Source organism: Lygodium microphyllum, chromosome 7 (assembly GCF_053477565.2).
Source record: "Lygodium microphyllum isolate KBCC chromosome 7, Lygodium_microphyllum_v1.1.10, whole genome shotgun sequence".
Lineage (NCBI taxonomy): Eukaryota > Viridiplantae > Streptophyta > Polypodiopsida > Schizaeales > Lygodiaceae > Lygodium > Lygodium microphyllum.
This window is the reverse complement of record NC_141141.1, coordinates 1,575,607-1,719,785: the sequence shown is the minus strand read 5'-3', so window position 1 is coordinate 1,719,785 and position 144,179 is coordinate 1,575,607. Positions and strand designations below refer to the sequence as shown.

Below are 144,179 nucleotides of genomic sequence, written 5' to 3'. Positions count from 1 at the left end.
TTTGCCAGTCACTTTTCTTTATTTTTCTTTTTATAAAATCTCCAAAACTAACTAAAACATCACTTGACTTTTCTTTTAAATGACTTTTAGTTCTATCTTTTTAGGATAATATCTAAAATATAATAGTTTCTTTTCCTCCCAAGAATCTAATATTTTTAAACCATTCAAACTATACACATTAATACTAGTGATTAATATAGCTCATAAGTCCCGTTCACATTGTACTTTTCGTGAAGGGTGGCTACGGTCCTTATCAATCTGAGAAAAATGTCAAATTTATGACTCTTGATTTTTTTTAATATGTTTTTAATTTAATGAAAATTATTAGCTATTAATGCTAGTCAGTTTTTACCTTTTAGTTAGTAATCTTAGTAACTTATTAATTGACTAACTAACCTTCGAACTAACCAACTAACTTTTATTGCGTGGAAATATTACAACTTTGATAATTCAATAGGAGTTTGCCGGTATATCTCTTTGCTCAACTCTTGAGCACCATTAGCCACTTGTACCTTAAGTGGGGTTTCTATTTCTTGAGGTGGTAACTTTAGCTCATATAGTGATTTAGCATTGACAAAACTATGTATACTACCCGTATCAATGAGAATATGGACACCCTTTGAATTTATAGTACCCTTGAGCTGAAGTGTACTTTCACCTTTACAACTCATCCATGTATCCTGAGATATGGAACATAACATGGGCTGTCAAGAAACCATAGAAGGATCTTCAATCTCGGATCCACCAGGATGAAATGGACCACCTAGATTATAAGGAAAATTACTAACCGGCTCTAATTCCTCCTATGTATCTTGGTCATCATGGTCATGCATCTTGTCACAAGTAGGAACTACCTCTACTTGCAAAAGATGACCTTCTTGTGTCTCCTCTTCATCAGAGTCTTCAATATTTAGCATATTAGACTTTGTCATATATCCATTGCACTTCTGCTTGTGCTCAGGAGACCATTTCTCCCCACATTTATAAATATAGACCCTTGGATTTGTCATTAGAAAGTGACTTGTTACTGTTGTTATTGGGATATTGTCTAATTGCATCTTCAACCCCTTTTAATTCTCCTTTTGGATCAGCATTATATCTGAAATTATTGCCCTGTTTTGAAGCATATGCTATAGGATAGGTTTGAACCTTGCTAAAATTATACTGAAACATGTTTTCAGCTCTAAATCCCTCTCTTTGTTGGCTAAACTATTGTCCAAATCTCATAGACTAATTTGATTGATAATTCATTCCTGTTTTGGGCTGAAATGAAGTCAAATCTCTCCTATATTTTTGGTTGTACCTATCAGCATACTGAATGGTTACATGAACAACTTCAGTTGAAAGGTTTGGATCAAGACCAAAAATATATTTATTCAATTTGGCTGAATCAGAAATGCCTTCCGCATACATGGAAAGGTTTAGAAATTGGATGGAATATTCCCTTGCAGTAGAACCCCTTTGCCTAAGATCATGCCATCCTTTCAAGCCTTTCCTTCTCCATTGGTGGCACAAACACTTGAGTCATGGCTTATTTGAAATCCTCCCAAGATTGAAAATTCTCTCCGATCTTGCTCATGTATCTCCACCATGTATGCACATATCCCTCTAAATGTAGGGATGCATAACAAATCTTTGCTTGATCATTGCATGGGTAGAGAGTGAAATACATTTCCAATTTGTTGATCCATTCTTCAAGTTCGGTCGGTGAAGGGTTATCTCCTTTGAAATTGGATATATTAATCTTGTCCTTGTATTCCTTGTCATAATGATAGTGCTTCCCATTATGGTTGGTATATCCACAAGATTGTTGTCTATTAAAATGATCACTTATTGCTTGATGTCCATGATTAGGGGTAGATGAATGATGTCCATTTCCATTATTTCCAAAAGATTGATGTCCAAACAAGAAGTTCCCATGTGATTGTTGGTTATGAGTGGCTATCCCCGGCTTCCCGACGAGCACCTTCCCGGCATTGTTAGGCACCTTCAGGGCATTACATCAGAGGTATTTGATCATTTTCTTCAAGGTTTACTTCAGTTCTCAGGTCTCACAGGCTGTAAACAAGTTGTGGGCAGCCATAACTCACACCTGTTGGAGCTTCCTTCACCTGGATCTTGCTTCCAGCCTATCAAGGCTTGTTGATGCTTGGTGTAGGCCTTCTTTGGCCCTCATTTGTGCCCCCTTTGGGCCCCATTGTTGACATATGGGATAGCAGACCCCCCAGCCAGCTCAAGTTTTTTTTGTGCCTGTTTCAAAATCTGGCCCAAAAATCACTGTTTTTGTCATATCTCAGGCATTCGGAATCCAATTTAGGCAAGGTAAGAGTCTAAGTTGGGGTTTTGGCATGCTCTGGACGTGATGGTGATATCGGATTTGCCAAATTCTAATGAAAAAATATTCTGCAATAGATTTCAGGTCTGAGATAGCATGTATTTGTTTGGGCATGACTACATAATCAGTTTGATGCCTATTGCATGCCTATGCTTGTTTGGGCATGACTACATAATCGGTTTGATGCCTATTGCATCCCGATTGATTGGGGAATTGAAGCTACATGTAATGCTATGATTTTGGCCTGATTTTGGGGCTGGAAATACACAGCTTATAACACTAAATGCATACTGAATACTCTTGGGCTGAAGCTATCTTTCATGCTTTGACATATGCCTATTGGTTCCAGATGTATGTCTTGGGTTATGATATGATGTATTGATCATCAAGAAATGACTTCGAGCTTGTCATTGAATCCTGATGCTTTTGGAAGCTTGAGCTTATTTCACCCCGCACTTAGTGACATTGGAATATGCTTTGACAGTGATGCTTCTTGGGTTTATGCATACACGTTGCCTATGGCTTGATGCTCATGTCATGATTGATTACCCTATGCATACATTGAGCTGGAGTGCTCATTGAAGCTTCACCTTGGATGCATTTTGGATTATCTAGAGTAGTCTTGGATGTTACTTGGCTTGTTAGAGTTTAGATTGGGATGTACTTGATATCTTACATGCTTATGGATGCTACATACGGATGCTCTATCGCCTACATGTTCGGGATGTACTATTGATGTATTGTCTTAGACTTATGTCATTGGCACTGTGTCTTGGCTTGAGCTCTTGAGCTCGTACATACGGCTTTTGTGCCAGTGGGAGCATTCTTGAATGCTTATCAGACATTGAGCAGGTGGTACTCTTATGCATTGAGCCGTTACATGCCATTGAGCAGTTACAGACACTTGAGACTTTGGGACTTCTTACCTTTTGGGATGATACATCATATGTCTTAGTTCACTGTATGCTTATGAGCTAAGTCTCAGTTTTGGATCCGTATCTTTGTGAACTGACACCTACTTGTGTCAAGTTTTGGTAGTGGCATGAACACTTTGCCCCGTTGCCTAGGGGGTGTGCCTACTCACTAGTAGCAGATGTTTGTTTGACATACTTGGGTGTTGGATTCATGCTTATCAACCGTCATATGCTTATGCTATGCCCACATGATGCCATCTTTGGTCTTGGCAATATCTGATTGCCTTGAGATCCGATTTTGGCAATGGTAGCTCTCTTTTACTAAAATCTGAAATTTATTACATCAAGCATATATGTATGGACTCACATGGATTTTTCATGCTGAATGATTTTTTGATCATTTTCTGCAGTAAATAGCAAGCAGTTTTGAACTGTCTACAGTCTTCCAACCTACATTATGGCGAGTTCATCCACTGATCATGCTATTTTCAACATCACTAAGCTTGATGGTATGAATTACTCTTATTGGAAGAGCCAAATTTGGCAAGTGTTGGTGCAGAAATCGCAGATCAAACCTTTGAGGTTAAGTGGGCATCCGCCTTCAACTATGCCAAATAAGGAATGGCTTGAGCTTGATGAGTTATGCAAGTCCACTATTGTATTGTCTCTCATAGAACAGGTTCACTATAATGTCTTTGAGGAAGAACAGAGTGCATGGTAGTTGTGGGATAAAATCAAGAATCTCTATGACAAGAAAAGTCCAGCGAGTCAAATGTATTGGTTGAACCATCTTATGGATTTGCGCATGAAGGAGAATGTGACTATGTCTGCTCACTTGAGCCCATTCCATGCTGTACTCAAGAACTTGACTTCGTAGGACATCACTTTTGCAGAGGATGTCACTCCTCTTTTCTTTCTTGGTACTCTTAATGAGTCATGGGATGTACTCTGCACTACATTATGTGCCTCTACTACTACCTTGAAATTATCTGATGTTGAGAGTGCTCTTTTGCAGGAAGAGGTTAACCGTAAGAATTTGGATGCCTCTCTATGTCTCATGCTATGATAGTTAGAGGCAGGAATGATGGATATGGAAAGCATGTCACTGGTAGTGGCCGTGGATGGGATTCTCAGAAATCTTGGTCCAAGTCTCGTGGGAAGTCACGTAGCAAATCCCGTGGCAGGAATGCAGATGTTACTTGTCACCATTGTGAGAAAAAGGGCCATATTAGGCCATAATGCCATGAATTGCGCAAAGATAAGGGGAAAGACAAAGTGCAGGATAAGTCTTCTGATCGCAACATAGTACCTGCAAAGTCCAGTGGTAAAATTGAAGAGATCAATGTTATGCAGCCTGAGAATGCTAATGATGATGATTATATCCTAGCAGCTTCTTCTAGTGCTTTGCAGATGATAGAGATACACTCTATGTATGCATAGTATTAGCTCTTGGACTCAGGTGCATCCTTTCATGTGACACCTTGTCGAGAGTGGTTTCATTCATACCATACTGTTCTAGGTACTATGCGCTTGGGTGATGTCAGCTCTCTTGATATTGTGGGCATTGGTGATGTTAGGCTGCAGTTTCCTTCTGGCAGCAGTTTTTTTATGTAGGATGTACGTCATGTACCTGCTTTAACACGCAGTCTCATGTCAGCTGGACAGCTTGATGATGCAGCTTATCATGTATCTTTTGGAGACTCTGCATGGAAGATCACTCATGGCAGACTTGTGATTGTGAGAGGTGCCAAGGCTGGCAATCTCTACCCCTTGATTGTATCAGCTTCTTCCCTTGATCATGTTTTGTCTGTGGGTTCTATCCCACATGTATCTCTTTGGCATGCCTGTGTGGGCTATATGTCTTTGAAGGGAATGAAAATGCTTTCTGGTTTGCAGTACTTACCACCCCTTGATTATGCATGTTTTGATTCATGTGAGCATTGTCTTTATGGCAGGCAGACTAAGTCTACGCATAAGAAGTCTAGTAGGCTACGCATGAGTGAGCCCTTGGCATTGGTACATTCTGATGTCTGTGGGCCCATGCCTTGTTAGTATATGGGTGGTGCAAAGTATTATGTTATGTTCATAGATTATTTTTCACGATAAGTTTGGGCTTATCCCATTAAGCTGAAATCCGATGTCTTGGCTGTGTTTCAGAGATGGCTTGCATTGGTTGAGAACCAGTCTCGGTATAGGCTAAAATGCCTAAGGACAGATAATGGGGGTGAGTATGTATCACATGATTTTGAACAATCATGTGATGAGAGGGGTAGTAAGCGTCAGTTAATCGCCCCCTACACCCCCCCAGAATGGTTTGGTTGAGCGGATGAATAGAACCATCTAGGAGCGTGTATGTAGTATGCTTAGCCATGTAGGCCTACCACAGAGCTTTTGGGTTGAGGCAGTTAGTATAGTTGTGCATGTCATAAAAAGGTCACCTTCTAGTGGTTTGGATTTCCAAGTTGCAGAGGAGGTAGGGACTAGAAAACCCCCTCTTATGCGCATCTCCGTGTCTTAGGATGTGAGGCATTTTGTCATGTGCCCAGGGACAAGAGAAGTAAGTTGGATCCCAAGAGTGTCAAATGCATTTTGCTTGGTTATGGGGATGCAAGCGAGATGGGTTACCATCTCTGGGATCCGCAGGCGCGGAAAGTCATCTGCAATCCTGATGTAGTCTTCCATGAAGACAAGATGCATAGGCAGCCTAAGAGAGTTATTGAGATCCGCAGGGTCATATTTCAAGAGGAGCTGAGAACTCCCGCACAGCCAGTTGGATAGCCTACAGCTGCAGTAGATGCTCATGGTCAGGGTGTTGGACAAGTAGCTGGGCAGGCAGCAGAGCCTGCCGTGAGACGGTCTACTAGAGACACATGTCCACCTGATAGATTTGAGCCCTCAATGCATTATGTCTTGGTTATAGATGCAAGAGAGCCTTTCACTTATGATGAGGCTATGCGCAGCTGTGACAATCACTCCTAGGAGAGGGCTATGCAGTCTGAGATAGACTCCCTGCATAACAATGACACTTGGGATTTGGTTTCCTTGCCTACGAGTAAGAAGGCTTTGCCATGCAAGTGGGTGTACAAGCTAAAAAGTACCATTGGACACCCCTATTGAGTGTGGGAATGATTGGTTTTTGGGCTGATTTTTTGTTGTTTTTGATTGTTGAATGGTTATTTTTTGTGGTTGATTGTTTGATTTTGAAGATGTTTTGAAGCGTTTGGAGTGATTTAAGTATGTTTGAAAGGATTTATGTTGATTTTTTATGAAATATGTTGTTCTGAAGAGTTTTGTAATTCTCTCTGTATGGTTCTGTAAGGCCTGATTTTCTTCTATTTTGTTCTGTTTTGGTAGTAGAGATAGTTGAATGAATGTTTTGAGAGATGATTGAAATGTGTGAAAAGGTTTATGAAATATTGAATTGGTTTTGTTTTGGTTTTTATGGGTTTTGTTGATCTTCTGTAAAGTTATGTAGCTTATGTGCTTCTGTAGCTCTGTAGTCCTGTTGCTCTGTTGTTCTGTGGCCTGTTCTATTTGTTTCTGTTGAGTGTTATGATGGATGTATGGATGTTTTGGGAAGTGTTTTTGTCTTAGGAAAAGGATTAATGGAAGCTCTATTCAAGTCAAAATAAGTGAAGAAGTAACTGATGAAGATTTACAGAAGGTTACAGAAGACAGTGACAGAAGACAGATCTCACAGGACACTTTGAAGTCTCTGGTGACCTTTCATATCTGACATACCTTTTGGGAGGTGTATCCACGACCTAATGAGGGTTATTGTGAGTAATTATTGAGTGATTGTAGTGAGAATATGATGTAGTATTGAGAGCATACTATTGTGACAGAGATCATATGCAAGAGATAGTTGATTCTATGTGAAACATTGTATCTTTCTATGAGGGAGAAGACTATGAAGACAATGAAGATGAAAACTATGTGATTTCTTTCCATCAAAAGTTGTGTTCTCTTTGTCTATTAATGAAGAATATGAAGAATATGAAGAACATGCTCAAGTTTGTTAAAGATAAATCCGTGGGAGATATCTCCTATGATGCTGCGTGAAGAATTGTTGTTTTCTTTGTTTTGATTATCAAAAGAATGAAATAAAAGCTTGTTGATGTTACAAGATAGATTTTCTTGCAAGAGAATTCCCTTTTCCTTGGTGTTCCTCTTGGGGCTCCATGTTTTTGGTGCGCAGCCAGGGAATCTTGCCATCAACAAGCACCAGAAGAGGCTGAAATGAAGGAAATGGCATTGCCAAGACGAGAAGAATTCAATGGAGGTTTGTAAAGTTCCTTCTTCCACTGAAGAGTTGGAATTTCTCATTCTCAAGGTCACTTTCCACAAGAAGTTCATCCCACAATGGCGGAAACATATCACCATCATGATGCATGCTCTATGTGGTGGGCTATTTCCTCTTCATGTTGACGCAGCAGAAACTTGCATCTTGGTGGCAAACTGTTTGGGAACAAACTGAAGAGCAGAAATAGAGAGAATGACCATCCATGGAAGATTTGGCATTCATTGAGAAGTTTCCATACATCATCAAGTGGGAGATTGTGAAGAAGCTTTAGGATTCTTGGTCTATAAGGTTCACGAAGACAAGGAAAAAAGTTGGAATTTGTTCGTGGATGCTCAACAGCAAGATACATGGGATTCTTGGTGCACTGATAATCTTCTGTTTGTCCAATTGGCAATCCACTGGAAGTTGGTAGATAGAGTGTTTTTCACAACATACACTGTTGAAACCATCAGAAGATGGCATTACTATGATGATGGCACCACTACAATGCTTAGACGTATGCATTTTGACACCTTCAAAACCGAATACCTTCCTCTGTGCAGTGGCATGAAAGCAGAATTCAGAGACGTTGAAAAGGAAGAAGTAGAAGAAATGTTGGCAAGAGAGTCCTCCAGAGAATGAAGCCTTCTGTTATCCCTCTGTGGAGCACTAACAACATAATGGAGCCAACCCCCTGATGAATGACGCAATAAAGAGGCAAGCGTTAGAACGAGTCTAGAGGTACGTGAGAAGAGAGAAAGCAAAAATCAAAGCTGAGAACGAGCTCGCAACAGAAGCCGCCTTTGATGCCCTTGCGAAACTCTTTACAGAAGTCCCAATGGCACATCAAGCCCTTCCTCCTCCTGCTGGAGGTCCACTTCCAAGCCAGATCCGTCTTGGAAATATTGATGATAGGCCAGTGAATGTAGTCCCATTGCCAATTTTTAAGGGAGAGTACAATGAAGACCCCGATCTTCATGTAGCAGAGTTTATGGTAGCATGTGTGGCTAACAATGCCAGAACCCTTGAGCATTGGTTAGCAATATTCCCCGCCACTTTCAAGGGCGCAGCGTTTCAGTGGTATGAAAGACAAGCAGCAAGCACATTTGGCACATGGGACGACCTGAAGTTGGCCTTCCTCACTAAATTCAGGCGTGAAGGTTTTGAAGAGCGAATGAGAGAGGAGTTCATGAACCTAAGTCAGTCCTGTAGAGAAAGAGTAGAAGCTTATGTCTCACGAATGGAATCCATCCTGAAGAGATGGACTAACCATAATCTAGATGATGGCATTCAAAAGGGAGTGTTTCTCAGAGGATTACAACCAGAAGTCCGTAAGTTTGTGGAGCTACAAAGACCAATCACACTGCAAGCTGCAACAAAAGGTGCAAGACTGTACGATGAAGTGGAAGCTAGATTGGCGATGAATCCAAGAAGAGGAGTCCTACCTCCTCTGATGTTAGGAATGATGTACCCACCAAATGCAATCCCAGGGACTGTCCCCTACCCCTACCAACAGATGCCCCCAGTATCACAGTACAGTGCACCAAATCCATAGTGGCCACAATCAATGCCTCAAATGATGGTTCAACCACAACAACAATGGTCCCAAACAATTCCCCCAATGCCAAATCAGCAGCAGCAACAGTGGAACCCTACCAACTGGAGGCAACAGCCAACAGTTCAAACATGAGCTCTGAATCAGAATCAGAACAGAGACCCCTCTGTACCAGCCCAACCTATTTATGCAGTGATTACATAGACTCCTCAAAACCCTACTTCCAGTGCCTCAGGAGGGAAAGCTTGAAGGATTATTTATCCAACTCAGTTGCAAATATCAAAAAGGAGTTGATGGATGTGATTACAGAGCAGCTACAGACGCTGAAAGTGAATACCTCTAGCATATCCAACGTTGCAGGAGCAGGAAGAGATGTGATGCGGTCAAATACTTGGTGTGGTAAGTGTCATCAAGCAGGCCATTTAGCCACTGAATGTACATGAAAGCCAACAGTCCCTGGAGCTTTCTGCTCCTACTATCTTAGGAAGAACCATACAGAGGATATTTGCTCTCTAAAGGAGATGCATGATAGGAGAAGGAAGGAAGAAGATGCAAGATTCAACTTGCTAGAATCCAAAATGACAACATAGGATATTGGACCAACGCCTAGGGAGTTTGCTCCTAATTTCGGACGCAAAAGATTTCCATCCCAAAGTTACAGAGGAAGACAGTCTGGCGGTGGTCAGAGATCAAAAGTGGAGTGTTACAGATGCGGACAAAAGTGACACATTTCAAAAAATTGTCCAAATCCTAGAAGGTCAGTGGATTATAAGCCCTTATGTAGTCGATGCAAAGGAGAAGGCCACACTGCAAAAGACTGTCCAAGTCCAGTCCTAGTCAAAAACAGTGCTACTGATAATCCGTCCAAGGCCCAAGAGCCTACCTCCAATTTAGTGGAATTGGAAGTTGCTGCCATCACGCTGCAAAGAAGAAGGAACCACCTGTCCAGAAAAAAAATAATCCTCCTGCTAGAACTGTGAAGTTCAATCTTCCAACAGAAGAACAGAACAGAACAGAGCCTGACAGTACCGTACAGAGCACTACAATGCCACAGAGAGTCACAGAGACAGTTCCAGAGACATGACTGTTGAGATATCGAGCTCCACTCGTGATATGCCAGGGTGACCGTTGTGCATTTATGTCACCGACTTGTCAGTTGCAGATGTGGTTGGTACACCGCCCATGAATAATAGCTACATGATAGCTATTCTTATCTACTCTAGTTCGTGGCTCAGTTAGTATGCCACCTTAGTTAGTTGAGTTTGGTTTGAGACCCATATATAGGGTTCTTCTATTTCTTTGTAAGAGAGTTCTTTTGGCTTATACAACTAAGAAGAGAAAAACTATTTTCAGCCTCCACCTCTGTGTGTATTCCCCCATTGTGCAAGCAAGAAAGCTACAAGTGAGACTCCTTCCTTCTCTCCCACAATCTTGACATGGTATCAGAGCCTTGTTCGTGGTAAGGAGCTCAACAAAGCAAGCTCTAGGTGTTCTGGTAAGAGGAGCAGTGTTGCTTTCATTTTCTGTTTTGGGAGCAGATCTCTGCAGGTAGCACAGCCGGAAAGTGCAGGAGTGCATTGTCTCAGGTTGAGACACCCTTCGCTGGGAAGCAAGAGGGCAGTATATGCTGTGGGAAGGGGCTTTAGCCTTCGGCGACCTTGTTTTTTTTATTTGAGGCCATTTCGGGGTCTGTTTTGGAGGCGGAAGTTTTCTGCACGCACTCAGGAAAAGGCCCAATTTTATGCTGTGCAGCCACTGTTCTACAGGTCGGTGAAAAGTTACTGTAGAAATTGCATCGTATGCTTGTGCGCAGAGACATTGGGAGTTACAGAATCATCCCTGTTGCCTGTTGATGCAAAATCGTCACTAGGAAGTGACTGTGTGGTCAAATACCACTTTCGTCAGTTTTGTAGATTTGCCTTTGTGAGGCTGAAGTTGTGTTCTTTGCAGTGACAGAATTTTTTGCAGTGTTCTGTAATGGCGTCTGATTCTCTTTCACAGATTGTCACTGAAAAGCTTGAAAGAACAACTTCCAAGCATGGAAGTTTAGAATGACGAATTTCCTTATGGGAAAAGGATATTGGGAATTTGTTGCAGGAAATGAAGAAGAACCAGTTCTTCCTGATGTTCCCAATCAACAGCAAATGCAGGCATTCAGAGCATGGCATGAGAGAGCCAGGAAAGTTATGTACTGGCTGTCTATCAACATTTCAGACTCTATGATTGTACATATTCAGGATGCAAGTACACCAAAGGAGGCATGGGATACTTTGTCAAAAATGTATAGCACAAATACCCAAGCCAGGAAAATGCAGCTCAAGCAAGAGTTGCATAATGTGCAAAGAGAAAATATGAGCATCAATGACTACCACATGAAGGTGAAGAAGATTGCAGATGCACTTGCTTCCATCGGGTCGCCAGTGGAAGATGATGATTTAGTTTCTGTGACCTTGAATGGTCTAGGAAAGGATTATGCACAGTTTCGGACATCCATTTCAGTTCGTGAAAGATTTCCTGATTTTGAGGAGCTGATTACTCTTCTAATTTCTGAGGAGCAAAGAAATGGTGGTGCATCTTCTTCAGGAGGAACTTCAAAAGAAGCTGTCTTCTACTCAAATGGTGGAAGAGGCAGAGGTAGAGGTAGAGGAGGCCGATTTGGAGGCCGTGGTAAGAATATGCAGCAAACTCAAGAAAACCAGTCCTATGGAGGAGGACATGGTAACTCTAGAGGCAGGGGGAGCCAAAGAGGTCGTGGTGGATGGCAAAGAGGCCAAAATGCAAACAGCAATGTTGAATGCTACTACTGTGGTAAAATGGGTCATATGGCTAAAGACTGCTATAAAAAGCAGAATGACATCATGAATGGAAAATTGCAACAAGGGAATTATGCATCTTCTAGTAGACAGGGTGATGACAGAAATGAGCACTTGTTTATGGTGCAGCATATGAACAATTCTGTGACAAGTGCAAAAGAAAGCAATGATGTATGGTATGTTGACTCAGGTGCATCAAACCACATGACAGGTCATGCAGAATGGATGGATGATGCAAGAAAAATGGAAAAACCAAAATTTGTGGAGACTGGTGATGATACTGCACATCCTATTGTGCAGATTGGAAAAATTCCTTTGTCTATGCAGGATGGGAAAATGAAATACCTGTCCGATGTATTTCATGTCCCGAATATCACCAAGAATCTGGTTTCTGTTAGTCAAATGGTTGAGCAGGGCTTGCAGGTCAGATTTAATCCTCATGGATGCTTTGTTGAGGATATGAAAAATAAAGGTCGCTTGATAGCAAAAGGAAAGAAGAAGGGCAGAATGTTTACATTGGATGCAGACATGCCTGAATTGAGTGCAGCAATGTTTGCACATGGGACCGGTGTAGTTGCAGATATTGATATCTGGCATAAACGCATTGGTCATGTTAATGTACAGCGACTTAAATCAATGCAGGCCCAAAATATTGTTGCAGGATTGCCTAAATTCAAGGTTGCAGAAATGCATAAGGTATGTGAAGCCTATCAATTTGGAAAACAGGCAAGGAAACCATTTCCTAGACATGTTCAAGAGAGTAAGAAGCCATTGGAATTAATCCACTCTGATGTGTGGACTACTAAAGCTGCATCTCTTGGAGGCTGTTATTATTTTGTCACTTTTATTGATGACTATAGCAGAAAAGTTTGGGTATATTTTATGAAAAAGAAAAGTGAAGTTTTTGGGCATTTCAAAACTCTTAAAGCTATGGTTGAAAAAGAAACAGGTCTGCAAATAAAATGCCTAAGGTCAGATGGAGAGGAGAGTACCTCTCAAATGAGTTTGCAAGGTTCCTACAGGAGCATGGCATAAATCAGCAATATTCATGCAGTCATACCCCACAACAAAATGGAATTGCAGAAAGGAAAAATAGGCATATTGGAGAGGTATCTCGTGCCATGCTCAATGAAAAAGACGTGCCAGATTTTTATTGGGCTGAAGCAGTTGCTACAGCAGTCTACATAATGAACAGGACTCCCACTACAGCAATACATGGGATGATTCCAGAGGAGAGGTATACTGGTAGGAAACCAGATATTTCTCATTTGAAAATTTTTGGTTGCATTGCCTATGTACATGTGCCAGATGAGTTGAGATCCAAGTTGGATCCAAAAGCTGAGAAGTGCATCTTTATTGGTTACTCTCTGCAGCAAAAAGGGTATAGATGCTATAACCCTTCTACTCGTAAGTTTACAGTGAGGAGAGATGTTGTTTTTGATGAGATGAGTAGTTGATATAAACCACTAAATGTGATTGATGATGTAGATGCACAAAATGGTAATGCTGCACAGAATTCACAGCAGCAGTCACAAAATATTAGTGAACCTGGAGCGTCCTCTAACAGTGGTTCACATTCTTCGCCATGGACAGGCAGATTGAGATCAGGAGAATCTTCTCAAAGTAATGCACATAGTGGTATGCAAGTATCACGAAAAGGAAAAGAGAAGGTTGATCAGCCCATGTTTGATGTGAATGTAGGTCACTCTTATGTGGATGGTGAATCCAGTGGCTCAGAACAGAGCATTGATGATAAGCTGGGTATTCCTTCTATTGTTACACCTGGAGTAAGGAAGACCATGGATGTTTTGAGAGCACCTGGGAGTGAACCTACTTTGCGCAGGTCTAAGAGAGCTAGGTATCCTGTGGATAGGCTGAAATATGATGGATTTACAACCATTCACTATGCATATATGGTCAAAGTGATACAGGAACCAGAACCCACTTCCTTTGAGCAAGCCATGGGAAAAGAAAAATGAGAGAAAGCCATGGATGAAGAAATGGATGCCTTGGAAGCAAATGCTACATGGAAATTGGTACCTTTGCCTAAAGGTAAAAATGTAATTGGTTGTAAGTGGGTTTATAAGGTAAAGCACAATGCAGATGATTCTGTGAACAGATACAACGTAAGATTAGTAGTCAAGGGGTATGCACAAACATATGGCATTGACTATGAAGAAACATTCAGTCCGGTTGTAAGGATGGCAACCGTAAGAGCAGTCATTGCTATGGCTGCATCAAAGGGATGGTCTTTACATCAGATGAATGTAAAGAATGCCTTCTTGCATGGTGATTTGCAAGAAGAGGTCTATATGGAGCAGCCACCAGGTTATGTGCATGCTCTTCATCCTGAGTTTGTTTGCAGGTTGAAGAAAGCCTTGTATGGCTTGAAGCAAGCACCTAGAGCATGGTCTGACAAGATAGGACAATATCTTGTCACTATTGGCTTTCAGATTTCCAAGGCAGATTTCTCACTTTATGTGAGAAAAACAGAGAAATATATTATGCTACTTGTCATTTATGTTGATGATTTGATTATGACAGGTGACAATGATGAAGATATTCTTCATGTGAAAATGCTATTGAAGCAAAAGTTTAAGATGAATTATTTGGGAGAGCTGCGTTATTTCTTGGGCATTGAGGTGATCAGATCACCAAGTGGGATACAGCTCTTGCAGAGGCAGTATGGATTGGACATGCTGTCCAAATATGGGATGACAGGCTATAAGCCTATTTCAATTCCTTTGGAGCAAAATGTGAAGCTGGGCACAGATGCAGGTGAGCTTCTAGAAGACCCTACTATGTACAGACGCATAATAGGAAGCCTGATTTATATGACTATTACCAGGCCAGATTTGAGTTATGCTGTTGGATTAGTAAGTCAGTTTATGCAGGCTCCAAGGAAACCACATTTGGATGCGGCTAAACGCATACTGAGGTATGTGAAGTCCACATTGCAGTATGGACTATTTTATGAGACTAGGGTTCAGATACAGTTGCATGGATACACTAATGCTGATTGGGCTGGTAGTATTTTTGATAGACGATCTACCAGTGGATATGTGTTCTCTTTTGGAAGTGTTGCAGTCACTTGGAGCAGCAAGAAATAGCCTACAGTTGCCTTGTCTAGCACAGAGGCTGAGTACAGGGGTGCAGCAATGGCTGCATGTGAGGTAGCTTGGTTGCATAAGCTACTTTATGATATGCATCAGTCTACAGATGGGCCAGTTGTCATTTATTGTGACAACATGAGTAGTATACACTTGGCAAATAACCCTATCTATCATGCTAGAACAAAGCACATTGAGGTGCATTATCACTATGTGCGAGAGAGGGTTTTACTAGGTCTTATTGATCTAGTTTATGTCAGCACAGAGGATCAGGTAGCTGACATATTCACGAAGGCATTGGGCGTAGAGAAGCTGCGCAAGTTTAGAGACCTGCTTGGTATGCAGGAATTGGGATTGAGCTCGAGGGGGAGTGTTGAGATATCGAGCTCCACTCGTGATATGCCAGGGTGACCGTTGTGCATTTATGTCACCGACTTGTCAGTTGCAGATGCGGTTGGTACACCGCCCATGAATAATAGCTACATGATAGCTATCCTTATCTAATCTAGTTCGTGGCTCAATTAGTATGCCACCTTAGTTAGTTGAGTTTGGTTTGAGACCCATATATAGGGTTCTTCTATTTCTTTGTAAGAGAGTTCTTTTGGCTTATACAACTAAGAAGAGAAAAACTATTTTCAGCCTCCACCTCTGTGTGTATTCCCCCATTGTGCAAGCAAGAAAGCTACAAGTGAGACTCCTTCCTTCTCTCCCACAATCTTGACAAGGACCAGAGGTTCAGGAGATAGAAGAGGAGGAAGTGCCACAAGTGGCAGAAGAAGGCCCCATGATGCCCCTGTTGGAAGGAAAAGGGAAAATGAGAATGGGTGTTGCCCCATTCCCTAACTCGTTAGAGAAGCCAGTGGATCCTATTAAGAAATACGATCTGGTCAAAGATCTAGATACCTTTAAACCAAACCTCACATTCCGACAATTGTTGATGTTGTCTCCCAATTGCCGAAAAAGGTTCAAAAGTATACTGATAAGAAGACATGGATTAAGGATTGCTCCCTCAACAGTAACAAAGTCCAACAAAACTCCAAAGCCTGTAAAAGAAGTGGATGTGGCTAACGCCTTCCTAGATCCGGGTACCCTAGAGACTAATGTGTGGATAGAAGGCTGCTTTATTGCAAATGCACTAATTGATTGTGGTTCATCAGTCAACATTATGACGGATGTGACAATGAAGGATCTAGGCCTACAAGGTGTGCAACCAACCCAATGGCTCATCAAACTAGCGGATCAAAGTAAAATCAAGCCTTTGGGCATTCTCCCATATGTGAAGACTACAGTGGCTAGAAAAGATTATTGGCTAACCTATCTAGTGGTGAAGCCAAACTCTTATGGTACATCCTACCCCCTGTTACTGGGCAGACCATGGATTTTTTAAGCCAGAGCAAGGACGGATTGGTTCAAAGGAACCTTGACCTTGGGTAGAGGACCTAATAAAGTGGTGCTGAAGCTATATGGTGCTCACAAAGGACATGGATCCACCTCCTTGGAATTATCTTCTGACTCCCCCAATGAGGCTACAGATGAAACATCAGTAGAAGAAGATGCTGTCAAACAAATCCTTCCCAAGAAAACAGTGGCACAGTCCCTGACAGTGGGTACTATAAGCCAACTCCCAAAAGATGCAAAGTCCTTATCAATGGGTGAATACTTCCTGCCTGAACCAGGAATGATTTCCGAAATCACTTCTGACAGTGAGATAGAAGCATGGATGTACTGCTCTCCCTGTTACATGGCCATAGCAGAGCCAGTGACAGAGGCAGAAGCAAACCAGAGGACCTGTTCTTCTCTTACAGAGTGGCTACAGAGGCAGAACTGGAGTCTGAAGAGGATGATGATGAATCTAAAGAAGGAGACTTTGAAAGGAGACAGAAGAAATCACTCCACCCATAGAAGGCATAGATGAGGAGGGAGTTCCAGAAGCTTCAGAAGCAGAAGACTCCATGCTGTGGAACAGAATAGCAATGGTACCCTTTGGATTAATAAATGTATATTTCCATAGGTAGAGCCTATATAAGAAGTGGATCAAGCAAAATAAGCCATCTTTTATCAGTGGTTCTTGCCGCACCCATCCACACTTGTCAAGAAAGGATGATGATGATGCTCCTTGTCAACAAGTACTAGCCCTAAGGCCACAACAGAATTTTGAGAGCCCCTGTTTTGTAACATTCCTGGATGCAACCTCTGAAGAGGAGTCCTCAAGCTCTAAGGTAATTAACATTCAAACCAAAACCAAGACAGCATCGATCCCATTTCGCCATTTCAAGGGGCAACCTAAGTCCTTACTACAAGAAGACGTTGGGTCTAGTGGGACATCAGAAGAGGACACCACCCCCTTGAAGGAGTCGGATCTGTACCTAGAAGCAGTCCGTGGGACCTTCATCCGTGAAGTAGAAGGTGAAAGGCAGTTAACCTTTGTGGATGCAGATGGCACTGAACGCCATTTGAAGGTGGGTAGCAGCCTACCAGAAGAGGAGTTGTCAACCTTGTACAACTTGTTGAAAGAGAATTTGGACGTGTTTGCATGGTCCTACAAAGACCTAAAGGGGATTGATCCCACAATATGTCAACATCATATTGACTTGGAGCCTGATGCCAAGCCAGTATGACAACGACAGAGGCGAATGAACCCGAATTATTCCACATTGGTGAAAGCAGAGCTGCTGAAGCTTCTGGAAGCCGAATTCATCTATCCAATGGCAAATAGTGAATGGGTCTCAAGAAGAATGGCAAGCTTCATATATGTGTGGATTTTCGCAAGTTGAATTCCAAGACCAAGAAGGATCACTTTCCTATCCCTTTCACAGACCAATTGTTGGACACAGTGGCAGGACATGAGCTTTATTCCCTTCTGGATGGATTCAGTGTATACAACCAACTGCAGATAGCAGAAGAAGATCAGTCCAAAACAACCTTCACCACTGAATGGGGGACCTACGGTTACCGAGTGATGCCATTTGGACTCTACAATGCCCCTGTTACTTTCTAGCGAGTCATGATGGCCGCATTCCAAAATCATCTGCACGACTTTATTGAGGTATATTTGGATGACTTCTGTGTCTATAGTTTGATCCGTGAACACTGGAGACATTTGGAACAATGCTTTGACCGATGCCGTGAGTATGGGATCTCCCTCAACCCCGACAAATGCATCTTTAGAGTCTCCTCGGGCATTCTGTTGGGCCACATTGTCTCTGCACAAGGGATATCAACAGACCCTGCAAAGATCGAGAAGATCGCAGCTCTAACAGCACCCACCAACCTCAAACAATTGAGGGGATTCCTAGGCCATGTGGGTTACTATAAAAGGTTCATAGCCCATTTTGCAACAAAGGCAACCTCCTTGCACAAGCTTCTGAGGAAATATGCAGAGTTTACTTGGACAGAAGATTGTGACAAGGCCTTCAACACTCTGAAGCAATGTCTGATTGAGGCACCCATTCTGCAACCTCCTGATTGGATGAAGGAGTTTCATGTACACACTGATGCATTAGTTGAAGGGCTAGGTGCTGTCCTATGTCAAAAGGGCCCCTCCAAATTAGATCAACCGAAATATTATTCAAGCCGAAAAGTCATTGATAAGAAATGGAACTACAGAGTGACAGAGTTGGAGTACTTGGCAATGGTGTTTGCACTGGAGAAGTTTCGACACTACCTATTGTCCACACATTTCAAGTTCTTTGTGGATCACGAGGCCCTATCCTTCCTAATGAACAAAGCAGACGTTAAAGGACGAATGATGAGATAGCTCCTTCTATTCCAAGAGTTCAACTTTGAGGTAATTACCAAACCTGGTCATTCCCATGTTCTGGCTGATCATCTGCCGTGTATCCCACAGACTGCAGACGAGGAGCAGGATGATCCAGACCTCCCTGATGCTTCCCTATTTCTAGTAGAAACTATAACCCCCTGGTATGCAAACATTGCCAATCTGCTGGCAACCCAACGGTACCCTCCTGGCATTTCTAGTCGGGAAAGGAAGAAGCTTATGTTAGATCAGCCCCCTACACCCTGTTAGGCGGTGCACTATATAAGAAAGGCAAAGATGAAGTGCTCAGAAGATGTGTTGCAGAAGATGAGATTGGGATTGTTTTGAAGGCTTGCCATGACGAGCCATGTGGAGGCCACTTTGCAGGAGAAGCTATAGCCAAGAAGGCTCTACTAACAGGATACTGGTGGCCGACCCTCCACAAGGATGCATATGATTACTGTAAGCGATGTGATGCCTGTCAAAGAATGGGAAAACCCACCAAAACAAGTGCCATGCCACTGCAACCTATCCTTCCTTTGAAGCTGTTCGAGAAGTGGGGCATCGACTTTGTCGGCCCAATCGATCCTCCCACCAGAAGGAAACAGAAAAAATACATCTTGGTATGTACGAATTATGTCACAAAGTGGTGTGAAGCTAAAGCCCTAAAGCGAGACGATGGTAACAGCGTGGCCCTGTTCATGTAGGAGAATATCATCACCCGTTTTGGCAGTCCCCTAGAGCTGGTAAGTGACAGAGGCACTCATTTCATTAATAAAGTCATGGAAGAGTTGATAGAACTGTATAAGATCCGCCATCGCAAGTCCACTCCTTATTACCCCAGAGCCAACGGCCAAGTTGAAGTCACCAATCGCATCCTCTGCTCGATTCTGACAAGAACAATTGCCACACATTGTCGTGATTGGGATGATCAACTTACAGAGGCCCTCTGGGAGTACAGAACCTCCCATAAAGCAGCAACAGGACAGACACCCTTACAGCTGGTGTATGGTACAGAAGCTGTTTTCCCTATTGAACTGGAATTGCCCTCTTTGCGAGTGGCTATTAAAGAGCATTTGGGGGACGATGATTCACTGCAACGCCGTCTCCTGCACTTGGAATGTTTGGACGAAACTCGCAGGATGGCTCTACAGTGCATGGAAGCCACACAAGCTCAACGTAAGCCTTACCATGACAGCTTCATCAAGCACAAGGAGTTTAGAGAAGGTGATTTGGTCCTAGCCTATGATTCACGATTTGGCAAGCTTCAACAGCGGTGGATGGGCCCATATAAGGTACTTTTGATGTCAATCCTAATGGCTCTATCCAAGTGCACACCGTTGATGCCTCTAATGATCCCTTCCTGATCAATGGATATCGCCTAAAGAAGTACTTCCCTCCCTGGGGATCTTGACAATCACGGTCACCTGATCCTTTCCCCCCGTTGGCGTGGAACTGTAATTCTTATGATGCTACTTCTGATAGCCCTTCTTCAGCCACTCCTGATGAGGTGGATGCAACCCTCTGTCCCCTCAGCCCCACCTTCTAGCCCTGATCTCTTATCCTCTATTTTTCACCAATGACAGTGGTGAGGTTGGTTGTGACAAATGGTATTTCTACCATTCCCATGTGGAACGCCTTCAGCAGAGGATAAACTGTGTGCATGAAGGTTTTACCCGCTATACTGAATTGGTGTCACCTCCTCCATCCTTTTGGATCAAATATAATCAGCAGAGGTTTGCCCTGTACATCTCCTTAAGCAATGTGGATTTGGAACGTCCATAGGATGGGTGGTCAAATCTTTGGTCTACGGATCTCTTGAGAGCAGATTTTGATAGATTTGTGGATGAGTTGGTTTCCCATGAGGTTCAGTTATTATCTTTCATGTATCTTGTCAGACATCTGCAAATTCCTGATGAAGAGGACTTGAATGTTTATGTGGGGAATGTCATCTTATAGGCAGTCATGTATGTGCACTCAATTGAGCTCCTGCTAGCAGATAGTTTGAAGTATTATCATGAGCAGACATCTTGGTGTAAGGGACATGCTTGGCATCCACCTTTGGAGGCTGATGCTTTGGAACCTCGTCGTCTTCGGAGTGTTTTCCATAAATCTGATATCCAGCCATTACAATCTCAATTGTTGAGCTTTATTGTTGATCATCCGTTATTTACTAATTCCTTTTTCCAGGACGTTAATTTCTGTTGTTCTATCTATCCTTTGGATCTTGATGATCTCCTTTCTTATTCTCTTATGGCGTATCGTTTCCCTTTTTATATTTCTCTTCTTTCCTCAAGTCCTGATACCATTCCGCTTTTATCTTTTACCCCTTCTGGATTTCCTCATATCCCTGTTTTTACTACATGTCCTTTTATTCCTAATCCTACATCATCACCTACCCCTTCTGAACCTCCACCTTCTATTCCTCCTATTCCTTCTGTTTTCTCAGTGGATTCCCTTCGTACCTTTTTGTTGAATTCTCCATCTTTGCCATCTTCCTTATCCCTTCATTTGCCTTCCTTTTATGATTTATCTTATCCTCCTTTACAATGTTCTCCTCTCATTCCATTGCCCCCTTCATCTGATTATATCAATCTTCCTCCCCAGTCAGTGCTGGATACTCCAGGATATGACAGTGACATAATCCGTCGAAGACCATGGACGCTACATGATTGTGTGACAAGACTGGTATTTAACTGGCCTTTCATTCCAGGGTCTTGGGATACATCTACAGCATGTTCGAACTCTTACCTTCATTTTTCCAAAGTGCATGCTACTTCTGAGGATACCACTGTTCGCCTTGCAACTCATTTTTGTTGGTATCTTGCTTTCATGCATCAACAGTCAAAGCTGAATACTCGAAAGAGTAACCCTTAGTTGCTCATCAATCCAAATGTAGACGTGACTGTTGCTCAAATGGATGTTCTGTACTACTTTGCACAGGCCTTCCCTACCAGGTTCCTCATCTTACTGAAAAGGATATGTTGCTTACAGTTCCTCCAGAATGTGCCTCAGCATTTTGTTGATGAGAGTAAAGCTTTGGAGCATTTAAAGCTTAGTATGCAGTTTAAGAAGAAATACCTTCATCCTACTTAACAATGGAGCTTTTTCCTCATTGTATCATTCCTCCTTTATTAATGAAAATTTTCTTTTTGCTCACCAATTTTTGGGGATCCATGCCATTCAGACTATATTTGTATATGGGTATTTTTTGTATTGGGTGATGTTTTTTCTCAATTTTGTGGAGCTGATGAAGATGAAGCTATGAAGATTGATGTAGTTGGTTATCCCATGGTTGCAGTTGCAGATTTGGATGCAGAACTCTTATATCCTTTAATAGTTTGAGTTATTTTGAGTTTATAATATTGGAATGGTTTTTTTTTTGTGTTATTGGTTTTCCTTTCATACGTGTTTCAGATCCAGGTTATGAAGCTGATATGTTGGGGTTGTGATCAAAGTGGGTGATTTATACTGAATTGAAGATTCTTTTTAGTAGATCATAGAGCTTTTATTCTTCCATTTTCTTAGGTCGCGAGGACGCTTCCTTATTAAGTATGGGGATATGTTAAGTGTGGAAATGATTGGTTTTTGGGCTGATTTTTTGTTGTTTTTGATTGTTGAATGGTTGTTTTTGTTGGTTGATTGTTTGAATTTGAAGATGTTTTGAAGTGTTTGGAGTGGTTTGAGTATGTTTGAAAGGGTTTATGTTGGTTTTTGATGAAATATGTTGTTCTGAAGAGTTCTGTAATTCTCTCTGTATGGTTCTGTAAGGCTTGATTTTCTTTTGTTTTGTTCAGTTTTGGTAGTAGAGATGGTTGAATGAATGTTTTGAGAGATGATTGAAATGTGTGAAAAGGTTTATGAAATATTGAATTGGTTTTGTTTTGGTTTTTATGGGTTTTGTTGATCTTCTGTAAAGTTCTGTAGCTTTTGTGCTTCTGTAGCTCTGTAGTCTTGTTGCTCTGTTGTTCTGTGGTCTGTTCTGTTTGTTTTTGTTGAGTGTTATGATGGATGTATGGATGTTTTGGGAAGTGTTTTTGTCTTAGGAAAAGGATGAATGGAAGCTCTATTCAAGTCAAAATAAGTGAAGAAGTAACTGATGAAGATTTATAGAAGGTTACAGAAGACAGTGACAGAAGACAGATCTCATAGGACACTTTGAAGTCTCTGGTGACCTTTCATATCTGACAACCCTTTGGGAGGTGTATCCACGACCTAATGAGGGTTATTGTGAGTAATTATTGAGTGATTGTAGTGAGGATATGATGTAGTATTGAGAGCATACTATTGAGAGAGAGATCATATGCAAGAGATAGTTGATTCTATGTGAAACATTGTATCTTTCTATGAGGGAGAAGACTATGAAGACAATGAAGATGAATACTATGTGATTTCTTTCCATCAAAAGTTGTGTTCTCTTTGTCTATTAATGAAGAATATGAAGAATATGAAGAACATGCTCAAGTTTGTTAAAGATAAATCCGTGGGAGATATCTCCTATGATGCTGCGTGAAGAATTGTTGTTTTCTTTGTTTTGATGATCAAAAGAATGAAATAAAAGCTTGTTGATGTTACAAGATAGATTTTCTTGCAAGAGAATTCCCTTTTCCTTGGTGTTCCTCTTGGGGCTCCAACCCCAAGCCGGCATACAATGCTAGATTGGTAGCAAAGGGTTTTAAGCAGGAGCATGGTGTGGACTTTGACAAGGTCTTTTCTCCTGCGGTTAAGGTGACCACCCTGCGCTTAGTCTTGGCTTTGGTTGCTCAGCTTGACTTGGATTTATACCATATGGATGTCAAGACGACTTTCTTACATGGGGACTTGCATGATGAGATTTATATGGAGCAGCCTAAGGGCTTTGCAGAACATGGCAGGCACCACCTAGTGTGCAAATTGAAGAAAAGTCTTTATTGCTTGAAACATGCACCTAGGGAGTGGTATCATAAATTTGATGCCTTTATGCAGTCACAGGGCTACAGCCAAAGTGCTATGGATCCGTGTCTTTACACGAAGAAAGCTTGTGATGGTTCTTTATTGATTTTGGTACTCTATGTGGATGATATGTTGATAGCAGGGAAAGCTCATGATGAGCTAGATGCTCTTAAGGCTCAGCTCAAGAAGAGCTTTGAGATGAAAGATTTGGGACAGGCCACTCACATACTTGGTATGTGCATTACACACGACAGGCATCATGGACTCCTTTACTTGTCACAGAGGGAGTACATTCATAAAGTCCTTGAGCGCTTCCGCATGCAGGACGTAAAGCCTATTGGTTGTCCATTGCATTCTTATGTGAAGGTATCATACATTGATTGTCCGTAGATAGAAGAGTAGAAGGCCGAGATGGCCAAGATTCCCTATGCATTCGCAGTGGGCAGTCTTATATATGCCATGATAGCCACTCGTCCAGATATTGCCTTTGCAGTTGGTGTTGTGGCCCACTATATGGCTACACCTGGAAAGAAGCATTGGGATGCCGTGAAGGGTATCATGAGGTACCTGAAGGGCACTGCAGATATGTGTATATGCTATGGCAGCCAGGATACAAGATTCATGGGATACACTGACTTTGATTATGCAAGGCATGTAGATAGTAGGAAGTCCACTTCCGGCTATGTATTCACCTATGTTGGAGGTGCTGTTTCTTAGATGTCCAGGGTGCAGAAATGCACGGCCCTTTCTACTACAGAGGCCGAGTATGTTGTAGTCACTGAGGCTTGCAAGGAGGCCATTTGGTTGGGTTATTTAGTTGCTGACCTTGGTATTGATGCTATCCCTACACTGCATTCGGATTCTATGAGTGCTATTCAGTTAGCCAAGAATCCAGTCTTCCATGCAAAGACGAAACACATTGAGGTGAGGTATCACTTCATACGTGGGGTCATTGAGGACAAGTCTGTTGATCTTGTCAAGATCTCGACTAACCAGAATCCTGTAGATCTGCTCACGAAAAGCCTCTCTACAAAGTGCTTTGCCTTCCTTAGGAGGTTGATGGGCGTGGGATGAGGTGACGTCTTTCCTCATCTTGTTGTACATGTGTACATGTCGTACTGTCTTTTTTCTTTTTCTTTTCACTCCTCACTGGGGCAGATTCGCCTTTAAGTGGGAGGTTGTTGGGGGTAAAGGCGCCTCTGCCTAGCCGCCCGTATATTACTACACTGACAGTCACCGCCACTGCACACTACAGGTGGCGGGCGCTCGTCACCAACACTTTATTCTTTATTCTTTTAGTGACAATTTGAATAAAGGAAGGCTCGATCACACATTGTGACTGTTGGAGTTCCCATTTCTAGTCTCTCCCTTTCTTGCTCTTGCTCTCCTACCATAGCTCTCAAGTCCAACCTTCAATCCACCGCTCCCTTTCAATCGGAAATCATTGGAATCACGGGTAACATTTACTTTAGTTCTAGGCTCATTATCATGGGTAACATTTACTTTAGTTCTAGGCTCATTATCATTTACTTTAGTTCTAGGCTCATTATCATAAGGAACCCTTGGCCAATGGGCCTTTTCATTAGTTGTACTATTGCCCATAAATTCTTGTCCTTGATTTGTGGCCCCAATTGTAGGATGAGCTTCAGCATGGTAATCTTCTAAGCCTTCATTAATGTACTCCAATACCTACTCCTTCTTCTTGTTCCTTGCCATCATGGAAACTGTAGTAATTCAGGATTGCCTAACAAAGAATGGTCAATAACCAAAGCTATACTTCTCCAATCTAAGTGCTTGATAGCTCCAAGTGAAGCTAATAACACATAGATATACAAATTTACTGAAGTTATAAGTTTGGAAGAGGTATATGGTTGCTTCAGATTAAAACAGTGTACCCTATCAATCAGTGTCTACAGTGACCACCTATCATTAAAATAGCCAAAACTTTTGAACCGTTGGTCCAAATGAGGTGCTCTATAGCTACGGTCAAAGCTAACTTTGTCCTCTATGCATTGAGTATAAGACACCAAATTTTCAAAGTATAATATCCCATTTCTATAATTGATTCTTTATGGCTATCCAGGATGAAACAACAACATGTAATAACCTGTAAATTCACTATTTGGACCCTGTTTCAATCCCTTTGGTCATAGATCATCAAGAAACACCTGTGGACACTGAAGTATAACCTGGAGGATCAATCATCCACCTAGAATCAACTTCAAAGTACCTACAGACCTGTATATCTGTTCAAAAATGTCACCAACTGCCCTGTTTGGTACCATAAGTCTTCATCCACTCTTTCCCAAGTGGTCTTCCATGGTCCAACATCTATGGTGAGGGATAAAATGGTGGGATAGGCACCTAAATGGGCTCTGAAACTGCAGAAGATATGCAAAGTTCCTTTTGGGCTAGATTGTGCACCCCTACGAAGTCATAAATAGCAAGGGAGGGTCACCTCACTATTGTCTTGATATCTCATCCAGCTTTGATCTTTTTCCTCGGTCAGAATATACATGGCAAAGCTAGTGTTCTAAAAATTGAGGCATGATATTCATGGCTGAATCAAGATTTTGATATTTCCATGATATGCAAGAATTGGAAGGTAAAATATATGTAAATGAGGATAAGAAAGGTTTACCTATGTAATCAGTGACTCACTGATTTACTATACTCACCTTTTACAAATTTCTTGGGTATTCTCAATAGATTGAATCAACAAAAGACCCTAAAGTTAGAGGTTAAGCAATTCTTTAGCATCATTGAAAGGAAATTGCATGGGTTTATGCTATGGGTTGATCAATCAATAATGCAAGGAGCAATGATTCCATCAATTTTAATGGGCTGATTTATCAATCAATTCATGCTTGGTATTCATGATTCATTGCCTCAATACTTGAACATTATGGTTCAATCAATTCAATGTTGAAATTGAAGCTCAATGCAAAATTTCTCTACTTAATCTCTCCTTCAGCAAGAGGAAATGCAACAACAATTGAATGAGAAGTTGGAGAGATTAAAGAAGAGTAGTAGAAATACCTCTTTCAATGATTGAAGAAGAAGACATTGTTTGAGTCAAACCTCAGTCACAAAGATTGATAGACTTTCTTCTTGAATCCAACAACTGATCAAGAGAAGAATAGAGTCCATAATCCCACACATTAGCTCCAAATATGATCCAAGAATAAAGTCTAGATCAAGTCTTTAGCTCCAATGAATAGTATAGATGATAATCCCTAAAATTAGAAGCCTATTTGATGAAGATTTCAATGAAATTCTTCAATCCTTGTCATACTTGTAGTTCAAGAGAATATTGGGCTTCAATCTTGAATACATTGCTTCGATTCTTCAAAATCTTGAATGCTTGAAATAGAAGAGAGATCCCTTGAGTAATTTAGAGCAAAATCCCCATGAAATGGAAGAGAATAATCCAAGAATTGGATTCTTAAAGCTTGCTACCTTGTTTTGACTCCATAGACAACTATTCTTGAAGCTTCAAGTCCAAGAATGGTTCAATGTTGGCCCCTTCAGTGTTGAGGAAGCTCCAGGATGCTTGATAGAGTTAAAGCCCTTTGATCTCTTCAAGAAATTTCAAGAGATTTCGTTGCTATCATAAAATCTGCCATAGCCAGGGTTTGAAGGAAGGTTCCAAGCTGAAGGAAGGTAAAATATCAAGTAAGAGATGCCTAATACTTTAGGTTAGGGCTACATTTGATCATAAAAGAGACGGTATAGCTTCAAGATGAGGGAGTGAGCTGATCAAGAAGATCAAGACTGGCGCAAACTGTCCAGGAGCTTCTCCTACATCACGTGATGATCACCTTAATGAAGATCCATTAAATAGGTAGTCCATATGTTGCCCAAGGTATCACGAATCATCTCCAGTAGGTGGCTTGAAGAGAAATGATGATGGTAAAGAGAAATGAGAAGAAATCTCCATGGTAGTTTTCAACAAGAAGCTTGGAAAGAAGAAAGAGAGACTTGCTTGGCACAAACTGTCCAGGAGCTTCTCCTGCATCACATGATGATCACCTTAATGAAGATCCATCAAATAGGTAGTCCATATGTTGCCCAAGGTATCAAGAATCATCTCCAGTAGGTGGCTTGAAGAGAAATGATCATGGTAAAGAGAAATAAGAAGAAATCTCCATGGCAGTTTTTAGCAAGAAGCTTGGAAAGAAGAAAGAGAGACTTGCTTCAAAAAAGTAACCAAGGTTTAATTCCTATAATCCCTGTTTAGACTCCAGTTAGGGTCAAGAACCTTCAAAATGGGCCTCCATTTGACCACAATCTGCTACTTTGGCCAAGAACCTCCATCTTCCTCAAGATCTCCTTCAAGAAACCTTCAAAATTAATCTCAACTTATTGCAGAGAACTGTGTCTAGTCGAATTGTACCAAACCCTGTGATCAAATCTTGGTACTCCAGTTACTTGGTACCTACCCCTGTGACTAAATTCTCCATGAAAATGACTCTTCCCATGGATCAAAATCCATGCTCTGATACCAATTGAAACGAAGATTGCAACTTCAATGGAAATTTACACAAAGACTAACATGAAATGCTAGTTAACAAGAAATGTTGGAAACCATAGCTTGCCATTTCTTAATTCAAGATGTCTTACAACCAAGAATTACAAGAGATGTTGAAGCCATGGAAGCTTGAGAATGAATTAATGTTGGCTATTGCAAGGAACTCACCCCTTACAATGGTGGGGAAGCAAATACCTTCAAGCTCCAAGAAGTGGAGATGTAAAAAAAGATTAAAAAGATAATTTACATTGGCATCCTCTTGCCTTTTATACTCCAGTCCAAACTAGGCTAATTTCCTAATTAAAGCAACATGAAATATGCTCTATTACACTATCCCAGGCTTTTTTCCTCTCTCTCTCCCCCTCCCACTCACTCCCTCACTCACTCACTCACTCATACACACACACATTCTCTCTCTCTCTCTCTCTCTCTCTCTCTCTCTCTCTCTCTCTCTCTCTCTCTCTCTCTCTCTCTCTCTCTCTCTCTCTCTCTCTCTCTCTCTCTCTACCTTCCTCCCCCCTTTCTTTGTCTCTCTCCCTCTCCCTCTCCCTCACTCTCACTCTCGCTCTCTCTCCTTGTATCTGCCTCTCTCTCTCTCGCTCTCTCTCGCTCTCTCTCCACATCGCACCATTTTATCACAGCCGACAGTTGTTCCCCTATCACAGCCGACATTTGTTCCCCTTTTGTAGCCATTATCTGGAGTACCAGAGCTACATACGCACATACACATATACGACACTCATCACACTCACAACACCGTATTTTCAGTTTCCAGTTTTTAGCTTTTCATTCAGCACTTTTATTTTGGATAGCTGGACCTCATCAGTTGTATCACAGTTTGTCTCATAGGCCAGTTTTGGTCTTTAGAAGACGTTAATATAACTCTCTCTCTCTCTCTCTCTCTCTCTCTCTCTCTCTCTCTCTCTCTCTCTCTCTCTCTCTCTCTCTCTCTCTCTCTCTCTCTCTCTCTCTCTCTCTCTCTCTCTCTCTCTCTCTCTCTCTCTCAACTGGTGTTTCATTGGCAAAAATTTGAGGAAGCAATATATATGTACGAAGTAACCCTAAGCCCCTCTATCATGGCCAAATCTGATTTCAAAAGAGAAGATCATGTCACCCTTTACAAGGGCGATGAAAGGATTGCAGAAGGTTTAATCTAACAAATGTTCCCCTCATCGAGTTTGCTTCTTAGACGAGTGGGAGTTCTTATCACCATTGTGCATTAGAGGGGTGTAAAGGCCCGTGGCAAAGGCAATACTGAGATTGACATTAAGAAAAAAGCAATTGTGCAATGGCCAATTGAATAGACAGTAAGCAGCTCCTCTCTTGATTTTTGTTATAATTGCTCTATCTCCCCCTCTTATTCTATTTCGGATCATTGTTTGCAGGAAAGAGAGCGACGACCAAATGAGTCTCCCGAGGACTTTGACTTGCCTCCACGATCTATAGCAAGATGTCAAGCTATTGTCACCGGCAACATGCAATCACAAGGGGGGAGTCACCCTTCACGAGTGAGAGGAAGAGTAACACAAACATGATCATTGACTTCTACTGAGCTACAATAAACTATTGCAATTGCATGTGGGGAAGGAGTGACATCAGGAGAAGGTGGGCACGCTTCAATGATGCAGGCGAGGAAGGGCAAGAGAAAGCTCGTACTATCGGAGAGTGATATTGACGAGGAAAGCAACGACCATCAAAGCATCAAGTCCTTTAGTGCACAACAAGGGCGTGGCCGTACGCAACCCAAGAAGAATCGAACACAAAGAACCAAAAAGAAGCACATGATAGATGCTGGGCAAGACTGCTCTCATTGTCACTTGCAATAAACGTATTGTGCAAGCATGCATAGAAGACCAATTGGAAACGTTGATGGTGAGTGCTTGTAAGAGATGGCAGCATGATTTAGATTATGGTTTTTATTTCTTTACGTTGATTGGACATTAATTACTTCATCATCTCATTTACATGTGGACATCCACCCCTTTGCGACCTATCCCATTATGTCATTTGGTTTCCATGCCTACAATTAGACAAGTCACATCAAGGTACAAGCAACTCTCAGAAACCTTTTTTAGCAACAGGTATGTTAGAGGGATGGTCATATTCATAGTGTCATTAGAGACTCCAAGACATCAGTGCAAGGAGGTTGATGATATGATTAGAAGTAAGTGGGACCCCCATTGGCTAAAGAAGAATGAGGACTTCAAGGCAGAAATCAGTGGCATCGATTGGGCCTTTTTGTCAAATTGCATGTTTTATGTTTGGGATGGTAACCATCGACTCACAGTGTGGATGAATGAGATACACACATGTGAGTGGCCCTAAACTGTAGGACCTTAACATTCAGCAATGTGTTTGTTTCTTACATCATCCTTAACATAATTGACTATTTGCAACAACATTTCGAAAAAACGCAAGGCAACATGTGCGCATTGATTGTTGCCTTGTGAAAGTGACAAGTGTGGTAGAGGGGGAGATTTTTCAACTATTTCTCGTACAAACACGTATGCAATGGACCATATTCATGAGATCCTAATATAGAATGTACACAGGCTGGCACAAAAGGGGGTTGTCCATACCTCGTATCTAGACCTTGTTTGTGAAGTAAGGATGTTAGGGCAGAATGACCACGCAACTATTTTTGACAAGCTAACTGATGAGGCAAAGGCATGAGTGCAAGCACACAGAAAGCCGGTGCCCATTCCCGCATGGTACAAGGTACCATTGATTGCACTGGCCCACGTTATGTGGAAGGTAGGTAGTTCTTTAAGCTATCTTACTAATGTTTTTCCTAATGCAATGATGTTGTCCCTAGTAATTACCAAGTGTAGGACGAGTATGATATGGTAGTACAACCTATCGAATAGAAACGGATACAACTCTCCAACTCTGAGTTTAGAACCAAGTGGGGTGAGGTATACTATAGTATCAATGAAAAGCTCATCAAGAAAACTTGACGTTTGCTAAGAGTTGTAGACCCCAACCTCGGAGAGAAGTGGTATCAATAAGTTGCTACCTCTTTGTACTTGCCATCTATATGTACTTATCTTACATTGGTCCAAAGTAACAATGTTTTTGTCAATGCAAAACTGTCTCATGCTTGGAGTGGGGCTCCAAGATGGGGGGTGTATTGAATGAGGAGACAGTATACACATTGGCATCCTCAAAGCTAAACGAGGCAAATCGCATAAGGATATTGAAGGCCATGGAGAGTTCTAACATGAAAATTTGAACGTTGATGGGCATGCCTGAACATAGGTTATTCTTGTTCATCTAAATTATGTGCATCATAAGTTTGACAAATTGGTATTAAACGACATATCTTTGATTCGAGAAAATGGAAATGCATCGTTTCAAAGTTGGGTAAGATAAGAAACCTTTTGAGCCATGTTGCAAGACGATGGAAAGAGATTGCTTTTGAGTTGGAGGACTACTATAACATTCGAGTGGACACGATTTGTTATTCCAATACACCCAAGAGATAAAGAAAAAACATAGACAGCAAATGTTTCACATTGTCTTCCATGATTGCTTTTGAGTTGGGAGGACTACTACAACATTCGAGTGGAACACAATTTGTTCTTCCAATACACCCAAGAGATAAAGAGAAAATGTAGAGAGCAAATGTTTCGCATTGTCTTCCATGATTTCAAGCTAGACGAAGTATAGAGTCATAGAAATCAACAAAGTTCGTAGCATAGAGGCTTCTATATAGGTAGTTCACAATATCCTTCTTTAGTAGCATGTCTATGGTGCTATCTTGCCAATCCATTCAAGATTCGTAATGGTGACTTTGCAAGTCAAGTATGGGTAGATGGAAAGGGCTATACAAACTCTGATAGGAGAGTGTAAGGACTGGGCAAACATGTAGGAGTATCAATGCATGTATGAGGATAACCAGATAGAGCAAGAGTAGGATGAGGAGGTATATCAAAGATGCCCTATTTTCCTCGACTATCTAGAAGGTGAATATCCCTCCCATGAGAAAAGTTTGTACAAAAAATACTCAAGGAAAAACAAACACAAGAGACACAAGGATCTAGAGGCATGGTAAGTGTTTACCGCAGCACAAAGGAGTAGGAAATGGACAAAAGGAAATAGCAAAAGGCACAGGACAAAAGGAAAAAAAAGGTGCCTTAACCGGTAACCAGACCCTAAAAAATTTAAAAGCATGGGCACGACCCTCAAGAAGTCTTAGAGTCGCCCAAGAAAAGTAAAAGAGTAAAAAGTGCACCATTAAGTGTGAAAGCGCTCCCGAATCCTTGTAAAAGAGCGCCAGGCTCACTCCTATGCAAATTGTATGCATTAGTTGGGAACAGGATAGATTAGAACGGTGGGAAATGAGAAATGGGCCTAGGCTAATGGCCGGCCATGTAAAAAAGGGGATGACCACCCATGAAAAGTAGGGCATGTATATAAAGTTCAAAAAGTGAATGAGAAGATCATTCTTGTGTGTGGCCAAAGCTTCTTCTTCTTCTTCTCTTGTTTCTTGCCTTCTTGCTTGTGCTTGAGAGAGGGATTGAGAGAGTGTGAGGGAGTGAGGGAGTGATTGTGTGAGAGTGAGGAATCTTGGAGAAGAAGCTCTCCATCTTCTCTCTTCATCTTCCCCTCCTCTCTTCTCTTCTCTTGTCTCGCGTGTGGCTATGGAGGATGAAGCTCATGGGAGAGGGATTGAGGTTGTTTGAGCTTGCCTCAAGGATCGTGGAGCTGCCGGTGTGCAAGAAAGAGGAGGATACTCGATCGAGCATCAAGGTAAGCTCACTACACCCGTAAGGTAGGCATTGCGCGTCAGCTATGTGAGAGGTAGCCATGGCCGCTCGGTTCGAAACACTTGAGCAATAAGTGGTCCGTAGGTCTCGGGGTAGAGCTTGTAGCTCCCCTTCATTTTGGTTCCGTTGCCGGGACAAACGGAATCGAGCCTTGAGCGCCGCGTGCATCAAATCGAGCATAGAAGTAGGGTTTGCAGCCCGAACCGGTGCTCAAGATAGCTAGGAGATTTAGGAGGTTTTAATCCGTGAAACAAGTAAGTGCTTTGGTTTGTTGGAAGCATTAGTGTAGGACTACCATTCTGCATCTCTGTTTTGCATTTTGGCTGCACTAGATTAAGGTTAGATTAGGTTAAGAAAAGAGAAAACAGAAGGTTTTGGCTGCTGCTGGAAATAGGAAAACAGGGGACCAGATTCAAATTTCTAGGTAAAACAGGGAAAAGGGAATTGGCTTCAAGGTTTTGCAGTGCTAGGAAAGGACCTTAAGAGGCTTGGGAGGCTAGGGCAAACCTCATTTCACTGGTTAGCTTTGTGTGAGAGAGAGAGAGAGCTTCTGGTTGCCAGGAAGAGGGAGCACTATCACGATTCTGGGTGCCATCGATTTGTGCTACTCCAGGTGAGTCTGGTGCTTCTTAGTAGTGCCCTAATCATATCTGGAAAGTCTCTTGTGATTGTGTGTAGCAGGCATCAAGTGGGATCGAAACGCGTCGAAATTGTGCCTACCGCCAGACGCAATCAAACTAGGTCTCAGTGGTCCCATTCCCAAAATCGGACCACCCGAGTCCTGGAGTCGGACCGTCCAATTCCAAGAATCTGACCATCCGACTGAGGGAGTCGGACTGCATGCTAGTCGGACCATCCAACATTCGGATCGGACCAAACAATTTTAGAATCGAACCCCACTACCAGATCGGACAGTCTGATCGAACGTGCCACATGGCACTCAAACCGCCCATCATAGTCAGACCATCAGACTTTAGGAATTGGACCCGACCTGTCCTACTGCTGGACTCGGACCACTCTGTCAGACTACAAGAATCGGACTGTCCGACTACTAGAGTCAGACCAACCCTATCCGATTCCCAGAATCGGACAGTCCGATTCGGGGAATCGAACCAATCTTGCTAGAAGGAAAAATAAGGATCTTTAGTTGACCCTGCCCCCACAGACCTGACCCCCAGGACACAACCCTGAACACCCACCCAGTTTGACCATTAGAACCTCAGAGACCAATCAAACTTAGAGCAGAATAGAAAACGCAGCACAGACCTTCAAAAAGACCATAGAATAGCTAGGAACCGAGCTTAGAACTCAAATGAGGCTAAGAATGTGGAGAGAAACAGAGTGGAGTTCGCATTAAATGCTTTCTGCATCAGCACTTCACTCTTGTGTTCCACTAAGTTTGCACTGCAAGAGAAAAGCCTGTTTTCACACCAAGCACCACAAAAGCACTAAGCATAACGTGTGAATAAGGATTGCAGCTGCTTTCAAATAACAAGGAACACATCACGATATCTAATAACATTAAGGAACCCACTAGTAGGAGAAGATACCAAGAATAGACAGGTGCCTGAGTGCCCTACTAGTAGGACCTGGAGAAGACACGAAGACACAGAAAGCAACAATATAGAGGATTGGACGTTGCCAAAGCTGCTTGGATTTATTGACACCCTCGTGGAGCTGGAAGCAAAAACAATGTCGGGATCAAGAGGCGAACAAGGAGAGGACCAATTAGACTTAGGAGAATTTCCAACCTCAGTCCAGGAACTGGTCCACAACTACGATCTACTCACTAGGACCGTGATCCAAGGTAGACCTGTACAGGAAGTGGTAGAAAACCTGGAAGAAGAGAGAAGAGCAATCAAGAGAGCGCTAGAAGGCATAATTGCCTACAACCATGAGCAAAGGGCTAGAAGGCTACAACAAGACATAGATATGTACGAGGCTAGACGAGTGCTAGACCTAGCTGGAGCGGCCAAATCTAGACCGAATGTAGAGAGGGAACGAGCAGCAGAGGCTAACATAACATTGAGCGAACTGGTAGCAAAGTGACTATTGGACAATACGTCTGTTGAACAAAGCGCTACTACCCTAGCAACCGCGCTACTATCGGGATTGGGAGTCATGCAAGGGACTAAAGGGCAGGCTAGAATCCTCATCGTAGCAGAACAACTAGCTAGATACAAACCTAGTAGTGACCCGTACAGCTTCATGGAGCAGTTCTAGCAAGTATGTGAGGCAAACGGTCTTACTGACCCTGCGCAGCAAGCTCAAGCTTTCGACTTGTGCTTAGGCGATAAGGGGAGGACCTGGTATTCTAGTCTAGATGACGCAGAACGTACAAACTTTGTTCGCCTTAAGGGCCTCTTCATCAAGAGGTTTTTGGAAGCAGGGTATTCGGATAACCTCATCGTTAGGTTGATGAATATCAGTCAAAGGGAGAAGGAAGACGTTAGGGATTACGTCACTCATGTGCGTAGCCTCTACAAGAGAATCCCTGCCAATGAGTGACCTACCGAGAGGGCAGTGCCTACAGTGTTCATGATTGGGATTCGGAGTGAGGAGCTCTACAAGGCTTTGGCCAGTAACTCCACCTTGCAATGAGACGTGCTAGCTAGAGTTTTTGAGGAGGCAATACGTGTAGATGATCAACTCAAGGAACGCAACATGAGAACTACCAACCGAGAGAGTGCAAGCCAGAGGGACCCTGAGAGATCAACTACTTCGAGGGAGAAAGCAACTGCTAGTGTGGAGGATAAGGGAAAGAGTGTAGACCACGACCAGGGGATGGCAGAAATGAGAATGGAGATTGCACGGTTGCAAGAGCTGGTAAGAAAGCCTGTGAGATCGCATGTACAATGTATATACTGCGGTGGCAATCACCTCCCAGTTGAGTGCCAAGATCCTAGATCTCAGCCGTGCTCAAATTGCGGTAGATTCGGGCATGATGCAGTGCATTGCAGAATGCCGAGGAGATTCCCATACGCCCAGTAGTACAACCCTCCATACTTAGGTAATAGGCCACCCAATTTCTTTGGGAAAGGAGCCCAGTTAGCTCTCCCAGCACCGACTGACTCAAGACCTGCCGTACCTAGGCTGGAGATGAACCCAACTGGTATACCCAAACCACCAGGGCCTTTTGTAACCCACCCATCTAGCGATGCTCCTGTTCACTTTGTGGAGGAGCCTAATGAGGAAGAAACATATGTCAACCCGTACATGTCCTATGACGAGGAGGGCAACCCAGTCCTGATGGACTATCGGTCGATGTCGGTGATGGCTTTAGGAAGAGGAAGAGGCAGAGGCTTTGGAGGGCCAAGCCAAGATCCAGTCACATGCTTGACTTGCGGCCACCCAGGCCACATTTCATCACGCTGCCCAGAATGAGAATAAGCTAACAAGGACAAAGCAGATCTCCGATGCACAAAGTGTGGAATCACACATTTGTTTCCTGACTGTCCTAGGCGGAAGCCATCAACCAGCTCTGCCAACATGCCATCGGTGCCTTTGGGGCTTTTTGGAGTGGAAACCTTTGACAGTAAGGATACACCCATCCCACTACATGTTATGACGCAAGCTCAAACAAAACAGGCAGGCATCTCTTTGCCAGGGCCAAGTAACCTTGACGCAACATCAATAAGAAAGAAAAGCTGGAGGAGATGGAAAAAGAGAACCGATGCAAAGATAACTCTTAAAACCGAGGAAGCGACTACGTTAATAACGGGAAAGAGGGTCACAGACGCAGAGGCGGAGACCTCAACTCCTCAGACAGTTGAGCTAGGGAGTACCAAGGTAGGGGAATATCCCCATCCCAAACGGCAGCTCGAGGCTATAGCTAAGGTCAAGGAGTGGGTCAAGGACGCCCAAAAGTACCTCAAGGATGCTGACCCCATATTAGAAGATCCTAATGACGATTTCTCTAGCATGAGCACACCAGTCTCACCTTCAAAACCACAAGCTACGAGCATACCTGCACCACTGGGGGCAACTCAGCAGAGCAAGGCCAAGGGAAAACTTGCCAGGGCAGACAGAACTCATGGCCTAGAAATGCTAGCCTCAGGGGAAGACAAGAGCCCAGTAGCCTCCTCACAACCTTGTTGTCTACTCCAGTAACTCTAAGCTTGGAAGACCTGCTTAGGCAAAATCATTCCTTATGGCAGGAGTTAAAAGACTTGATGGAGGGACACACAGGACTTGTGGGTGCTGATCTGCAAGATCATGATGCGGTTACACAGATCCCAAGTCTAACTCTACACTCAACTCCTAAGTCTTTGCACATCAATGCTTTTTGGGAAGGCACTGAAATGCATGCAGTTTTACCCGTCCTAGCCTTAGGAGATATGACGCGAAAAGGAATTGTAGACACAGGTGCATGTGTCAGTGTACTAAGCCATGCAGTCTTAGAGGCATGGAGAAACCCTCCTGTAGAAACTGCCAAGTTTAACGTCACGTTAGCAAATGGAATGAAGGTAAGACCATTCGGGGTCTTAAAGAATTGGCCAGTAAAGATTGTCGGTGTGCAGTTTTCCGTAAACTTCATTGTCATGAAGGGAGTGGATTACGACATACTATTAGGCCAACCTTGGATGCAAAATGCGCGTGTCATTGAGAACTGGGGCAATGGTTTGATTTTCCTAGGGAACAGAACTAGTGCAGTAAGGGTAGAGATGGACACTTGGAAGACGACCCTTGTTGACCTAGATGCCATCTCAGCTATGCTGAAAGGCAATACTCAAACGACCAAACCCTATGGATCACTCACTAAATATATTCCTTGCCCTGAGGATGAGAGGGATTGGATGCACGTTTTGGCAACCATTGACCTACCATTCTCGGATGAGGAAGAACTATATCGGCAGGCTGCTAAAGCCGCAACCATGCCAATTGAGGAGCCAATTGTGCCACTCTGTATGATGGCAGGAAGCTCACTCAACCCAGGTAAATCAGCCTCGTTCCATATCCCCAACAACAAACTAGAGCTTCAGAAAATCATAGAGTATCTGACCAATAAACTGGAAGGCAACTTATTACTCACTTAAAACCTCTACGTGATCTATTAGCTAAGCCAGAATGGAAATGGACCAAGGTCCACGATCTGAATTTGTTATATAACTGGGCTTTAGTTACTAATGACAAGGAGACTGGAGAGGAAGGCTTAGGTGATGATGAGTAGTCAGAAGGACAGGTTTCTGATGACGAGGAGTATGAGGACTGTTGCTCTATGGGAGAGGAGAGTGAAGAAGAGATAGATACAATAGAGTACGACACGAAAGGAAAAGCGATAGAACAAATCAGGGCAGACTCGAGGCCTAGGAGAGGAAGGACCAGTCAGAACGAAAAAGGAGTCATGCGAATGGAGTGTGACAGATCCTGGCTAGAACACATAGGAGCCGTGGATTACGAGCAAGTCGGAGTGGCACGACCATGGTAATCCCAGTGCTCAAGACGGATGCACCTACTGAACTACGACCCCCTGGGGAAACACCTTCCTCAAGTGAGGGATGCGAGTTTAACTCAGAGTCGGAAGTCAGCACTGAGAGTGATCCCAAGATACCACAACCTTCTAAAGTCAAACGCACCAAGGGAGACTTGCCAGTCCACCTAAGGCGCAGGAGGCTAAAGGAGGAGGCCAAGAAGCAAGCAAAGGACTCAAAAGCAGAAAGGCAAAAGAAACCGTAGGATCTACCCAAATGGTTTACAAAATTTAAAAAGGGTGACAAAGTGGTGATTCTACTAGGTGCGAAAAGACAAGGCCAAACTAGTGAACCGATCGAGGGACCCGCCAAAGTCAAGGAAGTTAACTTAGCTGGGGAAGGTGAAAAGCCAAGACCTGTATTCATTGCAGATGACTTGACGGAGGATGAGGAGACCAAACTTGTTGCACTCTTGCAAGAGTACATTGACGTATTTGCATGGACATTGGATGAACTTAAGGGAGTCGACCCTAGGGTTGTGACTCATAATATCCCAATGGTCCCTGATGCAGTGCCAACGAAACAACGACCTTACCCCATAAATCCCAAACACGCCCATGCAGTAAAAGAGGAGATTGATAAACTCATGAGGGCAGGATTCATATATGAGATCGAGCACACGGACTGTGTATCACCTATCGTGATTGTCATGAAGAAAAATGGAAAAATCTGAGTGTGTGTGAACTACAAGAAAGTGAATGCCGCTACAAAGAGGGATAACTATCCTTTACTCTACACCGAGCACATGCTTGAGAGGGTAGCAGGTAAAGAAGCCTACAGTTTTTTGGATGGTTTCTCACGCTATAATCAAGTGCAAGTGCACCCTGACGATAGGCACAAGACTGCCTTTGCCACATAATGGAGTGTATTCGCCTACATTGTCATGCCTTTTGGGCTGATGAACGCACCTGCGACTTTTCAATGCCTAATGTGCACTATCTTTAAGGACATGCTTAGGCGCGAACTGGAAGTGTTTGTAGACGACTTATGCGTACACTCTAGTTGGTCCAAACACTTAGAGAAATTGAGAGCTGTCTTTGAAAGGTGTAGGTTGTACCACCTCTCATTGAACCCCTTAAAGTGTCAGTTCTGGGTGAAACACGGATGCATCTTAGGCCACATAATGTCAAGGAACGGCATTGCCACTGACTTTTCTAAAGTCAGAGTCATTGTTGACTTACCGCCACCCGATAACTACAAGGGAGTTCAGTGCTTCTTAGGACACACTGGATATTATCGACGCTTTGTACTAAATTACGCACTAATTGCTAGACCATTGTACAAGTTGTTGATAGTGTTCGAGTGGACTGAGGAATCCCAGCGCGCATATGAGGAGTTGAAAAAGGCTCTTACTACTGCACCAATCTTACAAGCCCCAGACTGGAACATAATGTTTCATGTATACATAGACGTCTCTAAGTTCGCTATTGGAGCCGTGCTATGCTAGCCTGGTGAACATAACTTAGATTACCCAGTGAGTTTTGCCAGCAAGCAGCTCACAGAGACCGAGATGAACTATTCCATGACAGAAAGGGAGGGTTTGGCCATGGTATTTGCGGTAAAGAAATTTAGACATTACCTGTTGGCCACTCCCTTTGCCTTCTTTGTTGACCATCAAGCCTTGCTATATCTTGTGAAGAAGCCTTGCACTACGGGATGCATAGCTAGATGGTTACTCCTTCTACTGGAGTTTGACTTCTCTGTGGTTGTACGCAAAGGAAAGCAGCATTACATGGCTGACCACATGTCCCGCATACCCACAGGAGAAGCCGTTGGACAAGGCATACGTGACGATTTACCGGATGCTCGTCTCTTTAACCTGTCTAGCGAGAGAGAATTGTTTAAAGTTGATCTGATGCCGTATTGGGCCGATGACGTAGTGCAAGTGCTAGAGAGCAGACTACTTGAGAGACCCATTGAGAAGGCCAGGCTGAGAAGACTTATCTTGAAAATTCAGCCATACCAACTAATATAGCCGGCCAACTCTATAGGTTGGGACAAGACGGTTTATTGCGCAGATGCATATGTGAGCACAAGATGCACGATGCATTGAAAGAAGCACATGGCGGAATCGCTAGAGGACACTTTAGCGGGGACACAACAACCTAAAAGGTGCTACAATCCCAACTATGGTTTCCCACCCTTTTCCCCGATGCAGCTAAATTCGTAAAGCACTGCGATGAGTGCCAAAGGACCAAAGTGCCTGTGCGGAAAGACAAGATGGAGTTGACCCCTGTCATAGCCTGATAACCCTTTGAAAAATGGGGCATCAATTTTATTGGACCTATCAGTCCTATGGCACAATATTCCCAAGCTCGCTACATCATAGTGGCAACCGATTATATAACGAAGTGGGCAGAGGCACGAGCCGCGAGGAAGAATTATGCTAGAACCATTACAAAGTTCTTGTGGGAGCAAGTCATTTCACAGTTTGGTTGTCCAATCGAACTTGTAAGCGACCAAGGCGCGCACTTCATTAATGAGGTGATTTCCCACCTGCTCTCTACCTTCCTAATAATTCATCAGAAGTCTTCTCCCTATTACCCTTAGGCTAATGGCCAAGCTGAATACACAAATAAAATCTTAGTCAACGTGCTTACAAAGGTAGTGTCTACTTCAAGAAGTGACTGGGACAACAAGCTAATGGCGGCCTTGTGGGCCTATCGCACAGCTTATAAAACGGCTATAGGACAGATGCCTTTTAGGCTAACGTACGAAATTGAAGCCATTTTACCCTTAGAATTCTTCATCCCTAGCTTAAGGATAGCAGTCCAGGAGCGTTGGGAGGGAAGAGAGGCTTGGACCAATCGCTTAGTGGAGTTAGAGCGCCTAACGGAGACCCAACTCCTCGCCACTCACTCTCTGATTTGTGAGAAGGCTCGACGAAAGATGTGGTTTGACAAGCATATCAAACATCAAGACTTTGAACAAGGGGACCTTGTTCTTCTATACTCTGTAAAAGGACATAAATAGAAGATGAAATTTTGGAGGCTAGGGCCTTTTAGAGTACGCATGATTGGTAGAACAGGGAATGTTGAGTTAGAGACACTTGAAGGCGAAGGAACAGGATTTTTTAATGGCAAACACATAAAGAAGTGCTATTCTCCTTCCCATACATTATATGAGCCACCCATGCTAGAACCCCCAATGAACGTCTGCATGGCTACTATAACTGACTTTACAGATCAGGACGAAGAAGCAGTGGCACCGGCGTATCTACGAATCACTGTCACAGTAGGAGCGACGTATTCTTTCGATGCCGTGATTGATGAAGGTGCCGACTACAACATCTTGACGCATGACCATTGGACATGCATTGGTCAACCAAAACTACAATCCACTAATGCCAAACTCACCCCGTTTGGGGGTAATGCTTATTCACTCCTAGGGAAGTGCAAGGTAGTCATTTCTATCGAGTCTAAAAGTTTACCAGCTTTCTTCCATGTGTTGCCTGACACTAAAGGAGCCAATAATATGTCACTATTAGGTCGTACTTTCAAGAAGCAAACGAATTGTAATGTGGATTTCAACCTAAACCGCATTCATCTTACTATAGTCAATGTGCGTATAGTGACGACTTTCAACAAGGGCTGTCCTGACTCCTCCAACATTACGAAGCCACCGGTAGAAACCCCTACGACCACACTTCAGCCCAAGTTCAAACAGAAGAAAACTAAGGCCTCATGCCAGGCTCTCAACCCTAGGCCCAAACCCACCAAGAGTGCTCACAAGGCCAAGGAGTCCAAGCTTATATGGGTGCCAAAATGGCAAAGACCACATCCGGGTAGACCACCCAAACGTGATTCTAAACGCCAAAATAATCAGCCCCCATCACGGCCTAAGAGGCAATCTAGACGCTATCGACGTAGACACACAACCACGCCGCGATGGATCCCCAAAGATCTCTTGCGAGCACAAGGATACTACGAGGGAAACCCCTGGATTTGGGTGCCTATAAATGGCAAGTTTAAAAGTGCATCTACAAGCAATCTCACCCCATTGAGGGAGGCTTGCACACATGGTGCCTAGGGCATAGTCAGCAAACCATTGCCCATTGTGGCTAGTAAGCCCCAGCTCATCTATCGACCAAAGCAAACACCACAAGCCTTAGACTTACCTAATCCAGAGAACTTAAATACCCCCATGACTGCTCACTCAGAATCCAGCACAACTCCCATGCCCCCAGAGCTTCCTACAGCACCTCAAAGTGCTTCAGAGTGCAAAGCCACACCTGTGACACCAATGATGGAGTCACCACTATCCAATCCATTTGCACCATTCCCACCAGCAGGTCTTAAACCTTCCTACGCGGTACGACCTTTCCTTTCCTTGGCTAAAGACCTCACCGCGACTTCTGGGGATGACTTGGTAACCTGCATCAAGATGTTGGACAAAACTTTCACTACATTCGCTAGAAGTTATGAGAGGCTAGACCTAGGTCTTCTTGACAAAACACTTGCTTCGGATGTTCGCGCATTACCATGCACTTGGGAAGAATACAAACTTATGACCGGTAAATTCCCCAAAATTGTTGCTGAACTGATAGCAAACGATGAAATCTCAAAGGAGCAAGCTGCCCTCAGAAGACTAATCACTTCATATCGTAAGCCTCCTCGTTCTGTTCCTGAGCATAAGTTGCAAGAGCTCACGTAGATGGCAAGCTCGCCTTCCACGTTCTTGTAGCAGTGGTTTGCTCTGAGAATCCAATGGGAGAACAAAGGTTGCCGGATAATGACCAATGCTGAGCAACGCAGGGCAGTTAAAACCATCGAATATGACCCTACTTATGTGGCACCTATCTCGTTTAGGGTTTTGGCCATCACCCACAACCAGCATTTAGACGACCATGTGCTCGCTCACCCTTACATTGACCAATTCCTTACGGAAGAGGAATTACATGTTGCAAGCCGCCTTAATACTGGAGATCTCATTCACGATGTCTTGATCTACATCTCCCAAGTTTCCATCCAACCATCTGCTCTTGATTGTCATGCCCAACTCGAATACAATCCTAGCTTCTATGATTGGTTGTTGGCTAAGTAAGTCAATCCACGAAAAATAGCATTTGCCTCGTACTTCATGTGCTAATCCTAGGAAGGATTCCTTGAAAGATCCAAGACGGGGGCGAGCAATGTGAGCAAGAGCAGAGCAAAATGAGAGTCAGCAAAATGAGAGTCATGCTATCTAGTAGAATGTTATGATTAATTGAGTTTCAATGGAAGATACTGCAAAGGGAAAACAATAGCAATTGCTGCTGTGAGCCTATCTCTAAAATTCAAGCCTCTAAGCAAGTATACCAATTTTTGACACATATTTTTCTCTCAAAATTGAGTTTTGTTAGAAATAAGCCAATTTTTAAGCATTAATGTTAGCATGGTGTGTTGACAGGTAACCACCATGGCAAGACAAGACAAAGGGGACAAACTCCCATTTTCAGAAGAAGAGATGACCAAGTTCGGCATCAACGTTGAGACATTACGATTCAGCCAATTCACCTTCAAGCACACGCTGAACCTGGATGAGGCCATCTTGGAGGAACCTGCAGTCAAAGAATTGGTGGACAAATGCCACCTCCACAAGTATGTGGAAAAGGTGGGGCAGGCCGTGGACTACGGCATGTGTGCTAAATTTCTGAGGAACTTTGACAAGGGTAGGAACTCTGGCACTGTCACAGTGAGGATAGGGGAGCAGGAAAGAAAAGTTGAAGTGCCCCTCAATGCGGCAATCGTAGAGAAGGCCTTGGGGCTCGTACCCAAGAAAGAGAGGCGGTCGAGAAGGAATGTTTGTGCCATGCTGGGGGTAAATAAAGAAGAGGTGCACACAGTGGATGGAATCAGCTTGGCTGACATCCCGAATCCAACAGTGAAGGTGCAAGCGAAGATGATCCACACACTCTTCTCGGGCCAAAGGTACAATGCATTGATGAACAGGATCGGGGTCCCGTTGTTAGAAAGCATTGCAGTAGGAGTCTCTGAAGAGGTAGACTAGAATGGGTTCGTGCAGAAAACCATTCAAAGCTCAGCTGCCCTTCTCACTCCAGCGGAAGCACCAGCAAGAGGAGAATCCCCTGCCTCAACAGCACGCTCCACAAGGAAGAAACCTGCCTCAAAGGCGGCCACAATTAGATATGGTGGTGTTTTGACAGCCATCATAAATGAAGCAATGAAGGATGCTGGAGTCATGGAAGAGCAAGCTGCACATCAAAGCCCACCGCATCAAAGCCCACCTCACCATGAAGGAGAAGAATCAAGTGAAAGAACGATAAGTGACAAGGGAGAACAAGAGGTGCCGCCTACACAAGCAAGCAAACTAGAAGGACAAAAGAAAGAGGACAGGAGACAGAAGGAAAGGAAAGAGGAATTAAGCAAAGAAGAACGAGCTGTAATCAAGAGGGCTCAAAGAGAGTCTAGGAGGGCTGAGGAAGAAAGAAGGAGGAAAGAGGAGGAAGAGCTTGCAAAGATAAGAGAAGAATCAAAGAAGGCAGAAGAGGACAAGAAAAGAAGGGTGGAAGAAGAAGCTGAAGAGCAGAGAATGAAGGAGCTGGCAGAGTTGGCAGAGGCTACACAAAGATCTGTGGAAGAGACCCACGGGGGTGGAGAGCTCGAACCTGTGAGCCCCCTCATAAAGCCAAAGCTAGTTCAAGTGTGGAAGCAGCTCCAGTGGCTATAGGCAAGGGCAAGTCCCTACTACATCCACTTCCTTCCTCTTTTGTGCCTGCAACGACTGAAACCATGACTACAACCACCACACAACCCACACCTCCCCTCAACACAGCACAGCTAATGAACATGATGCAAATGCTAGTGAGCAAAGTGGCCGAGATCAAGCTAGAAACCAGATTGAAAAGGCCTGATGTCGCATATGCAGAGTCACGGCAAGACCCTAAGAGACAAAGGCTGGAGGCATCAATCACCACACCCCATACTCCCATGCTTGTCGACACTGATTATGATGCATATGTGGCTGAGCTACTGGCACAACTAGACAAGGCGAAGGAAGAGAAGAAAGTGGCCTTGATGGAGCTAGAAAAAGAAAAAGAAACGTCAGCTGCTCTTAGGCTAGAAGTCTCAAGGCAGGGAGCCGACCGACGAAGAGAAATGAAGGCCCTGCAGGACCAGCTAGTAGCAAAAGCAAAGGAAGCCCAGGACAACGAAAGCTGCCTTAGACAAAGGCTAGAAGACGAAGAGCAGAACCTGGTGGCAGAGCAAAGGAGTCTAAAGCTACTAGTGCAACAATACAATGATCTACAGCAAAAGGTCGTTCAAGTGGAAATGCTAAGACAGGAGGTTCAGGAAGGCGAAGCTAGTACACCATAAGAACATACCATGGAGCTCCGTTTGTGGCAGGAGCTAGAAGAACAAGACAGATTAATAAGTAAAATCGAGTTTCTGAAGAGTGAAGGGCCAGGAGTCTCAGCAGCAAAAGCAAAACGGCTACAAGATGAAGCGCAAAGATTACAAGATGCATTGGAGACCTCCCAAGAAGATATAGAGGCCCTCATGGCCATGGCTTTCAATCAAAAAAGGCTATTCCTTGCTGAGATCCAAAGCAAGAGCAGCTGGTGCAGGAAAAATCAGAAGTACTGGCCAAGGTGCAACAAAGGCTCAGCATTGTAGATCAAGCCAAAGGGATTGTTGAAGAGCAGCTGGCTCAGAAGTCAAGAGAAAGGAACCAGTTATGGTTTTTAACAAATGAGCAGCAACAGGTAGTGACCACCCTAGCGAGCCAACTGGAGGAAGAGAGAAAAAGGATGGAAGAAAGAGCTATGGATTGGGAAAGGAATAATTTTGACAGGGTGAGAGACTTGAACGAACCCTTGGCAGTGGCAGAATGTGAAAGGGTGCTTGCAGAAGCCAGGGTTGAAGTTGCCGAAATAACTACTAAAACACAATGGCAGGCCTTCCTCAACACGGTACTCCACGTCACACAAGCTAAGGGCGATGATCCAGTGGAAAAGGTGAAAAGAAAGTTGGAGCTGACGACCCGAGCTCTAAGTTATGGTCTTCAAGAGCGGGAGCTCCCAACGAGTACAGGGATCACTAAGGAGCAACAATTCCACTACTTACACTGTACGGGCCTTTCCACTGCTGAGCTCAAGGAGCTAGGTTTTGAGGAGCATGAACAGCCACCACCACCACCGCCAGTCATCCCATCTATAGTTGAGCGACATGTCGAAGAGGGTCCGAATTTCGAGCAAGGTGATGAAGAAGAGCAACAAAGAATGCCGAGTCCGCCTCAACCCGATCTCCCACAGGAAGAACTTGCAGATGCCCATCTGCCTAAGTGTATAGTTCCAGCAAGGAGGAGAAGACAAGAATTAGCTGAGGAGGCCCAACGCCAAGCACACACAGTTCCAAGACAACTTCTTGAAGAGCCCATGCCACTGAGAGGTGATGCACATCCTGTAGACTGGCCCTAGGAGTTGGTCATCTGGCATCAGCAAGAGTTCCAGAAAATGTCGTTTGAGCTCTCATTTACTTTTCCATGCTCTCTGAACTGGGCCCTGCCTCTAGGAGTCTTAGCCAAGATCAAGGATTTGGCTAATGAACTTGCAAATAGGTGGATTGAAGAGAGGAGCCTGATAATAACTAGCTGGTGATAAGAACCACAGGATTACTAGGAAGATAAGGTCAATCTGGTTCCCAAAACCGTCCAAGGCTATAAGGCACAGCCGAAATGGCGGAGGAGGATTTGGGACACCAATTTTGATGCATGGACCGCCTTTTGCAGTTCACTCCCCAAAGAGCACAATGATCCTATCTACATGCCCTACCTTTGTAGGCATGGAGTGGACTATGATAGAGACTTGCATGGGGATTATGACTTCCCAAAAATATATAATGTAAATGCTAGGAGCCCTGAGGAATGCTTAGTGTTTAGGTTAGAAGATATATTTCCTTCTATAAATCGTTTCCTTGCAGACTTCTCTTCCTGCCTAGATCCAGCGTTTTTGACCACTTGTAATTACCTCCGACTTATCAAATTCCTGCTCCTCCAAAAACCCACAGCAAAGGAAGCCCATCTCCCCCCACTCTTCTTTGATATCAACCTAGGAATAGATAGTAGATCTATGACTAGGTTAATGATGCGGGCTACTCTCCTTCCTTCCTTCTGTCTAGAGCTCTTAGAAAATATGAGTGACACCTGCTTCACAAGGTGTGATCACCCTTTCTTGTTAACCACTCCTCTGAGAGCTAAAACCGATATTAAAGAATACCTACAAAGTCGTGCATTCTTATCTCAATGCCTGTGAGCACCCCGTGATTAAATGGGTGTGATATGCCTTGACAATTGTACTTCCTCTCTCATTGTCAAAAAAAAAAAAAAAAGTAAAGAGAGAAAAAGCCACAAGGAAACAAAGACAAGGTGACTGGAGAGAAAGACAAGAGAAAAAAATAGCAAAGCTGAAAGATGAATCTACTACTAAGCAAGTTAACAAGGAGAACACTTCACATATGCTTGTAGTCTCCCCTCATTGTTATTGTGCACCACACTCACTGCATCTAGGGTTCTCCCTAGCCCGTTCCCCACTTCACACTTAGGGCACATCAAGGGTAGGACTTTCAGACCTGTCACCCTAAGTTTTGCACCGCACCTCCAACAACGTACAAACTGGGTCCTCAAGTGTGGGACATTACCAAGGGCTTGCCCAAGGTTAGACCCATCTCCCAGTTCCATTGGCACGGGCACCATGCACTACACAGTGAGACAGACACACCCCCTAGGAAGTGCACAGCTTTTCTTGCAGGTTATGTTCGTGTTTCAAGAACTGGCTGCTTGGCTAAAGAAGATCATCCACTACATTCTCCAATGACAATGAATTTTTCCATGAGTCGGACATGACTCCATTATTGAAACTTCAGGAGCTTTGCTGCAAAGGTTTAAATGGCTCACCAAATTTCATGTTGCCAATCATCCACCTACTGATGGCTGCCATGACTGAACCAAATCAAGCAGAAGGAAAACCCAAGATGGATCTGCCATTGACTTAGATTTTGGAACCTCATCTTCCAAAGATGCATGCCTATCGCCTCAAGATCTACGGATCACTTATTGATTCCACAAGCCTGAAGATTTTCAATGCAAGGTTCAAGATCTTCAGCTCAGCACTGAACATCTTGAAATCAAACCTAAAGATCTTGAAATCAAAGCTGAAGATCTTCAAATCGAAGACAAGGATCCTCAGGATAACAAGATCTTCAAATCGAAGACAAGGATCCTCAGGATAACAAGATCTTCAAAACAAAGACAAAGATCTTCCATGTGAAGACAAAGCAAACCTTTGTCAAGACAGAGTTCAGGGGGGTTTCTCTAGGATAAATCCCTCCAACACCATTCTCCTAAGGGATTGCTTTATTGATCAAGCATTTCTGTTGACCAAAGGATAACTGGCTACCTATTTTCCACCATCCAATTGGAACCTCTATCAGCCATCATAGAATGGGAGCCACAACTATGTGTGAAATCCTGAGCATTTTCATGAAGTCTAAAGCATGCTGGAATCTCTCCTCGTCATCATCATCAAACTCCATCACCTCTCATTCACAAGCATCAGTGTCATGTACCCACCAGTTCCACCTAGCAACAGATCATCTATCCCACTACTTCCCACCACAGTGCCATGGGACTAGCACTTGGCTAGGAGGGGGGTAATGTTTACCGCAGCACAGAGGAGCGGGAAATGGAAAAAAGGAAATAGCAAAAGGCGCAGGACAAAAGAAAGAAAAAGATGCCTTAACCAGTAACCAGACCCTGAAAAAATTAAAAGCATGGGCACAACCCTCAAGAAGTCTTAGAGTCGCCCAAGGAAAGTAAAAGAGTAAAAAGTGCACCATTAAGTGTGAAAGCGCTCACGAATCCTTGTAAAAGAGTGCCAGGCTCACTCCTATGCAAATTGTATGCATTAGTTGGGAATAGGATAGATTAGAATGGTGGGAAATGAGAAATGGGCCTAGGCTAATGGCCAGCCATGTAAAAAAGGGGATGACCGCCCATGAAAAGTAGGGCATGTATATAAAGTTCAAAAAGTGAATGAGAAGATCATTCTTGTGTGTGGCCAAAGCTTCTTCTTCTTCTTCTCTTGTTTCTTGCCTTCTTGCTTGTGCTTAAGAGAGGGATTGAGAGAGTGTGAGGGAGTGAGGGAGTGATTGTGTGAGAGTGAGGAATCTTGGAGAAGAAACTCTCCATCTTCTCTCTTCATCTTCCCCTCCTCTCTTCTTTTCTCTTGTCTCGCACGTGGCTATGGAGGATGAAGCTCATGGGAGAGGGATTGAGGTTGCTTGAGCTTACCTCAAGGATCGTGGAGCTACCGGTGTGCAAGAAAGAGGAGGGTACTCGATCGAGCATCAAGGTAAGCTCACTACACCCGTAAGGTAGGCATTGCGCATCGGCTATGTGAGAGGTAGCCATGGCCGCTCTGTTCGAAACACTTGAGCAATAAGTGGTCTGTAGGTCTCGAGGTAGCGCTTGTAGCTCCCCTTCAGTAAGTGAAATGAGTTGCATTCTCAGAAGTATATTGCACTTTGTTGTCTCCTAATGAAGAGACTATGATGGGTTCACAGGAAACTGATACTAGTAGTGTGATTACTATAAAAAGGAAACACAAGAGCAAGTGCACATCCAATATCATTGAAGAGAGGCCAAGCAAAGATCAACCCTCATCACCAATTAATTTGGTTTCTCCACACCTAAAAGGTTTGATGTTTTGAAGTACTATAGCTGGTGCGCAGATCGGACGTTGTATGCTTGCGTAGTGAATGCCGAAAGGTCCCCAAGAACAATGAATTCTACTTTTTGCACAAGTTACAAGGTAAAAAGCATGAACGACAAGAGCAAGAGACCAATTGGATGCAATCTCCCCCATGCCTTGTGTGAGCGCTTCACAAAGCATGTATTTTATGTATATTTCATCTTCATGCTCAATAATAGCCCAATTTACAAAAATATAACAAGCTTTTAGCTTTTGAGTTTGCTTTTACAAAAATAGGAATAAAGCTAATGGACGGTGCCCAAAGAGTCTGGCACGCCCAATACAATGTCCAAATAGAAATAACATAAACGTGCGCCCATGCGCATACAAAATAATAATAAATAATCAATTCCTCAATAAATATGTATGATAAAATATAGGCGTGGCACCTATCAAAATATAATCCATAGATCGAATACTCGTTATCCTCCAATGCTTTCCTCCGCCACTGTTGCTATCTCTACACATCAACTGAAGCATTCACAATCGTTAGTAAAATAATACAATTAAACCGACAAAAGTGAATACCTAGCAGTCTTTAGCTACATAAATAAATCAACTGGTTAGAAATAAATCCTAACCTTAATTTATTACGAGTGCGCACTCAAAACTCATAAACGTTTATTAATTTAATATGCATTTTGCGGAATCACCCACTATGGAATTACCCATGTACACACTAAATTAATGAAACTCCCGAAAAGGACAGGCGTCCCCATCAACTTCTCGCACAAAGAATCCACTTTGTGTATGAGCCCCGGTCATCAAAGTTTACGGAATCCACCGTAAAACCTCACGGAATCCACCGTGAAATATGCCTCCTGGCATCATACCCCCGGGGTGGGATAGCAATTGACCTCAATTGCTATTAGCTCAATGTGGAGCTAACAGAGTGGGGAAAGCATTTAAGTCTCTAGCGTGCATCCATTGTGCTTCCTCTACAGGATGGTTCTTAAATTTAACTAGATATCTAAAATATCTTCGGCCTGTTCTAGTGGTCATAAAGTCAGTGTCTATAATAGCTTCTGGTTCAAGTATTTCAGTCTCTTCCTCTAATAAAGGTGGGTTTTCATAAACAGGGTGTACAGGTAATTGGCCTCTAAATGGTCTCAATAAACTAATGTGAAATGTGTTGTGAATTTTCCAATGAGGTGGTAATTCTAACTTGAATGCATTGTCATTAATTTTATTAATGATCCTAAATGGTCCATAGAATCTAGGGGCTAATTTGACAACTGGATGTCTATCTACACTTTGCAGTCTACGTTTTTTTATTCTCAACCAAACATAATCATCAACTTTAAAATTCATTGCTTGTCTTTTCTTGTTGGCTTGTTTGGTATATGATTACTGGGCTTTAGCAATCATATCTTTAACCTCATCAAAAATAGTATTGTGCATACTAGCAATATCATCAGCACTTTGAATTCTATTTGACAAAGATGCAACAGGTGTAGATAATCTATATCCATAAATGACTTCAAATGGTGCTTTCTTTGTAGATGTGTATGGTGTATTGTTATATGCAAACTGTAATAAATGCAAATGGGTGTCCCATGTCTGAGGTTTAGAGATAGTATATGCACGTAAAAGATCTAGAATTGTGCTGTTAGTGGCTTCTGTTTGTCCATTAGTTTCTGGATGAAATGCAAATGAGAAATCAATCTTTGTGCCTAGATTAGCAAACAGAGTAATCCAAAAGTTGTTACAAAATCTAGAATCACGGTCTGAAATAATAACTTTTGGCAATCCATGGTTAGTGAAAACAGTTTTCAAAAACAATTGTGATGCCTGTGATGCTGTTAAAGTTTTCTTACATGGAATGAAATATGCTTGTTTACTAAATCTATCTACAACTGTCCAAATCATATCATGGTTAGATTTAGTACCAGTAATGAAATCCATAGAAATGTGTTCCCAAGGTTTAGATGGAATAGACAAAGGCATAAGTCTCTTAACTCTTTGACAAATCAAACATTCAGAAACAAAGTTAGATACATCAGCATCTATATGCGGCCAATAAAAATCTTCAGTTAACATACGTAAGGTAGATATAATACCTCTATGACCTTGATATGGGGGACAATGAATTTCATTCAAAACAAAAGATCAGAATGGAATTGTAACACACAATCTCTTTTCATAAAACATAAATCCATCATTATATGACAATGAATCAATAGGAATGAAATTATTTTGAACTAATTTATTCCAATCAGCATGAAAAGTAATATCCTGATGATATGTATCTTTCATAGCAATCAAAGAATCAAAAGATATAACAGAAATATTATGAATGGCAGGTCTTCTACTCAATGCATCAGCCACTACATTTTCTTTTCCGGGTTGATATTGAATGATAGGATGAAAACTTTGAATAAAGGAGGCCCATTTGATATGACGGTCAGAGATTTGGGGTTGGCTATGTAAATGTCTAATACTTTGCTGATCGGTCTTAATCATAAATTTTGAACCCATTAAGTAGTGTTTCCACTGTCTTAATGCTTGTACAACTGCTAATAGTTCTTTATCATATGTGGAATATTTCAGCTCAGAGGGTTTCAGCTTACAACTAGAATAGGCTATAGGATGGTTGTCTTGCATAAATACAGCTCCTATTCCTAATCCACTAGCATCGGTCACTACTAGAAAGAATGGTCTATTAAAATCAGGCAACTGTAGAACAGGGGCATGGGTTAATACATGTTTCAGTAAGTCAAAGGATTTATGTTGATTTTCGGTCCAATGATAAACAATTCCTTTCTTCAGAAGTTTGGTTAATGGTAAAGCAAGTAATGAAAAATTACGTACAAACTTCCTATAGAAACTAGCAAGACCAAGGAATGAGCGTAACTCATGCACGTTTTTAGGTACAAGCCAATTCAGTATTGCATCAATTTTCTTAGGATCAACTTTAATTCCATCAGATGATACAATATGACCTAAATACTCAATTTCCATTTTAAAGAATTCACTCTTTTCAGGATTTGCATACAGTTGATTTTCTTTCAATAACTGAAAAACCAATGACAAATGCTCATAATGTTCTTTCTCATTTTGACTAAATACCAAAATATCATCAAAGAAGACAATTACACAATACTGATATTTCAGAAATATACGGTTCATCATTCTACTAAACGTAGTAGGTGCATTAGTTAATCCAAATGGCATCACTGAAAATTCGTAATGACCAAACTGTGTTCTAAATGCAGTCTTGAATATGTCAGACTTATCTAGTCTCACTTGATGATAACCAGACTTAAGGTCTATTTTACTAAATATAGCAGAGCCTTGTAGTTTGTCCATAAGGTCATCAACTCTAGGAATAGGATACATATTCTTTACAGTGATCTTATTTAAAGCTCGATAGTCAATGCACATATGATAGGTATTATTCTTTTTCTTGACTAACAGAACAGGTGCACCGAATGGAGAACTGCTAGGTCGAATCAATCCTCTATTTAGTAATTCCTCAACTTGACTCTGGATTTCTTTTTGCTCTATCTGGTTATGCCTATATGGTGCTTTGCAAGGTGGCTGTGTGCCAGGGATCAAATCTATCTTATGGTCTTCTGGACGTGAAGGAGGTAAACCAGGTGGTAGGTCTTCTGCAAAACAGTCCTTAAAATGTGCAAGAAATTCATTATGCCTAGGATGCATATGACTTTCTTTTACTTGCAATTCATTCACCCAAATAAGATAAGATTTACTACTCTTGCGTAATGCACGTTTAGCTTGAGTATGCGAAAGCAGTGGAAAAACATTAGATGCATGCATACCATATAATGTAATAGATTTTTCTTGAAAATTAATATTCATTGAGTGTGTGGAATAGTCTATATCTGGGTTATGCTGGTGATGCCAAGGCATACCTAAAATAATGTCACTTGACTGTAATGGAACAACTAGAAAATTTCGTCTTTTAGTGTATTGACCAATTTGAATCTCTAAGTCTTGCACTTTCTGTGTACCATTATACCTAGTGCCTAAAAATGGAGCTTTGATGCGATAATGCGTAGATACAGTCTGTAATTTCAATTCTTTTACTAATTTTGCTGAAATAAAATCATGAGTACTACCGTCATCATGCAAAATAGTCTTTTCCTTTCCATGCACCAAACATTTCATAGTCAATAAAGAATGTGGAGTAGGCATACCTGGTAAAGTATCGGAAGTAGTAGTAATGTCGTCCTCATCTTCAGTGAAATCGGGCATATCTTCATGTTCGTCTTCGTCCATTGCTCCAAGGTAGTTGATATGAGCTGGTGGCTTCTTTGAATGACAATTTGCTGCTAGATGTCCAGGCTGGTGGCATTTATAGAATACTATTGGCTTGGCTTTGGTTACGTTGTTTGCAATGGCGGGAAGTCTAGGTACATTAGGATTTGGCTGTGGAATAGGCTTAGGGTTTTGATTGACATTGGATGGTAATGCACGTGGTTTTGCCCAATTTTTGCGGAAAGATGATGAAGAGAAACGACCTGGATTAAATCTTCTAAAATTGGAATTGAATTGTTTAGATCCATAGTTACCATTGGCTTGGAATTGCTGTGGACGTCTGTCTCTACCTCGTAGCTTGTCTTCAGTGTCGTGAGCTAGTGAAATGGCGTCTTCAAGGGTAGCAAGCTTGAACATGTTAACTTCAGCATAGTAATGCCCAAGGAGTCCAGACATATACTTGCGCTTGTGTGTCACTTCAGGTACGTCTTCAAGCATGCGTAGTTGGAGTAGTGCATTCCAAAAACGCTCTGTATACTGAGAAATAGGCTCACGATCCCGTTGCTGGAGAAGATCCCATTGCTTAATAGCTTTCTCATGAAATTGTGGTGGAAGGAAATTCTGCATGAACTTCTTCTTGAAATTCTCCCAAGTATCAGGACATTCTATGCTCTTGCGTACTACAGTCCACCAAAGAGATACTCTGTCTACTAAATGATTAGTGACACACTTGATTTTATCTTTTTCTGCATAGGTTTCCTCATGGAAATAGTCATCAAACTGACTAATGAATGCTAGAACAGTTTTTCCTTCTCGTATGCCATTGAAAGTACGGAATTTGAAACTTCTTTTACTTATCTTTGATTCCTTGCGGATGGTTTGAGCTTCAAGAGTTGCGTCGATGGTACGTCGAATCAGATCTTTAGCTTGAGGTTCTTCTTTGTCAGTAGACGCTCTTTGTAAATTTGCCAGTTGAGCTTGCAATGCTTGTCTAGCCCTTCGTTCTTCTTCCAATTGCATCATGATTAAATCTAGCTTTTGCTCCATCGTAGGCTCAGGTAAGTCGCCTTCAGCCATAAGATCATCTATATGTGGTTCTGTCATCCTGCAAAACTCAAAAGACCTTTCTCACTCAAAATCAAGTTAGCGGGATGAGCGTAGCTCAAGTTCGAGAATACAAGGCTTATGTGTTTTTGGATATAGCTTTCTCAATCTTCGAAAAATCTGCGATTTATCCTTCTTCCTATGCTGAAAATGCTTCAACAAACATGTGTATGGGTAGAGTACCTTCCAACGAACAACTTTGCAGTTCGGAGTTTCTGCGCAGAAACAATCCTTCTAGAAGTTTTGAGCACAAGTCAGTTCTGACTCCAGTTGACTAGTCTGACTTGCAGAGTTGCAGACTTGCAGAACTTAGTCGATTTATGGAACTTGTAGTACTTCAACTTGATAGACTTGCCAAATTTGACTGACTGTGTGCGACTTGGAGTTTGTGACTTGTAGGATTGATTTGCCTTAGAAGACTAAGCTTAATTGATTAAGCTTAGAGCTTAATAAGAAGAAAACGACACAGATCGTAGGGAGGGGCCGTTTTTTGTACCATCGCGGAAAAATCGGAGGTCCTCAGAGACCTCACAGACCAAATTCGAAGCTTTTTAAGCTTCTTAAGGCTTTTAAGCTTCACTATTAAGCTTATGAAAAGAATTAACTATGGAGATTTCTCATTGTTTTTTTTTCCCATGACTTGATGAAGGAGATTTGGAAGTGGTCCTCCGCCTTTTAGCCAAGTCCTTCGCGATCCAATAACAGAAACAGGGGTTCTTGATCGCCAGAAGTCTGCTTGTATCGACGGTTCACGACGAGATTGACTGTAGAGCCCGATCGTTCCAGGAGCTCCGCCTTCGCACGAAATGGGTAGCGATTGGAAGCTCTTGATCTCAGCTCCACTCTGATACCACTGGTGCGCAGATCGGACACTGTATGCTCGTGTAGTGAATGCCGAAAGGTCCCCAAGAATAATGAACTCTACTTTTTGCACAAGTTACAAGGTAAAAAGCATGAACGACAAGAGCAAGAGACCAATTGGATGCAATCTCCCCCCATGCCTTGTGTGAGCGCTTCACAAAGCATGTATTTTATGTATATTTCATCTTCATACTCAATAATAGCCCAATTTACAAAAATATAACAAGCTTTTAGCTTTTGAGTTTGCTTTTACAAAAATAGGAATAAAGCTAATGGACGGTGCCCAAAGAGTCTAGCATGCCCAATACAATGTCCAAATAGAAATAACATAACCGTGCGCCCATGCGCATACAAAATAATAATAAATAATCGATGCCTCAATAAATATTCATGATAAAATATAGGCGTGGCGCCTATCAAAATATAATCCATAGATCGAATACTCGTTATCCTCCAATGCTTTCCTCCGCCACTGCTGCTATCTCTACACATCAACTGAAGCATTCACAATCGTTAGTAAAATAATACAATTAAACTGACAAAAGTGAATACCTAGCAGTCTTCAGCTACATAAATAAATCAACTGGTTTAGAAATAAATCCTAACCTTAATTTATTACGAGTGCGCACTCAAAACTCATAAACGTTTATTAATTTAATATGCATTTTGCGGAATCACCCACTATGGAATCACCCATGTACACACTAAATTAATGAAACGCCCGAAAAGGACAGGCGTCCCCATCAACTTCTCGCACAAAGAATCCACTTTGTGTATGAGCCCCGGTCATCAAAGTTTACGGAATCCACCGTAAAACCTCACAGAATCCACCGTGGCACGAAATCCACCATGAAATATGCCTCCTGGCATCAATAGCTAAGACATCTCTTATGTCCCTCCAATGAAAATATTTCCTTGAATATGAATCGTAATCACCAAACCATGTAGGCCCCTTCGTTGATACCACTAAAGAGTAGATCACAATGGAAGGCATCACCAAGGAGGTCCGTGACATTGGCATGGATAGAAGGATACAACAAGTTCTTCCAGATCTTGTAGTGGGGAGTGTTACCTTACACACTACTATAAAGAGATGCATGACAATGATGAGAAGCAATGAGACATCACATGGAATTAACACACATATTATAGAGCACCAAGATGATAGGCTTGCTTTTGTACAAAACTCATGATGTGAAGGCACATAATTCTTGTTCATCATGAAAGTAACATCAACAATATTTTTTAACATGGAGAGGGTGGAAGAACTGAATGTCTTGGATTTGAGGTCACATTGGACGTGGCGTGTACGCACAGAGGTAAAGAAACAATGCTCGTGAATTCCACACATGTCATGATTGGATTATGTTAGAGATTTAAAATATTATATCATTACATGATGTTAATAGTGATGTGTGTCCTTGTGTAGTTAAGGAAAGAATGTAAGAACACGAACTAGCCATGCTAAGGGACATGGTAGCTACCGATAAACATGTGTGACTTGTGGTTTTTTTTTCCCCACAATAAAATGCCAATAAGAATGGTTTATATTTTTGTAGAGGGGGATACAATTTTTTATTTTCAACCTATAATGCTGGAGGATGTGCCAACAACCATAGACACTGGTGAACTAACGTGTCTCAATAATACTATCTACAATAACATTTTGAACGAAAAATATGTTGCTAATTATGAATTTGTCATGCAGAGGGCCATACTGAAAGTCACGTGGAATTCCACTTGCAAGACATTATCTCCCACAAAGCTACAATGGTGCAAGATGTTCCAACCACACATGCATGTAAACAAACATGTGAGAAGAATATTATCTTTCATTAACATTAAGTAAGAAGAATATGTCACTAATCGAGGAGTCAATGTGTAGAGGTCCACAACATTGAAAGCCCCATGGAAGACCCCTTGCAAGTCTCTATCTCCCATGCCACTATGATGGCGAAGGTGGAGTGGCGTACAATTCTTTGCAACCCATTTAAGATCGGACATGCATTGTGAAATGATTATCCAAGTGAGGCATTATCTCGATTGGTAGAGGCATTTAAGGAGGTTAACAAAAACAAGACGATCGAGGTTAACGAAGAAACCACAAACACATCATGCGATATCATGGTGGTTTGTCTCCTTGAAGATAGTGTCGTGTATGGATTGGGGGATGGAATTCCGTTATGGAACTCCCATACTGAGGCAGAGTCAGTCGATGCCATGTATCTCATTGATCGTATTCTCAAGGACGCTGTAATGCTACTTTTCCTTGCCACAACACACTCCATGGTGGAGCTTGTCGAGCAGGTTATGGAGGATGGACACCGACGAATGGAGTCAGCACAAAAGTGTTGGGCCTTACACATGGCACATGTTCATTGCGAGACACCTGTATGTGTCATTGGAGGTAGAGAGGTGAGAGTTTTAAAGTCATGATATGCTCATGCTAGATACTCTTTATGTATCACACTTGTTGGCTCCATTTAGTGAGTATAATTACTAAAATTAGTATTTCAATCTTTAAATGTAGATACATGCGTTCATATATCGCTTACAATGGAATCATCCCTTCGAAGTTCACACAATATGACATTACTGCAAATGAGTAGGTGTGAGATACATCAGGATCCCCAATGAGAGGTCAATATGAGATCCAATGTTGTTAAACTATTATAGATATGTTTTGTAAACATTTAGTAGATTCCTAATACATTATATGACTACCAAATATTGTAGGTGGTATGCAACGTGGTGGGGCATTTTGGAGCTTGTTCTTGCAAACATACACAAAAGAAAGGGACACCATTTTAGATTACAATGCAGGATGTGGTGACTTTGCATCGGTAGTGCTAAATTCCAATAGACTGGTTGCATGTTTGTATCGCTTCGTCAGGAAGATATCTAAGAGCAAAGGTAACATGTTTACATAAACTTGTACAATATCTGATTGTAATGTAGTGTTCTTTTTCGTCATACCAATACATGGGTGCTCACTCTTCCACGTGTGCATGTACAACTACCTCCCACAACCTGAAAATTAATCGTGTTCGATATGAATGGGGTGCTTCTACATAGGCGGCCAAAGCAAAAGGGATCGTTACCAGTGAAGCCCCTAGAAGTGGGCAAGTATTGGGTGATTTTGTGGCCAAGGCTTGCCATGTTTTTGAAGGAAATATCTATATTGTTTGACATTGCCATTTGGAGTTCCATGAAGGAAGACAACTTAAGTGAGCTACTCTAATTGGTTAGAAGTGAATGTGTGAAGTTGTCAAAGCAAGCACCAACCTTTGTATTCCAATATGGACAAGGAAAGTGCAGTGCAACTCCCACAACAACTTCTACCAGAAGGAGTTACACAAAGCCCCTTTTCATGAAATGTTTTGATGACATTGATTGCTGCACTTCAGTCCACACAACAACACTATTTGTGGATGATAGCATGGTGAAGATGTAGATGAACCCACCCAACACCTTTATATACCCACCCCCATCTGAGGGAAACCCCATGGACACAATCCTTCTGGAGCATATGCTTCCTTACTTGACAGCTAGCGTGCTTTCCTAGTTCAGTCCTAGACTTTGTTAGGGATCACCAATTCCACTCCCTAGTAATGGAACTCGATTGATATTTGATGTGCATGATGAATATGTACTTTCGGAATTATTAGATTCTTTTTATTTTCAAGTGCAATAAAATGAGGATGAGAGGGAAGAGGAGAAAGAGAGAGGAATGTGCAAGTGAAGGAGATTCTGTATAGGCATTTGCTCGATTGCAATACTACAAGATGTGTAAACAGAGCACGTGCAAAATATTTAGGGAAGGGTGGAGTGTAGAAACATGCATGCATGTGAATGTACATGTGCATAGTGGATTGAGTAACAATGAGGTAATATTGTTGTCTCCATATTAACTATTCGAACAAAGTGAAAAACAATAGATATCACACATTACTGTAGTGAGTGTAACAAACTATTTGATACCCTATCCTCTTGTAGTAAGTCCATACAATAATGTTCGCTTGAAAGTAGCAAAAACATGTGCAATGTAGTTTTGCTTATGTGTGCACAATGGAAGTGATATATTAAGATATAATATCAAATCATGCACATAAAAGTGAGAGGTACATGAATGTATATATACATGTGGGATAACAATGTGATATTCTTTTCATCCTGATATTAACAGCTAAAAGTGTTTAAGATAATTTACCTCATGCAAACCCTTGACCCTTGTAATAATAAGAGGGTTGTGAAAAACGGATGGATGACCCTTGCAAAATTAAGAGGGGGAGAGAGAGAGAAGTTGTTAATTGAGAGAGAGAGAGAGAGAGAGAGAGAGAGAGAGAGAGAGAGAGAGAGAGAGAGAGAGAGAGAGAGAGAGAGAGAGAGAGAGTGTGTGTGTGTGTGTGTGTAAGAGGGGGAGAAAGAGAGGAGTTGCTTATTTGGTCTAGTGCTCTCTAATCTAATATTCATTAGTTGCTTTATTTAGTTGCTATATGAGAGAGAGAGAGAGAGAGAGAGAGAGAGAGAGAGAGAGAGAGAGAGAGAGAGAGAGAGAGAGAGGGTGTATATGTATTTGTGAGCAACACAAGGAGAGAGAGAGCAAGCGAGAGAGAAGGTGAGTGTAAGAGAGGGAGAAGCGAGAAGTTGCCAAGAGAGAGAGAGAGAGAGAGAGAGAGAGAGAGAGAGAGAGAGAGAGAGAGAGAGAGAGAGAGAGAGAGAGGTGGGGAGGAGAGAAAATAGAGAGAGAATAATTGGTGGGAGAGAGAGAGAGAGAGAGAGAGAGAGAGAGAGAGAGAGAGAGAGAGAGAGAGAGAGAGAGAGAGAGAGAGAGAGAGAGAGAGAGGAGGGATAGAGAAATAGTGGGTGTATATGTATTTGTGAGCAACACAAGCAGAGAGAGAGCGAGAGAGAAGGTGAGTGTAAGAGAGGGAGAAGTGAGAAGTTGCCAATAGAGAGAGAGAGAGAGAGAGAGAGAGAGAGAGAGAGAGAGAGAGAGAGAGAGAGAGAGAGAGAGAGAGAGAGAGAGAGAGAGAGAGAGAGAGAGAGGAGATGGGGAGGAGAGAAAATAGAGAGAGAATAATTGGTGGAAAATAGGGGGAGAGAGAGAGAGAGAGAGAGAGAGAAAGAAAGAGAGAGAGAGAGAGCTTAATTAACATGGGGGGAGAAACATGGGAGGGGACCGTAGTGGTGGAGGTGGTAATGACAGTGGCAGTGGAGGTAGCGACGGCGGTGGTGGTGGTGGTAGTGGTGGCGGTAGTGGTGGTGGTGGCGATGGTGGTAGTAGGGGCAGTAGTGGTGCTTGATATGTGCACAAGAGAATAGGAGGACTAAGTAGAATATGTGGAACAAGAAATGGATGTTGCCCAGAAAAGCTCGCTTCTTGCCCTTCCCCCAACTATGCATTTGTGCTAACACTAGGCTTGAAAAGAAAAATAGGAAGATACAACAAGATGATAAAAGTGGTGATGGTATCCAAGAGTTGGAAGGACCCATACGTGGTGACACTGAAGGGAGTGCTCTTGAAAAAACTAGAGATAAAGAATTGATGGTCACTGGACGTCCTTCACCATCTCTTCACTTATAATAAGCCTACTTCTAGCCTACTAAGAGTTCCAAAATAGTTCATGGAGGATATACTGACATGGAATATAGTGAACCAAATTTGAATGCCCTATGATTGGAGTGTATCTTTGAGTCCCTAGTATGAGCTCATAGGTTTTGGAAAAAGATACACCCTCCAAGTTGAGTTACATAGATGCCAATAATACAATCATCAAATATGGATTTGTGCTTACACTAGGCCTAAAAAGAAAAACAAGAAGATACAACAAGATGACAAAACTCGTGATGGTATCCCAAAGTTAGAAGGACCCAGATGTGGTGACACCGAAGGGAGTGTTCTTGATAAAACTTGGAGATGCCTAGTCTTCGGTCACAACATTTTAAAAATGGAGGCATCATCATCTTCCACACAAAAGAAAATATGTTTTATTATGTATTTTTCTACGATGATCTTTGTTACTCGATGTATCCTCTCGTTACTAATCAATCTTATGATTAGACTCCATATTTGTAGTTTGAAAGTTATTGTGCAACTTTAAGCTTACTTTTTTTGATTCTTCAACAAATAACATATTTTGATCAGATTAAAAATCTTAAAGTTTGAATCTTGTGCTACTGTTGCGATGGAACATATAAAAAGTTACGTTCTACCTTTCTTGTGTGAACTCGAGGACAGTGGTAGGGAGATTTTTGTAGCATAGCCACTTGGAAATATATTCTCTAACCATCAACTTCCACCGCCATCGTGTGAACCAGCCTAAGGCAGATGGCCGATGTATTTTGCCATATTGTTACTGGTAGGGTGAAAGGGGACGTAAGGAGCCCCCAGTTCCTTAATGTAGCTGGCTAGCGGTGTCACACAGACTTGCCCAGGATGACATGCCGTTTGCTTCGGGAAGCCTGCGTAGTGAACGATTGCCTCTCTTTCAGGCGTCTCCACTCGCTCCTTCACACGCTTCCTCTTCCCGCATCCATCGTCTTCCCTTCTCATCCTTCCAGCTCTGCGCACTTTCCTCTACCAACATGTGCCGCCGTTAGCACGCCCCAGCACCACCGTCATCTCCACATCGCCTCGCATTGCCATGGCAGATACATATCCGCCACAGATTCTCTCAGTGAAGTAGCGGATTATGATGATCGGTACACCCCGGAAGATGACGAAGGAGAAGGAACCGACCGAAATGCAGCAGTTGATCTTCATTCTTCGATCAAAGTTGCAGAGCTAGTTGATACTGGAGAGGCGGACAAGTGCAGGGATGAAGGCTTTCTGGTTGTCAATTTCTATGCCTTAGTGAGCATACAAGACCCTCAAGATGAAGTGGTTCGTCATACTTCTTTTATGAAAGTAAGATTCTCCTTCACATCGATCGGTTCTTTGCAAGAGACTTATATCTGATCTGTAGACTAGACCTTCGCAGTAAAGAAAATGGTGCATCAGTAGAAGTCGCGGAGAAGTCGATAATCGCACTTCATATTGTGGTTACAAGTCTCCTAAATTTGGTTACTTAAGAAGTGCATGAAGCTCCAGCTTATGGAACTCAACTGCCTTGGAGAGATCGGCTTTCTTCTTTGTATGGGCAACGAGGAGAGCTCGAACATTACCTACATATGGATTTGCAATCTGCGAAGAAGTAGGTTTCATTGAGTAGGCTGGGTTAAATTGTATAATGTATGTATGTGCACACGCACAAATGTATATATGTACGAGAGAGAGAGAGAGAGAGAGAGAGAGAGAGAGAGAGAGAGAGAGAGATTAGATGGCTTGCCAAATGAACTATTCTTATCTTATTGTTGATAAGCACAAGGACCCACTCGCTCAACTTTGCCAGCAAGTTTGAAGAATGTTCCCCTTAGGCTTTGCAGTAGTTGAGACCTATTTATGTTACGGGATTAGTGTATGAGATCTTCTTCAAGATCCTCCTAATAGGATCCAAACTTTTTGTCTATGGTTGATTCATCTATGACAATATAATTTTATTGATTCAATTGGAAAACTTTTGATCATGTCAATTGGTTCTTTCTTCGATAATCAATGTCTTCCATGGATTGTGCCCTTGAATGACTTCTCTTATTGATACAATTAGTGCTAGTGGAATGATACACATGGTGCTTAATGGAAGAGATTGCTCTTATCCAGTCCCTTTGTTAGAGATGCTCTCTTAGTCTTTTGTTGTTGGCATTGATGACTCATTTGATGCTCTCCTACTAGAGAAGCTGGCGAATTTATGGCGAAATCTTTGATTTGGCTCTTCCCAGTGAGGCCAAGCTTTGGGGACATTCTTTTGTAAATGATTCATTTATGTTTCTTAAAGATTGAAAAATCCAATCAAGATAGGGTAGTGGCCATTCAGAGATTGTTTGGTCCAGTCTTAGACTTCAACACCAACACCCATTCTCATTAGTTATACAAAGAGAGACTTGCAAAGCTTTTGGTTGCAAGGTGGGTTTGTTTCTTGGGGATAGATTGCTAGACACTTGGTATATCCCATTGGGATTGATGTAGGCCCTTGGGTGTTCCTCGATTGGATGCCTTCAAACACATTTGCAATAAGTTTATATATTGAAAATCTCAAGGTTGGCCTCTACATATATGCCTCAAAGTTGCACAAACAATGATGATAAGTATGATATCATATTTCTTGCCTCTGCTCCCTTGGAAACATAACTCGTTGCAAGACTTGGTGCAACCCATTTGTTGTATACTATGGGAAAAGTAGGGATTTGTAGGTATGGCTCTATTGGCAATGTGTTACCATGTCAAAGCGTTTGGGTGTTGCTGCCTTGTTGGATATCAAGATTCACTTTATGGATGGCTCTACTATCGTCTTTATGCGAGTAGCATCATCCTTGGGCAAACATTGCATGGCTTTCATTGAGGACATTGGCATCTCACCTGGTTGCATTGGCGTTTGGGTGTTGTTGCCTTGTTGGATATCAAGATTCACTTTATGGATGGCCCTACTATTGTCTTTATGTGAGTAGCATCATCCTTGGGCAAACATTGCATGGCTTTCATTGAGGACATTGGCATGTCACCTGTGACTAGAGTCTAGGTCTCCTAGTGTCATGTCTTACATTCGATTGAGGTAGTAAAAACACCACAAAATTTCTGTCTTTCACAGCTGATTGCTTTATAGCAAAAGATCCTTCTCTTCACTACTTGAGTCTTGGCGTCCCCTTGTTGCTAACTCATGCAAGTTGAGATTTTGGTCATGTTGACCTGTTGAGATGGCAAGCTCAACACGTGCAGACATTGATGATGGACCGCTTGGCTAGATGGGTTCGCACGTCTACACTCAGCACATTGGTGGTCATTATGATACTCACATGGCCACTGACTTATCACTTATTATATTTAGTTTTTTATACCTACCTACAGCTAGCAAAGATATAGCGCCAGTCTATTAGTGTATTCTGTTATGCACTGTTTGACTTAGTAGACAATTTTCCTTTATGTTGTATCTTATCTATACTTTGTGTACATTATACAGTGTGTGGAAGAAGAAGAAAAAATCAGCAAGAAAATGTTTTGGTCTCCATTTCTCTTCTTGTGTTCTTGAGTGAGCTTCCTCTTGTGCATACAATGTGTGTTTGGTGTAGTAGCTCAAGTAAGTCTCTCCACCACGCTATCCTTGACAAGTCATATCTAGGTTGCTTGATTGGCTTGATAAGCACATGGAGCCCAATCAATTTAATAGAATGGCACGAGTAGGTTTAAGGACCATATGAGATGCTATCATTCTTGGTCAGTCTTGGGTTTATTCTTTTTGTCAGGCAATACATTTGGGCTCCTGGCTCATTTGGACCAACTTGGAGGAATTGCTTTCCTTTGCTTGCATTTTAGCCTTCATCCCCATGGTTAGAGTGGGCTTTTGTGCGGCTTGATGATTTCTTGAAACAATCGACCAATTAGGTTGTTGATAAGGTGGTTGGAGGATAGGAGACAGGTGTGAGGAAAACAATTAAAGGTTGGTTCTCTCGGGATAGTAAAGCTAAGTGGTGTGATCTGTTGCTTCAATTGTGGAGGTCTAAGCTTTCCTACTAGGGTAAAGTTTTTATATGGAGGCGTCTTATTGAGGGTCTCTCCATAGGGGATATGTTGCACTGTCACAAGATCTCTAGTGGTAGATGTGTCTTTTCTTCTACATACGATGAGAGTCTTGCTCATCTTTTAATTTCTTGCCTAGTTGCTAGGTCTAGGGTTTCATTTCTTGAGAATGGACTTCAGTGATGATAGGTTGGAATACGATCATTCGTTCTTGGATTTTGGATAAGATGCCATCCATGGTCCCTTTACAATTAGAGCATCCTTTTCATTTTTTGCATTGGATTGATCTTTGGTACATATTGTGGACACACGACGCATTTCTTTTTTATTTGGTCTTATGTATCCATAGTCGTGTGGGCTGTATTCAGGGATTGTTATTATCACAAGTTAGCTCCATTGTTTTTGTTGGTTTGATCCTTAAAGAGGTGGCTGCTACATGGATGGATATCATCCACACTACCCCAGTTGTGCTTGCTACATGGTCCCGATTTCCATTTTTCTGTTATGGTAGCCATACATGTTTTGTAGCGTTTGGGCTTATGCTAGGATTTGCACCGAGAAAATACAGAATGTATGAACACGATTAAAACACAATAACTTCGACAAAAATGTAAAAGTAAGAAAAAGATAACTCTGAAGAAAATGATTGAATGTTATGAATAAATGAATGTGTGTGCACAATGCTCAAAGATAGAGCTGTTCAACAACCGATTATTCTCATGGGAGTGGTTTGTGGAATTAGTGATGTCCACCGGAGACGAATCCCAAGTGTTAGAGGTGAGAAGTTGGACAATAATAACTATGTAATATGGAAATTTTGCATGGAAAATATCTTGATTGGCAAAGGGTATTGGGACCTTGTTATAGGTGTTGAAGTTGAACCCAAGCTTTTAGAAAAGAGTCCAACTGTTGAATGGCTGATAGTGTTCGTGGAATGCGCGAGGATTGAGACATAATGCTGTGGTTCGCACAAGGCTTGATGTGGACACAATCTCAAAGTATCACTTTAGGATGTATACATGTATATATACATATTTATACATGTATATATATGTATATGTATATATATACATATGCATACATAAGTATATATGTATATGTATGTATGTATGTATGAACACACACACACACACACACACACATATATATATATATATATAATCCCTATCATCTAGCGGCAATGAGCAAACTACTTTGTTGGAAGACCGTTCGTGAGAAGGTGTGCAGGGGTATCATTGGTATGTACCTTGACAAGCTCTTCGATACCAGACTGAGGTCTCTAAATGCAAATGCATTTATTAAAAATTAAGGTGATGTGGAGCGCTTTTTTGCCACCGTGTTTGGATGCGGCTAGATGCATACTCAGGTATGTGAAGTTCACATTGCAGTATGGACTATTTTATGAGACTGGGGTTGAAATACAGTTGCATGGATACACTGATGCTTATTGGGCTGGTAGTATTTCTGATAGATGATCTACCAGTGGATATGTGTTCTCTTTTGGGAGTGCTGCAGTCACTTGGAGCAGCAAGAAACAACCTACAGTTTTCTTGTTGAGCACAGAGGCTGAGTACAAGGGTGTAGCAATGGTTGTATGTGAGGTAGCTTGGTTGCATAAGCTACTTTATGATATGCATCAGCCTACAGATGGGCCAGTTGCCATTTATTGTGACAACATGAGCAGTATACACTTGGCAAATAACCCAGTCTATCATGCTAGAACAAAGCACATTGAGGTGCATTATCACTATGTGCGGGAGAGGGTTTTACTAGGTCTTATTGATCTAGTTTATGTCAGCACAGAGGATCAGGTAGCTGACATATTCTGTCAAGTACATCCTTGATAAAATGATGCTTCATTTGTATGTGCTTTGTCTTTGTATGAAACACAGAATTCTGTGCTAGCATGATAGCACTCTGACTATCACAGTGGAAGATAGGAACCTCTGTAATACCAAGCTCTCTCACCAAACGTAAAAGCCATAAAACCTCCTTGCATGCCTTGGTGGCAGCCACATACTTTGCCTCTGTAGTAGACAATTCAATACTTCTGTAGCTTGGATATCCAAGAGACTGCTCCCCTTGTGAACGTGAACACATATCTTGAAGTAGACTACTTGCAGTCAGGATGGCCAACATAGTTTGTATCCTGAAGCCAACAACAGATAACTTCTGCTTCCCAAAGCAGATGCATAAGTCCTTTGTGCCCTTAAGGCATCTCATGATACCCTTCACTGCTTCCCAATGCTTTTTTGCTAGGATATGCTATGTATCTGCTAATCACTCTCACCGCAAATGCAATGTCAGAGCGTATAGCAACCATAACATACATCAAGCTACCAACAACTGAAGCACAAGGAATCTTGGCCATCTCAACCTTTCCACATCAAATGTAGGGTTGTCATATGCACTAAGTTTCACACATGGAGACAATGGTATACCAATGGCTTTCTTTCCCTCCATATTGAAACATTGCAAAACCTTAGTAACATACTCTTATTATGACAGATAGAGAAGACCTTGCGATCTGTCCCTGAGTATATGCATGCCAAGAATATGATTGGTCTCACCAGGATCCTTCATATCAAAGCTACTGTATAGGCTTCGTTTTAAGAAGTCCAGAGCATGAACATCCCTGTCTACAATCAACATGTTATCCACATACAAAACCAAGAGAATAAGGTTGCCATTTGTTGCCTTTTTGGTGTATAAGCAGTGGTCAACTTGAGATCTATGGAATCCTTGAGATTGCATAAATGTATCAAATTTGTGATACCATTCTCGTGGTGATTGTTTCAGCCCATAAAAACTCTTGTTGAGTTTACAAACCTTGTGCTCTTTCCCCTTTGCAATAAAACCCTTAGGTTGTTGTGTCAATAATTGCGTGGTGAGGGTACTTGCTTAAGGTGCTGCACCAAATACACACTGTATACACAAGAGGAAGCTCATTTAAGAACACAAGAAGAGAGATGGAGGCCAAAAACGTTTTCTTGCTGGTTTCTTCTTCTTCTTCTTTCATACACAATACAATGTACACAAAGTATAGATAAGATACAACATAAAGGAAAGCGGCCTACTAAGTCAAAACATTACATAATTGACTATACTAATCAATTGACACTATATCTATGCCAGCTATAGGTAGGTGTAGCAACCTAATATAATAAGTGATAAGTTAGTGGCCATGTGAGGATCATAATGATCACTGACGTGCTAAGTGTAGACATGCGGACCCGTCTAGCCAGGCGGTCCATCATCAATGTCTGCACGTGTTGAGTTTGCCATCTCAACACTCCCCCTTAAGCTCAACTCTATCTCTGCAACTCCAAGTAAGCTTTGAAACTTTCGAAGCTTCTCTGCACCCAATGCCTTTGTGAACCAAGTCAATCTCTGCTGCAAGTACCTTCTCTCTCACAAAGTAGTAGTGCACCTTAATGTGTTTTGTCCTAGCATGGAACACTGGATTCCTAGCTAACTGTATGTTGTCCATGTTGTCACAATGAATGACAACTGGACTATCTCCCTGCACATTCAAATCACCTAAAAACTTTTGTAGCGATACCATCTCACATGCTGTCATAGCAGTACCTCTATACTTAGTCTCTATCCTCTATAAAGCAATTGTAGGTTGCTTTTTGCTACTCCATGTAACTGCTGCACTAGCAAGGGAAAATATGAATCCATTAGTGCTCGGCTTGAAACGCTTGAAACAATAAGCGGTCCGTGGGTCTTGGCGGTTGAGCGAAAGCTCCCACACCCTAGAATGATATTGCAGAGTGCATAAACACGAGTATTCAAGCAAGAGTTCGTAGTATGCTTAGTCAGGCAGGCTTACTGTAGTACTTTTGGGTCAAGGGAGTTAGTACTACCGTGCATCTCATTAGTAGATTTCCATGCATTGCTCTTCATTGTGAGGTTGCAGAAGAGAGATGGTTTGGAAAACGCTTGTCATATGCTCATTTGAGGGTCTTTGGATGTGAGGCTTTTTGTCATGTTTCCAAGAATAAGTGTAATAAGCTGGATCCAAAGTTTGTCAAATGAATCTTTCTTGGATATGAATATGTAGCTGAGATGGGTTATTGCCTTTGCGATCTGTAGGCTCGAAAGGTTATCCATAGCCATGATGTTGTGTTTCATGAAGAGAGGATGCATAAGTAGCCTAAGTAGGTAGTTGAATTCAATTATGGCTGTCCACAAATTGAAACGATTGCCATTATGAAAGCATATTTATTTTGGCACTCTATTGATTTCAATTGTGGACAACCCTTTTGCATCAATTTTGGGGCCGTTTTACTGAATTTACAGCAGCTCGTCCTCTTGTCATTTGCAAATATTTGCAGTCATTATGGTAGGTTCATCAGTAGATAGTGCTATTTTCAACATTGAAAATCTTGATGGCAATAACCCTTAATGTTGGAAGACATGGATACGTCAAGTCTTGGTGTACAAGAGGCAGGTTGAGCCATTGAAGCTAGAGGGCATAATGCTTGAGCTTTATGATGCAAAGGATTGGGCAGAACTTGATGAGCCATGCAAGTCCACTATCATACTGTCATTATCAAAGGATGTATATTTTAATGGCATTAATATTGAGGGTGGTGCTTATGCATTATGGAAAAGGATTTGTGATTTTTATAATAAGCAAAGTCTTGCATCTCAATTGTGCTGGTTGAAGAAGCTTGTGGACCTTTGCATGAAAGAGGGTATAGCTACGTCTACTCATTTGAATGAGTTTCATGCCATTTCAGCCATCTTGTATCGTAGGGCATTTAATTTGAAGGTAATACCAAGTCTTTGTTCTTGCTTGTTACACTGCCCGAGTCATGGAGCACCTTTCTTACTACTATGAGTGCTTATCCCCCCGAAGGGTGGTTTTAAATGTGATGATTTAGAGAGTGCTCTATTGACAGAAGAGGTAAATAGGAAGAACATTGATGTAGCCCACAATTCTCATGCATTGATTGTTAGAAGTAGAAATGGTGGTAATGGCAATAATAACCATGGTAGAGACTAACAGCCTAACAAGGACAAGTCTTAGTCTTGTGGGCAACCTTGCAGTAAGTCCCACGGACGTAAGTCCTCTTTGGTGTATCGTTATTGTAGGTAGCATGGTCATATTAGGCGGTAGTGCCATAAAATGTGCAATGATAGGCTCAATGAGAAAGACAAGGAGAAAGTGCAAGATAATGCAATGTTTGATGGTCATAGTAGTTGCTTGATTCAAGGGGTTTCTTTCCATGAACCCCTGTATCGGAATTGGTTTCATACCTATCACAGCATTACAGGTTCTATGAGACAGGGAAATGATAGTGCATTAGATATTATTGGCATTGGGGATGTTAGATTGCAGTTAGCTTTGGGCAACTTTTTTGTTTTGCATAATATACATCATGTACTGGCTTTGCCAAAAAACCTACTCTTTGGTGGATAAATGGATGATAGAGGATATCATGTCACTTTTGGTTATTTTGCATGGAAGATTACATGTGGTTGCCTTGTTTTTACTCAAGGTGCCAAGGTTGGCAACCTCTATCCTTTTGTATGTATCTAGGTCTGTTGACTATGTATTGGCTGTGACTGATTTACTACATGTATCTTTATGGCATTGCCTTGGGTACATGTCTTTAAAAGGAATGAAAGCACTTACTCATTTGCAATATCTTCCGCCTCTTAATTACTCTTATTTTGATTCATATGATCATTGTCTTTATAGTAGGTAGACATGTAATACTCCTCTGGCTCTTGTGCATTCTAATGTATGTGGTTCTATGTCCTATTAGTCATTGGGTGGCACAAAGTACTTTGTGACTTTTATTGAAGAATATTTGCATAAGGTCCGGGCTTATCTTATTATGCTAAAATTTGATGTTCTGGCTACATTTTAGTACTTTGTTGCTCTTATTGAGAACTAGTTTGGGTATAGGTTGAAATGCTTAAGGTTTGACAATGGGGGTGAATATGTCTCTAAGGCATTTGAGCAATTTTGCAATGAACATGGTATTATTAAGTGTTAGTTGATTGCCCCATACATACCATCCCAGAATGGTATTATAGAGTGCATAAACATGACTATTCAAGAAAGAGTCTGTAGTATGCTTAGTCAAGCAGACTTATCACAATACTTTTAGGATGAGGCAGTTACTATTGCCTTGTATCTTATTAATAGATCCCCATGGATTGCTCTTGGTTGTTAGGTTGAAGAGGAGATATGTTTTGGGAAACCTTCGTCATATGCTCATTTGTAGGTCTTTGGATATGAGGCTTTCTGCCATATTTTAAAAAACAAGCATAATAAGCTAGATCCAAAGTCTGTCAAATGAATCTTTCTTGGCCTTGAAAGAAAGATTAATCATCTCCTTTAAATGAAGCTGTATTGAGATTACGCTCATAGCCATGATGTGATTTTCCATGGGAAGAAGATGCATAAGTAGCTCAAGTAGGTAGTTGAGATACGGAAGGTGGTCTTTTAGGAGGAGGCTCGTGCTATAATACAGGTACCTTGACAACCTACGATTGATGATATAGTGACCCAGGATCCGCTTGTTGTAAAGAATCATGCTTTTAGACAGAGAGGACATGTTGTACAGAACCCACAACTAGCTTTGAGATGCTTTGCTAGAGCTTCACATCCCCATGATTGCTATGAGCTCTCTATGGATTATGTCATGATGATAGCCTCTACTAAGCGACTTACCTATGAGGAGCTATGCAAAGAGGTGATTCCCATTGTGGGGAGATATGCAGTTTGAGTTTGATTTGTTGCAAAAGAACCGTATATGGAACCTAGTTTGTTTACTTGATGGAAACGTGCTTTGCCATGTAAGTGGGTGTAGTCTTTATGGGCTTAAGCAAGCATTTAGGGAGTGGTACCATAAGTTTGATACTTTAAAAAATTCGTTGGGTTTTTCCACAGTGATATGGATTTGTGTTTATACATGAAGAAGGCCTGTGATGGTAGCCTTATTATCTTGGTGCTTTATGTTGATAATATGCTTATTAGCTGGGAGTGCTTATGTTGAGTTGGATGCTTTGAAGACTCAACTCAAGAAGAGCATTGAGATGAAGGACATGGAACATGCCTCACATATACTTGGTATGTGTATGATGTGCAATCGTCTTAAAAGACTTCTCTACTTGTTCCAAAAGGAGTACATTCATAGAGTACTTGAGTGATTCCATATGCAAGGCGGTAAGTGTGGTGTTTGTCCTTTACTTTCTCATGTGAAGGTTAGTCAAGCCAATTGTCTTTAGTTAGATGATGAGAGGGTTAAGATGGCCAAGGTTTCGTATGCATGTGTAGCGGATAGTTTGATGTATGCCATGATTATCACTCATCTTGATATAGTGTTTGGAGTGGGAGTTGTGACATGCTTATATGGCTACACCTGGCAGGTGACATTGGAACGGTGTGAAGGGTATTGTGCAATATCTGGAAGGCACAATAGATATATGCATTTGCTATGGTAGCTAGGATACTACAATCATGGCTTACATTGACTTCAACTATGCAGGACATGCAGATAGTAGAAAGTCCACCTTTGGATATTTCTTCTTTTGTTGGAGGTGTTGTTTCTTGGATGTCTAGGGTGTAGAAATGCACGACCTTATCTGTGAGAGTGCGCAACGGAAAAAGAAACATGAATACAGAGAGAGAGAACAGAAAATGAAGGAAGAAATATTGCACTAGTTGAAGATGAATGCTGAATACAATGATGTGGACTTGATCAATCCTTGCACGCAGCTCAAGGTGTCAGTAAGGGCACCAAATTAGGTTGAGATGATGGCAGCACCAAGTCGAAGAGTGTATGGGAGGTAGAGTGTGCTGAAAATTGCAAGAAGAAGTGATTAGCTAAGTGTGGGCTGTGGCTATATATAATCAAACTCCTCTAAAATTGACTGATTGCTAAAAAGGCCTCTAAATCTAGCCGATCTTCTGAAATAGATGATATGATTGCAAAAAAAGTAGTCGAATTGCACATAAACAATGGAAAAATAGTGACAAAATATCCTAGGCAGGTGTGGGGCAAGTAAGCATTGTAAGGGGGTGGAATCCAACTGACAGACAGAGGAAATGCACACTAAACTGTTAAAGCTCCAATGTCTTTGTCAGACTCTGATAGGAGCTCACAACCAGGAGATAGACTGACATGACTAAATGGGGCAGACTAACACGCCCTCTCAGATCCTGGGAGTGTTTGAAGACCCAACAATCGCATATGATGAAGCTTAGAAGCCTTGGGCAAAGGCTTCGTGAAGAGATCCACTGCATTGTCCTCTGTGGGACAATAGGCTACTACTAGCTCGGAATCCACGATCCACTCATGAACATAGTGATACTAAATCTCAATGTGTTTCGTGTGGGTATGAAACAATGGGTTCTTCACCAGAGCAAGGGCACTCCGGTCGTCCACGCACAACTTCGTAGGTCTTGTTTGTGGAAAGCCAATCTCTGCCAACATGCAAGTTACAATGGAGCCAAACTGTCTCCATAGTCGTTGAACATAGGGCGTGGTACTAAGCCTCTGTAGAAGAAAGGGCCATAGTAGGCTGCTTCTTGCTGCTCCAAGAGATAGCTCTAGATCTAAGGGGGAAGGTATGACTTGTAGTGGATTGTCTTGAAACCATATCACCTGCCCAATCAGAGTCACTCCATCTAGAAAGAGTAACCCCCTTTCCATACATGATCTTGTAGGATCGAGTCCCCTGTAAATACTGAAGAACATGGAAGTTTGCCCTCCAATGATCCTGTGTAGGAGTCTTCATAAAAGAAGACAATAGAGCCACCACAAAAGAAATATCCAACGGAGTGTGTATGAGCCAGATAAGGGAGCCAACAAGGCACCTGTAGCAGCTCCACCCAAATGCCATGTTCCTGCAAAACTGAGAAAAGAGATTAGAAGTAAACTCTCCAATATGATCTGCCCGTATGTCATGAACTTTGGAAGTAGCATGTGTCTGCACAAACACCTTCCTCTTGCAAAAACGGGAGTATGTCTCACTCTTGTACTCTAGAAAATAAGGCTACACATAATGGTTGAAGTTATTTGTAATCAACATCAAATACTCGACCTTCCCAAGGGAGATTGTACCTATACTCCAAGGTTGGTGTGAACTAACTCAAGCGGGGTACACGAGGAATCATCAAGACTGAGCATTTGCAACTTCTTCTCGAGGAAAATCTTGTGGGCAAATGTCTTATGCAAATACAAAGACGCAAGCTTCTTTCACACTTCCGCCGCGGTCTTCAACTTGCGAATATGCACAAGGATAGAATCCTATAAACTCATAAAGAGAAAGGAGCAGGCTCAAGAGTTGCTCGATCCATAGAAGTTCTATTTGGGATCATCCTTAGGATGGGGAATGAAATTTGAAACAAGAGCCCAAAGATCGAAGGTGTCAAGTATGCACTCCACCTTACACGACCACAATGAATAGTTTGTAGGTGTCGAGCCTTCTAGAGAAGTTGCTTGGCTATCAAAAAGGTCAAACGGGTATTAGACCACCTGTATAGGTTGTGAATGTAGCAAACACAGACTAAAATCTGCGTTTAATAAATTTGGGCTGCTTCTCCATCATGAAAACTTGCTCTTTTGCAATAAATCTCCAAATTGTGTCCTCACTCAGGCGATAATACTATGTGAGAGTGTGCAGTGGAAGAGAAATATGAACACAAAGAGAAGCAAAGAGAGAGAGAGAGAGAGAGAGAGAGAGAGAGAGAGAGAGAGAGAGAGATGAAGGAAGAATGCTGCATTGATTGAAGAAGAATGTTGATACAATGGGGATGGATTGATCAGTCCCTACATGTACCCAAAGCGTCAGTGAGGGCACCAGATTAGGTTGATGACGATGGCAGCACCAAGCATGGAGTGTTTAGTGTCGAAGTGTGCACTTACGAACGGAAGATTGAAGACTAAAGAGTGTGTGCTTGCCAAGCAGGGAATGTGTCTATAAATAGCCAAATGACAAAAAAACTGGCTTACCTGCACTTGTAGGGGCCATAAATATTGGCCGACCAGCTATAAATGTTGGTCATTCTCCAAAATGCCAGAAAACATAAAGAGGCCTTGGAAAAATCCCAAATGACAGTGACAATGTTCAGTAGGCGTAGACAAACAATTGAAAGCAGAAACTGACCTAGGAATGCATACAGGAAGTTGACTGTAACCAGCTTTTCTTTCGTGGATGGGTGGTAAATCCTTGATTGCAGCTTAATTACAGTAGCAAACAATGCAAATCTGAAAATACAAATTTACCTACTGATCTTGGACAATGCACACCCAATTGGCCCCAAACTTGGCACCCCTTTCGGTATTTCTTTAGCTTTATTATTGAAGAAGTTGATTTACAATGGAATTCTCCCAATCCCCTTCGCAATCCAAACTCCCCTTGTTGTCCAAAGTGACCAGCAAGTCTTCAATCTGATTTGCCCCTTGATTCTAGCACTTAATTGGCCTTCACTCACTTCATAGACGATGGAAATGCCCCTAATTCAACAGCTGGCTAGTTCTCCATCTGAATTTAGCTGAAATTCACATTCAGCCTTGTTGAATCCAAGTCTTGGAGCTTTCAATTTTTGACACGCTTCCCAAGGCTGCTACTAAATCCTAATTTTTGCTGTAAATTAGGGTTTACAACAAATAAATTTACAAATTCTCAACCTCCAAGGGTCCAAATGTTGAGATCTTCGGAGCAAGGCTGTGAAATGGTTAGAAGATGAGAGAGAAAGATGTAGAGAGAAAATTCAGAGTTTCTTTGCGAAGAACTAATAAAAATCTGTCATTTATTGCTGCTACCATGTCTCAACAGCTTGTAGATGCAAAGAATTGAAGAAAATCATTCATTTATTGTTGTTGCCCTGTCTCAACAGCCTGTAGATGCTGTCACTTGCTGTTGATTGGTCTTCTCCAGCCCCTGGCTGCCTCAGAAGGTTTTCCAATGGCTATAAATCAAACCAAGAGCATCTCCTCCCTCTCTTTTGCAGGCTGAATGCACTAAAAATGCCTCTCCAGTCTCTAAAGACGTTTTTCAGTCTTGTATGGGCATTTTTGACAAGTGGCAGCCTTCCCAAATGGTTTTTCAAGCATTATCCGTAATTAAATATTAATTTTCAATCTTTAAATATACTGAAAATTAATCTAATAATTATTTTGGTGCCCTTAAAAATAATCTGATTGGCCAATAATTAAATTGGCCAGGCATCTTCCACTCCCAAGTGTCTCTGCGTTATCTTTGACCATTAGATTGGCGTTAGGTACCATTAAACGCCACTTCTTTAGTGTCACCAACAGATACTTATGGTCAAGTGAATGACCTAGGCCGACAACTGGCACCAGATATCACCAAGTACCCGTGCGGCATAACTTATAGCAACTTTTGCCTTTGACATCCCATGATTTCCTCGGGTCTCGGGCTCCTAAATTTACTCCAACCCCAGTTACACCTCACATATGCAACATTTTCTTAACCATGTGATTAAAAATTAATCCACATGTTAAGTGAGGCTTCAAAAATACATGTCCTCATGACATTGACAATTGAAGAAATTGCACCTAAACTGTAGAGCTCCTATATCTTTGTCATACTCTGACAAGAGCTCACAACCAAGAGATGACAAATTGACATAACTAACATAGGCAGGCTAATATATGTGAGATAGAACCATTGTGTTGTATAGTAGAAACCTTACTTGCGTGTGTTGTCCCTTCTTTGGTTTTAGTACATTCTGCCATAAAGTGATCCAATTTTTTGCAATTGAAGCAATGTCCCATAAAGGCTTTCCATTTGTGATAGAAATGCAGAGTGTGCATACTAGGGGGAATTCACCCATAGCCAAGTGGGATGCTTGCAAGAGGTATTCTAGAGCATGTATATTTGTTTCTATGCTCGAGTATTGGGGTTATCAATAGTTTACCAATCTTGGTCATGGCATCAAGCAAATGGGGCAAATACACAGGCAGCTCTCCACTTTCACCCAAACTGGACATTATTGCTCTAGTAGTTCTGTGAAGTTTGCCATGGGCCACCATGGGATAACATGCACCAGTTTGCGATCATGAAACAATGGCAACTTACTTAAAAGCACCTCACACTGATGAGGGGATTGGAGCAGGACCTCATAAAGCCCCATTGAGGCCACAAAGATGTCTTTCACATAGTCCTCTTGCACAACACTCATCAACCATGAGCGTACCAAAGACATTGTAGGAATTTTGGGAATAAAGAACAAGATAATAGCTTTTTCATGGGAGGAGGAGAACGAATGCAACACCTCTTTTGGATCCATGGTAGTAATGGTGATATCACTCTCTTCAAAGTCATTTCAATTATCCTGATTATGTTGCATATACTCCGCAAGCAACGTGTTGGCAAATTCCAAAAGATGCTCCCAATCCAAGTCCCGGAGTCATCTGATTGCCCTGTTGCTTGAGCTTAGGACAAAGTGTGACCCATCTTTGAAGCACAAGGCAATGTTTGCGATTCCCCGTAAGGCAATGCATTTGTCCCTTCCACCAGGGAGGCCTCAACATACTTGAAATGCTTGACAAGGAGCTCAGCATGTTCTGTGTCAAAATTCGGGGTCATTTCAGCCTCATCCACATCTCAGCTGCAAGGCATTTGCCATTGCATTATTTGAAGGCATCTGCACATAGATCTCCTAGCTTGTCGGTAGGTAGTTCAACAATTAGGTATTTGCATGCTAGCTATTTGCATGCAGTTTGTGCATGTCTGTTGTTGCAAATGGGACCTATTGCAGATGTGACTTGCAATAGTTGCAGCTTGCAAGTGCTTCTTGTCTTTCTGCTTCTGATCTGTGTCGCTAGGCACTCTCTCTGTGTCATGGTTTCTGTTGCACATTGGTAGGGTTTTACTGTAGAACGGTGCTGTTGTAGGCTTGGACGAATACAGGGGTGTGTGTGTGTGTGGGTGCCACGTAGCTTGCCCTGCACACTACAGGAACATGCATCAAGAGGGTGAAGTGCAATCTGATGGGTCACAAATGCGAGTCCCACAAGAGTGCAGAGTAGGTAGGAAATGGTTGGTGTAGATGAGTAGGGTTAGGGCTGTGCATAGGTGATTGAAGAAGAGGATGCTAGAGATCATGGAGGCCACAGGGGGTGCACCAGGCATAGGCACTCATGGGGCAGCATCATCTCTCCCCTCTCTCTCTCTCTCTCTCTCTCTCTCTCTTTCATAATGGATATTTATATTACATCAAATCACATAAGGAATACAAAAGTCATGGTAGAGGAGTTGAAGAAATTGCTGTGTGCCAAGAAACCAAGTCCCCCCACCCCCTCTTTCTGCTGCGTTTCATCTTTTGTCTCAGCCTGTGCATTTACTTCCGCATTGCAGCCACTCTAACATTACTTTAGTGCTTTCTTTGTTTGCACGTCTTCTAAGGTATCATTAATGACAGTGATGGTAGGAATAGAGTTGAGAGCTGGTTTTTACTCTTCTTTACCATTTGTATCTGTTGCTCTGCTTCCTCCACTTGCTTTTGGTCTTCTTGAGCGTCCCCACCCAAGAAGTGGCTTCCTTAGTAGTCTTTTCTTCTTTCTCTTGGAGATTGTGCATCTCCTCTTTGATCCATGAAATTTCTTCCACAATGTTAGGTTGGATTTTGTTAGAGATTAGTCATCCCTTGGACTAGCATTTTCAAGCTACTATTGGTGTAGTCAGTTCTCCAGAGGAACTCTCGGAGGGCATTGCACATTTTTCTTGCCAATTTGTGGGCATTTCCACCAATCACAACATATGGGCTTCTTTTTGGGCAAGCGACTAAGCCACATGGCAGGCAGGCTGGTCAGCTCTGATTATTTTATGCATTTATCATGTTATCGGTTGGTTGCTGATCAGGTTGGCCAGTTTCTGCCAGCTGATTGCATTATTTTATGGCCTTTTATTTGGGCTATTTATGCTCCACTAGTAGCTTGCCCTCCTCACTTGCTTTTCAAGTGTTGGTGGGAGAGATTTTGTTGGAGGAGATACATTGACAGCTCTTGTATATGTGCTGAAACTAGCCTTCCTTCAGTGGATGGGTGGTAATTCCCTCATTACAACTTAATTACGGCACCTAGCATTTATTGCAAAACTAAAAATACAAATTTACCTACTAATCTTTGGACAATGGACACCCGATTGGCCCCAACATTGGTACCCTTTTTGGCATTTCTTTAGCTTTATTGAAGTAGAAGTTGATTTACAACGGGATTTTCCCAATCCCCTTTGCATTCTAAACTCTCTTTGCTATCCAAAGTGACCAGCAAGTCTTCAATCTAATTTGCCCCTTGATTGGGTATTCAATTGGCCTTCACCCACTTTGAAAAGAGTGGAAATGCCCCAAATTTGATGGTTGGTCCTCCACCTGATTTCAGCTGAAAATCACTTTTAGCCCTGAATAAGTCAGGTCTTGGAGTCTTCAATGTCTGGCATGCTTCCCAATGCAGCTGGTAAACCTTAATTTCTGCTGTAAATGCATTCTTATGCGTGATCATTAGCTTTCCTTGATCAGGAATATGTAATTGCCTTCACCAAAACGGTCTCCAATGGTTGAGAAATGACCCTAAAAGTAGGCGGTAGTAGCCCAACCTCTCTTTCCAACAATACCAAAATGAAAAAACGAAGTTTCCCTCTCCATTCAACCCCAATTCAGCTTTCCCAAACTTGTGTGGGCAAGTTTGCCAAGCGGCAGCCTTCTAAAGTGAATTTCTAGCATTATCAAACCCATCAAATCAATTTTCAGACTATCAATTCTGAAAATTAATTCAATAATTATTTCTATGCCAAGAAAAATAATCTAACTAGTTACTAATTAAATTGGCTAGGCCACTTCATCTTTAGAATGTTCCTGTGCCATTTTTGACCATTAGATCGCCATTAAGTACCATTAAATACAACATCTCTAGTGTCAACAATCGGCACTTATGGCAAAGTAAATGGCTTAGACCAATAATTGGCACCAGATAGCACCTAGTATCTCTACAATATAACTAACTGTTACTTTTGCGCTGATTCCGTTGGGTCCATAGCTCATTAATTTGCACTAACCTTAGTTGCATTTTACATGTGCATGTGATTAAAAATTAATCCACATGTTAAGTGAGGCTTGCAAAAATACATGTCCTCATGACAACCCTTTCCCTATAAATCCTTGCAATCGTCCTCAATTGCACTGCTAGATGTATTAAAAGCAAAGTATTGCACTGGAATTTTTCACAAGGCATCATAGTCAACACAACATTGCGCATTGCTATTCAACCATTCTATATGCTTAACACATTATGAAAATTACCAGCCAACATAAGACTCACAAAGAATCTAAAAAACATTGCTAGATTATCATGCAATAGATCCATTAATGATGAGCTTAATCAATGTGACAAAACTAAACCATAGAATAGCATAAACCAAGCATAAATCATGGTTGAAACATCAATGGCATTGTAACATATGTTGCTGTCCATAAAATTAGTTTAATATCATTGAAAATGAATGACCATACATTGAAAACCAGCTTTTGATAATTGGATCTTGATGATCATTAACTAATGCAAATGTACAGTTTTAGAGTTGTAGATAATAGACCGTACCATATAAATATCAAACATAGTGCCTAGGACACTGAATAGTGATCTCTTGGCAATTGTACTGCTAGCTACAGTACTCTGAATGTATGCTGAATACATTCAAAATTGGCCTCTGTCTCGTTGGGCTCGAGACACACTCTATGGTTTAGGGATTGAGGGAGTCCCTAAGGAGTGGCAGTTGTGTAGAATGGCACTTGGGATCTTGTGCCTAGGCTTGCTCATAGAAAGGTGATTGGTGTAAAATGGGTCTTTAAGACCAAATATCACAATGATGGTACTCTAGATAAGCACAAGGTGTGGCATGTTGCAAAGGGCTTTGCATAGTGGCAAAGGGTGGATTTCCATGTTATCTTTGCAGCTACAGCTCGGATGGCTACCATTAGAGCCATTCTTGCCTTAGCCAGTCATAGGAGATGGCCGGTTTATTAGCTTGATGTGAAGTTTGTCTTCTTAAATGGTGATTTGAAGGAGGAGATCTATGTTGAGCAGTCTTCTAGCTTTTTCTCACTTGATGGATTGGTGCAGAGGTTGTAGAAGCCCTTTTATGGCCTCAAACAAGCTCCACATGCTTGAAACGTGAAGATAGACTCATTCCTCCAAGGGAGTTGTATGTCCACATCTTAGCTGGAGGGTACATGTTGTTCGTGCTTAATGTGGATGATCTTATTTTGATAGGTGACCATACCCAGAAGGTCAAGGAGACTAGGTCGACACTACATGAGGTGTTTAAGATGACGGATATGGGCCTTCTCCATTTCTTTTTAGGCCATGAGATTTACTGGACTTCAAGGGGGATTTTCATCTCCTAGCAGTGGTATGTGCAGGAGCTTTTGGCCACGTTTGAGATAGAGGGATACAAGGCTATTTCTACTCTTATGGATCCGAATTGGAAGGCTATGGCCCATGCATAGTTGCACGAAACACCGTTTTTTGGCCCTCAGAAACAGCGTACCGTTTCTTGCCATTTCTGCTATGTAGAAACACCGTTTTTGACCCGCTCGCTTTTTTTTGACTTTTCAACGCATTCTTTGCATGCCTTTTTAGGCAATTTTGCCCTACGTTTTTGAGCCCCCACGTGAAAAAACGAGAGCCCTGATTTGAAAATTGCTGCAGCCTGCGTATGCTCGTTTCTCGAATGTTGCCGGCAGCCATGCGCCCTGCACACACCTGCATTTTGGCTTGCTCTCTCTCTCTCTCTCATGAGTCCCTCCCGAGCTCTAGCCTCTCTCTCTCTCTCTAGACTCTCTCACACACACAGTGCACACACACAATCGTGGGTACTGGAGTCTGGGCCTGGGCACTTGCAAGTTGCTCTCTCTCTCTCTCTCTCTCTCTCCAAGACCACGAAGGCTTGGTAGCAGAGCATTTGACCCATGCTAGAGACATACTGGCACCTTTCCTAGTACACATGTTCAACAGAGCCCTATGCGAAGGCTTCCCAGCCAGTTGGTTAGCCAACACCATAATACCTATCCTGAAGGCCGGAGACCCCATGGTTTCCACGAAGTACCGAACACTCATGGTTGGCCATGTACTAGCCAAGCTCTATGGATCCATACTGGAACACGAGCTGAGCAAGTGGGCAGAGCAACACCAACATCGAGCAGTAGGACAAGCAGGGTTTAGGAGGGGGTTCTGCACCCTTGACCATATCGTCACACTGAGAGCCATCATAGAGGAGGGCAGAGCGCATGGAAGACAGGTGTACTGCTGCTTCGTGGACTTCTGCAAGGCCTTTGATACAGTCCCACGAGCGAGGCTCACGCAGAGACTACAGGAACTGGAGGTACCAACCGAAATACGATGGGGGATACTGGCACTATACGAATCGGTAACGGGCCGAGTTCGGGCATTGGGAGGGCTGTCAAAGGAGATAACCAGCACCATCGGAGTCAAGCAGGGATGCCCACTCTCACCCACCCTATTTGGCCTCTACATTGATGAGATCTCAGAGTACATAGATAAATTGCGCGATGTGGGATTGAGCCTGGGAGGGACACTGATACCTATCTTACTATATGCGGACGAAATAGTCCTCATCTCCAGCATATCCGAAGGGCTGCAGCGCCAACTGGATGCACTACAGGCCTTCTGCCAAGACAAAGACCTAACTGTGAACCTGGGGAAAACCAAGGTCATGGTGTTCAACACGTCAACCCAATGGCTCGGTCGGTCGGTACCCCCCTTCACATACGGTGGAGAAACCGTGGACGTGGTCCAAAGATACGTCTATCTAGGGATTACATTCTCTGGACCGAGATTTACCCTGAGAAAAGCCGCGGAAGATAGACTAACCCGAGGCTATGCAGCCCTCGGGTCAATGGAGAACCAATGTGCTCGCATACAGTTCCAGGAACCCCGGACAAAACTCTAGCTTTTTGACACCTTGGTCACACCAACCCTCATGTACGGGGCTCCCATATGGGGGTCCAATCTCTACCACACGTGGAGGGCCCCACAGGATTAGCCACTGCCTAAGGAGGAGGCCACCTATGAGGGATGGGACCAGATGGAGAGACCCCAAGTACTTATGATCTCACGGATGATCCGAAGCAAGCCCTCCATACCACACGGGATCATCCGCGCAGAGCTGGGGGCACCGCCCCTCGTGGCTGAGGCCCTCTTCCAGACCGTGACCTTGCACCGAATATGGGACCTGCCCCAGCACCGGTACCCCAGACTCGCCTTGAAGTCATTCAAACAGCTAGCAACACAAGGGGACATTGAGTGCTGGTACGCCCGAACAGAGACCTGGCTACGGCTCCATGGCCTGCACATGGACCACCTCCCCCCACTACAATACAGCCTAGACTGCCCACACCTGGAGCTCAGCCGAGAGGAGGTAAATCGCATCACCAGAATGGATATCATCCAGACAGACACCGCCAGGACATGGGTGACCCCCACATCAGAACTAGGAACCAAGAAGGCTTTCTACCGAGAACACTTTCTGCATATCTCCTCGGACGGCTTCATCACCCGCCCAAGCTACATGGACACACACTTGTCTCACGGGGTCAAAAGTGCCATCGGACAGATCTGCATGTCCTCACACCAACTACGGGTCGAAACGGGCAGATACGGGGCCAACCCCCTCCCCCCAGAAGACCGAATCTGTCAGCTCTGCCATCTCGAGCAAGAGACAAAGGAACACTATATCTGTAGATGCCCAGTGTACTACGAAATCCAGGGACGCTTCCACTGCCTTTAGCGAAGGATTCGGACCACTCTCCAAGGTGATGGAATTCAAAGACCAGAGATGCCTGGGGCTCTTTCTACTGGAAATACGACGCCACAGAGACCACCTCCTACGAACCACGGAGCAAAGACAAGGAGCCACCAACCAACGCACACTCAACGACTTCTACCAAATACTAGCTACCCTCCCCACCACCGAGGCCCCACCAGCCCAACCGGCCTCCCGGCCCCCGGGGACCACCTTAGAAATAGCCACGACGAGAGGTAAAGCCCGGCGACCACGCCCCGCCGGCCCCCATCCCCGCAAAAGACACTGGTCAAAGATACAAGGGATACTACGCTGCCATCGGAGGGCCCTGCCCCGCCGCTTTAGCCTCTCCATGCTAGACCGATCCATGCGGGACATCTTAGGATGAACACCCCAGGAGCAGTTCTACACCGCACTGGGAGTACCTCTAGATTGTATCTAGTCCAGATATCATTTTGTACCTACTCAATTTAGTTCAACATAGCATAAATGTTAGCTTCATTGGGACTTTTGAAATCTCCCAGACATTTGTATGCAACATTTTGGTCTCATAGGCCAACTTGGCCTGTTGTAGACGTTAATATAACTTTCTTTCTTTCTTTCTTTCTCTCTCTCTCTCGTCCCCCCCCCTCTCTCTCTCTCTCTCACGTGGGCGTGACGCAGCAAACTCAGGATTTAGGTGGGATTCGGGAATAATCAACATGCCAAAGGATCAAGCATGGAGTCATGTCACAGTGCTTTAAGCTTACAGAGGTGGTGGTGGCTCCAAGCGGTGGCAATGCAATTATTGCGGCATTCAAAGAGGAGGGGCAGCCACAAGGATCAAAGATCATCTTGCCCATGTGCCCAATAAAGACATTGGTCCATGTGAACATGCGCCTGCTGATGTTAAGGCTTCCATGGAGCATTGGAGGCTCAGCCGCTTGGCTCTTACAGGTGCATCTAGTACAGGAGAGGGAAACCATGGAGACGATGAAATTTCAGCAACAGGAGGTCCTATAAAGAGGAGTAGAGGAGCTTTAGAGACTGACACAATGAGTGGTGCACATACAAGGGGTTCTACTGGTGGAGCACGCGGGACACCTCGGACAACAAAAGGTTCATTGTAGGGTGCTAGTATCAAAGCAGGTATTCAAAAGCAAGCCATTACAGAGGCCACTAGAGAGCTCACTTGATTATTCATTCAGTGTGCCATTCCTTTCCATGTCTTGCGCACGCCGAGATGGAAATCAGCCATGAGGGCTGTCAACCGCATTGGATGTGAGTGGGAAGGGCCATCGTATGAGGGTATTTGGACAAGAGAGCTTAAAAATGAGAAAGCCCGCATAGAGGTTCAGTTGCAGCCATTGAAGGCCACTTGGGTGAAGTATGGTTGCACGATCTTGTGTGATGGGTGGTCTGATGTACGTAGACGAAGTGTCTATAACATTCTAGTCTCCTCTTGCAAGGGGACAATGTTCTTGAGGGCCATGGATGCTTCGGCGGCTGGCACAGTGGTCACTGGCTCATATATTTGGCAGCATATACACAAGGCAATCATGGAGATAGGGGCAGATAATGTGGTTCAAGTAGTCACAGACAATGGGTCCAATTGTGTTTCCATGGGTTGCATGCTTGAGGCCGAGTTTCCAAAGATAAGGTGGACCCCATGTGCTTCTCATTCTTTGGACTTGCTTATGGAGGACTTGGAGAAGTTAGATTGGGTTGACAGGATTTTTTCAACAGCCAAGTCCATGGTGCATTTTGTCACAAAGCGGCCTAAGGTGCAAAGTATCTACCATTCACACAGTGAGTTAGAGCTACTCAAGCCCTCAAGCACAAGGTTTGCATACATGTTTATTGTTGTGGAGAGGCTTGTGCGAGTGCGCAAGGACTTGATACACACAGTGGTGTCCCGAGAATGGTGTGCTTTGGAGGATAGCCAAGATGCAAAACACATATCTTTCTCACGGATGGTAATGGATCAAGGATGGTGGAAGGAGGTTGAAGCCTTAGTGAAATCAATCCAGCCCATCTATTCTGTATTGCGCATTATGATATGGAGGGGAGCACCATGGGGCTACTCTATGAGTACATGGATAAGATTGGAGAGGCCTTGGACAAGAAAACCTGTCTTCCTCATAGAAAGTAAGTGATTTTTATGGTTTATGCAAATATGTATTATCATTTATGGTTTGTAAATTTATGTTTATCCACTAGAGCTTCAATTGCCCATCTTGAATCCAGGATCGAGGATCTTCAATGTATATAGCAGACACAATGGAATCGGTTTCATAGACCAATCCATGCAATTGCACATGTATTGCATCCCCTATGGCGTAGTGAGGATCAGTTTGCTGATGATGAGCTAGAGAACGGTATTCAGGAGTACTTTGAGAAGTGGGCAGACAGAGATTGCAGATGGTCACGAGGCTTGAGGATGAGCTTCTCCTGTTTCATAACCATAGCCTCTCCTTTGGTCGCACAACAACCCAGCTTCGAGAGACACAGTTGCAGCCAGTGTCTTGGTGGGAGAAATATGGGGCATTTGCACCTACCCTAGTAAGTTCTAGGTTGAGGCTCTAGCTTTTAAGTACTTAGTGTTCATACATTGCATATTAGAAATGTTGTGCAATCTGAAATTTCTTTTCTTGTGGATCGTGACAGAAACGCCTTGCTATTCGAGTTCTTTCACAGGATTGCAGCTCAGGCCCATGTGAAAGAAATTGGAGCACTTGGGCCCTCTTCCATACAAAGAAGAGGAATCGTTTGAGCACAGCTCAGTTGGAGAGGCTGGTCTTTTGTCACTGCAAGCTTCGCCTTCTTGAGCACACCTCTACCTCTCCTGAACCTCGCCAGGTGAATGTCGACAAGGTAGACATAGAGAAGGTGAAAGACATACCAAATATTCCTAGTGAGGAGTTGGACATCTACACCATGTTGTATGAGGAGATGTCAGCTCCTGCCCATCGCACACGAGCTTCACGGAGGGCCACTTCGCGACGGGATGGCGCTAGCACTTCAGCAGTTGCAGACTCACCCTCTTCTACTAGCTCTCATTCTAAGTTAGATTCTACTTCTAGTGCATTTGATAGTGATGTAGAGGCCGAGGATCAGGATGATGAGTAGTCACTCGAGAGTCTAGATTCCAGACATGTTTTAGACATTTCAGCTATTTATGATTGTATTGAGGCTTGAGCCTTAACTCTTTATCTTTTTGGTATTTTGCTTTGATGATCCACTATCCATGCATTATTGCATGATTGCACATGTTCACAGTATCTTGTTCTCTTCTTTTTGAAATGATATAGAAACACATGGATGGTGGCAAGTGCATGTGTACTGTGTAATCTCTCTTGAACTTTAATTTGATTAGTGTTCTCTAATAATTGATTGTTGTGGACTATTAACGAGTCTATGAACTTATGAAGACTCTAGAGGGCCGAGTGGCCCGTGGGAGAAATCAAATGATATTCATCTTTGCTTTGGATTTGGATGGTCAATTGTATACAATGGTTAATGAAACTATTTAGTTTGTTATATTTTACATGTTTTTCCCATTAAATTGTCTTCGCCGTTTCTCGTTTCTTGTCGGGACCGAAAGTCCGTTTCCCGCCCGTTTCCGTTTTGCCGTTTCGGAAACTCTTGGTAACTATGGGCCCATGTAGATTCTCCGGGGGCAGATGCTACTTGCTACGTAGTTGATTGGCCTTGATTTGGGTTCTTAACACTCGGTTTGATTTGTGCTTTCCTATAGGTTTGTTGGTTGGGTTCATGAGTGAACCTAAGATGGTACATTCGAAGGTTGCTATGTGGATTTTGCGGTTCTTGAGGGGGACCCTCAATCTTGGTATATTCATTATCTAGCAGGTATTGGCGTTTTGCTTCTAGTTCTTACAAGCTGGATGGATTTAGATTGGGCCAACGATGTTGACCAACGGAGGTCAATGACAGGATATTGCTTTACTTTGGGCAATGGTGTTATCTCGTGGAGTAGCAAGAAGTAGCCCATTGTTGCCCTTTCTTCCAGAGAGGCGGAGTAAAGAGTAACATCTTCTACCACATGTGAGTTAGTGTGGCTTTGGAGAGCTTGGCTGTCCTTAGATAAGTCCTACAATACTTCATTGCGACGATGAAAGTTGCATTGGTTTGGCACATAACCCCTTGTTTTATGCTAGGTTGAAGCATATCGAGATTCAATACCATTTCATTCAAGAGAAGATCTTGGATGAGACCATTAAGTGGTTTATTGCAAGACGGAGGATATTCTTGTAGATTTGTTTACGAAGGCACTCTCTCAGGTTATTCTTTGACAACACTCTAGATCCTTGAGCCCTATGCTGTGTCGAGAATTTGAGAGGGGGTGTTAGAGATTAGTCATCCCCTGGATTAGCATTTCTTAGGCTACTATTGGTGTAGTCAGTTCTCTCGAAGGTACTCTTGGAGGGCATTACGTATTTTTCCAATCAGTTTGTGGCCATTTCTAGCAATCATAATGTACAAGCACCTTTTCGGGTAGGTGACTATGCCATGTGACAAGCAGGCTGGTCAGTGCTGATTATTTTATGCATTTATGAGGCTGTTAGCTGGTTGCTGATCAGGTCGGCCAGTTTTTGCTGGCCAACTGCATTATTTTATGGCCTTTCATTTGGGCTATTTATGCCCCATTGGCAGCTTGCCCTCAGTTGCTTTTCAGGTGTTGGTGGGAGAGATTTGGCTCAAGGATATACATCGATAGCCCTTGTACATCTGCCCTCTTCATTTCAGCATTCATTGACTGCAGATTTCTGTTCCGTCTCTCTTCTCTCTCCCTTTCTCTCGTGTTCATTGTCTTTCAGTCTTGTCCATATGCTTTTGCATTCACTGCACTCTAACAGATGCTCCTTCCAACCTAGAGCTGGCCCGCACCTCCTCCAACTTGTTCTTTAGGAGTGTCATCTCTCTGTCTTGAGCCACCACTTTTGCCTTTAGTGAAACACACTTTGTCAACCTAGGGCTGGCCTGCACCTCCAACTTATTATTTAGGATTGTCATCTCTTTTTTCTTGAGCATCACTTTTGCCTTTAGTGAAACACAGAGTCTCGGACTTTCTCAATTCTTTCTACAAGCTGCTTGTTTACTGTGCTAAGAGCATTATCTGCTTCGTTTTTTGCTTTGTTGATGGCATTGGTACCACCAGCTCAATGTTGACCTCTCCATCCTTTGCACTGGAGGGAGTGCCTTTCAAAGATGCTGGAACAGCTGGGACTGATAGGACAAAATTACAGGCTGGCCAAGGGTTGGACAACACCAAGAAGCAGACATGGTGGAGACCAAGCAGATAGAGTAGGGTAAGAGACAGAAAATGCAAAGGGGCTGGCTGGCAGGACTGGGAAGAACATGCAAGAGGGGAGCATGTATATGCTACAGTGGAGCTGAGATGCCGATACCCTAGAGAATCAGGTCAACCAGTATGAATGGCTGCCCAATGGTCTAAATGTGGTGGTCACTAAAGCCCCATGCATATAAATACAGTGCTCATGAGATGCACGCGTGCATTTGTGCACATGCACACACACAGTAGCTCAGTTTGTTAAGTTGAATGCGTGGTGACCAGAAGGTCTTTGGTTCAACTCCTACATTCCACATGGTCATTTAGTATAAGTTTAGAAAAAGGGAGATTTGAGCGCAGGTCAGTGGGTTAATAAAATAAGTGGCTTACCATTAGGGTAGCCACTTGATTTTAGAGAGAGAGAGAGAGAGAGAGAGAGAGAGAGAGAGAGAGAGAGAAGGCAATTTGCAAAGGTCTGCTCATCTCTCAGGACAAGAATATCAATGGAAGAATCTATATCAGCTCTCAAGGGATCAATGCTCAGGTATAAGATGCTCAGTTTTTCCAGTATTGTAATTGTTCAGTCCAGCTAATGAAGTAATTCAGTGCACTTTTATTCTGTTCTAGTATAGTGGGCCTCAAGAGGAAGCATTAGCTTATGCTGAATGGGTCAAGGAAGATCCACGTTTTGCTGACCTATATGTGCAAGTTTCCCCTTCCTTCTGTGGACATGCATTCCCAAGACTGAGGTTACGTTACAAGCCCTCGCTTATCCAGGTATTTTAATATTTGTTTATTTCAAAGTTTTGAAAATGTTTCTTTCAACCAATTTATTTTTATTTCTTCCTGAAGGTAGAAGGTGGTACGTCTTTTCTTCCATTAACTGATCCTTCATCACGAGCAATACCTTTGACTCCAAAACAATGGCGAGAAAAGTTATGCTCTGTGGAAATTGATCCTGTCAGTAGTTCTGATAGCAGCAATGCTGATAGTACATCTAGCCAAAGAAAGAATATTCTGCTGTTGGATGTAAGAAATGGTAGGTTACCTCGTTGCAACTGCTGTACTGTTATACTTGTGTTGTCAAAACTAGTATTTTTGGCAAGGTAGTATGTAGAGTTTGAATTTTGGGCCAATGAGCTGAGGCTTTACTGATCTTGTTGTCTCAGGACTGGCATTTCACTTTACTAATTATTCTAGATTATGTACTCTCTAGCTAACTCTTTTGGCTGGTGATCGAGCCATACACAATAGGGTCTGGGACAAGATTTATTTCTAGAGAGGTTAATCAAATACTATCATATTTTTGGTGGGCTCATCTTCTTTGCAGCATAACAGAGGATTCTACTGATATGTCAAACGTAGGTTAAAATATGTTCTTGTCAATTAAATCATTAAATAACCTGTGCATTACTTTTCCAGGGTATGAGTGGGATGTTGGACACTTCAAAGGAGCTCGGCGACCAGAAGTAGACTGCTTTAAAAGCACTCGATTTGGGCTCCATTCTATAGAGGTCTATACTCATTCAAACAAGTGAACTGCAATCGCATTAGAAGTAACTTGGGACTTGAGGTTTTCAATTGACAATGGAAGAGATGTAAGCTCTAAGTGAGAGTACTGTATGCAGTGGTACTTGATGAAGCCTAGTCACTACAGAAGTTTAATGTGGACTTTGAGTTGGAAAGTGAAGGAATTGCTCAAGTCAAATACAATGTCTGTTTATGTCCCTTCAGGGTGGATGCTCTATTCTTGACTGATGTGTAGTCAGGGTTGTCTCTGTATGTAGTACGGACTGATCCGTATGGTACGGTACATATCCGTACGATTTAGTACAAAAAAATGGGCACTTTTGGGCCACTCTACTTTTAAGTCTACAACTTTCTTTTTTTCTTTCTCATTTTTTTTTTCTTCTTTCTTTCTTATTTCTCCCCCAAGCCTCTCTCTCTCTCTCTCTCTCTCTCTCTCTCGTGTGCCATTTTTCGGCTGCTGGATGGTTGCATTCACACTAGCCGACTTGATTCTCTTTGGTGTGACAGATGCTGACGTGACGGATGCTGGCGTGACGGTTCTCTGACGGATGCTGGCGTGACGGCTCTCTCCGACGGATGTTGGCGTGACGGCTTCTAATGGACGCTGGTGTGACGGCTCTCTCTGACGGGATGCTGGCGTGACGGCTCTCTCCGACGGATGTTGGCGTGACGGCTTCTAATGGACGCTGGTGTGACGGCTCTCTCTGACGGGATGCTGGCGTGACGGCTCTCTCTCTCTCTTCCCCCCCTCCCCCCCCCCTCTCTCTCTTTGTGTGGCGTGCTCAGTCGTGGTGAGCAGTTGTGGCACGAGGGACCTAGCGTAAGGTGATGTACCTGGCGTGATGGAATGCAATCGTGAGTAGGTCTCTCTCACTCAGTTGTGAGCAGTGGTGATCAAAGAATGCAGTCGTTCTCTCTCGCATGCTGGCCTGAATGAATGAATGTAGTCGTGAGCAGGGTCTCTCGCATGCTGGTTAGCAGGGAATGCAGTTGCGTGAGCAGTCTCTCGCACACTGGTTTGAACGAATGCAGTCGTGAGCAGGGAATGCAGATGTGAGCAGTTGTGACCAGAGAATGCAGTCGTGAGTAGTAACTGAAAACAGTGCGAACGCATTTGGGCTCATAAAAGATTACTGAGCTTGCAAAAATTTAGTGAGGGGTTGGGGAAACCTTGGAAATTTGCAGGAATTTGCAGGAAATCACAGAAATTGCTCTGATCTGACAATACAAAGTATAAGTTGAGTGGCTTTGTACACAGTGTATGAGAGATGGATAATGTAGACAAATGCAAGCATCAAACCGTGGAAAATGAATATCTGGGAGACAAATTTGATCAAGAACTAACACAACCGTCCATGGAAGCAATGTTCAACACCCCTTCTAAGAACACACTGTACAAGACGTATGGCCGTAGGGTCCGTGATTGGACCATCTCCCCAGCATCTAACAGGCATGGAAAGACTTCACGCACCATGAATGAAAAGAAATATGAAGAAATTCATCTGATTTGCTCTGAACTACGAATTATGAGACAAGAATTAGAGAAAGAAATACGAGAGCAGGTCAAAGCCGAATTGATAGTAAATTAGAGGGTAGAAATGCAAGACATGCAGATAAAGATTAAGAATGACCTACAAGCACAAATGCTGTTTGAAATGCACACGTTGAAAACTGAAATGTTGAAAGTTGTAGATGCCTACAAAACTGAAATCTTAGAATTGAGGGAAGAATTGAATTCACTTAAGAAAAAAGAAATGAACATGCAAGAAGAACTACAAAAAGAGAAAGAGGCTTTGAAGGCATGTGAAAGGGAGGTTCACTCATGGGTAGAGGTGGCAAAGACAACACAGAAGCAGATAGAAGAAGCCAGCCCATGGATTGAGACAATAAAAAAAATAAGGGAACATAACAAGTCTGAAGTAATGAATGCTACCTTGGAAGAAGAGGCTAGGAGACGGACTAGGGTTTTACATGTACGGGTAGTAGGATTGGAGGAGAAGAACAGCCCACAGGAAGATGTTAAGACACTTGCATACAAAATTGGGGCTTTAGACGTACCTATCGTTAGTGCTTGGAGAGTGGGAAAAGAGGACTCTAAGTCCAAGGCTCTAATTCTCTGCTTTGGAGACAAAGAAAAAAAAGGCCTTCCTCTCCAAGAGGAGAGCCCTCAAGGGTGAGAAGATTTATTTGGATGAGGACCTTACCCTAGCACAGATAGCGCATTGCAGAGAACACATGCCCAAGGTATTGGAGGCTCGCAAAGAGGGAAATTAGGCTGTTTATAGGGATGGACGAGTCATCATCACTGACAAAAGGACTTCATGACGGTACGAGGCCTATGAGACACTTCGGATGTCAATATGGAATTGTAATGGAGCCCTGTGCTTGGATGCTGGTTACTTTGAAGATAGCTTTGGAAACATAGATATAGCAACGTACACAGAAACACACCAATGTAAAGGTAGCTGACTACTAGACGTGTGGGGATTCAGGTGGGAAAATGCATTTCGTTCAGCAGCTAGAAAACCAGGAAGCACTAGGGGTTCTGGAGGTGTGGCCATACTATACCGGGAAGACCTCAAAGGGATAGTGCAAGTAATGAAAAGAGATGATGATGCACGATATTTATGGATTAGGATACATGCAGGAAGACCACGGGATATATTCATCGCAATATGCTACTTTCCTCCTGCAAATTCTACCTATGCCACACGAGATGGATCTCCCTTTGATGTATTCTATGAGGATATCATGAGATATGCTAACATTGGGGACATATTATTAGTAGGAGATTTCAATGCACGCACTAGAGATAGACAGAGTGACTTTTATATGCATGACAGTGCCATGTTCAAAGAGATCGTCATAGATGAAATAGGCCTACGTAGGAGTGCCCAGGATAAAGAAGTGAATACCTATGGGACACCTATTGACTTTGGGAAGTGCACATAGACTAGCTATCTTTAATGGTCTTCCACAATGGCCAGGATCTGACAATTTGACATGCTGGAATCACAAAGGAGGGGCAAGTACTGTGGACTACCTGATGGGCTCACCAGCATTGCTTCCAAACATCCAAAATTTCAAGATATCTGAGAGGCCAATTGGCATAGCAGCAGATCATGCTATTCTGACACTCATGCTCTCTTGTGTATATATGAAACATGAAACACCGTGCCTCCCTAAACATCCCAAATACTACTTTGCAGAAGACACCTCACATATCTATAGTGGTTCTCTACAGACCAATTTACATACATTGGACTTGAGTAGATCATTGGAAGAATGTACAAGGGATTTAGCAGAGGCCATACATGGATCAGCCATGTATGCATTCCCACACATCTTGCCCCGATGTAGACCCACATGATCTATTGCTTCCCAAAATAGCTGTTATGATGATGAGTGTGTAGTCACCCGAGCTCGCTTACAGAGGGAAGTGGAGCTAGGCACTCAAACACATCACCAACCAAAGGCGTTCTTCAAACGTCTCATGCGGAAGAAGAAACGAGACTACCTAACGAAAGTAGAAGCAGAGATATATCAGCTACTTTTGGGGCGGGACAGCAAGAGTGCATGGAAGATGTTTCATGAAAGACAGCCCCCCCATACAGATTACATTACCGGATGCTTGGCTTGACTATGGGAGACAGTTGTATGACCTGCCAGGACAGCCACCTATGCAGCCCCCATAAGCTTGTAGGCCAACACAATGGTCTTTCTTCACATGGAAAATGGTTAGGGATGCAATCTATAGATTACAAAATGGGATGGCACAGGATGAGGATGGACTAGTAGCAGAACATTTCTCACATGGTGGTGACATAGTAGCACCCATATTAGCACATATGTTCAATAGAGCAGTCTGTGAAGGTTTCCCTATGAGTTGGTCAGACAATACTATAATTTCGCTATTTAAAAGTGGTGATCCCCTGATTCCTAGCAACTACAGGATTATCTTGATCCGTCATTCTTTGGGTAAGATATATGGATCTATATTGGAGCATGAACTCAGTGAGTGGACTGAAATGCAAGGCAAGAGAGCACAAGGACAGACAGGTTTCAGACGAGGATATACCATGTTGGAACATATTCTCACACTTAGAGCCATTATTGAGGAGGGTCGAGCCCGAGATGAGGATCTATTGTTGCTTTGTAGACTTTCGCAAAGCTTTTGATACAGTGCCTCATACATGCATCATGCAGAGATTGCAGGACATTGGAGTACCAGGGGGTATATAATGGGGTGTCTATGCATTATATGAGGCAGTGACAGGTCATGTACGAGTACCTGGGGGGCTATCAGAGAGGATTGACAGTACTATAGGAGTGAAACAAGGATGTCCACTTTCACCCACATTGTTTGGTTTATACATAGATGAAGTGTTTGATTACATAGACCGAGGAGGAGGAGCTGGAGCCAACCTGGCAGGGGTGCTGACACCAATATTACTGTATGCAGATGATATTGTTTTCATTTCAGATTCACCGGAGGGTTTGTAGTGCCATCTAGATGCTTTGCACATCTTTTCTAGAGATAAAGACCTCACAGTGAACCTTGGGAAGACCAAAACCATGGTTTTCAATACTTCAGCAGCATGGATGACTAGATCTATGTACCAATTCACATTTGGGGGAGCATGTGAGGGAATATGTCTATTTGGAAGTCACTTTCTTTGGCCCACGTTTTTCGTTGAGAGGGGCGTCAGAGGCACGTTTGGCATGTGGATACACAGCACTAGGGGCACTTGAGAGTCAATGTGCTCACATACAGTTCCAAGAGCCCATCACCAAACTTTGGTTGTTTGACACCCTAGTCATACCTGCATTACTATATGGAGCAGAGGTATGGGGTTGCAGCTTGTACCATAGGCGCCTTAACCCACTCATTGATCAGATTGGAGTAGAGAGGGATTATTATGATGGCTGGGATAGCATGGAAAGGCCGTTGATCATGATGATAGCATGCATGATTAGGAGTAAGCCCTCTACCCCACACCCCATTGTTAGAGCAGAGCTAGAGGCAACACCCATAGTCATGGAGGCACTCTTCAGGGCAGTGACCTTTTGGCACAGACTATGGGAACTTCCACGCCATAGATACTCTAGAGTGGCACTAACCTCATCTAGACAACTAGCAATAGGAGGCGAGAAGAACTATTGGTTTTCATAGATGGCTATTTGGATGAGCCTACATGGTTTGGATATTGACCGTCCTCCACCTTTGGATTATAGCCTTGACTGCCCTACACTTTCTCTCAGCCGATGAGAGTTGAACCGGGTGATCAGAGCTGATATCTTGAGGATTGAGATGGCAAGGACATGGATCCACCCACCACTCCCTGTAGGATCGAGGATGGAGTTCTACAGGAGTCATTTCTTGTGCCTCTTTGATGATGGTTTCACTATTCGGCCAGCATATATGGACACCCATCTCTCCCATAGCGTACGGGTTGCTATTGGATAGATTCACACCTTCTCACATAGGCTCCAGATGGAGATAGGCAGGTGGACAAATATCCTAGCAGAGGATAGGACTTGCTAGCTTTGTGGTTGAGAGCCTGAGACGGAGGAGCACTACATATGCAGATGCACAATATACTATGACATACGAGGACGGTACCACTACCTCTTCCCGGATGGATTTGGACCCCTTCGTCGCGTCATGGAGTACGAGGACAAGAGATGCCTAGGCCTCTTCCTCCTGGAGCTTGAGAGGCGTCGAATTGCACTATTGCGAAACAGGAGGCCGGCTCACCTAGAGGGACATACACAGAGAGCAGTGACAGACTTCTTCTACAGAGCCGACCCTACTAACACTACTAGCCTAGCAGAGATAGAGCCACCCCGCCAGACACCTTACAGGCCACACTGTGGAGTCACATTGGATAGAGCTATTTCCCTTCGTCGAGCACAATGATCCCGTCTACCAGGATCACGCCCGAGGAGGCCATACCATAGTCGAATTAGAGCCATTATCATGAGACACCGCAGACTCACCACCAGGCATATCAATGAAGCAGCTAGGGACCGCATCAAAGCTGAGATCATGTGCAGATCTTGAGACTAGCTACAGCCCATAGTCTCCACCACACTTTTGTACATGGCTAAATCAGATCTGGTTCTCCTTTCCTTTTCTTTTCTTTTCTATCGATGGAACAACACTACACATGGTTCAAAGATCTTGAGACCAGCTACAGCCCATAGTCTCCACCACACTTTTGTATATGGCTAAATCAGATCTAGTTCTCCTTTCCTTTCCTTTCCTTTTCTATCAATGGAATAACACTACACATGGTTCAACCCTAGTATAGCCCCATTGTATAGTTATTTTCAATATTGTTTCAGAGGCCACCCACTTACTTGTAATGTTATCTTTACCTTACTGATGAGATGACATTAGACATGGATGTACTCTGGATTTTGTCTCATAGGCCACATTGTCCTTATGTAGACGTTGATATATCTTTCTTTCTTTCTTTCTTCTTTCTCTCTCTCTCTCTCAAGCTTCTCACATCCTCTTTCTCTCAAGCCGCTCCTCTTTCTCTCTCTCAACCTTCTCTCTCTCTCTCTCTCTCGCTAGCCTCTTCCTCTCTCTAGTTGTACTAGTACCACGTACGAAAGGTTTGATACTATACCATACATTAGGTACCGTACCTTAGGTATTAGTACCATAAGGTACAAACTTAATGGATGTATCTTTTCCATTCGAACTGTACTTTGGGACGAGCTAAATGCTCCTTATATTAATATGATTGTCCCATGAGATTAGGTTATTTGAGATTCAAACAATTTCTCTCAACCTTCTCTCTCTCAAGCCCACACTTCTCTTATTTGTATGATCATGCATGTATGATGTATCCACTCCCATCTATGTAGTTATAAGTTGTTGGTAGCAGTAGCACATGTTGCGCATATCGCATTAGGTTTTGGCATGTTACCCTCAAGTACTCATCTTATATACTCTAATAGCATTGCTATTTAGACTTGAAATATCTATTCTATTATCTTTTGTCCAAAATAATCAAGTTTTTTTTTTTGTTGTACCAATATCATTCCGTACCTTATAAAATCTTAAGGTACCATTTAGTACCGTATTTTATCGTACCTTTCGTACCTGACAACCATGTGTGTAGTGATTAGATTTGCATCTTTGCATGCCATTTCATAGAGTATATTGTACTATGTTACTTGTTTATGACTAGATGTACTTGAATCAATATATCATCATACATCATCATGTGTCCCCTTTCTTAAAATAGTATTCATCATATGCTCGTGTGCATACAGGCTCAGTCTAGGTTGTGCAAGTAGGAAATTGGATATACTAAACAGGATGTTAGGCTTCGTATGTGTATTTCTTGGCATTTCTATTTTGGTTAAACTTCTTGAAGCCAAGATTTTATGGAATCAATCATGTTTCAGAGTAAGGAGAACGATCCTTTGGGAAATGTTGATAAAGAGCGTACGGATGTGCTTATGTATTGCACTGGTGGAATTCGTTGTGATGTGTACTCTACCATCCTGAGGTGTGCTATGGAGCTTCACTTGATTCTTTTGAAGTTTTTCATTGTTAACTTCCACATATTAATAAAGGAATTGGTTGAAATTGTGGCGTTGCTAGATCATGCCATGGTCATAGTCTGGTTCTTGGTGATTTCCCTATTTTATAAAAGACCTGCCAATGTAGACGAATCTTAATTGGGATTTTGTCATGTGTGATGCAGTATGTCAACTTTACATTTGTTTAGCTTAAAGGATGACAGTATTATTCATCTCCATGTGACATGTTATGACATTCTGTACCATGCACCTCTATATTTTGGGTTGAGATTTGATACTTCCATGTCTTGGAGCTTTTTCTATTGTCCTGGTTAACAGGCATTTGGTCTCTTAACAACTTTGGGAGATACTTTTCCACACTGTTATGCTAAGAGGTGATTCCGTGATGTGTTCATCTTATGAGGCACCCTTATAGCCAGCAGAACTGATCGCTTGGCTGATTATGGATTCTGATTCAAATGCACGAGGCAAACACCATATCTAGGTGATGACAGCATGTGCTAATATGAAGGAATATGTATACTGGTATCAAAAGGTGGTCAGGCTCCTTGTAAAGCAGATAGAACTAGATGGAGCTGGGCAAAGGCAGGCAGACTGGACAGATTCTGATGGAGACAGACAGACCTGGATGGAGGAGGCAGACAGGCTGCAGGTAACATGGCAGTCTGGGTCAGATTGGTAGAGTAAGCTGGTTGGACCAGCCATCTATGGTTTTTGTCAAAGGGCTCTTCTCCAAGTCTTGAGCAATTAACACAATGCACCTGCTTGGTTTGGACCTTCCTGACTTTCCTGTATGCTTGTACTTTTCTGGCAGACAGGCTGCAGGTAACATGACAGTCTGGGTCAGATTGGTAGAGTAAGCTGGTTGGACCAGCCATCTATGGTCCTTGTTAAAGGGCTCTTCTCCAAATTTTGAGCAATTAACACAATGGACCTGCTCAGTTTGGACCTTCCTGACTTTCCTGTGTGCTTGTATTTTTCTGTCGTAATTCATCCTTCATAGTTCTCTCTCAGCCTGGAACAATTGCTGCCCTGTTAACAAATACAATCGTACGACAGAGCACAAATTAAATAGAACACAGTTAAGGATAGGGCAACTCAAAGACAATGAACACAGTGAAGAGTCTGAAATGAATGAATTTGAATCACACAACGCTCATGCAATTCACACACTATGCAGTGAATGGATACTATACCCCGAATTCTCGTGTCTGGAGGTCTGAGGCAGAGGTAATGAGTTGGAGAGTGTGTAGTACTTTGATGGATCCCGAAACGCAGCAAGGCAGCCTTCAAAGCTGTTTGGAAGCAGCAAGTGCAGCAGTAGATGCTGGATCTATGATAGATGGAGCAATGAGGAGAGAGAAAACTGCAATATGCAGCCTACTGATAGTGTAGGGTACCCTGGCGGCAGCAAAAAGGTGAATACAGCCTTCTGGTGGGTGTTCAATGGCAAGTGGCAGCAAACAGCACCAAATGTAGATGTGGCAGTCTGTATAGGTGCAGTAGCAGCAAATACAGCCTGTAGACAGTCCGCCAGGCTGAAATGCAGCCTTTGGAAGAGATGGCGGCAGCAATAGGGGTGTAGGCAGTGTTGGAGGCGTGGAAGGTACTAGATGAGTAAAGGAAGTGTCGGGTAGCTTCAATTTGAGATGTCCTTTGGGAACAGTGTGTGGGTAGCGAAGCTAGAGTACCAGAAACCTACAGAAACGAGATTAGACTGAATGGAGGGCTGTCTATTTATAGAAAGTTTGGGGCTGCCAAGTTAGGGTTTACAATTGGAACACTAAAACTCTTTTGAACCACTCCCTGCTTAAAGGAATAGTTGAAATTCATTAACTAACTTGAGTTTTGGGGTTGTTTAATGAAAGATAATGATAATTTAGCTCAACATTGTAACGGATGCTCAAGCAAGGACAGCCCTTCGTTTGTATGCAAGTTGGGAGAGCCCTTGGTTCCATGAAGTTTCTAGAAGATTCTAGAAGATATTTGTATCATCACTTATGTCATCGCTAATGTCAACATGCCATGTGTTGATGTGCATATCATGCCATGTGGCATCCTCTTGTAACGACATGTGTTTCCCTTAATCTCCCGTGGCTATAGCCCTTTAGTCTTGCCAACACCAGCTGTCTCACAATTGGCAAGGTAAGTCCTCTTTTGGTTCTTATCTTGTTCTAGTTGAGTCTTGTCTTGTAATTAAAAATCACTATTCTCTTCCCTTGATTCCTAAACTCCTTGAACGACTTGGGAAAGCCAAAGTCTTCACCAAGATAGATCTTTGTGGCGGTGGCGCTTACAATCTTGTCAGGATAAAGGAAGGCGATGAATGAAAGACAGCTTCGCACATGGTATGGGCATTTTGAATATGTTGTCATGTCATTTGGCCTCACGAATGCTTCAATAGTTTTCCAACATATAATGAATGATGTCTTTTGAGAATACTTGGATGTCTTTATTATGATCTATTTGGATGATATTTTGATCTTCTCTAAGAACTAAGAGGAGTATGAGCATCACTCGAAATAGTCTTAAATCAATTGCGGAAAGTAGACTTGAATCCAAAACTCGAAAAGTGTTCTTTCCATCAATTGAAGTTGTGTTTTTGGGGTATGCCATTTTTGAGAAGGAAAATTTTTATCGAATCTTTATCAAGGTTTGCTTTGATATTGTTGCCTCTCTAACCAACCTAACTAGAAAGGACAAGTTTGTATTATGCGATTAGAAGGCTGAACAAGCTTTTCAAATATTAAAGCAAGTATTCGTCTTGGCATCCATTCTCTTCCATGTAGATCCATTGAAGCTCTTCATCTTGGAGACAAATGCCTCAGATTTTGCACTCGGAGCTATTCTATCCCAGATTGGTGACGACAATCAAGTTCATCTAGTAGCTTTCCACCCAAATTCATGATTAAAAAACTTCTAGCTATTGTGGACTCCTTAGAGACTTGGCAACACCTACTTAAAGGTGCTCCTCATAAAATCACTATCTATACGGATCACAAGAATCTGGAATATTTTATGACTTATTGTATCTTAAATTGTTAGGAAGCAAGATGAAGTGGTTTCCAATCCAGATTTGACTTCGTCATTACTTATAGGTTTGGCCACCAACAAGGAAAACCAGATGTTTTATCTCGAAGATCCTACTTGGCACCAAAAGAAAGCGATGAAGTTCATGATTAATAGAATTCCGTGATCTTGAAACCTGAGCAACTAAAGTTAAGGGAAGCTATTAGCAAAGCCCCAAAAGACTTTGGATTCTTATCAAAGGCCAAGAAGGAAATTACAAAAGACTCATTTGCCAAGGGCATAAGAAGACAATTGCATCAAGGCCAAGAACAAACTCAAAGGGATTTTTGGGACATTGATGGATTACTCTATTATAAAGAACTCCTCTACATTCTTGTTGATCCTTTGTAAGTGGATATGCTCAAGAAGAGACATGATTTGCCCTTAGTAGGGCATTTTGGGGCTAACAAGACAATCGAGTTGGTTTCAAGGGATTTTTGGTAGTCGTAGATGTGAAAGCTAGTCAAGGACATTGTGCATTTTTGTGATGTGCAATTGAGCTAAAGTCCCTCGTCATTGATCTCATTGGCCTTCTTCAATCATTACCTATTCAAAGTAAGCCATGGTTATCCTTATTCATAGACTTCATTGTTGAATTGCCTTTTTTTAGAGGGTATGATTCTATTTTGGTGGTGGTTGATCAATTCACAAAAATGATACACTTTATTTCAACAACCAAGAGGATTAATGGAGAAGGGACAATAAGGTTCTTCTTGGAACAAGTATATTGGCACCACCGGTTACTTGATAATATTGTCTGTGATGGCGGCCCCTAGTTTATATTTGGGTTTTGGAGAAGTCTCTTTAAACTTCTGGGAGTACAAGTGAATCTTTTTTCAGCCAATCACCCATAGAGTGATGGACAAATAGAAAGAGTGAATTAAGACTTGGAGTAATATCTTAGATGCACAATCAACTATCATCAAGACAATTGGGTGCATCTATTATCCCTTGCTGAGTTTGCATACAATAATTTGTGAAGAAATGCTGTAAACGCAAAAAGCACAAAGCCAATCGTACGACAAAGCATAGACTGATAAACCCTAAAGCTGGTATTAGGGTTAGGGTAACTTAGAGACAATGAACACAATTAATAATAAAATATATATTGCTCATGCAGCTAGCACACTATGTAGTGAATACTGAACCTTGAACTCTCATATCTTTGGGATCAAGGCAGAGGTTTTGAGCTGTAGAGTGTGTAGTACTCCGTACGTATCCCGAATCACTGCGCAGAGACAGCCTTTGAGTGTCGAATAGCAGTAAGCGCAGCCAAGGAAGGTTGGATCTAATGCAGATGATAGTGCAAGAGCGAGAGAGACTAAAAACGTAAGTACTTGAGGAGAGAAAATGTGAATGATAGCTATTAGGTGCAAACGTAGTAAATAGAGGTGAGAGAATGTTAGGGTGGCAGCTCGAAATTGAAAACAAAGCATTCAGAGAAGTGAGAAGATTAGGGCGATAGTTCTAGGCTGAGGGCGACAACACCAGATGTTGGTGTCGACATCAAATGCAGTAGCAAACTGTAGGCGATAGCTCATGGGAACTTGGCGAAGGCTATAGACAGGTGCTGAAGGTTGGAATCAGGCGCCAAGTGGTAGCAGATGGTTGGGAGAAGTTTTGACCATGATGTCCTCCACGAATGGGGTGTGGGCAACAGAGATACGGCTCTTGAGACTCGCAAAAACGAGATTTCGGGAGAGTGGTGGATTGCATGTCTATTTATAGAAAGTTTGGGACACCCAAATTAGGATTTTGCATGTGGGACACAATAACTCTCTAGAATTGTATCAGGATCTTCCACCCAGTCAAAATCAGTATACCCTTGTAAGCATAAACCATGACCATAAGTGAGTCCATAATCATAGGTACACCCTAAATATTTTAATATACGAAGACAAGCAATCGAATGAGACATTCTAGCTGCTTTAAAATAAAGACTAAGCAAACTAATTGAGAATGCAAGATTTGGCCTAGTATGAATCAACTAGAGTAATTTTCCTATAATAGAACGATAGATATGAGCATCAAATGGCTTATCCAAAATATCCATATGCAGATGGACAGTGGGATTTATAGGTGTGGCCACTAGTCGTGTCTGATCAATATAATATTGTCCCACCAACTGTAGGGCATACTTTTGCTGTGGATAAAAGATACTTTCCTCGGATCTAACAACCTGCATCCCTAAGAAATAAGACAACAAATCTAAGTTTGTTATCTCAAATGTAGAGTAAAGCTATGGCTTAATTTTTGTTATAACCGCAGAATCTGAACGAATGAGTTGTAGATCATCAACATATAGCAAGATATAGCTGATCCCCGCATTAGTGGTGTGCACATATAGATTTGAATCATAGGGTGTAAAATGGTATCCACGAGCCCGTAAGAACTCGTTTATCCTGTGGTACCAAGACCTTGAGGCTTGGTTCAGCCCATAAAGAGCCTTCGGCAAGTGAAATACCTGGTTAGGTTGGTCAATGGAAGGAAAGCTGAGAGGGTGCTCCACATAGACTTTCTCCTCCAAATAACTGTTCAAAAAGGCGCTTTTGATGTCCATTTGATAGATCAGCCAATCGTGGTGAGTGGCGAGTGCAATCAATAGGCGAAATGATATCAACTGAGTGGTAGATGCGAAGGTTTCTTCATAGTCAATGCCATGCTTTTGCCTGAAACCTTGCACTACAAGGTGAGCCTTGCATTTGTCTAAAGTACCATCAGCCTTTAGCTTGGTTCTAAAAATCCACTTCGTTCCAATAACTGGCTTGTGACGAGGATAATCCACCAATGTTTAAGTTTCATTGTGATTAATACTATCGAGTTCCTTCTCCATGGTCTCACGCCACAAATAGTCTTGGAGAGCCTCTTACTAACTGTCCGACTCAGAATACACAATATAATCGGCTATAAACAACGATACATATGAAGCATGAAGAGCGAGCCAAGCAAATCTTCTAGGGCCCTAAGGAGTGAAATTGGGTGGAAGGATCCTTGAATTTTGCATGGGTTGTTGGTACTAGTGAGGTAACGAGTTGTGCGGAGGCGGCCTAGAAACTGAAATATATGTTAGAAGGTCAAGAGCGGGTTGTAGACCCGGCTTAGGAGGCACGATCTCAAATGGTGTGAGCAAAGGTAAGGACAAAGAGTCTAGTGTAGAAGCTTGCGCAATGTCCCTCTCATCAAAGATGACATCCCTCCTAACAATCACCTCGTTCGTCCGAGGATCAAATAAACGATAGGCTTCACTTCAGAAGAATAGCCCACAAAGATCTAGAGATTTGCTTGAGGGGTGAGCTTTCTTATCTTGTCATTAGAAGTGTGTATAAGCACAACTAGCGAAAACTGTGGAGTGAGAAAAAATAGACCAAGAGCCAAAAAATGCCTCATATAGAGTCTTTTTTGGGTCCACCACAGTCAGGCGTCGATTGAAGATGTACATTGAAGTGTTAACAATCTCGACCCAAAGGCGCTCAAGAAGCTTTGTTGCGAACAACATAGAGTGTGCCATATTCAAGACTGTCCGGTTTCTTTGCTCTATGACTCCATTCTATGCGGGGGAGTTGGTAGAGGTGAGTTGGCTTGCAACGCCTTTTTTCTGTAGAAACTCAGAGAACTCGTGGAAGGTAAACTCGCTACCAGAATCATTCTCATAGCACCCACATGATGACTAGTCTCGTTATGAACCAACAATATCTTAGTATTGAAATAAGTAAAAGCATTAGACTTGAGCTTGAGGAAGTTCACCCATATGTATCTAGAAAAATCATCCACAATTAAAAAGTACAGTGCACTATTTAAGATGATAGTTGATGTGGGACCATAAAGATCTATATGAATGGGCTTAAGGGGTTCTGCAGCATGAGTGATAGACTATTGAAGAAAGGGTGTACGATACTGCTTACCTAGCTGACATGTTTTACAAACCTCTGGAGATAGTTTTAGGTGTAAAAGACTCTCAACCATCCCCTGACGTGACAGCTCATAAAGAGAGTCGTAGCCAAGATGTCCTAAGCGAAAATGTCAAAGACGCTTAGAGTTTGTAGGCTCTTGTGTAGTGGCCAAAGCCTCGAAGTGATGAAACTTCGAATCATCGGCAGTCGGCTCGGTAAGAAAGTGTGTTATGTGGTAAACGCAATTAGGTTGTGCCTTGTCGCAAGCAATCACTAAACTAGTGTGAGAGTCTAGGACTTCAACTATGATCACAGTGAAGAAAATTGCTTGCTCCAATTGGCAACGTTGTTGAATGGACAAGTGCACCCGAAGCTAGGGGACATGGTAGACATCATCTAGCAAAGCAAGATCGAGACCGAGGTTAGTGGAAAAACTGACGCAACCTTGGGTCTGAATCTTAATCGAGGAGTTGTTTCCTGCGCGAACACTCTCGGCTGTAGGGGCTTGGAAAATAAAAATGTCCGCTCTGGGAGTCATGTGATGGGTAGCTTCACTGTCCATAAGCCAAACAGGTATTGCTGTGCTCAGTTGTGATGAGTGGGCCGTTGCATGCATATCTCCTAATGAGTCCAATGTCTGTAAAGAGACGATGTGCAGACCAGTCAAACAAACCTTGTAGAGTTGAGTAGTTCGTTGATTGTGATGACTGATCGGTGTGGTAGTGTGGGTTTGGCCTCGCCACTGCTCCTATTGAGGGTTGCCATCATCGTGCTTACCTTGTTGGGGTTACCCGATTGGGGTGCGAGGGTTCGATTCTTGGATTTTGGCTGTGTGTCTCTTTTCTTAGATCGATGCTCTTCGCCATAATGACCATCCTTTTGACAATGTTGATAATATCTATTCTTTTTAGGTACATTTTGCTATCTAGGTATAAGTGTAGATTGATTGGTTCCTTGGGATTTACTAACCTTGTTGTGATTGTGATTTTGATTTTGATTGGAGTTTTGTGTGCCCTTGCCTTGTTGCCCCCCTCTAAGAAGATGCAACTAGAACCCCCTCTATTGAGGACATGTTATGAAATTGATCAAACAGCCATGCGTAACGCAACAAATGATACTCAAACTTATAAAATGTGGGCATTTGAGTCTGTGAAATCACGTGTTGCACAAAATGGAAATATTTTCTTGGTAACTTGTTCAGAAAAAGGGTAACTTGTGTTAGAATTTGCCAATTCTGTGGGTAGTGCCCAACATTTTAGTCTTTAGTTCTTTTTCAGTTCTTAGTGTGAACACAATTAGAGTTAGAGTTAGTTAACTCTAGTTGAGTCATAGCTAGGTCTATCTTAGTCCTATCTTATACCCTTTCATTCTCATTCTTTCAGCTCAATAAGTACACTCTTTTGCTTCAGCACACTCTCATCGTCTCTCTTTTCTCTCCTCCATAGCTGGCTGTCATTTTCCAACATTTGGTATCAGAGCAAGGTTCTACGCGTAAATTCAGTTCAGCCACTATCAGCTGGTGCCGACCCGCCTAAGGTCTCGTTGTTGTCAGCCAGCTCTCTGTATAAGGAACAGAAGGATGAGTTGCTGCTGTTTTCAGCTTACGTGCAACCCTACACACAGTCCCGTATGCGGCTTGAAGAGCTACGTTTTGGAGGACTGCTACTGTTTTTAGCTTTGCCCCTTATTTTCTTACCTCTGCTCCTCATATTCTCAACCTTGCCTATGATTTTCTGCAAACCCTAGAAAGTGCAAAAACCCTAATTTTTAGATTTGGAGTTTTTTCAAAATTTCTGCAATTTCCCATCCATTTTGGTCATCTTTTTCCAAATCTTAGCTTGTGCTGCCTAAAATTTTGGGCTTTTGTCAAATTTTGGTCCCAAAATTTAAATTAACGGATTTAAAGAAATTTCACAATTTCTTTGGTATTCTCGACAAAAATTTTGGAGCTTTTGCCCGATTTGTAGTCCCATGTGCGAATCTTCATTGGAAACGCCAACATTGCATAATTTTATTGATATTTGTCCAAGAAATTTAGGGCTTTTTGTCCTAGAGGCTCCAATACAGGTCATGAGGCAAATTCTAGCTGCTGTTCGCTGTTGGCATGCACCTCAAGGTGACATTACTACAGAAATTCAAGCTGTAAGGTACATATCTCTTGAATTTCTTTGAAATCTTAGAAAAAAATTTGGGGCTTTTGTTTGACACACATTTCAAGGAAGCAAACAAGGGGTATAGTAGCATTTAGTTATTGTTACAATCAGATTGAGCAGAAAATTTTGGGAAAATTTAGTAAATTTTGGTAAGAATTGGCATTAAGTTGCTGTAGTTTATGCTTTTGAGGATACGCATTACGAGGTTGGTCTGGTACAACAGTGCATTGCTGTTATTTCTTGGTTGAGTGAGTGCTGATTTGGGTCAAATTGGGCATACTTTGACATTTATGTGGCAATTTGGTACTTGTTGCATGATCTTGAGGGGATTTTTGGTACTCCGAGGAATACAATCTGTACTTTAGTAGAGAAGTATTTGGTTGTAGATTTTTGTTCATTACTAACAACATCGCACGTCAGGGGGCTAATGATCAGAGTATATCCTTGGTGTCCTAACTCAGGAGGACAAACTTGATGGATCAAGCTACCTGTTGTGGAGTTGGAAGGACTCTTGTTGCAAGAGAAACAAACTTGGAAGAATGTTGCATTGCATTAAGGGGATGTGGCTATGCTTTCCAAGTTTAAGGGCAAAGGAAAAGTCAAGAAAAATGCAAAAAATCAGCAAAAGGTTGATACTGGACAGCCATCAAATAATTTTGTCCAAGAAATAGAAAAGTCAAAAAAGAAGGGGAAATGTCATTATTGCAAGAAGCCTGGTCACTATATTGATGAATATCGTAAGAGATTAGCCACAGAGAAAAACAAGGACTCCGGTTTAGCTGTCCAAGAGACATCAGCCAACAAATCTACTGATGGTGATTCTTCAACTGACTTTGTGGAGGAGAACCATGCATTTGTAACTTGCAGTTATGATTCTTTAATTTCTGATTCAAAATTTAATGCTGTTGAAACACAGCAAACATGGTATTTTTGATAGTGGAGCTTCAAAGCACATCACTTCTAGGAAGTGTTTGTTTTCCTCTTTGCATTCAGCCTCTGTTGGGAAGTGTGTTACATGCGCGAACAACAGTAGTTATGATGTTTATGGCATTGGGACAATCACTATTACTATTGCAGATGGTTCTGACATCATGCTTGTAGATGTCTTGTTTGTGCCTAGCATTACAAAGAACTTGTTGTCTATCTTTGCTTTTAATAAGCATGGCTTTCAGGTCATCTTTGAGGATGACAAATGATTGAGTATCTTTAGTCCACTCAGATATCCAACTTAGACAAGGTTCCACTTGGACTCCGACGTCTGAGCAACCCAAGTCCACTCGGACTTAGACCATTTTTTGGGCTCGGATGACCAATGCGCAAGCCTCAAATGGCCCAATCGGACACTCGAACGGGCACCCCTTGTGTGAGTCAGAGTTTTACTATTTAGACGGTCATTTCTTTAAAGAACCCACTTGGACAATTGAATTTGGGACGTGGACGAGTTGTGCAGAACATAAAATTTAACCATTTTTGGCCATTCCAAGACTTATTAGGGCCAATTTCTAGCTGCCTAGTAATCCAAGTTGGTGGACCTCAGACTTGCAGATGAGACTATAGAGCTGATTATCACTAGAACCTTAACCTAATAGTCCAAGAGTGATAGAAATTACCGACCAGCGGGCTGCTTATCCCTTGGTAGCGACTCAATTTGACCGCCCAGTTTGATCACCCATCAGGCCACCTAATCACAACTCGTGAGGGACCCAAAATCGACAGTTAGGAGTAATCATGATTCACGCGAAAGAGCTACAAGTGCATGAAATTGATTGGATATAATTGAATTTATTAAAGGTTGCACCCTACATCATAGACACTTAAGCGTATGTGAAAACTAAAAAGCTTGATTTCACATAGTTCACGTTGAGTCACACCGCTCAAGCGTATAAGTGTGCACATTTACAAATTGATTGGATTAATGAGGAACATACTAAAGGAGATTAAACTAAGAAACAAACCCACCAACAAAAGTATACCCTTAGAAACTAGACGAGTGGCCCAATACACCAGAGCCAAAGATCTAGGAAGGATAGAACCATCAGACCACTGAGCAAACTAAGGACTATACAAGATTAGAGACACATCTTTAGCTGGTCTAGTCAACCTCATAGAAATACTAGTGGGTTAGGAGATAGCTACCATGGTAGGTACGGGCTCGAATGAGAATGACCTTGACCTCGACCTTGACCTTAATGGACTAGGATACCTGGATGACATCCGATGACTTATCACACATAATCGATTAATGAGAACCTATTCTTTTGGCCAATCCAAACGGCGCGGGGGATGGATTATGCACTTAGGTTGTTTGGGACCCTATATAAGGGTTTGTTTTTATTGGATACCTATGGTGCACAGTCTCATGACGTTCTGGTAGTCACTACTCTATCGCCCGCTATGTAGAATGCAGAACTATAGCATGCCGGCTATGGACATATGAGTTTTGGGAGTTTGATGACCCTTTAGAGGTGTCATGAAACTAGCCTTCCTTCTTGGAATGGGTGGTGATAACCTGATTTAAGAGTTAATTACAGCAATAAATAAATGCACATAGAATGAAATACACACTTTACCATAACATTCTTGGATAGTAGACACCATGTTGGCCCCAAAATTGGCGCACCTTGTGGTATTTCTTTAGCTTTCATTCAATTGGAAGGAGTACAACTTGAGATTCTTCAATCTCCTCTTGCTAACCAATTGCTCTTGCTGTCATAAATGTCCAGCAAGCCTTTTAGGTCATTTGCCCCTTGTTTCACCCAGGTCTTCTTCTCCAATTTGACCCTTGGCTAGCCAAATGCTGCCCCAAATCAATTCGGGATGGGCTCGCTCCTGAAATCCCTTGATAATCTTCAATTATTAGCTGTTGATTTCTGTCCCTTGAGCCTTCAATCTCTGGTACGGATCCCAAGGTGGCTGCTAAACCCTAATTTCTGTTGTGAATTAGGGTTTATTGCAGAAATTACAGATCAGCCCACCAATAATGGCTGAGATCTCCTCCGAATGGCTGAGAATTGCTGAGAATGGCTGAGCATAGACTGAAGGAGATGAGAGAATGCCGTAGAGAGAGAAAATTTTGAGATTTGTCGCGAAGAACTGATCAAAATCAGCTGCTTCCCTGCTGTACCAGCCCTAAAGGGATGCACCAACAACAATAGGAGCATCAGAGACTGTGATCTTCAGGAGAAAGTGCATCAACAACAATTATTAGCTTCCCAAGGTCAAGAATATGCAATCTCCATCACCAAAATGGTCTCCAATGGTTGGAAATTGGCCCCAAAAGCTGGCAGCAACAGTCCAATACCTCTTTTCAACAGCTCCAAAATGAAAAAACGAGATTTCCCTCTCCCTTCAGTCCTATTTAGCCTTTCCCCCACTTGCATGGGAAAGTTTTGCCAAGTGGCAGCTTTCTTAATCCATTTTCAGCAATTTCCAGCCATTTAATTAATTTTCAGAATTAATTAATTCTGAAAATTCATTTAGCCCTTAATCTATGCCCAAAAAATTGACCTTGCCCATCCAAAAATTAATTGGCTAGGCCATTTGCAACCCAAAGTGGTCCCATGCATTAATTGACCCTTGGACAAGCATTGATCCATTAATTAATGCCTAGTCCCTAGTGTCACCACTGACACTTAATGGCCAATTAATGGTCCTAGGGGCAAACTGACACCAAAATTCACCTAGAATCTAACAAGTGTAACGTGTTACAACTTTTGCCTTTGACACCCATCTTTTTCATAGGGTCCTTCGGTCTTCAACTATGAGAAAGTAACTTGCACCTCACACGTGCAACACATGTGCATCTTTTAATTACACATTTGATTAATTCTTTAATCAAATGTCAATTAAACATAAGCAAAGCATCAAATTTTCACGTCCTCGTGACATGTCATATGGTATATGCATTGTCTCCAGTGGAGACTCCACCTCCTCATGCATGTGAGGGATATATTTGTTAGCAGTCATGTTTGTCATGCCTTGTCATCTCCTGCCCGTGAGCCTCAGTCTGAGTCAGATGAGGACATTAGGAGCTCTGACATGTCTGTCATGTGTTATGATAGGGGAGGCTAGTCACTCTCGACTAGCTGTCTTAAGATGTGCATTTCTTTTTGGCCTCTTTTAATGGGCAGCTACTGGCTGCCCGGCCACTTTTTTGGTCACTGATGTGGGGCGCCCATTTTAGGGCATTTTTAGGGTTTGCGCCCATTTTAGGGTTAGGGTTAGGGTTTGTTCTTTTGCCTATTTATAGGCAGCCCCCCTCCCCACTTGATCACTTGCCTTCTTGCAGATTCCGACACTCCTCCTTCCCCGTGGTGGTGCTGCCATCATCATCAGCCTGATCTGGTGCCCTCATTGATGCTGTGGGCTGCATGCAGGGACTGATCAGTCTCCTTCCGCCTTTCTGTTTGTATTCAGCATTCATTTCAGTCAGTGCAGATTTCTCTTCCTTATTTTCCGCTTTCTCTTTCTTTGACCAAGACATTAGCAACATCAAGGAAATCATGGCAGCAATGTGCGCGGAAACTGCACACCAAATCAAGGAGAAAATAAGCACGAAAGTGCAAGACTGGAAGAACGAAATCTACGCTGAGATCGCATCACACTTCACTTCCTAGAAGGTGGACATTGAAACGTCCCTCCAGGAGAGAAACAGGGTGATCGAAGAACTGAGGCACGAGCTCGATGAATATAGAAACCAGCTGGACCTACTTAAGAAAGAGGAAGGAGAAATCACCGAAACAACGCCACCAAGGTGCAAACCGAGATCAACGAGTTGAAGACACAAGTAACAAAAGTGAAACAAGCACAAGCCGAAGTGGCCGAGAACTCCAAATGGATTGAGGTAGCCAAGAAGTTACTAACAAAGAAGGAAGAGTTTGTGAATGCAGTACTGGAGGAGGAGAAAAGGAGAAAGCTTAGAGCGCTCCACATCCGGGTAGTCGGATGGAAGGAAGGGGATAGCCCCCTGGCAGACGCCAAACAGATATGTGAAAAGCTGGGAGTAGCGGACCCTTAAATAGTGGAGAATGCATGGCGCGTAGGGAAAGACCTCACCAAGGGAAGGCCTCTTATCCTCAAATTTGCCAACTTAGAATCCAGACGAGCCTTCCTCTCCAAAAGGACAGCTCTAAAAGGGGGGAAAAAGTCTACTTGGAGGATGACCTCACACCCGCACAGGTGGCACACTGTAAAGAATGCATGCCACAAATCCTGGAGGCTCGCAAAGCGGAAAAATGGGCAGTATACAGAGATGGTTGGTCATCATCACAGATAAACGCCAATGACGGGGCGTGGCCTATGAGACCCACTTGAGGTTTGCAATGTGGAACTGCAACGGAGCTATGAAAACAAATGCAGGATTATTCCAGGAGACCTTCACCGGCAAGGACATCGTCCTCTACATAGAAACCCACCAAAGCCCAGGCACCTACTTACCAGAAGTGAGGGGATATAGATGGATGAGGAAGCCCGGTTCATGTGGATTCGGATACACACAGATCGCCCTCGAGACATATACATGGCGGTGTGCTATTCCCACCAGCACACTCCCCATACGCATCATTGAAGGGCGAGTCACCATATCTACCACTGTACGAGGATATCATGCACTACTCCAGCTTGGGGGATGTCATGTTGGCCGGAGACTTCAACGCACGCACAGCACAGAGGTAGACCCCCTTCTTCGAGAGCGAAGACCACATGTACAAAGAGATCACACCGGAGGAGATAGGACTCAACCGGGCATCACAGGACATAGCTGAATGCACCGAATATGGTGAACACCTATTGGCATTAGGGGGGCACACGGACTAGCCATCCTCAATGGTCTCGATAGATGGCCTGGGTCGGAGGCCCTCACATGCTTCCCACACAAGCACGCGGCCAATTGCATCGGACGGGGGGCACATGGAGCACCCACACAGAAACTGGGAGCAAGCATAGTGGACTATATCCTCGGTCCTCTATCACTTATCCCCGACATCCAGTCCTTTAAAATATCACCTCACCCACTCGCAGTGGCTGTCGATCATGCCTACCTGCAATTTGACATAACTTGCAGGTATGACCTAACCCCCCCAGCAAGCAACCCCCCCCCCCCCCCCCAAAAAAAAAAAAGATTCCCCAGGTACCACTTTACCAGGCTAACTGCGAGCGCATACTCCGACCATCTCTACTGGAGCCTGTAGGAAATGGACCCCCATGCACCCCTGGAGGAGGTCACAACATAGTTGGCGGGGACACTACACACCTCGGCTGCCGAATACTTCCCCCACTCCACCCCTCCGAACAAGAACGCCCCACAAAATAGCTGGTACGACGCAGAGTGCAGGGAAACCTGGCTCCGTCTTCAACAGGACGAAGCACGGGGAGTACACACGCATAAATAGGCACGCTTGATCTTCCGTCGTCTAGTGCGACGGAAGAAATGAGCCTACCTCTCCAAAGTGGAACACGAATTCTACCAGCTATTCTTAGGACATGACAACAGAGAGGCATGGAAGGCGTTTCAGGAACCTCGAGCCCAGATGCCCATCACCTCCCCGGACACTTGGCACGCATATGCAACCTCACTATACCAAGTACCCAAGCAGCCCCAGCTACCTCGGCCCCCAGGGGAGCAGACCCAGATCATCCAAATTCTTCAGCACGGGGCGGGTTCGGGACGCCATTGATAGACTCCAAAATGGCCGTGCCCAAGACCACGAAGGCTTGGTAGCAGAGCATTTGACCCATGCTAGAGACATATTGGCACCTCTCTTAGCACACATGTTCAACAGAGCCCTATGCGAAGGCTTCCCTGCCAGCTGGTTAGCCAACACCATAATACCTATCCTGAAGACCGGAGACCCCATGGTTCCCACGAACTACCGAACAGTCATGGTTGGCCATGTACTAGCCAAGCTCTATGGATCCATACTGGACCACGAGCTGAGCAAGTGGGTAGAGCAACACCAACATCGGGTGGCAGGACAAGCACGGTTTAGGAGGGGTTTCTGCACCCTTGACCATATCCTCACACTGAGAGCCATCATAGAGGATGGCAGAGCACATGGAAGATGCGTGTACTGCTGCTTTGTCGACTTCCGCAAGGCCTTTGACAGTCCCACGAGCGAGGCTCACGCAGAGACTACAGGAACTGGAGGTCCCAATTGAAATGCGATGGGGGATACTAGCACTATACGAATCGGTAACGGGCCGAGTCAGGGCACCAGGAGGGCTGTCAAAGGAGATAACCAGCACCATCAGAGTCAAGCAGGGATGCCCACTCTCACCCACCCTATTTGGCCTCTACATTGATGAGATCTCAGAGTACATAGATAGATTGGGCGAGGAGGGATCGAGCTTGGGAGGGACACTGATACCCATCTTACTATATGCGGACGACATAGTCCTCATCTCCAGCATACCCGAAGGGCTACAACGCCAACTAGACGCACTACAGACCTTCTGCCAAGACAAAGACCTAACGGTGAACCTGGGGAAAACCAAGGTCATGGTGTTCAACACGTCAACCCAATGGCTCCGACGGTCAGTACCCCCCTTCACATATGGCGGAGAGACTGTGGACGTAATCCAAAGATACGTCTATCTGGGGACTACATTCTCTGGACCGAGATTTACCCTGAGAAAAGCAGCAGAAGATAGATCAACCCGAGGCTATGCAGCCCTCGGGTCAATGGAGAATCAATGTGCCCGCATACAGTTCCAGGAACCCCGGACAAAGCTTTGGCTTTTTGACACCTTGGTCACACCAGCCCTCCTGTACGGGGCTCCCATATGGGGGTCCAGTCTCTACCACACGCGGAGGGCCCCACAGGACCAGCCAATGCCTAAGGAGGAGGCCACCTATGAGGGATGGGAGCAGATGGAGAGACCCTTAATACTTATGATCTCACGGATGATCCGAAGCAAGCCCTTCGTACCACACGAGGTCATCCGCGCAGAGCTGGGGGCACCGCCCCTCGTGGCTGAGGCCCTCTTCCAGACTGTGACCTTTTTGCACCGAATATGGGACCTGCCCCGGCAGCGGTACCCCAGACTCGCCCTGGAGTCATCCAAACAGCTAGCAACACAAGGGGACACTGAGTGCTGGTATGCCCGAACAGAGACTTGGCTACGGCTCCATGGCCTGCACATGGACCACCTCCCCCCACTACAATACAGCCTAGACTGCCCACACCTGGAGCTCAGTCGAGAGGAGGTGAATCGCATCATCAGAATGGATATCATCCAAACAGACAAAGCCAGGACATGGGTGACCCCCACGTCGGAACTAGGAACCAAGAAGGCTTTCTACCGAGAGCACTTCTTGCACATCTCCCCAGATGGCTTCATAACCCGTCCAAGCTACATGGACACACACCTGTCTCACGGGGTCAGAAGTGCCTTGGACAGATCCGCATGTCCTCACACCAACTACGGGTCGAAACGGGCAGATACGGGGCCAACCCCCTCCCCCCAGAAGACCGAATCTGTCAGCTCTGCCATCTCGAGCGAGAGACAGAGGAACACTATATCTGTAGATGCCCAGTATACTACGAAATCCGGGGACGCTTCCACTGCCTATTCAGCGAAGGATTTGGACCACTCTCCAAGGTGATGGAATTCAAAGACCAGAGATGCTTGGGGATCGTTCTACTGGAAATACGACGCCACAGAGACCACCTCCTACGAACCACGGAGCAAAGACAAGGAGCCACCAACCAACGCACACTCAACGAATTCTACCAAATACTAGCTACCCACCCCACCACCGAGCCCCCACGAGTCCAACCGGCCTCCCGACCCCAAGGGACCACCTTAGAAATAGCCATAGCGAGAGGCAAAGCCCGGCGCCCACGCCCCGCCGTCCCCCGTCCCCGGCGCCCACGCCCCGCCGGCCCCCGTCCCCGCAGAAGACACATGTCGAAGATACAAGGGATACTACGTCGCCATCGGAGGGCCTTGCCCCGCCGCTTTAGTCTCTCCATGTTAGACCAACCCATGCGGGACATCCTAGGATGAACACTCCAGGAGGAGTTCCACACCGCACTGGGAGTACCTCTAGATTGTATCTAGTCTAGATATCATTTTGTACCTACTCAATTTAGTTCAATATAGCATAAACGTTAGCTTCACTTGGACTTTTTGAAATCTCCCAGACATTTTGTATGCAACATTTTGGTCTCATAGGCCAACTTGGCCTGTTGTAGACGTTAATATAACTTTCTTTCTTCTTTTTTTCTCCCTCTGTGTTCGTATTCCCTATTCCGCAGCGCACTCTCATATGGTATCAAAGCCGAAGGAGAGTACACAGAGCTGAGATTTACGCAGGAGAACACCCATAACTTTGCGTTTGCTACTGGCCTCATCCCCAACAGTCAAGGCGGCCCTTCCAGGAGGTCACAATCCTTACGTTTGCTGCAAGCACCCCCTCCAGAGGCTGCCACGTCATCAACCACCACTTCCTGCTTGCGTTTTCAGTCAGGGCGGCCACTCCTACAGCTAGGTGACATTCCTCCAGTTTGCGTTTTGCTGATCTGGTTGTCGTTCCATCTCCAGGCGGCTCTTCTTTTGCTGGCGACCTACTCCCAGGCTGCGTTTTGGTGCTGGCGGCTTCTATCTTGGTGCTATTCATCAGACAATCTTGCATTTTGCAGCTCCAGGTGTCTGTAGGCCTCCCCAGCTTGCATTTTGGTGATTGGTGATCAGACTGCTGGTCATTCTTCGGCATCTGCAAAGTTTTCTTTGGTGTTTGGTGTTTTGCAGATTGGAAGATGTCTCATCAGTTTACGGGCTTTGATGGCTCAGATGACGAGCTTTTGTCTCGACACTCATCTGAACGGAGGCGTGATTTCTATCACGAGGACCATCGTTCGGAGTCTATTCCTCTTTCCCGTCCCTCTTCTATTTATGTATCTCGGCAAGCCCCTTCCAGTGGGCCGAAGATGCAGCCTTTGGTACCCCGTGTACAGGTACACGTACTTCCTCAGCTGCCCAAAGAGGACCGGTTGGATGGCTCCAACTTTTCTCTATGGTCTTGCAAGGTGGAGTGTATCTTGGACTCCTTCGATCTTTGGGAGCTTGTTTCTGTTCCCATTCCCCGGCCTAAGGTGGATCCCGCAGATGGGACATCTATGGATCGTGCAGCCTTATGGGATCAACTCAATTCTAGAGCCAGATCTTTCCTCTTTCTGAGTTTGCAGGATTCTGTCCTTGTTCATGTTCACAGGTTGAAGACTGCAGCAGACGTGTGGAGAAAGCTCGTGTCTCTCTATCAATAGAAGACATTTGCCCATCGGATATCTCTCGAAAAGAAGTTGCGGATGCTCGCTATTGATGATAGTCCTTCCGTGAAGGACCACATCAACAGATTATAGGATATGAGGGATGAGCTTGCATCCCTCGGCCGGACAATATCTTCTGAAGACATGGCTATGATTCTCTTGACCTAGCTGCCATCGCCTCAGTTTGATGTCTTCTACACTAGCCTTCTTACTTCGAGGACTCGTGCCCAGCTTCTATGGGAGGAGCTATCCCCGCTTGTCTTGGAGCATGACGAGCGACTTAGAGAGGTCACTGCTAGTGGATTCGACTCCACTAGAGCCTTTGTTGCAGGTTCGGGAGGACAGAAGAAGAAGAAGAAGTCAAAGGCTAAGCAGAAGGATAGTTCTTCAGGTTCTGACTTAGCTTCAGAGAGACCAAAGTGCTCACACTGTGGGAAAGGGACACATCCCGAGGAGAAATGCTGGAAGAAGTACCCTCACCTTCGTCCGGGAGCGAAGGGTGGATCTACATCGGAGCCTTCTTCTACCTCTACACCAGCTGTTACCCATGAATCAGTGTTCCTTCATATCCATGCTTTGGAGGAGGATTCTTCTTCCGTGGCTGCAGTGTCTTCTGTGCAGCCTTGGTTAGTGGACAGTGGTGCTTCGAGTCATATGATTCCCCGAGGTGATTTGTTACAGGATCTCCGTCCATCAGAGGGTTCAGTCAACTGTTGGTGACATTTTATCGGTGCCTATTAGTGGCGTTGGCACATTGCCTTTGTTTACCGACCGACCTTTGAGCTCCTTTTCATAGGCCCTACGTGTTCCGGATTTGGGCCTTCCCCTCCTCTCAGTTTATGGCCTTACGAGGCTTGGCACACGAGTGATCTTCACCGAGCATGCCGTTGTTATTGAGGATTCTTTTACAGGAGCTGTCTTATCTACAGGTTGGCAGGAGAGTGGGCTTTACAGGCTCCATTCCCCTTCTTTGATGCAGGGTCCTCCGCGGCAGTCTATTGCTACACCCATTCCCGCTTGTGCACCTTCTATTCCACAGGTTCCTTCCCATCCCCCACCTTCTCCTCCGGTGGTTCCCTCGTACCCACCATCCCTTTCAGAGGGGGACGATCTCGGTGATGCGGTTGTGGATTCCTTGGCCCCTAGTGTTTTAGAGGGGGATTCCCAGGATCGTGAGGAGCTCCTTCAGCGGCGGCAGTCTACATCGACAGACTTCATCGACATTGGCATTCCTCTTGCCACCCCAGGATCTATTTCTTCTTCGGCCTTCAGCCACATCCAGGATCTGAGAGGGGGTGTTAGCAGTCATGTTTGTCATGCCTTGTCATCTCCTGCCTGTGAGCCTCAGTCTGAGCCAGATGAGGACATTAGGAGCTCTGACATGTCTGTCATGTGTTATGATGGGGGAGGCTAGTCACTCTCGATTGGCTGTCTTAGGATGTGCATTTCTTTTTGGCCTCTTTTAGTGGGCAGCCATTGGCTGCCCGGCCACTTTTTTGGTTACTGATGTGGGGCGTCCATTTTAGGGCATTTTTAGGGTTTGCGCCCATTTTAGGGTTAGGGTTGGGGTTTGTTCTTTTGCCTATTTATAGGTAGCCCCCCTCCCCACTTGATCACTTGTCTTCTTGCAGATTCCGACACTCCTTCTTCCCCGTGGTGGTGCTGCCATCATCATCAGCCTGATCTGGTGTCCTCACTGATGCTGTGGGCTGCGTGCAGGGACTAATCAGTCTCCTTCCGCCTTCCCGTTTGTATTCAGCATTCATTTCAGTTAGTGCAGATTTCTCTTCCTTATTTTCTGCTTTCTCTCTCTCTCTCCCTCCGTGTTCGTGTTCCCTCTTCTGCAGCGCACTCTCACAGTATTTTGGGCAAGATGCATAGATTTGCCTTAAAAAAGGATGGTGCTGTGTGTATTTTCTAGAATTTGCAGCTTATTCACTCTGATGTTTGTGGTCTCATGAGGACATGTGCACTTGGAGGTCATCTTTACTTTGTTACATTTATTGATTACTAATCTTGGTATACATGGGTGTATGGGCTGAAAGCAAACTTATGTGTTTATGCATTTTAAACATCTTGTTGCAAAGCTTGAGGCTGAAACTAGCTTGAAAGTGCAAACACTTCACACGGATCGGGGGGGGGGGGGGGTGGGGGGTACACGTCTCGTGTTTTTGAGACACATTTGCTTGATCATGTCATTACACATCAAGCCATTGTTAGAATGACTCCTCAGCAGAAAGGTGTTAGTGAAAGGAAGAATTCCACTCTTATGGAGATGACTCGTCGTATGCTCAAAAGCAAGGGGCTACCTCATAAATTTTGGTTAGAAGGGTTTCAATGTGCAAATCATGTGTTGAATTGTGCACCCACTAAGGCACTAAAGACGATCACCCCGTTTGAAGCTTGGCATGGCAAGAAACCCAAGGTTGACTACTTTCGGGTGTTTGCTTGCATAGCCTATGCACATGTTCCAAAAGAGCTTGGTGGGAAGCTTGATGACAAGGCTGTAAAATGCATATTCATTACGGAAAGCAAGGGCTTTTGCTTTTATGACCCAAGCACAAAGAAAGTTTTTGTCAAGAGGGATGTCATATTTGCTGAAAATGCTTCATTTTTACATGATCAGATTCAAATGCCAGCTACCCATGACATTGATGATAAAGTTTTTGTCAATAGGGATGTCATATTTGTTGAAAATGCTTCATTTTTACATGATTAGATTCAAATGCCAACCACCCATGACATTGGTGATGTCTTCGAGGGACTCTTACCACTTTCTTTGGAGTTCGTGCTTGCTGTAAATGGACAGACAAACATAATATAGTGAGCTGTTGTTGAACCATATGCACTTGAATAGCAAGGTATTGATGGTGGTTTGCTACATGTAGTGGAAGATGCAGTACAACATGAAAGGGCTGCTGTAAATACAACAAAAACAGTCCCTTGATGGCTGTTACAAACTCTCCAAGAAAGTAAAATGGATACTCTTTTAGCTCAATGTATTATGAAGAGACTTTTGCTCCTATATCCCATATGAGTATGGTGAGATGTGTAATTGCTATGGCTGCAAATTATGCTTGAAAGGTACAATAGTTGGACATTAAGACAACATTTTGGAATGGGGATTTTCACGAGGATGTTTATGTGTCACAACCTCCAGGGTTTGTGGTTAAGGGGAAAGAGCACATGGTATGTAAGCTCAACAAAGCACTTTATGGTGTCAAACAAGCTCCTTGTGTATGGTACTCTCAAATTGATGCATATTTGCCCGACAAAGGATTCAAAAACAGTCCAACTGCTCCCACTCTATAATTAAGAATGAAGGGAGGGACTTGCTGATTATCATTCTTTATGTAGATTACATGTTGCTCATTGGACCTTCAGAAGCAAAAATTACGGATTTCAAGGCTGAATTAAAATATGCATTTGCTATGTCAGATATGGGCTGTCTACACTATTATTTGGGGATTGAGTTCACCCAAAATCAACATGCTATCATCATCTCATAGTCATAGTATGTGGATAAGCTATTACATAGGTTTAATATTCAAGATTGCAAACCTATGTACACTCCCATGGAGCCAAATTTAAAGCTGTCTATGCATGATAGTGAAGAGATGTCAGATGTTGCTATCTACAACTAGGCTGTTGGCTGTCTTATTTATCTTTGCAAACACGCCTTGACAAACAATATGCAGTATCTTAGGTGAGTAGGTATATGCATAGTCCACGGACTATACATTGGCAAGCTATTAAGCAAATCTTTAGATACTTGCAAGGTACTTAGTCACATACATTATTATGTCCCGGGGGGAGACTTGAAATTATAGGCTTACAGTGATTCAGGTGAGGCTGGTGATGTAGACACTAGGCAGTCTACTAGTGGACAATGTTTCTTTTTGGGATATTCATGCATATCATGGCTAATCAAGAAATAGCCTATAGTGGCTATCTTGTCGTGTGAGGTTAAGTATAGGACAGCCTTGATGACAATAGTGGAATGTGTATGGTTGGGCAGATTGTTGGTTGATCTACATTTACTATTGGAGGGTCCTATACCCATTCTTTATGGTAGTCAGAGTGCTATTGTAGTGGCACGAAATCTTGTGTTTCATGCTTGCATGAAACATATTGAGGTGCATTATCATTATGTTAGAGAGAGATGCTATGTAGGAGAGATCAGCTTGATGTATGTTTATAGTCTATAGAGAAAAATGTTGCAGATGTTTTTACCAAGGCACTATCTTGTGAGAAGTTTTCTACCATTTGGTGATTGATCATTCGTGTACTTTACTACATTGGCACTATAGGGGAGGGTGTTAGAATTTGCCAATTCTATGGGCAGTGCCCAATGTTTCAATCTTTAGCTATTTTTCAGCTCTAAGTGTGAACACAACTAAAGTTATAAGTTGTGTCACCACTCTTAGAGTTAAAGTTAAAGCCAATTAACTCTAGTTGAGTTAGAGCTAGGTCTATCTTAGACCTATATTGTATGTTTCATTCTCATTCTTTCAATTTGGCAAGTACACTCTACTCTTTTGCTTTAGCACACTCTCATTGTCTCTCTTTTCTCTCCTTCATAGCCGGTTGTCAGTTTTTAACAACTTGATCGTCAAAGGACTTAGGAGCTCCAATGGTTGAGAACTCGGCTAGGAGATGTTGATAATGTGGTGCACTTAATGGAAGCAGAAAGGAAGGTGCAGCGGAAGATGAGGAAGGGATGGGTGGAAGCCCAAATGGATTTGTGATGGATGTTGTGGGAAACATGGTTGGTTCCTTTTGTCCATTAAATGCACTAGATGAAGATGCATCTACTCCACATTGACCATGGGAAATAAAATCAATGATCATTTGAAGGAAAAGGAAGGGTGGAATACTTAGTTTTTTTAGCTTCTTATCTAGTTTTGAGTTCATGAAGAAATATTGAGGGAGGCAGTCGGGTCTCCTGCTCTGAGTTCAAGTTGCCATGACTTTTTATGAGGAGAGGTGGGTTGTGAACCGTGTCGCCCCTGTGGTGCCGTGTTCCAAGATGGTTGATTGTGGATCCTTGTGAGCCCGGTCTTCTGTGGGGCGATCTGGCGACTCCAAGCGCCATGTTACCCTTCTGTAAGTTCGACAAACGCATTACGCGTGCTGTGAGCGAGCCGTGACGTGGGAGGGATATCAAGGGCGTAATGGCCCGTGATGCGATGCGACGGGGTCATGTGGTGACATGATGGCATTTTCGCCTTGACATGTCTTGTGAGTTGGCTTTTGCTACATGCTCGAGACACGATACAGTGCTACGTGCCTGCAAACCATGTTGCTTGTGTGGGTTTCATGTGCGGACCCGTGGGACTAGGTATGCACTGTCACAATGTCTTCCTCATTACTCACAAACCAAAGCTTGTTTTGAAGAGTCCCTTCTTGATGAGCATCTCCCGATTCAAGAGAAAATACAGAATTAGTTGGCATAGAATTTGAAATAATTGGGTTTGTACTTGGCATTGAAGAAAAGACGTATTGTGGTAAGTGAAGTGTAATTCGAGCTAAATTCCACTTGTGGATGGCAAAGCCTGTAGTGGATATTCCAAAGATCTTGCAGGATCATTAGTTTTGCGCATCAAATCTAAAGGAGAAAACTCAAGCTTGCCTTCAACCTCCTATTGAGCCCTATGGATAAGGATGAGATCATACTCAGCTGCAGAAATCTGATATAAGTATGTGGACTCCATGGTAGTTCGATGGTTCTCCGTCCATGTCAGATTGGGCAGTAGGAAGCTCAGAGACCCACTCTTGATTGTTTTTGTCCATGTGTAGTTGTGGATACTAGAGTGGTGTTGCAAATGTATTTGATGTCATGTGACCCTTTTGTTGTTCTTGCTTTCGCAAATGAGCTTTCCTATCACGGACCAAGGTTTCTCCGAGAGTTCCTAGTTCTGATACCATGTGAAGAAATGTCCTAAATGCAAAAGGCGCAAAACCAATCATACGACAAAGCATAGATTGATAAACTTATACAGTTAGGGTTAGCGTTAGGGTTAGAATAACTCAGAGATAGTGAATACGATGAATAATAAAGTGAATGAATAATGAATATACAATGCTCGTGCAACAAACACACTATGTAGTGAATACTGAACCTTGAAATCTCCTATCTTTGGGATTAAGGCAGAGGTTATGAGTTGTAGAGTGGGTCATACTCCAAATGGATTGTGAATTGCAACAAAGGCAGCAGTGTCAAACACCAACAAATGCAGCCAAGGAAGTCTGGATCTGATGCAAATAGTAGTGTAGGAGAGAGAAATACTAAAAACGTAGGTAAGGGTGGATCTGATGCAAATAGTAGTGTAGGAGAGAGAAATACTAAAAACGTAGGTACCTAAGTAGAGAGAAAATCTGAACGTCAGGTGTTAGGTGCAAACACAGCAAATAGAGGTGAGAGAATGGCAAGATGGCAGCCAAGAATTAAAAATGTAGCATTCAGAGAGAGATGATCAGGGTGATAGTTCTAGGCTGATGGCGATAGCACCAGATGCTGACATTAACATCAAATGTAGCGGCAAATTATAGATGACAGGTATTGGGAACTTCGAAGGTTGTAGATAGGTGGTGAAGGTTAGAACGAGGCGCCACGTGATAGTAGATGGTTAGAGAAAGCTTTGATTGCGATGTCCTCCACGAACACGGTGTGGGCAGTGGAGATACGGCTCTTGAAACCTGCAAAAATGAGATGTTGGGAGAGTGGTGGGCTGCATTTCTATTTATAGAAAGTTTGGGGCACCCAAATTAGAGTTTCACATGTGGAACACAATAACTCTCTAGGATCACGTTTCTTTTTAAAATAAGATGTTTTCTTCGTTAATTAAGCGTGTTTTGGGGTTGTTGAAGTCAGGCTGCGAACATTTTTAGCTCAAAATAATTTCTCCCATGTCTCCGCTCAATTCACACCATTCTCTGCTAATTATGGTTAACACCCAAGGATAGACAATTATGTAAGATTACAAGAAAAGAATCCAACTGCTACAGACTTAGCTCAACTTCTCTTTGATATTCTTAAAGATTTGTAAGTATAAATCAAACAAGCTTAAGAGAAATATAAGAGAAATGCAGATCAACTTCGTATGTAACATTCGTCATACAAAATTAGAGATCAAGTTTGGCTTCTTCGATGAGATCTACGTTTTTCTTACCCCCCTCAAAAAGTGGACTATCAATGACTTGGGCCCTTTAAGATTCTTGACCAAGTAAATCCATTCACCTATCGTCTCCAACTTTCCCACTCCATGAAAATCCATCTTGTATTCCATGTTTCAATCTTAGAGCCATGTTATACATCTAGTATCCTTGGAAGAATAGCAATGTCATCGCCTCCAATCATAATTAAAGATCACCAAGAATATGAAGCAGACAAAATCTTGGATTTGAGAATTTGAAGAGGTAGATTGTAGTATCTTGACCATTGGAAGGGCTAAGATACAAGTGAACGAACATGGGAACTTGCTTCACATCTTCAAAGAGCTCTTGTTACAGTTCGTGATTTTCATCTTCAATACCCAACCAAGCCAAGGCCTATTCAAAAGCAAACCATTGCTTCTCATGGAACTCGGTGCTAGAAGGTGGATAATGTAATGGACACTCAAGCAAGGATACCTCTTAGTTCGTATGCAAAGTTGGGATAGCCCTTGGTTCCACAAAGTTTCTAGAACATTCTAGAAGATATCTGCATTATCCCTTATATCATTGTTGATATCAACATGCCATGTGTCAGTATGCATGTCATGTCATGTGTCAATGTGCATGTCATACCACGTGGCATCCTTTTGTAAGGACATGTGTTCTCCTTAAGCTCCCTAGGCTATAGTATAAATAGGGGTCATGGGCTACAAGCCCTTTACTCTTGCCAACACTAGTTGTGAGACTCTTGCGAGGTAAGTCCTCTTCTAGTTCTTGTCTTGTTCTAATCTTTGTCTTGTACTCAAGCCACGCTCTTGTGAGCACTCTTTTGTAATTGAGTTCTAGTTCAATTTCTCTTTCATGTTCTTCTCTTGTAAGTTGTGATAGCAATCTCCTCAATCTTGAAGAGCACTTGCCATGCCTATATCAAACACCCCCTCTCATGCCTAAAATTGGGACTAGAAAGGGACTGTAAACAAGCTCAAGTCCTTTTTCTTTTTATGCCCAAGGTGTTTCATCCCAAAGTAGCCAAGGCATTGGGCAAAGGTTATGCATTGGCTGCCTAGTGACCCACCAAGACTATAGAGGCAATGGTTACCTTACCAAGGGAGCCTAAGTGTTCACCTTAGAGAAGACGAAGCATTGGAGAAAGTGTACGTGTTGGTTGCCTTGTGGTCTACTAAGTCTTGCAAAGGCGGATGGAAACACAATGGGCTATTAATATACTTTTTTTAAAGAACTTTTGTTTTGTTTTTCAAAAGATTTAGCATTAAGTGAGTGTTTTCAAAAAGTTTTTTGTTGATTGAGTAATAGTGCCCTAAGGGGAGATAGGGATGGTTAGTCCCAAGACCTTCACAAAACAAAAAAACCTATCCCAACCACTATTGGATGTTGATGACGAAGAAAGAAGGCTATGTGTGGCAAGCATCTATGGTGGGTATTGTAGATATTACACGAAGCAACAAACATAATTTGTGCAAGGAGTAGAGAACACATAGCAAATATGAGAAGAATAGAAGCTGCTTTAATTTCAAATGAACTGATACAAAGATGGCTTTGTCCACCTGTGTGCTTCCCCTGTGAAGCTTAGATGGTGATTCAAACATATGATAGTGAAGAGCTTAAGAGTAGCTGGAAGAATTTTGACTCGGTGAAAATAGATTAACGACGGCTTTGGAGGGGTCTTTCTTTTCATAGCTCGAGAAGATAGTCTAGTCGGCCTGTTCTACCATATTATGAATCTTCCCTAGTTGGCTAGGGAATATTCCAAGGGAATATTTTATTTTCCGTCAGGTTGGGGCATTGCCCTCGGACCCTGGTCATGGACCTTGGTTAGGGGGAGTAACACCCTTGAGATCCACAGCTTCCGCCCTTGGGCCCCAAAATAGAGATCCCTAATAACTCCCACACTCTGCAACTTGATGCATTGTGCCTTGAGTTGCTACTAACATAACTACTCTATCTAACCCAAAGGCTAGATCCACAAAGGTCACCTTTTTGCCATTTGGTTACATAAACCTCATCTGACATACAAGTTAGGATCCAACCAATGTTCGTGCTCACACATGGCTCTTCATAATGGGGGCCTTACAACTCAGAGTACTATGGATCATTGGTAGCATCTTACTAGGATGGGGCATTGAGCATATCTAATAGATATGTGGAGAGAAAAAAGAAGTATGGAAAGTAAGCTAGATAAGCTAAGGAAGCAAGAACGACTACCTCAAAGATAGCCATGTGCTATGTCACGAATATGGAGTGGATGCTGGCCCACAAAGATCAACATGAATCAATCTAAGAGACGCCTCAACTGTATGTGTGGACTATTGAGGGAATGGGGTATGGTGATGTTTCTTGAGTTAGCATGCTTTACAGATATCTCAAGATAGTTGTAGACCTGGAAATCCCTCAACCATTTGATGATGAGACAACTCATAAAGAGAGTCGTATCTGAGATACCTTAAGCGAAATTGCGAGAGATGCTCCGTATTCGTAGGTTGTCTTATGGTGGTTAGTGCCTAAAAGCGGTAGAGCTTAGAGCCCTCGACAGCCGGCTTAGAAAGAAATTAAGTCGTATGATTCATGTCACTAGTTTCTGTCTCATTGCGAGCAATCACTAGACCAGTATGAGAGTTTAGCACCTTGATTGTGGTGCGGTGAAGAAGACTGCTCGTTCCAACTAGCAAAGTTGCTGAATGGATAACTCTAAGGAGATGATATGGGCCTTTGTAGACCAGTTAGACATGCCCTCTAGCGTTGAGAATGATGTATATTGTGATGGTTGACTAGTGGCGGTGTGGGTTTGGCCTCACCACTGCCCTTGCTGAGAGTTACCACCACTGTGCCTCGCCTAGTGGGAGTTGCCTAATTGGGGAGCGGGGGTCTAACACTTGAATGAATTTTTGTGTAGTGCCTCTTGCCTTTGATTGACACTTGTCAAAGTGGCTAGCCTTTTGACAATGCTAACTACTTGGGTGTTTCCTTGGGTCTCACTAGTTTGATTTCAATTTTGATTTTGCTTTTGATTTTAATTTAAGTTTTGGTTTTGTTTGCCCTTTTCTTGTTGCCCCTTTTGAAGAGAAGCAACCAGAGTTTCCTTTATAGAGTTCATACTATGAATTTGATCAAACAACCGAGCATAACGCAATAGTTGACACTCAAATTTATAGAATGTAGGCATGGTGGGATGTGAGATCACTTGTTGCACAACATGGAGATATTTTGAGGCAGGTTGTTAAGGAACAATGTGACTTGATTGTCTGAGGTGTTAGGAGCGCCCGTGGTAGAGAACTCAGCAAGAAGTCGTCTATACTCAACCAACTCGACTTTAAAGTCATCCTAGTCAATGATTTTAAAGTTTTGAAGCTCATAGTCAAGGTTTATGTGACGCGTCCTATCTCGAGCTGCATAGCGGTTAGTTAGGTGTGCCCAACGTTGATACTAAAGCAAAATGCTGAAGCTGAGAATGAAACTTAGGCAATAATCCTTGTATCAACTTGACAATAGTAGAGGCATTCCTAGCCTTCCATGAGTAGACGACCTCGTATGGAACAACTGCGGGATTGGGTTGGGATTTCGATCCTTGCACAATATCCCACATGTTTTGGGAGTGAAGGATATATCTCATCAGATTAGACCTAGTAGTGAAGATTGACCCATTAAAACGAGTCTTGTCAGTAATGGCATATTTGGTTGATGAGAAAGAAGAGCCATGAGGTGTTTGATAAGATGGATAAGGAGGTGGTAGTGGAGGGGGATAAGTAGGAAGAAGAGGAGGAGATGGGTAGGCAGAAATAGGTTGGAAGTGTCCAATGGGTGTAGATTGATACAAAGGCACTAGAACATGAATGTTTCCATAGGGTGCTAGTGAGGCATCGTGAGCCTTATCCAAATGTTGGCTAGGGCACAAAAAATGACAAGAGGCCCACTAGGTAATGCCATGGTGACAAATTGTGGAACCAATTGATCCATACTTGGTAATGCTTGGGTGGCATTCCGAGACGGTGGAAATTTTGAAAGTGGGGGGAAGGGATGACGAGCTTCCATCATGGATACACCACCTAGTTGAGGAAAAGACAAGGTTCTAAAGGTTGTGCCTGAGGGTGAAGGATCCCCTATAGTGTGGTGTGTGATGACATATGAGGTGCACTTAATGGAGATCGAAAGGAAGTTGCAATGGAGTAGAGGGTGGGATGGATGGGGGATTAAATGGATTGGTTGAGGCAGTTGTTGAAAAAGGTTTTGGTTCCTTTTGTCCGTTAAATGCATTGAATGAAAATGAAGATGGTTCATCTATTTTAAAATGACCTTGAGAAGGAAAAACTAAAGGAAAACAAGGGAGAGAACTTACAGGTGTTTGAATTATTCTTTTGTACTAATCACCTTTCTGAGTCATGAATAAAAGTCTGTCTTCTTTTAGACTTATGAACCAATATCATGATTGCATAGCCCCTTCCTCATGAGAATCACCTACATCTTGATGAAGAGAGGAAGTAGACTCAAAAGATAAAGAAGTTTAGTATTGCCTACCTGACATAGGGGTGAATGAAGGTGGAGATGTAAATGCCATAGACGAAAGAGGTAGAGATGAAGATGAAAGTGGTAAAGAGATGAAGCATTTGTACCCTTTGCTAGTTTCCATGTGAGGATGGCTAGTCCTTTGTGGAGCTTTCGTCCTTCTTGTAAATCATTAGATTGGTGCACTAAATTTGAAGGGGAAAACTTAGGTTTACCTTCAAGTTGTTGTTGATCGTGGTACATGGGAATGAGGTCGTATTCGGCTCTAGAAATCTTGTATGGTCTTTGGACTCCATGGTAGTCTGTCTCTTTGGCCATGTTGAATGTTGGAGGAGCAAGTTGTGAGGCCCAATCCTACTAATTTCTTGATGGATTTGGCTCAGGAGAATGAAGTGGTGATGTAGTTTTCAAAATCATATTTTCCTCCTCTTGTTCCCGCTTCTTGCGAAGGGCTTTCAAATCAAAGGCCTAGGTTTCTTCGGAGATATCGTAGCTCTGATACCATGTAAAGAAATACCCTAATGCAAAATACAAATACAATTGTATGACTAAGCACAAATTGAGCAGAACACAGTTGAGGTTAAGGTAACTAAGAGACAATGAACATAGTGAAGAGTTTGAAATGAATGAATCTGAATAATACAATGCTCATGCAACAAACACGCTATGGAGTGAATGAATACTGTACCCCGAACTCTCATGTTTAGAGGACTGAGACAAAGATAATGAGCTTGAGAGTGTGTCGTTCTCAAAGGGATCCTGAAACATAGCAAGGTAGCCTCTTAAGATGTCTGGCAGTAGCAAACACAGCAGTAGATGCTGGATCTATGATAGACAAAGCAGTGCAGAGAGAGAAAACTACAAAATTCAGCCTGCTAATGGTGTAGGACACCTTGGCAACAGCAAAAAGGTGAACAACACAGCCTTCTGTTGGGTGTGCAATGACATTTGGCAGAAAACAGCACGAAATGCAGATGTGGCAGTCCCTATGGGTGCAGCAGCAGCAAACACAGCTTGTAGGCGGGCTGCCAAGCTGAAAAGGCAGCCTTTGGAAGAGATGGTGGCAGCTGGCGGCAGCAGCAGGGGTGTAGGCAGTGTTTGAGGGCCGGAACAAGTGCCGGATGAGTGAAGTGTCGGGCAGCTTTGCTAGAGCACTTGAAACCTACAAAAACGAGATTAGACTGAATGGGAGGGCAGGCTGTCTATTCATAGAAAGTTTGGGGCCTCCCAAATTAGGGTTTACATATGGGCAAAAAAGAAAGTTTGAGGAATGACCAAAGATATTCCAATCTAAAGGAATCTGCTTGTTTTTTTTCTCAAGTATATGCAAGGGTAAAGCAAAGAGGCTCGTTTTCTGCTCTGTATCAAGCTATAATGTCAGATTTTTGCTCTTATAAGGCAGTATTGGCTAAATTCTGTTTTTCCTCATGAACAACCTTGTTTCTACTTTGTTGAAATGGTGCATTCTATTGTTGTCAAGTGCAAAAATAAATGCTTCTGTTGTTTCATGGATTGATTTGATTCTCTTTGGTTGGACTCGTGTATCTTATCATGATTAATTACAGATGCAACTTTTGTAAGGAAGGTGGAATTGCTTGCTACTTAGTTGAAGAATGACAACAAAAATTCTAGTTTTTGTTTCACAACTACAATTACTATGGGGTTACATTCTGTTATATGAACTGATTTGTTTTTACTTGTGGGAAATGGTGTACATTATTGTGATGACATACAGACAGCAAGGTTTTAAGAACTTGTATACTCTGAAGGGTGGAGTTGCTCGCTACTTAATAGAAGAAGGTGACAAGAATTGGCTTGGGAATCTTTTTGTTTTTGACTCTCGCCTCTCTGTGCCACCATCAGCTTACAAATTGGGTGCACATCACTTTGCCAAGGAAATTGAAGACTTTGAATCTCCTGGACTGCAAGCTGATCGATGGGACTTTGGAAGGTGCAGTTTGTGCGATACTCCACTGTCGACAATCTGTCATCGGAACTGTGCAAACCTTGACTGCAATCGTCTTCACTTGTAAGTTCCTGGTTTACACTTGCAAGGTAGACAGAAAGCACACATGTAATAGCTTGACTTCCAATTTGACATCTCAGGATCTTCTGTTCAATTTGGAGGAGTCGTTGAGCTAACAGATTCTTCAGCTTAAGTTTGTCAGAATGATTATTCCATATGTCTGACTTAACTAATGCAGGTCGTGTGAAAGTTGCTCCTCTCAAATGAAAGGATGCTGTTCACAGGAATGCACATCTGCATCTCGTTTGAGGCCTTACCTTAAAAGTTTTCGGCAATACAATCGATGGCATAATTACAGGGCACCTAATCAATTGGCTTTGCGTCCTTCTGAATGTGCAAATGGGAACACATCTACGCTGCGGCGAAGCCATAGATGTAAGAAGCAGGCTGAATATGTGGCGGATGACACACCATCTGTGAGTCTGAAAGAACCGGTTGGCAATGGCTGTAGGTACTCAATAGTGTACAGCAAGTGAGAAGCATCTAATGGCCACATCAATCAGAGCATTCTAATATCTTCTGGACAAGAATCAAAGTGTAAATTATAGGATGGCATTTATTTCTCTTAACCAGTTCATGTGCTATTTGCCTGATTTCCGTTCTTGCCTCATTTCTTGTAGTACACTGGCCTGGACTTTTAGACACACATTTTATGATTGTGTACTCCTGGAGATGTTCAGTTGTTTATTCTGACTCATTGTAGATCACCTGCAAATTGATGGGTAAGAAAGCAATGGCTATTTTCTATGGTTATCTATGGTTGGACTTGTTTATTCAGACTCGCATCCAAATTAATCAGCAAGTAATTGGCTCTGATGCCTCCATCTTAAATGTATACATAAGCACCTTCCACCACATAATGGCATTCCAATTAATTTGATGTCTTCGGCTGGTGGGTCAATTGTGGTCTGAGATGAGGAAATCTTTTGTAAATACAGCTCTGATGTTTCCTAAATTTTGTAATCACACCATCATGATCTATCCCTTAATTCTTCTCAAATCAAGTTTGTCTGTGCAATACACACACAGACGTGTACACACCCAATGACAAGTCAAAATACCCATTAGCTTGTAGCTACTTCGCAGCAAAGAAATTATATAGCCTTGCAAGAAGGGAGAAAGCAGCTCAATGTTACAAATGTGATAAATCTTCTTAAAGGTATGTGTAGGTTGCACAGAGATTCCAATCAAAGGGTTTGAAGGAAAGACAATCCATCGACCCTCCCCATCCACAAATCCACTCTATTACCTCTCTTCCTCTCAATATATATCTCTCAATTTAGGTACTGACCTTGTTGTTGACCACCAATCGAGCTAGCAGTCCTACTTCCTCCAACAAGCAATTCCCCTTTACAAATACTAGTCTAATGTTCAGTGCCCCCTGGAACGAATAAATTATAAGTGCACTTTTGACAGTCCTTACTTATGAGGGCAAGGGATCAAGCCCTCAAAGAGCGAGCAAGGGGGAAATGTTAACTGAAGGTTTGAAAACATGCACATTTGAAGATATATGATAGCATTTTGATGGAATAAAAGTCTTTAGGTAAGCTTTTTTTGGGTTGGTGTCACATTGCCAACTTTTTATGTGCATCAAGCAAGCCCTTTTTACTTATCATGATCAAGAGGAGGATATCACACATACAATTAAAAATGCATCTAGTAATGTACAAACCTCCATCTACCACACTATGAAATATTGTAAATATTGAATCTTGTTCGTGTCTCAGATCTTGAATCCTCAAAATCATAATTTTTGTTTGGATACAAATGGGACCCATATTTGATGGAAAACAAGGAAGTTATAGTTATTTTTAAAATTTACATTTTTACTTTCTAGAGCAATCACTCAACAGTAGCATTGAAGGTCCAAATTTGGCTTCAAGTATCTCATAGTTGGATTCCTCTTGAAATTTTGATCATTTTCAGCTTACAATTTAGGTAAAGACGAGGACATTATGGCACTTTGAGCTCTCTCTTTTGCATTTTGGAGCTCACATTGGACTGAATGTTGTTAGCGTTCATTTTCTAGGTTTAAGATTTGGGCCTCAATTTTGATGTAACAAAGAAATGTTATCTTTAGAAAGAGTTCAAATAATGTGCAAAGATTATGGAAAAGCTTGTCTAAACTTGAAAAGTGGTCAGCCAATAATGTATGTATTTGAGTGTTTAAATTATATTTGTTGCCTACACAAAATCTTCTCCTACTAACTTTGTAATCTTACCCAAATATGATGATTTGTTCATATGTGCATCCAAGAGAATGATCTACCACATTGTGAGCATGATGATGTTTTTGAACAGAGAGAAGTTATTACATAATGATTTGCGCATAAAGAACAATGTGTTGCATCGCCAAAGCATCAAGTATGTAATGTGTCTATTGGCATCATTGTTTAGGCATGGCTCTGGAGTTAAACATGACTAGACACCTACCCTTGTTCATGAATGTTCCAAAATGATGGAGCCTGAGTGAGTTCAAAATCTCACAAGGTGCATGGCACCAAAGAGAATATTAGTGTCCCCCCATCTTTCAATACTTTTCAAGCATTTTACTTGATTGGTTGTGCAATCTTGATGTTAGTAAAAATAGGCAAGCCATATACCACTTGGGAGCATTAAAAACTTAATCAAGGCTTGGAAAGTCTATGTAACATATTTGTGCATAGATCTATCGTTGCAAGATAGGTTGGCTCTAAAGATCACTGTTGCAATGAGACAATGTTGTGATCCAACATTTTAATTTCTTTATCAAATAGTTTACTTTTTACTTCATGTTTCACTTTTAAAAGTAAAGGAGAAATAAAAGAAAAATACATTAAACATTAAAATAGATGTCATGAGAAAATATTACTTTAAGTAGTGCGTGACATATTTTCTTTAAAAACATTTGATTCACGTTTCCATCCATTTTTAATACCAATTTTTGAAAAGCCTAACAAGGACATGCTTTTGTGTGGCATCCAAAACAAGGCTTCAAACCTTGATCAATTGTGGAGTGACCAAAGCGATTTGAAAGTAAACATTTGCCATTAAAACGATAGAAATATGGAAAAAAACAGAACACCATAAGGTGCATTTGGTAGATGAAAAGATGATCTGCTATGGAGTCAATTGACAACTACTCTTAGAGTCATGCCGAGGTTTTAAAAGATTAGGTGCAAACCAAACAATGTACTATGAATATTGTGATGTCCTCTAGACATTAGTGTGGTTTAAACGATAACGATTACTTAGTCCATGCTACAAAATGCCCATCAAACTCTTTGTAGAATAATACGACCTTGTACTAATATTGGTAAGAAAGGAAACAATGAATTATATTTAGGATTATGGCACACACAAACTTGCTATACTTTTTAGAACTATAAAAAGTAAAGTGCACATGGCACCTTTTTTCAACCTTGCTAACCATAAAGGGAATCTTTTTTTCTTTAATGCAATTCCATTTTATTGCACATTATTAGATACTCTCACAACACCCTATATAGGTAGAGAGCTTGAAATCCACTAGTCCATCCCTAGCCATTGATCCAGACTTCTTATGCTATGGACACAAATGCCTTAATGGCTGCTCTAAACGTTGTTGGGTGAAATTACTTTACTTACAAGATATTAAAAGAGTGTAGTCAATACTTATGTGTGGCATGACCCTTTCAACACCTCCAAGGTGCACCTTTTGAGTGCTAGCCAACTCATTTTAGCACCTCCTAAGCATCCTATCAACTACCTTATCTTGCATCCTTGGAAGCTCTAGTGCTAAGAGAGTTGTGTGTGTGTATTGAGAGAGAGAGAGAGAGAGAGAGAGAGAGAGAGAGAGAGAGAGAGAGAGAGAGAGAGAGAGAGAGAGAGAGAGAGAGAGAGAGAGAGAGAGAGAGAGAGAGAGAGAGAGAGAGAGAGAGAGAGAGAGGTATGCAATAGCATTGTCAATTATGACACCGCATTAACTCAAGTCATGGTAGTTCGGATGGGTATGTCTTTGCAAGTCATCGTATCATCAATGTTTATAGCCCAACAACAATCTTCAAAGGAGCACACATGAGAACATGGTACCTAGGATACGAAAAAGAGATCGAGGGAGGAAGCTAAAAATATAAACCCTATTGAGGAGCTAGAAAAATGAAAGGGAAAACATAGGAGAGTTGAATGAGGCAGAGATACAAGAGCATCATCCGAGTTGCCAAAAAGAGATCAAGAAAAGAATGGAAGAAAATAGATGCTTGAATGAAGCAAAGCTAAGAAGAACATGAGACAACAATTAGGGATTCCTTTGAGGAGGTCTTATGCAAGAAGGATCAATCAATCTCCCAATAAGTAGCACTGATCTTAGCAAAAAAAGGAGACTCATTCAAGGGGAAGAAAAAAGTACTAGCTAGAAGAGTTACTATCATCTAAGTCAACAACTCTTCTTGAGCTAATTATTCAATTGTTGGGGAGGGCGAAGACATAAATTGATGAGCTCAAATGTAAGAGAAACCATAACAATGAGCTAGTAAAATAGATTGCATCATCCAGAAGCACCCACGAGCCGCCTATAAGAAGCTCGACTGCAACGAATAGAGCAGAGCTTTGGAGTATTTTTGTGAGGAACTTAGACGACAAAAATTTGGAGCCATAGTAGCAATATAGGATTTTTAGAAGAGATTGGATGATATTCAAGAATCCCTCTCCCTCTTTCCCTATTATTTCTATATCTCTCTCTATCTCTTTCTCCCTTTCTCTTTCTCTGCCCTCCCTCTCTCCTTCACTTTCCCTCTCCCTCTCCCTACATTCCAAAATCATTAATTTTCTCTCTCCCTTTCCATCTCCCTCTTACCCTCTTACCCTCTTACCCTCTCCCTCTTTTTCTATCTCCATAACCCTCTCTCTCTTCCTCTCTCCAACTCTACACACACACACACACACACACACACACACACACACACACACACACACACACACACACACACACACACACACACACACACACACACACACACACACACACACACACACACACACACACACACACACAAAATGCACAAAAAGAAAAGAAGGGAAGGAGGAAAGGTCAAAGAAAAGACAAGAAGGGAAGGAGGAAAGGACTTACCTTCAAACTCAAAGACACAAAGGTGCTCCCTTGAAGCTCTTCTTCGTAGTCTTCTTCTCCTTTGTGGTCCCCTCCTTCCCTTGCACCTATGTGCACCTACTTTCTCCTCTCTCAAGCTCTTACTCTCTTCCACTCTCTTCCTCTCTTTCTCTCACTCTCACTCTCTCCTTGTTTACACCCTTTCTTCCTCTCTTCCTCTCTCTCTCAAGCTCAAAACACTCCATGAAAAAAATATTATGGACTATTTTGACTTTTTTTTTCCATAATAAGTTGCCACTATTAGTGTCACTACAATGCTAATAAAGATTCCATTAGAGAGATATAGTGATGCAAAAAAACATTAGCTAATCATGCCAATCCCTTGTGGTGGACAAACACTAGTAGTGGATGTTCCACTTGTGTTGGTAATGGAATTGATCCTGGCTAAAGTAGGTTTATGCACATGAGGATAATCAAAACTCATGGAAGCATTAGAAATTTCAATAAAAGGATTTTAATCTCTAATTTCTTTCCATTTATGAACCTTCAAATGTCAAGATATCTCAAACAATGTCCTACATGACACTACTGGTTCCTTCAAGTCAATGCAAGCTCACACACACACACACACACAGACACACACACACACACACACTATATATATATATATATATATATATATATATCTCCTTCACACGATTTATTGTTTTGTTGTCCCATCTTTGTGCAACCCAAGGTGTTATCTATGCATTGTTGTATTTACCTACTCCAACTTTTATTCCAAGTGTTTCTTCTCTTAGATGTGGGCTGAATTCGGAATTCATTATCTCTCCAAAAATTAGTCATCTTGTTTATGACATAGGGGAATTTGCTAGATCTAGTCTTTGGGTGGTAATTTTTGATGAGAGTCAAACATGTCATAAAGTGACCATTGGTATCCATAGCTGGGACATAGCTAGTTAAGCCACATTCGGCTATCAACTCTTGAGTTTGACCAAGTCTTCTAGATTGGTCAGGAGTTGGAATTGTGGTAGCCCTACTCTCCACATGCTTACTTGCAAATCAAAATATAGTCTTTGTCGTGTGGTGAATACTTGTTTGTCCTCACTGAGGGGGTCTCCGATCAGTAGTGAGCTAGGAATGGGTACATTAGAGGGACATGGCTTGCTAGGCTGCCATCTACAAAAAAGAATTAATGCCCATTAGAATTATCCATAAAGGAAAAATTAGAGTTCAATTCACTTATCACTTTTTACTCGATTAATCTTTTTACCACAAAAAATGTCTACAGGTAGGTCAAGGTCTCCTTGAGTTGGACATAGGAGAATAGCTTAAAGCTCTCTCCCTTGTAGAAAAGAATACAAAATTCCAAGTTGTGGACTCAAATTCAGTGTGTGCAGAGCTTTTGAGTTTTTTTGAGTCAATGGTCTTAGTCTTATTAATATTTACAGCATTAGTTATTTTGTTTACAAGAGGGGCTTTAAGAATCCACCAACAATAAAAATTTGGGTTATACAACACGAGCTTGACAAGGGTGTCAAAGTTGGTTGGTTGTTGAACCATAAGGATGGACAAATAGGATGTAAGGTTTGTGAGTAATGACATTAAAGCAAATGGCAATGTGAAGCTCCTCTTTGATCACAATCTTGTCCAATAGTAAGTGATGGAGCAACTCTTTGTCTCAATGATAGATTGTAAGGATGTTGAATCACAATAGGTGGGATCACTAATTAGCAAATTGTCTACATGGCATTGCTCAACCTAGGTGAAAAGATGATTGCCTCTAGTGGCCATTTTGAGGTGTTGTTGATACCAACTCTATGCAAAGCAACTAGAGGAGCTACATTGTCATTTAAGTTCTTCTACTTGGAGGGGTCTTGAAGCCTTGTAGTAGTTGCATGGATGGGAAGATTGTGGCATTTTTGCAATTGGTGTTTGGGTAGTTCACAAGAGAGTCACTTGTGGATATGAGTGCTCTTATGATATGGTTGCTTGTGCTCTTTGCACATGGAGTGTCACTGGGCTGCTGTGAGTGCGATCATGCTGCCGGCATAAGCTAGATTGAGATCCATCATAGTGAAAAGCTTTGTGAACAACATTCGGTGGGGATGTGTTGGGTTTGTGGGTCTAGTTCTTCCACCGTTTCATAGATGGAGTAGAAACATCAGCTCTTCTTTAGATGGCTAGGAGAAAGTGGGCTATGATCGACTAACTCTGAAGGGAGTCATACTAAGTTCATGCATGGTAGGTAGATTAGTTGGAGATAGCTCAATCAGAGTTTCTTTGTAAGACATTCGATCACATCAACTAGGCTCATGGTCTCTAGTGTCATGGATATCTTAGGGAGAATTAATACCACGATGGGGTGTAGTGTCATCTTTTGTATCAAGAGTGTTGGATGATATATGTAATGTTTGTGGTAGGATGGACTCTACAACTTTGATTATAAAATGGGTTTGGTGTTATCGGCTTGTAATCTTTCATGAGACGTAATAGCGGTGTGGGGCTATTACTACTATGGTTCCTGATTCTGAGTGTGTGTGCATGCTTTCATAGGGCAAGAGAATGGCTCCTAATGACATAAGCACATTGGTGTGGTTTCTTAAGAAGCCATAGGTATGTACAACCTTGATAATACCCTTGTGCACATAAGAGAGCCTTGGAAACTCAGTAGGGTGTCAGTTTTGGTCTTGAAAGATTAAACCAACAATTACTATGTGTTTGCCTAAAATTCACAATGATTTGGATCTTACATGAGAAGTGTATGATGTTTGGTGGGCTTTAGGCTGGGCTTGAGGCAATTGAGCATTGGTTTCCATAGGTTGTTGGTTTTGAGCTTGCATGATTATTAGTTGTGGGAGAGGAGGGCCATTTTGGTTATGGAAATGGGTTGCTAGGGTAGTGTGATAGAAGCCCTAGTTAGGGGTGGGTCATAGAGTTAGTCATTGATGAGGCTAAAAGCTAAGATGGCCCTTGCACTAGGAAAATTCAAGTGAATGTGCTTGTCAACATAGTTGACATGGCGACTTGTGATGAATTTGAACAAGTGTCCTAGTCAGATTTCAATTCCAACCTCTTCTCTCTAGAAAGGAGATTGAAATTGTTTCAATTTCTACTATCGATTGTACTTTTGTACTTGTCCAGCAATGAATAAGGTTGGCCTCTATAGGGTTGTAGTTTGGCATTGGTAGATTATAGAAATGGTTGACTTAATTCTTGCTAATAACAATAAGGGTGTTCTAGTGTGCATCTTCATCAATAAGCGCATCAATGGTGATATCCTTGATGGTAGTCAACTGAATATGGAGGTTAGCCGAGGCAAAATTATAATGCCATAATTTGATCTTATGTTGCTGATAGTAATTGCTCTAACATTGAAATTCTTAGGAAGAAGACTAATTGAGGGTTGATGGGGCTGAATTGTATATGTTGCTCATTTGTTCATACCAAGTTTGCTTTGTCACCAAAATGGATTACATAGGAACATTAGGTTCCTTCATAGGTCACTCATGTAAGTAATGTTGTGTAGGGTAGTAATGTTTCATACAATTATTTTTAAAGTGCCCAATATTTTTCTCTCCAAAATTTATAACTTATGTTGCTTATTTTATTAATGACATGAACACGATAGGGTCTAAGGCCTTTAAACTTAAGTTTCTATTTGTGGCCTTTGATCAAGTATAGTAGCATGAGGTCACTTTTCTCAAAGAATTCTTTATTAATGTGTTTATCAAACCAAGCCTTTCATTAGGATTTCTTTACAAGTAAGGTGTGAGTTATAAGAAATCGTGTTTTAGTCAAGCATTCAAGTTTGGTAAGGTGTTTGTTCCAAGATTTTGTACCTTTTTAGTATTCTTGTATTGCGATATGGAGATCAAGATGAGAAACTAAATTGAAATAATTGTGTTGGTCCCCTAAGTTATCCTAAAGGGTATTTTGCCTATCACCATTTTATAGGCTATGAGGTAAGCCCAAAGTACAGAGATGAGATTATTATCCTAGTTTGATCTACGAGCTAAGATAGTTTTTGTCAGAACATTAGCCAAGATTTTATTAGTTGCTTATACTTGGTCATTTACTTGTGGATAGTATGTCATTTAGAAAATGAGTTTCTTGGTTGCTAGCAATCTCGATGGGGTAGCCAAAGCATGAGATGACCTACTCCCATAAGAATTTTGTCATGGTTATGGTATCATTCCTTCTTATCGCTCAAGCATGAGATGTCCTACTCTTATAAGAATCTAGTCATGGTTCTAGCATTATTCTTTCTTGTGGCCCTTGCCTCTATTCACTTAGTCATGTAATCAATGGCTATGATAATATAGTGTGCTTGTGAGTACTATGGGTAGTAGGGCAGCTGATGAGTTCCACAAAGTCTATCCTCAACTTTTTGAAGGGTTGGCATGCAATTATTCTTTTTGATTGGAAGCTTATTGCATTGATAGTTAGTATAGTGTTTGAAAAAAGGGGCCACATCTCAAAAGAGAATGGGACCCCATCGCTAATCCTTCCCATTCTATGATGGAGTAATTCATTTTGGTTTTGTGAGTTGTTTGCTAGTAAAGTTCACAATTGAAGTTCATATTATGCTCATTGGGTTGTCACAACACAACTCCAATTAAAATTTTTGATGTATCAATATGCATGTGAAGTCTATATTATGCTCATTGGGGTGGCATAATAGATCTCCAATTGCTATTTTAGACACTTCAATATGCACGTGGAAAGTGAATTTCCAATGCGAGGCTTGTAAAATTGGTGTAGTCATGAGAGCCTGGTACAAAGCTAGCATTCCTTCATCCATTTCCCAACAACTCGTAGTGACAGATGATTTTTGACACCGAGAAGTGCTTAAAAATAGCCAACAATCCAAATTTTAGGGGAAAAATAGACTTCGTTGAAGGCGACGGCTACAATCACTACGATTTTAAGCAGCAAAACCCCAAAAGTGCTTTAAAGACCCATTGAGAAACGATTGGGGAATTTTCATAAATTTCCAGACTACTGGATTGGATTCGAGGAGATGCTTGGCAGTGGGGAACTTCGAGATGGTCAAGTAGAAATTTGCAGACCTTAATTCGGATGTCGGACGTGGAAATGGGGATGCTCGAGAGGCCAAGGGCCAAAGGCAAAGTGTAAACGGCTTTATAAAGGGCCAAAGGGTGTGACCCTTGGGGGCTCCCTTTGGGGGGGCCCCTAAAAATTTGATTTCTTGGGGGGGACCCGATTTTTTCGGGCATGAAGGAGGATGAAGGCACCATGAAACCAGGCGACGATTTGATGAAGAGGAGGGGAGAGGGCAAATGCCACCTCAATGTACCCCTACCAATTGATCAGATAACTCAGATGCTTGCTTTCTACGCTCTCCATTGCCACCTTTGGCCCCTTTGAAATGGCTGCTCGGATTAGGAGGTGCAAAACCAGTCTTTCTCTCTACTCCCTCTCTCTCCCCTTAAGGGGCGGTTCATGCCCATGAAGAAGGATGAAGACTGATTGAACGATGCTTGTCCAGCATGGACCACATTGCTCCAAGATAAAGAGGAGGCTAAGAGAAGATGTTCAGCATTGAAGATTTTCTACTGGTCGATCCATTGGCAATCCAAAAAAATTAATTACGAAACATGCAACATGCAAATAAGCGGTATGCCTCATTTTTACAAAGGAAATTTGCTTCTTGTTGATGTTTGATGGTTTAAATGAAATTCATATGGAACAAAAATTTGTTTGGATCTTGATTTCATTATTATTGAGGCTTGTGCATAAAAAAATTACAGATTTGTAATGATAAATAGTCCTAATAATTAAATTATGACCCGAAAAGGGTCTTTATAGTGTAAAAAATGAAGGTTTTATTGGTTTCTAGTGGGAAAAAGAGATGCACATGCGATAAAATTCTGAGACAAAAATATTTCAGCTTTCATGATCAGTCACTAATCATAAATTGAAAAATAATCTATTTTTATGCACAAATAAATAGAGAAAAATAGCTAAAAAGGGGAAAAATAGGATTTTCATGTTAAAAAAATCTAGAAAATTATGATTCATGGTTGTGGCTGTATAAAAAATTTGAGGCATGAAGTTTTGCTTTAGTTCGGCTTTGTTTATACATTGTAGTTCATGTTTTTTCTATTTTATGTGAAAAATACATACAAAATAATACCCTACATTTATGCAATGCAGCATAACCTAAACGTTAGAGGGAACATGTGAGGTTAAGAGATTAAGAAAGCTGAGAGGGTTTGAATTTCTAAAACAATTGATTGTGCATTTCATTTAGAATTGTGATAATTGACTCTAAGGGGCTAGTAGCATGAGAAATTGATGCTAGTCTCCATACAACGAAACATACATTTAGTGAAAATCATGAAAGGGCTATTTTTCCCACATCACAAAATGCTCATTTGATAAATATTGTTTGTGCACTAGGATCATATATAGTATGCATGTCGCATGACATGGTATCAGTCCTAGATTGCATAGCAATTGTCTTCCTAGGCTTTGTGTAGGTCAGTTGTACGCTTTCCTTGGGACTGTTTGAGCCGTGAGGTGTAGAAGAGTCGTAGTGGAGCCGCAACAATCAGCCGAGGGGAGCTTCCTGATGTTTGTGTGACGAGGCACTATGCCTACATGTTATGGGATCTCCCTTTGAGGAGAAGGGAAGGTAAATGTTGGACTATATATTAGCTACAAATGCATAATTAAGTCTATCTAGTGTTCATCGGTGTATTATAGATGCTCTTGGCCCATGAGGCCATGTGGTTGGGTTGTCTGTTTTGTGCAATGAGGTCCCGACTAGTGCTGTAGCCAATGCCGGCCCATTTT

The 144,179-nt window shown here is 42.5% G+C and overlaps 2 protein-coding genes and 2 pseudogenes across 5 annotated transcripts; all 4 read left to right on the top strand.

Annotated features, from left to right (window-relative positions):
- The first annotated feature begins 62,743 nt into the window (after positions 1-62,743).
- LOC148033123 (Rhodanese/Cell cycle control phosphatase superfamily protein) lies at positions 62,744-133,049 on the top strand. Of its 4 annotated transcripts, XM_087680850.1 has the most exons (9): positions 62,744-63,314; positions 90,611-90,664; positions 90,748-90,897; positions 90,973-91,159; positions 91,543-91,634; positions 99,076-99,179; positions 132,002-132,066; positions 132,172-132,295; positions 132,471-133,049. In XM_087680850.1, the coding sequence occupies exons 1-9, from the start codon at positions 62,844-62,846 to the stop codon at positions 132,766-132,768; spliced, it is 1,545 nt and encodes a 514-aa protein (XP_087536976.1). In that variant the 5' UTR covers positions 62,744-62,843; the 3' UTR covers positions 132,769-133,049. The 4 variants fall into 4 exon arrangements, with proteins under 4 accessions (XP_087536976.1, XP_087536974.1, XP_087536978.1 ...); XM_087680848.1 differs by having other exon boundaries at positions 62,747-63,314; positions 132,002-132,295; XM_087680852.1 differs by having other exon boundaries at positions 63,177-63,314; positions 90,753-90,897; positions 132,002-132,295.
- Positions 79,196-87,211, top strand: LOC148033126 (uncharacterized; annotated as a pseudogene).
- LOC148033125 (uncharacterized) lies at positions 87,216-90,569 on the top strand. Its single transcript, XM_087680847.1, has 2 exons — positions 87,216-87,371; positions 87,477-90,569. The coding sequence occupies exons 1-2, from the start codon at positions 87,231-87,233 to the stop codon at positions 87,936-87,938; spliced, it is 603 nt and encodes a 200-aa protein (XP_087536973.1). The 5' UTR covers positions 87,216-87,230; the 3' UTR covers positions 87,939-90,569.
- LOC148033124 (uncharacterized) lies at positions 114,819-117,331 on the top strand (annotated as a pseudogene).
- Positions 133,050-144,179: the final 11,130 nt, after the last annotated feature.

Bases quoted from the DNA above. Each gene is read 5' to 3' on its own strand.
- LOC148033125 (XM_087680847.1), top strand. From the start codon at position 87,231: ATGGTCACGAGGCTTGAGGATGAGCTTCTCCTGTTTCATAACCATAGC. The intron at 87,372-87,476 runs GTAAGTTCTAGG...GGATCGTGACAG, and splicing joins GGGCATTTGCACCTACCCTA to AAACGCCTTGCTATTCGAGT.
- LOC148033123 (XM_087680848.1), top strand. From the start codon at position 62,844: ATGACATGCCGTTTGCTTCGGGAAGCCTGCGTAGTGAACGATTGCCTC. The intron at 90,665-90,747 runs GTATAAGATGCT...ATTCTGTTCTAG, and splicing joins CTCAAGGGATCAATGCTCAG to TATAGTGGGCCTCAAGAGGA. The intron at 91,160-91,542 runs GTAGGTTACCTC...TTACTTTTCCAG, and splicing joins GCTGTTGGATGTAAGAAATG to GGTATGAGTGGGATGTTGGA.